The sequence below is a fragment of the Pseudophryne corroboree genome, chromosome 6 (assembly GCF_028390025.1).
Source record: "Pseudophryne corroboree isolate aPseCor3 chromosome 6, aPseCor3.hap2, whole genome shotgun sequence".
Lineage (NCBI taxonomy): Eukaryota > Metazoa > Chordata > Amphibia > Anura > Myobatrachidae > Pseudophryne > Pseudophryne corroboree.
Window position 1 is genome coordinate 1648623 of NC_086449.1, and position 128164 is coordinate 1776786.

General features: G+C 51.2%; 2 protein-coding genes and 1 non-coding gene across 4 annotated transcripts; 1 reads left to right on the forward strand and 2 right to left on the reverse strand.

Moving 5' to 3' along the window:
* Positions 1 to 3699: 3699 nt before the first annotated feature.
* LOC134938443 (5S ribosomal RNA) lies at positions 3700 to 3818 on the reverse strand. Its single transcript, XR_010180995.1, has one exon. It is a non-coding gene; the product is annotated as a 5S ribosomal RNA (ribosomal RNA).
* Positions 3819 to 21816: 17998 nt separating this feature from the next.
* Positions 21817 to 84246, reverse strand: FXR2 (FMR1 autosomal homolog 2). Of its 2 annotated transcripts, none has more exons than XM_063930667.1 (15): positions 84139 to 84246; positions 69743 to 69795; positions 69416 to 69509; positions 65462 to 65533; positions 65240 to 65388; positions 65066 to 65159; positions 64860 to 64976; positions 62719 to 62889; positions 62558 to 62636; positions 62358 to 62467; positions 61045 to 61131; positions 56614 to 56782; positions 56096 to 56245; positions 51351 to 51427; positions 21817 to 21920 (listed from the first exon to the last, which is right to left on the reverse strand). In XM_063930667.1, the coding sequence occupies exons 1-15, from the start codon at positions 84187 to 84189 to the stop codon at positions 21906 to 21908; spliced, it is 1488 nt and encodes a 495-aa protein (XP_063786737.1). In that variant the 5' UTR covers positions 84190 to 84246; the 3' UTR covers positions 21817 to 21905. The 2 variants fall into 2 exon arrangements, with proteins under 2 accessions (XP_063786737.1, XP_063786736.1); XM_063930666.1 differs by having other exon boundaries at positions 51351 to 51430.
* Positions 84247 to 119627: 35381 nt separating this feature from the next.
* On the forward strand, positions 119628 to 124275 carry LOC134934734 (C-type natriuretic peptide-like). Its single transcript, XM_063930099.1, has 3 exons — positions 119628 to 120396; positions 120798 to 121094; positions 123907 to 124275. Exons 1-2 carry the CDS (start codon positions 120310 to 120312, stop codon positions 121086 to 121088), a joined length of 378 nt encoding a protein of 125 aa, XP_063786169.1. The 5' UTR covers positions 119628 to 120309; the 3' UTR covers positions 121089 to 121094; positions 123907 to 124275.
* Positions 124276 to 128164: the final 3889 nt, after the last annotated feature.

Sequence of the window (128164 nt, forward strand, 5' to 3'; positions counted from 1 at the left end):
AAAATCAGGAGAAACAGCGCTGGGCGGGCGTCCAGTGGCCCCTGTGGAATCGGAGAAAGGGATTTATCGGTAAGTACCAAAATCCTGATTTCTCCTTCATCCACTAGGGGCCACTGGAGTGTAGTTACAATGGGGACGTCCCAGAGCTCCCAAAAAACGGGTGGGAAAGCGCTGAGAGTCCTGTAAAAACTGCTCGGCCAAACAGTGATGCAGAGGCCGTAAAAGTGTCAAACTTGTAGAATTTGACAAAACGAATGTCGGTTTGACCAAGTAGCCGCCCGACAAAATATTCATGGAGACCCCGCGGGCGGCTGCCCACGAAGGTCTTACAATGCGCGTAAAGCGCGCTGAATTGGAAAACGGAGGTTCCCTAGTAACCGCCAAGAAGACTGTCTGATGATCAGATGTATCCAACTGTCCAGCATATGCTGGGGCCCCGGCTATTTAGTACGGGAGCATCGTCCAGAGCAAAGAAGAAAAAACACTTCATCGAATAGCCTGAGACCTCTGTAGAGAGAGTTGACGAGCCCTGACAACATTCAGAGAGGATTGAAAACCACTAGTGTCAGATTTATATGAAAAATGGACCTCCCCTCTGGAAGAAACGACCGCTGAGGCCGAAGCCGAGCCCGGGGAGTTGCCAATAGAGTACTCCCTGAACAAGAGGCCGAACTTACGGCCGCTAGGCTAATCTCATTTGGAAGAAAAGCGAAAAAGGCAGAGACCTAAAATTCCGGTCAGTGTGGTTTGAAGCGCAGCGGAGCAAAAAACCTCCCAGAGAAACCAAAGATGAATGGTAACTGGAAGAAGGGGGAAAAACCCCCTTTTATCTTCATTATGTTCCATAAAGTTTTCCCAAAGTGGCAAAAGCGAGAAGAGGTAATAGACTTCTGAAATCGGAGCCCAGTAGGCCTAACCGAACTAGGGAACTCCTCCCTTCTGAGGTCTCGTGAACAGTCACACGGGTAACCGAAACCAGTGTAAAATTGAACAAGGAGAAAAAAAAAAAAGGAGCCTGTTGAAGTAGACAGTCCCGTCGAGGTAGGAGCCAAGGCTCCTCTACTGACAACAGGCGTATCTGTATCTTCAAGTCATGCGTGGCCCAACCAGCGCCACCGAGAGGACTAGCACGCATAATCCCCTCCTGTGTTACTGAACATGAAGTAGAAATAGAAAAGGAGGCAGGATAGAATAACCAGAAAACTCCCCGGAGCCCTGAGGGCCTCCACGGCTACTGCCGTCCGAGAGTAATAAAGGGTTAAAGAGTCAGTCAGAACGCCCTGAGGTCGATCCGAAATCTCCGCCCACAGCGGACCAGCTGACAAAACTCCGGGGCATGTTCCCTCACCCAGGAGTCTGACCTGGTGGCTTGATCTGGAAACAAGATTGTTGTCCCCCGTTCCGAGAGGAATGGAGGCGACCACTCATTACGTCGCAACTTGACTGAAGAAATAGAGTCTCTGGTGCCGAGGAATGAAAAAACCTCTGACGGACCGTGTTGAGAAACGTCTATGCGGAGCATAAATTGGATCTGTGTCGAATCAGAAGCTCGTGGATCCTCCGGATATTCAGAAGCCACCTAATGTACAGAGTGGGATAGTAGCAGTAAATTGTCCCATTAGGGAACCAACGTCACCCACTGCCCTTGAAAAAGAGTTATTCTGTTATCTTCCTAAACTCTGTGGGAGCGGAAGAGAGAAGAGTAAAGGACTTACAGTGAAAATGAGAATCCTGTTAAGGGGGAATCTGAGAAAAGCCTGTCCAACGGAAATCAGTAAACAGGCATCTCTGAAGACAAGGGACACGTAAAACTCCCTTTCTTGTTTAAACTAGCAATCACAGACTAAAAGGATTGTAAGGCCAGAATAGGCCTGTCCGAGCCACTTGGCTTCGGAACGTGAAAAGAAAACAAAGGCCTGAGAACTGTCCTAATTCAAATGATATGTGTAAAACAGGGATCAACACCCTTTGCGGTTAGAAACCTATGGAGCGCAGCCTGCAGTATGACTCTCTTGTCATCGTAAATCAGCCGACCCATGCCGAGGGACTCCTGAGACGGTTGTAACCGCCCAAGCCTTCTCCCATCGACCTGCGCCTACCCTGGGACCCTGCAGGTGTAATGGGTGTATAGGATGACATAAAATCAGACTGGACTGAGGATGTTGAACCTCTGCTTCAGCCTTTTTACCCTGAGAACCCCTGGCGACGAAGATATCACCCGTGTGGAGTCAAAAACCTGAAAGGGCACGAAACAATCTAAAGGGAAGACCAGTAAAGGTCTGTCTTGGAGCTGGGGCAGTAGGAGAAATCAAAGTGGACCTACCTCCATTGGTTCAAGAAATCCTGCAGAAAGTTCCTTCCCCAGAACCATCTGCCCCGTAGGATTTCATGTTTACTTGTCACTGTCGCAGCCCCAGAGGTCGTCGGGTTAAGACAGCCCAAGCGAAGATGCAGGGTCCGAGTCTGTAGACATGGAGACCTCCAAGGAACATAAAGCAGAATCGTGATTCTGACCTGTATCAAAGTATCAATTGATCCTGATGCGAAGCATCCTGTAACCTAGAGGACAATTGTTCCCCAACCTACCTGCTCCGGATACGGTAGAACCATGCTGCCGCATATGTCGATGGATCCCTGAGCAAGGTTGCCTCAGGAAAACGGCGGCTTGATGGACCGGCGATACACCGAGGTGTATACCCTAGAGAGGTTCTGATACCATCTCCTGCCATCTGCGGGGAAAAGATAGGAAAACAAACCCTGTTTGATACCTGATATTGTGTATTCGGGTGTCTGTCGGCCGCCTACCGGAGCCTGCCCAGCTCATCCGAAACTGAACCAGTCGCTGTCATTTTCGTCAATGGCGTGGAACCCTGATGGACTTGACGTGTCCTCCTCCTTTACCTGCAGTATCAGATGAACTGCTGTATTATGTACCTGTATATTCTGAGACACTGGTTCAGATCCACAGAAAACAGACATCAGTAATGCATGGAATGTTAGCAAAGTTTCTTTTTGGAAAGGTGTGTTTGGTCCCGCTGTGATTTGATCCTGTGACCTTGGAAACCAAAGTCCAAGGGCTTACCTGATGAGCTATTGTCTGGTTAATAGTGACATTACCTGCATCATTGATCAAACAGGGGTGTGCAGGTGCGTGGAGGGCGAAGCAGATGGCTCCGCCGCATACTTCACACCTAAGAGGGAATTCTTCGACTATCCCAGGAGAGACAAACGAAAGGAGAAAAGGTGGGTTAAATAAACAGAGCCCTACGTAAGGTCTGCACTATAATGTGTAGTGACCGATACGATTAAAATAAACTTTCTGGAGCAGCGGAGACCTGAACCAGCAACGCTGCGCTGTGGGACAGGAGTCTTAGCCCTAGGCTATAGGAGTTCTCCTTAAAGTTTTGTTTGGATTCAAACCCCTGTTCAGATACCCGCTACTAGCGTACTGAGCCGCAGCGCTATTTGTCTGATGCCTTACACGCATTCCACAATTACAAATAGCATTAGTAACTAGTGACAACAAGGAATAATAAAGGGAAGGCAACACCCCGCCCTGTATTTAGTGTACCGCTAATTAAGGTGCACCAGATGTTTCTCTGAGGTTCCGCTGGCTTTTCAAAATGGTGACCAGCCTGTGAGAAAGATGGGGGAAAATGTTATGTGCAAGATGTTGTTATTAGAAAACATTGCGGAAGTAGCCTACAGCACCTGGTATTCCCAGGCGGTCTCCCATCCAAGTACTAACCGGGCCTGACCCTGCTTAGTTTCCGAGATCAGACGAGATCGGGCGTGTTCAGGGTGGTGTGGCCGTAGGCTTTTATCCCCTATATCTGGTATTTTATGGATTTATCTATATACATACCTACACGCACTTAAATATATATATCTATATATATACATGCACAAACATAACTATATATGTATATATACACACACACCGTAGGTAAATAAATACTGCACAGTAGATCCTTTTAATTATTATTGAGCTGAGTCCCAGCTACTGTAATAGAGCAGGTTCCCTGATTTGCAAGTAGGAAAATGCTGGGTAGAGGACTCTACTGCAGGAGGAATGTATCTATATTTCAGCAGCCTGAAGTATCGAAAAGTTACAAATCCCAGAGCTGTTGCCTAGCGACGGGGAGACCTGGGAGCCCGCTGAGTAAAGCGGGTTAACTGTTAATATACCTGGGACTTTATTTGTATTTGTCTCTGAGTATGCAAGATTAGCCCACTGGGCTATAGGAGACACTGCAAATATGAAGCCAGGTCTGTGCAGGGAGGAAATGGCCGCCAGAGTGAAACTCCTCTGGGCTATGCGATAAAATCTATATAGTGGATAACTGGATTAGTGCTGAGCCACTCTGACTATATCACATTCTCCTCAGCACCATGTGCATTAAACTCACATAAATGCCTATTACACTATAACAGTGGCCGGGGAGCGGAGAATGCTGAGCCCGCTGTACAGAGCAGGAGTTAGCTCCGCCCCCCGGCTATGGCGCCTTATTGCAAAACTAAGCGGGAAGCGAGCTGTACCCTCCGCTGGGCCTGCGAGTCACCGCCGGGGAGCGCTGAGCGCTGAGCCCGCTATACAGCGCTAGTAGAGCCCTGTATCTGCTAGCCGCCGCCGGGGAGTGTTGCGCTGAACAGAGCGCGAGTCGCCGCCTGGGAGCAGGGAGCGCTGAGCTCGCTCTACAGAGCGGGACTTAGCTCCGCCCCCTCCGTACAAGGCGCCAAATTTAAACATTGCTTTGCGCTCGAGCGGGATCCCTGTGCCGGCTCTGTGAGTCGCGCTGAGTGGGTGCGGGGGGTGCGGGGAGCTGGGGGAGCAGAGGGTTATCAGAATGACACACACCCGTTTTTCAGTCAGGGTTGTATAAACACATACTCAGCCTCCCCCAATCATCCTGTCTGTTTCTCCATGAGGAGGACAGGTAAGGATACAATAAAGTACATTACAGCCCCAGAGAGCCCTTCTGGAGTGGGTTGTACAACAATAAACAGATTGCTCTAAAAACATACATAGCCACCACAAATAAAGTATACTTCACTCACCACTGTGTTCTTGGTGGATCGGCCCCGACACACGCCGCACGCAGCGGCGTCCAGCCGGAATCTTCTGTGGTGGGGTGGTCCCGACACAAGCCGCACGCAGCGGTGTCCGACCATTTTTGATACTCACCGCTGCCATGCTGCCGGAATCTTCTGCTGGATGGAGTGGCCGCGACACGCGCCGCACGCAGCGGTGTCCGCCAACTCAGGAGAGCTCAGTGTCTCCCTCAGCCGGGGCCCATCCCTAGCCGCACGCAGCTGCGATGGGACCCCGCCGGCAGCTCCCACGGTGCAGACTGGCAGTGGCAGAGCTGCCAGTCTGTGAGTGTGTAAGAAAAATAAAATAATAAAGAAAAAAGAAGAAAATTCTTCAGCTAAACCCAAGTGAACCAGCTACCTCGGGCACTTAACTAAGACTGGCTTGGAGGGGAGATAGTAGGGGAGGAGCTAGCCACAGTGTGAGAATTTTTAAAGTGCCAGCTACCAATACCACCTACTATCTCCCCTATTGTAACTACACTCCAGTGGCCCCTAGTGGATGAAGGAGAAATGGTGGTGACCTACGAGGCCATCCCCTTCGGCAGGTTTCATGCGAGGACATTTCAATGGGACCTTTTGGACAAGTGGTCTTGGTCCCATCTTCAAATTCATCAGAAAATAAGCCTGTCCCCCAGGGCCAGAGTGTCTCTCCTGTGGTGGCTGCAGAGTGCTCACCTTCTAGAGGGTCGCAGGTTCGGCATTCAAGACTGGGTTCTGGTGACCACGGACGCGAGCCTCCGAGGATGGGGAGCAGTCACACAAGGAAGAAATTTTCAGGGAACATGGTCAAGCCAGGAGGCTTGTCTACACATCAACATACTGGAATTAAGGTCCATATACAACGGCCTACGACAAGCGGAGAATCTTCTATGCGACCTACCGGTTCTGATTCAATCAGAAAACGTCACAGCCGTGGCTCATGTAAACCGCCAAGGCGGGACAAGGAGCAGAGTGGCAATGGCGGAAGCCACAAAGATTCTGCGCTGGGCGGAAAATCACGTAAGCGCTCTGTCAGCAGTCTTCATTCCGGGAGTGGACAACTGGGAAGCAGACTTCCTCAGCAGACACGATCTCCATCCAGGAGAGTGGGGAATTCATCAAGAAGTTTTTGCAGAGATAACAAGTCAGTGGGGACTTCCACAAATAGACATGATGGTGTCACGCCTCAACAAGAAGCTTCGGAGGTATTGTGCCAGGTCAAGGGACCCTCAGGAAGTAGCGATAGACGCCCTGGTGACACCATGGGTGTTTCAGTCGGTCTATGTATTCCCTTCCTCTTTCTCTCGTCTTCAAAATATTGAGAATCATACGAAGAAAAAGAGTGCAGGCAATACTCATTGTTCCAGATTGGCCTCGAAGGGCCTGGTATTCAGATCTTCAGGAGATGCTCACAGAAGATCCATGGCCTCTTCCTCTCAGGAAGGACCTGTTGCAGCAGGGGCCCTGCGTGTTCCAAGACTTACCGCGGTTACGTTTGACGGCATGGCGGTTGAACACCGAATCCTAGCTGGGAAAGGTATTCCGGAGGAAGTCATCCCTACTCTGATAAGGGCTAGGAAGGAGGTGACGGAGAAACATCACCGTATCTGGAGGAAGTATGTTTCTTGGTGTGAAGCCAAGAATACTCCTACGGAAGATTTCCACCTGGGCCGTTTTCTCCACTTTCTACAGACAGGAGTGGATATGGGCCTGAAGTTAGGCTCCATTAAGGTACAGATTTCGGCCCTATCTATATTCTTTCAGAAGGAAATGGCTTCTCTCCCAGAAGTCCAGACTTTTGTAAAGGGAGTGCTGCACATCCAGCCTCCTTTTGTGCCCCGAGTGGCACCATGGGACCTTAATGTGGTGTTACAGTTCCTAAAGTCACACTGGTTTGAACCTCTTCAAACAGTTGAGTTGAAATTTCTCACTTGGAAAGTGGTCATGTTGTTAGCCTTGGCATCTGCAAGGCGGGTGTCCGAATTGGCGGCTTTGTCTCACAAAAGCCCCTATCTGATTTTCCATGTGGATAGAGCAGAGTTGAGGACTCGTCCTCGATTTCGGCCTAAGGTGGTTTCATCGTTTCATATGAACCAACCTATTGTGGTGCCTGTGGCTGCGGGGGACTTGGAGGATTCCAAGTCTCTTGATGTAGTCAGGGCCTTAAAAGTTTATGTAGCCAGGACGGCGCTGGTTAGGAAAACAGAGGCACTGTTTGTCCTGTATGCAGCCAACAAGGTTGGCGCCCCTGCTTCTAAGCAGACTATTGCCCGCTGGATCTGTAACACGATTCAGCAGGCTCATTCTACGGCTGGATTGCCGGTACCAGATTCGGTAATGGCCCATTCCACTAGGAAGGTGGGCTCTTCTTGGGCGGCTGCCCGAGGCGTCTCGGCATTACAGTTGTGCCGAGCAGCTACTTGGTCGGGTTCAAACACTTTTGCAAAATTCTACAAGTTTGATACCCTGGCTGATGAGGACCTCATGTCTGCTCAATCGGTGCTGCAGAGTCATCCGCACTCTCCCGCCCGGTCTGGAGCTTTGGTATAATCCCCATGGTCCTTACGGAGTCCCCAGCATCCTCTAGGACAGCGGTGGCCAACCAGTGGCCCTTGAGCTACATGCGGCTTTCTTTCTTCAAATGTGGCTCCTAAAACACAAAGTCACATGACCACAACAGATTCGGTAACCACTGCACTCTAGAAAGACACGCGGCAGCACTACGGGGACTTAGAACTGAGGGAGCCAGATACTAGAGATGAGACACCCACCAGCAAGTTGGGGGAAGCTTTAGTGACACATGGGGGATCTGGCTGGAGTGACACAGCAGGGTGCTGGTTAAAGTGACACATGGGGGATCTGGCTGGAGTGACACAGCAGGGTGCTGGTTAAAGTGACACATGGGGGATCTGGCTGGAGTGACACAGCAGGGTGCTGGTTAAAGTGACACATGGGGGATCTGGCTGGAGTGACACAGCAGGGTGCTGGTTAAAGTGACACATGGGGGATCTGGCTGGAGTGACACAGCAGGGTGCTGGTTAAAGTGACACATGGGGGATCTGGCTGGAGTGACACAGCAGGGTGCTGGTTAAAGTGACACATGGGGGAGCTGAAGTGTATTATGTGAATCCGGCTTTTTCAATGTATTTTATGTGGATCTGGTTTTTTCAGTGTATTTTATACCAGGGGCGTGGCCTAGCAGGCACAAGGCCACACCCCATTTTTTCATGCTCGCCTTCGGCTCGATGTCGGCTCTTTGACGTACCTAACAAATTTCTGGGGCTCTTTGTCTCTGACTGGTTGGCCAGCCCTGCTCTAGGACGTAAGAGAAAATAAGATTTTAAACCTACCGGTAAATCTTTCTCCTAGTCCGTAGAGGATGCTGGGGACTCCGTAAGGACCATGGGGTATAGACGGGATCCGCAGGAGCTTGGGCACACTGAAAAGACTTTGACTGGGTGTGAACTGGCTCCTCCCTCTATGCCCCTCCTCCAGACCTCAGTTATAGGAACTGTGCCCAGGAGAGACGGACATTTCGAGGAAAGGATTTTTGTTTAAACCAAGGGTGAGAAAACCTACCAGCCCACACCACAACATACCGTACCACCGGAGTATCAGGAAACCAGATAACAGTATGAATTAACAACAGCAACAAGCTGAATACAACTAATACACAACCCGCGTGTAAACAAATATAACCAGTAACAATACAACTGCAAGTAATAGTCCGCACTGGGAAGGGCGCCCAGCATCCTCTACGGACTAGGAGAAAAGGATTTACCGGTGGGTACTAAAATCCTATTTTCTCTTACGTCCTAGAGGATGCTGGGGACTCCAAAAGGACCATGGGGTCTATACCAAAGCTCCAGAACGTCCGGACGACTCTGCAGCACCGATTGAGCAAACATAAGGTCCTCATCAGCCAGGGTATCAAACTTGTAAAACTTAGCAAAGGTGCAAAGGTGTTTGAACCAGACCACGTAGCAGCTCGGCAAAGCTGAAGTGCCGAGACCCCTGGGGCAGCCGCCCAAGATGAGCCCACTTTTCTGGTACAATGGTCCTTTACCGACTTCGGCAACAGTAGCCCAGCCGAAGAATGAGCTTGCTGAATCGTACTACAAATCCAGTGTGCAATAGTCTGCTTAGAAGCAGAATTTCCAATCTTGTTGGAAGCATACAGGACAAAGAGAGCCTCTGTTTTCCTGGCAAGAGCCGTTCTGGGGACGTAAATCTTCAAAGCTCTTACAACATCAAGAGACTTTGGAACTGCCACAGCATCCGTAGCCACAGGTACTACAATAGGTTGGTTAATGTGAAACGAAGAAACCACCTTCGGCAGAAATTGTTGACGAGTCCTCGATTCTGCTCTATCCGAATGGAAGATCAAATATGGACTCTTGTGAGATAAGGCCGCCAACTCGGACACTCGCCTGGCAGACGCCAGCGCCAACAGCATGACTACCTTCCAAGTGAGAAACTTTAACTCAACCTTACGCAAAGGTTCAAACCAGGGAGACATAAGAAACTGCAAGACCACTTCAAGATCCCACAGCGCCACGGGTGGCACAAATGGAGGATGGATATGCAGCACTCCCTTAACAAAAAAGTCTGAACCTCTGGAAAGACTACCAATTCCTTTTGAAAAAAAATAGATAAAGCCGAAATCTGCACTTTGATGGAACCCAATTTCAGGCCTGCATCGACGCCTGCCTGCAAAAAATGGGAGAAACCGACTCAAGTGAAATTCCTCCACAGGAGCTGCTTTGGTCTCACACCACGAAACATACTTTCTCCAAATACGGTGATAATGTTTCGCCGTAACCTCCTTCCTCGCCTTAAGGAGAGTGGGGATGACCTCCACAGGAATACCTTTTCGAGCTAAGATCTTGCGCTCAGCTTCCATGCCGTCAAACGCAGCCGCGGTAAGTCCGGAAACACGCATTGACCCTGCAATAACAGGTCCTCTCTTAGAAGGAGCGGCCAAGGATCTTCCACTAATAATTTCTGAAGATCCGGATACCAGGCCCTACGCGGCCAATCTGGAACTACGAGAATCGCCTGAACCTTTGCTCGTCGTATGATTCCCAGCACCTTTGGAATGCGAGGAAGCAGAGGGAACACACACACACCGACTGAAACACCCACGGAGTCACCAGGGCGTCCACTGCACTGGCTTGGGGGTCCCTTGAACTGGAACAATACCTCGGAAGCTTCTTGTTGAGGCGAGATGCCATCATGTCTATCAGAGGAATTCCCCAACGCTTCGTCACTTCTGCAAATACCTTTTGGTGAAGAGCCCACTCTCCCGGATGGAGATCGTGTCTGCTGAGGAAGTCTGCTTCCCAGTTGTCCACTCCCGGGAGGAAGACTGCTGACAGAGCGCACACATGCTGTTCCGCCCAGCGAAGGATTCTTGTGGGCTCCACCATAGCCACCCTGCTCCTTGTTCTGCCTTGACGGTTTACATGCGCCACCGCTGTTATGTTGTCCGACTGGATCAGGACAGGTCGACCCTGAAGAAGGCTCTTTGCTTGTAGCAGGCCGTTGTAAATGGCTCTTAACTCGAGGACATTTATGTGGAGACAAGATTCCTGGTTTGACTATTTCCTCTGGAAATTTCTTCTTGGGTGACTGCGCCCCAGCCTCGGAGACTTGCATCTGTTGTCAGTAGGACCCAGTCCTGGATTCCGAATCGGCGCCCTCCTAGAAGGTGAGAGCTTTGTAGCCACCACAGGAGAGAAATCCTGGCCCTGGAAGATAGACTTATTTTCCGGTGCATGTGCAGGTGAGACCCGGACCATTTGCTCAGCAGATCCCACTGAAACACCAGGGCATGAAACCTGCCAAACGGAATGGCTTCATACGCCGCAACCATTTTCCCCAGAACTCGAGTACACTGATGAATCGACACACTTGTCGGCCTCAGAAGCTACCCGACCATTGTCTGTAGTTCGAGCTTTGTCTTCTGGAAGAAACACTAACTCCGTATCTAGAATCATGCCCAGAAAGGGCAGCAGAGTGGTCGGAATCAACTGAGACTTTGGTAAATTTAGAACCCAACCGTGTTGTCGCAGAACCGACAGATACAATTCCACATTTCTTAACAATTTTTCCTTGGACCTTGCCTTTATCAGGAGATCGTCCAAGTACGGGATAATTGTAACCCCTTGTTTGCGAAGGAGAACCATCATTTCCGCCATGACTTTGGTGAAAATCCTTGGGCCGTGGAAAGCCCAAACGGCAACGTCTGAAATTGGTAATGACAATCCTGTATCGCAAACCTGAGGAAAGCTTGATGTGGAGGATATATCGGGACGTGTAAGTAGGCATCCTTTATGTCGACTGACGCCATAAAATCCCCCCCTTCTAGGCTGGAAATCACAGCTCGAAGAGATTCCATCTTGAACTTGAAAACTTTAAAGTAAGGATTGAGGGATTTTAGGTTCAGAATAGGTCTGACCGAACCATCCGGCTTCGGTACAACAAAGAGGCTCGAGTAGAACCCCTCCCCCCGTTGGGACGGGGGAACGGGAACAATGACCCTCTGTTGACACAACTTTTGTATTGATGCCTTCACGACCTCCTTGTCCGGAAGAGACATTGTCAAGGTCGAAATTAAAAAGCGGTGAGGGGGTATCTCCTGAAACTCCAGCCTGTATCCCTGAGACACTATTTCTAGGACCCAAGGATCCAGGCCTGATTGAACCCAGACCTGACTGAAGATCCGCAGACGGCCCCCCCCCCACCAGTCCGGACTCCCCCAGGGGAGCCCCAGCGTCATGCGGTGGACTTGGTAGAGGCGGGAGAGGACTTTTGGTCCTGGGCGCCTGATACTGCAGGCGACTTTCTTCCCCGTCCTCTACCCTTTGAAGCGAGGAAGGACAAGCCTTTTCCTCGCTTGTATTTATTTGGACGAAAGGACTGCATCTGCTGATGGGGTGCCTATTTCTGCTGTGTGGGAACATAAGGAAGAAAAGATGACTTACCCGCAGTCGCGGTAGACAGCAGGTCAGTCAAGCAGTCACCAAACAAGACACTACCTTTGAAGGGGAGAGCTTCCATAGCTTTCTTGGGAGTCGGCATCAGCATTCCATTGATGGATCCACAGCGCCCTCCTGGCCGAGATTGCCATGGCATTGGCTCTTGAACCAAAGAGACCAACATCCCTCGCCGCATCCTTCAGGTAATCTGCAGCGTCCTTGATATAACCAAGAGTCAAAAATAGGATTTTGGTACTTACCGGTAAATCCTTTTCTCCTAGTCCGTAGAGGATGCTGGGGACTCCAAAAGGACCATGGGGTATAGACGGGATCCGCAGGAGCTTGGGCACACTTAAAAGACTTAATCTGGGTGTGAACTGGCTCCTCCCTCTATGCCCCTCCTCCAGACCCCAGTTATAGGAACTGTGCCCAGGAGAGACGGACATTTCGAGGAAAAGATTTTTGTTTAAAATAAGGGCTACAAACATACCAGCCCACACCACAAACATACCGTACAACCGGAGTAACTTTAAACCAGATAACAGTATGAATTAACACCAGGAAGAAGCTGAAACAAGAAATACACAACCCGTGTATAAACTAATTTAACCAGCAAGAAAACACTGCAAGTAATAGTCCGCACTGGGACGGGCGCCCAGCATCCTCTACGGACTAGGAGAAAAGGATTTACCGGTAAGTACCAAAATCCTATTTTCTCTCACGTCCTAGAAGATGCTGGGGACTCCAAAAGGACCATGGGGATTATACCAAAGCTCCAGAACGGGCGGGGGAGTGCGGACGACTCTGCAGCACCAACCGACAAACGCAAGGTCCTCATCGGCCAGGGTATCAAACTTATAGAACTTAGCAAAAGTGTTTGAACCCGACCAGGTAGCTGCTCGACAAAGCTGTAAAGCCGAGACGCCTCGGGCAGCCGCCCAAGATGAGTCCACTTTCCTGGTAGAATGGGCTTTTACTGACTTCGGCACCGGTAGTCCGACCGAAGAATGAGCCTGCTGGATCGTACTACAAATCCAGCGTGCAATAGTCTGCTTTGAAGCAGGATGACCAATTTTGTTGGAAGCATACAAGACAAAAAGCGCCTCAGTTTTTCTGGCAACAGCTGTCCTAGTGACGTAGATCTTCAACGCTCTTACAACATCCAGAGATTTTGGAATCGCCACAGCTTCCGTAGCCACCGGGACCACAATAGGTTGGTTTATGTGAAATGAAGAAACCACCTTCGGCAGAAATTGTTGACGAGTCCGCAATTCCGCCCTATCCGAATAAAAAATCAAGTACGGGCTCTTAAGAGATAAGGCCGCCAACTCTGACACCCGCCTGGCAGACGCCAGTGCCAATAGCATAACTACCTTCCAAGTGAGAAATTTCAACTCAACCTTATGCAAAGGTTCAAACCAGAGAGACATGAGAAACCGTAAGACTACATCAAGGTCCCATGGAGCAACAGGAAGCACAAACGGAGGATTGATATGCATTACTCCTTTCACAAAAGTCTGAACCTCTGGGAGGACAGCTAACTCTTTTTGAAAGAAAATAGACAAAGCCGAAATCTGCACTTTGATGGAACCCAATTTCAGGCCTGCATCTACTCCTGCCTGTAAAAAGTGGAGAAAGCGACCCAAGTGAAAATCTTCCGCAGGAGCCATTTTAGACTCACACCAGGAAACATACTTTCTTTTTCATCCACTAGGGGTCACTGGAGTACTCTTGAGAAGCAGCATTGCAGTGCGGGAAGTAGCTCGAATCCTCAATTGGGCCGAGCATCACCAAGTGATATTGTCGGCAGTCTTCATTCCGGGAGTGGACAACTGGGAGGGGTTCCAGAGTTTCCGCTGCTCCCTCTGTTGCTAAAACGAATCAAAAGAGAGTCCGTCACAGTCATACTAGTGGCGCCTCATTGGCCTCGGAGAGGTTGGTTCTCGGATCTCCGCGGACTACTCGCAGATGATCCTTGGCCGCTCCCACTACGTCCGGACCTGTTACAACAGGGTCCATTCCTTTACCCCGATTTAGCGCGGCTGCGTTTGACGGGGTGACTGTTGAGACCGCCCTCTTAAGAAGAGAGGGCATTCCAGAATCGGTTATACCAACCATGTTACGAGCTAAGAAGCCGGTTACGGCAGCTCATTATTACAGAATTTGGCGTGCCTATATAGGTTGGTGTGAAGCTCTGAAGTTTCCGACATCATCTTTCAAGTTATCCCGTCTTTTGTTATTTCTACAGACGGGGTTAGATGGAGGACTGCGTTCATCTACACTAAAGGTGCAGGTATCTGCTTGAGGATTTGAGCTACTTCCCGCACTGCCATGCGGCTTCTCAAGAGTACTCCAGTGCCCCCTATGGATTCAAAGAAAAGGATTTACCTGGTAAGTACCAAAATCCTATTTTCTCCAAATACGGTGATAATGCTTCGCCGTAACCTCCTTCCTAGCCTTAATGAGAGTTGGAATGACCTCCCTGGGAATACCCTTACGAGCTAAGATCAGGCGCTCAACCTCCATGCCGTCAAACGCAGCCGTGGTAAGTCTGGAAATACGCATGGACCCTGCAACAACAGGTCCTCTTAGAGGAAGCGGCCAAGGATCTTCCACCAGTAATTCCTGAAGATCCGGGTACCAGGCCCTTCTTGGCCAATCTGGAACGACGAGAATCACCTGAACCCTTGCTCGTCGAATGATCCCCAGTACCTTTGGAATGAGAGGAAGTGGAGGGAACACATACACCGACTGGAAAACCCACGGAGACACCAGGGCGTCCACTGCACTGGCTTGGGGGTCCCTTGACCTGGAACAATACCTCGGGAGCTTCTTGTTGAGACGAGACACCATCATGTCGATCAACGGAATTCTCCAACGTTTTGTCACCTCCGCAAATACCTCTAGGTGAAGAGCCCACTCTCCCGGATGGAGATCGTGTCTGCTGAGGAAATCTGCTTCCTAGTTGTCCACTCCCGGTAGGAAGACTGCTGACAGGGCGCTCACGTGTTGTTCCGCCCAGCGAAGGATTCTTGTGGCCTCCGCCATTGCCGCTCTGCTCCTTCTTCCGCCTTGACGGTTTATATGCGCCACCGCTGTGATGTTGTCTGACTGTACCAGGACAGGTCGACCCTGAAGAAGGCTTCTTGCTTGCAGCAGGCCGTTGTATATGGCTCTTAACTCGAGAACATTTATGTGGAGACAGGCTTCCTGGAGCGACCATTTCCCCTGGAAGTTTCTTCCTTGGGTGACTGCGCCCCAGCCCCGGAGACTTGCATCTGTTGTTAGAAGCACCCAATCCTGGATACCCACCCGGCGTCCCCCTAGGAGGAGATCTTGTAGCCACCACAGGAGAGAAATTCTGGCTCTGGGAGATAGACTTATCTTCCGATGCATGTGCAGGTGAGACCCGGACCATTTGCTCAGCAAGTCCCACTGAAACACCCGGGCATGAAACCTGCCAAATGGAATGGCTTCGTACGCTGCAACCATCTTCCCCAGAACCCGAGTACAGTGATGGATTGACACACTCGTCGGCCTCAGAAGTTCCCTAACCATCGCCTGCAGTTCCAGAGCCTTTTCTTCTGGAAGAAATACTTTCTGTAAATCCGTATCCAGAATCATGCCCAGAAAAGGCAGCCGAGTGGTCGGAATCAACTGAGATTTTGGCAAATTGAGTACCCAACCGTGCTGTCGCAGAACAGACAGTGACAAATCTACACTTCTCAGCAACCGTTCCTTGGACCTCGCCTTTATCAGGAGATCGTCCAAGTACGGGATAATTGTAACCCCTTGTTTGCGAAGGAGAACCATCATTTCCGCCATGACTTTAGTGAAAATCCTCGGAGCCGTGGAGAACCCAAACGGCAACGTCTGAAATTGGTAATGAGATTCCTGTATCGCAAACCTGAGGAAGGCCTGATGCGAAGGATATATCGGGACATGTAAGTAGGCATCCTTTATGTCGACTGATGCCATAAAATCCCCCTCTTCCAGGCTGGCAATTACCGCTCGAAGGGATTCCATCTTGAACTTGAAAACTTTCAAGTATGGATTGAGGGAGTTTAGATTTAGAATTGGTCTGACCGAACCGTCCGGTTTCGGCACAACAAAGAGGCTAGAGTAGAACCCCTCCCCCCGCTGGGACGAGGGAACGGGAACAATGATCCTCTGTAGACACAATTTTTGAATCGCTGCCAGCACCACCTCCCTGTCCGGAAGAGCTACTGGTAACGCCGAAATGAAGAACCGGTGAGGGGATATCTTCTGAAACTACAGTTTGTATCCCTGAGACACAATCTCTAGGACCCAGGTCTGATTGAATCCAGACCTGACTGAATATTTGTAGACAGCCCCCCACCGGTCCTGACTCCCCCAGGGAAGCCCCAGCGTCATGCGGTGGACTTGGTAGCAGCAGGGGAGGACTTTTGGTCCTGGGCGCCTGAGCCTGCAGGAGGTTTCCTTCCCCTTCCTCTACCTTTTGAAACGAGGAAGGACGAACCTTTTCCACGCCTGTATTTATTGTGACGAAAGGACTGCATTTGCTGATGGGGTGCCTTTTTCTGTTGTGTGGGAACACTAGGAAGAAAAGAGGACTTACCCGCGGTCGAGACCAGGTCAGCCATGCCGTCCCCAAACAAGACAGTACCTTTGAAGGGTAACGCTTCCATAGCCCTCTTGGAGTCGGCATCAGCGTTCCATTGATGGATCCACAACGCCCTCCTGGCTGATATCGACATGGCATTGGTTCTTGAACCCAAGAGACAGACGTCCCTCGCCGCATCCTTCAGGTAATCTGCAGCGTCCTTGATATAACCGAGAGTCAAAAGGACATTATCTTTATCAAGGGTATCCATATCATTAGCTAAATTCTCAGCCCATTTAGCAATAGCACTACTCACCCATACTGACGCCACAGCAGGTCTGAGCAATGCACCCGAAAATGGACTTCAAAGTAGCGAAAATGGACTTCAAAGACGTCTCCAGCTTACGATCTGCCGGATCCTTGAGAGCTGCCGTGTCAGGGGACGGAAGTGCCACTTTCTTAGACAAACGAGATAGAGCCTTGTCAACATTTGGAGACGCCTCCCATTTTTCCCTGTCATCAAAGGGGAAAGGATACACCATGTAAATTCTCTTGGGAATCTGCCACCTCTTGTCCGGCGACTCCCAAGCCTTTTCACAAAGAGTATTCATTTCATGAGAGGGGGGAAACTTCCTCAGGTTTTTTTTTCCCTTGAACAAGCAAATCCTTGTTTCCTGTACCGCAGGTTCATCAGAAATGTGTAAAACATCTTTTATAGCCACAATCATGTACTGAATACTCTTAACTAACCGTGGATGTAACGCTGCCTCAGTGAAATCGACCTCGGAATCAGAGTCCGTGTCGGTATCAGTATCTACCACCTGAGTAAATTGCCGCTTTTGCGACCCGGATGGGGTCTGAACCTGAGACAAAGCCTCTTCCATGGACTTTTTCCACACCTGCGTCTGTGACTCAGAGTTATCTAACCTCTTTGATAAAGAAGCAACATTCAAATTTATCATACTGAGCAATGCGAGTAAATCAGGTGTCGGCTGCGTCGACAGTCCCAAATCTAGCCCCGCATCCGCTCCCCCAATAACCTCCTCTGGTGAATAACATTCAGCCTCAGACATGCCGACACGTAGTACCGACACACACCACCACACAGAACGTCCCAGCTAGGTGACAGGCCCACAATGAAGCCCAGATAGAGGACACAGAGGGAGTATGCCAGCTCACACCCAAGCGCCCATATATCCCAAGAAAAGATATGTACCCACCGCTGCTTTGTAATGATAATAAGCACCACACTGCGGCCCCCCCACCCCCTTCTGAATATCTCCCCGTTACTTGTCTGAGGAATGTGGAGGTCCCGGCAGCGTCTCCCTTCAGCCGCGTGTTGAAGGAGAAGATGGCGCCTCTGAGCCGTGGGACGAAGCTCCGCCCCCTTCCCGGCGCGCTTCGGCCCGCCAAATTTAAAAATGAAAAATGCCGGCGGGGGTTTCTGGAAACGGTGCAGAGGCACCGAAAAGCTCTCTGCCAGCCCCAAAACTCCAGTAACATGGCGCCCCCCCCGCCCCCCCCCAGCGCCCTGCTCCCAGTAAATACCATTGGTGATGCGTGTGGGAGCATGGAGCACAGCGTTACCACTGCGCTGTACCTTCCGTTACTGAAGTCTTCTGCCGTCCTGAAATCTTCTTGTCTTCTAATACTCACCCGGCTTCTTTCTTCTGGCTTCTGTGAGTGGGTGACGGCGCGGCTCCGGGAACAAGCAGCTAGGCGCACCAAGTGATCGAACCCTCTGGAGCTAATGGTGTCCAGTAGCCGAGAAGCAGAGCCCTTAACTAAGAAGAAGTAGGTCTGACTTCTCTCCCCTCAGTCCCTCGATGCAGGGAGACTGTAGCCAGCAGGTCTCCCTGAAAATAAAAAACCTAACATAAAGTCTTTTCTAGAGAAACTCAGTAGAGCTCCCCTAGTGTGCATCCAGTCACTCCTGGGCACAAAGTCTAACTGGGGTCTGGAGGAGGGACATAGAGGGAGGAGCCAGTTCACACCCAGATCAAGTCTTTTCAGTGTGCACAAGCTCCTGCGGATCCCGTCTATACCCCATGGTCCTTTTGGAGTCCCCAGCATCCTCTAGGACGTAAGAGAAAGAACATTATCTTTATCAAGGGTATCCATATCAGAAGCTAAATTATCAGCCCATTTAGCAATAGCACTACTCACCCATACCGACGCCACAGCAGGTCTGAGCAATGCACCCGTATTAGCGAAAATGGCCTTCAGAGACATCTCCAGCTTGCGATCCGCCGGATCCTTGAGAGCTGCCGTGTCAGGGGACGGAAGCGCCACCTTCTTAGACAAATGGGATAGAGCCTTGTCAACATTCGGAGACGACTCCCATTTTTCCCTGTCATCAGAGGGGAAGGATACGCCATGAAAATTCTCTTGGGAATCTGCCACCTCTTGTCCGGCAACTCCCAAGCTTTTTCACAAAGAGCATTCATTTCATGAGAGGGGGGAAACTTCACCTCAGGTTTTTTCCCTTTAAATAGGCAAATCCTTGTTTCCTGCACCGCAGGTTCGTCAGAGATACGTAAAACATCTTTAATAGCCACAATCATTTACTGAATACTCTTAACTAGCGTTGGGTGTAAAGTAGCCTCAGTGAAGTCGACATCGGAATCCTAATCCGTGTCGGTATCTGTATCTACCATCTGGGTAAACAAACGCTTTTGCGACCCTGACGGGGCCTGCACCGAGACAAAGCATCCTCCATGGATTTCCTCCACACTTGTGTCTGAGACTCCGATTTATCCAATCTCTTAGACAATGAGGCCACATTTGCATTAAGTGCACTTAACATCGTAACCAAATCAGGTGTCGGCTGTGCCGACAGAGCCATCTCCAGACCCGTTTCTGCGCCCCCAGCAACCTCCTCCAGGGAGTAACACTCAGCTTCAGACATGCCGACACGTAGTACCGACACACACTGCCTCAGCTAGGGGACAGACCCACAAGGAAGCCCGGATAGAGAAAACACAGAGGGAGTATGCCAGCTCACACCGCAGCGCCCATATATCACACCAAACGATATATGTGGAAAAGCCCTGCTGTTAATTACAATATATGCACCAAATATCTGTGCCCCCCCCCCCCCCGATTTGCTCCCTTTTACTTGAATGGAGCTTGGATGTCCCGTGCCAGCGTCTCATACAGCGGCTGTGGACGAGAGAAAATGGCGCTGGTGAGCTGTGCGGCTAAGCCCCGCCCCTTCCCGGTGTGCTTCAGTCCCGCAAAAATTTTAACTTGAATGCTGGTGGGGGTACGGAAAACGGTGCCCGGCCCCCGAAAATGCCTGTCTGCCAGCCCTTAAAAGACCCAGTAACATGCTGCTCAGGGCGCTCCCCCCCAGCGCCCTGCACCCTGTAAGTGCCGTTGGTGATGTGTGTGGGAGCATGGAGCGCAGCGCGACCGCTGCTACCTCATTACTGAAGTCTTCTGCCGTCTGATGTCTTCGGATCTTCACATACTCACCCGGCTTCTTTCTTCTGTGAGGGGGGGTGACGGCGCGGCTCCGGGAACAAGCAGCTAGGCGAACCAAGTGATCGAACCCTCTGGAGCTAATGGTGTCCAGTAGCCTAAGAAGCAGAGCCCTTAACTAAGAAGAAGTAGGTCCTGCTTCTCTCCCCTCAGTCCCACGATGCAGGGAGCCTGTAGCCAGCAGGTCTCCCTGAAAATAAAAAACCTAACAAAGTCTTTGTCCAGAGAAACTCAGGAGAGCTCCCCTAGTGTGTGACCCATCACTCCTGGGCACAGAATCTAACTGAGGTCTGGAGGAGGGGCATAGAGGGAGGAGCTAGTTCACACCCAGTCAAAGTCTTTTCAGTGTGCCCAAGCTCCTGCGGATCCCGTCTATACCCCATGGTCCTTTTGGAGTCTCCAACATCCTCTAGGACATAAGAGAAACATGAGATCCCTCACACATGGCGGGGCGGCAGAATGAGCTGACCGCCCGCTCCCACAGTACCATACTGCACAACGAAGCAGCGGCAGTGTGTGAGCTGCCTGCCGGCTACTTACCTGTGGAATGCGAAGTCTCTGACGGGGCTTCTCCACAAGCACTGTCCAGCTCCTGCAGCCTTAGGCTGAAATCAGCAAACGCTGATTGAGGTCTATGGCGGGGCTCCTCTGACTGAGCGCCAACAAGTCGCTGCTGCACTCAGCAGCACACACAGTCCCGGACTCACGCTTCTTAGTAAGCTGGGAAGGGACTGGTTGTAAAAAAGAAAAAAATACTTTGAAAAAATAAAAGTAAAGTCTGGAGATCCCTCCAAACGTGCCTTTCCCTGGTGAGACACAAAAAAACACTGAGGCATCTTGGGAGTATGGAGGGGGTGGAGGTATACTAATTTAAATGTGCCTATCCCTGCTAACGCCCCGTCCATATCCCAAGAGTACTTCAGTGACCCCTACTGGATGAAAAAGAAAGTAAGGCCCTAAATCCATGGCCGGGTCTCTAATCCTAGCTATGGATCAATAATTAAACTCTGGAATTACCATGCCGTTATTAGGCTACATGACCCATGTCTTCCTAGGGGAAGAGTCTATACCTATACAGGGGTGAAGACCACCATCCTTCTCATTTACAAAAAGAATCCTGCTCCACCAAGGAGACAAGGAAGGTCTGATGAAACCTTTTTAACCAAACTCATTCTACAGTAAGTGACTGCAGAAACCAAGCCATGAATGTGTACTAGCCCAGGGCGGGCACTGTTACATCCCCCAGAGCAATGCAATACCTCCACCCAGAGACCAGTGTCCAACCTCCAGGTGTAACGACAGCAGTGTGTGTGCGGGGTCAGTACAGGAATAGTAGAGAGATACAGGACAGGATGGAGGTGTAGTGACAGAGCTGTGTGTGCGGGGTCAATACAGGAATAGCAGAGAGATACAGGACAGGATGAAGGTGTAGTGACAGAGCTGTGTGTGTGTGTGTGGGGTCAGTACAGGAATAGCAGAGAGATACAGGACAGGATGGAGGTGTAGTGACAGAGCTGTGTGTATGTGTGTGGTCAGTACAGGAATAGTAGAGATACAGGACAGGATGGAGGTGTAGTGAGAGCTGTGTGTGTGTGTGGGGGGTCAGTACAGGAATAGTAGAGAGATACAGGACAGGGTGGAGGTGTAGTGACAGCTGTGTGTGTGGGATCAGTACAGAATATACAGTGATACATGGAGAATTATACATTATTTAATTATGTCATTAGTTGAGGTCAGCAGATTGATGTTGCCAAATTGTCCAGTGTCTGTGATCCGATCTTCTGTCATCCAACAGTTTCCTAATAATAAAACAAGAAAAAAAAATGATATTCCATGCCACACGGTACACAGAAAAAATAAGAATTTACTTACCGATAATTCTATTTCTCGTAGTCCGTAGTGGATGCTGGGAACTCCGTAAGGACCATGGGGAATAGCGGCTCCGCAGGAGACAGGGCACATCTAAAGAAAGCTTTAGGATCACCTGGTGTGCACTGGCTCCTCCCCCTATGACCCTCCTCCAAGCCTCAGTTAGGATACTGTGCCCGGACGAGCGTACACAATAAGGAAGGATTTTGAATCCCGGGTAAGACTCATACCAGCCACACCAATCACACTGTACAACTTGTGATCTGAACCCAGTTAACAGCATGATAATAGAGAAGCCTCTAGAAAAGATGGCTCAATACAACAATAACCCGAATTTTTTGGTAACAATAATTATGTACCAGTATTGCAGACAATCCGCACTTGGGATGGGCGCCCAGCATCCACTACGGACTACGAGAAATAGAATTATCGGTAAGTAAATTCTTATTTTCTCTGACGTCCTAGTGGATGCTGGGAACTCCGTAAGGACCATGGGGATTATACCAAAGCTCCCAAACGGGCGGGAGAGTGCGGATGACTCTGCAGCACCCAATGAGAGAACTCCCGGTCCTCCTCAGCCAGGGTATCAAATTTATAGAATTTTACAAACGTATTTCCTTCTGACCAAGTAACTGCTCGGCAAAGTTGTAAAGCCGAGCCCCCTCGGGCAGCTGCCCAAGATGAGCCCACCTTCCTTGTGGAGTGGGCATTTACAGATTTTTGGCTGTGGCAGGCCTGCCACAGAATGTGCAAGCTGAATTGTACTACAAATCCAACGAGCAATAGTCTGCTTAGAAGCAGGAGCACCCAGCTAGTTGGGTGCATAGAGGATAAACAGCGAGTCAGATTTCCTGACTCCAGTCGTCCTGGAAACATATATTTTTTGGGTCCTGACAACGTCCAGCAACTTGGAGTCCTCCAAGTCCCTAGTAGCCGCAGGCACCACAATAGGTTTGGTTCAGGTGAACGCTGAAACCACCTTAGGGAGAAACTAAGGACGAGTCCTCAATTCCGCCCTGTCCGAATGGAAAATCAGATAAGGGCTTTTACAGGATAAAGCCACCAATTCTGACACGCGCCTGGCCCAGGCCAGAGCCAACAGCATGACCACTTTTTCTGTGAGATATTTTAACTCCACAGATTTAAGTGGGTCAAACCAATGTGACTTTTGGAACCCAAAAACCACCTGGAGATCCCAAAAGTGCCACTGAAGGCACAAAAGGAGGCTGTATATGCAGTACCCCTTTAACAAATGTCTGAACTTCAGGGACTGAAGCTAGTTCTTTTTTGGAAGAAAATTGACAGATCCGAAATTTGAACCTTAATGGACCCCAATTTCAGGCCCATAGACACTCCTGTTTGCAGGAAATGTAGGAATCGACCCAGTTGAATTTCCTCCGTCGAGCCTTACTGGCCTCGCACCACGCAACATATTTTCGCCAAATGCGGTGATAATGTTTTGCGGTTACATCCTTCCTGGCTTTGATCAGGATAGGGATGACTTCATCCGGAATGCCTTTTTCCTTCAGGATCCGGCGTTCAACCGCCATGCCGTCAACGCAGCCGCGGTAAGTCTTGGAACAGATAAGGTCCTTGCTGGAGCAGGTCCCTTCTTAGAGGTAGAGGCTACGGATCCTCCGTGAGCATCTCTTGAAGTTCCGGTTACCAATTCCTTTTTGGCCAATCCGGAGCCACTAATATAGTGCTTACTCCTCTCCATCTTATCAATCTCAGTACCTTGGGTATGAGAGGCAGAGGAGGGAACCCATACACTGATTGGTACACCCACGGTGTTACCAGAGCATCTACAGCTATTGCCTGAGGGTCCCTTGACGTGGCGCAATACCTGTCGAGTTTTTCCCAACGGTTTATAATCATGTGGAAGACTTCTGGGTGAAGTCCTTACTCTCCCGGGTGGAGGTCGTGCTGAGGAAAACTGCTTCCCAGTTGTCCACTCCCGGAATGAAAACTGCTGACAGTACTATCACATGGTTTTTCGCCCCGCGAAGAATCCTTGCAGCTTCTGCCATTGCCCTCCTGCTTCTTGTGGCACCCTGTCTGTTTACGTGGGTGACTGCCGTAATGTTGTCTGACTGGATCAACACCGGCTGACCCTGAAGCAGAGGTCTTGCTAAGCTTAGAGCATTGTAAATGGCCCTTAGCTTCAGGACATTTATGTGAAGTGATGTCTCCAGGCTTGACCATAAGCCCTGGATATTCCTTCCCTGTGTGACTGCTCCCCAGCCTTGCAGGCTGGCATCCGTGGCCACCAGGACCCAGTCCCGAATGCCGAATCTGCGGCCCTCTAGAAGATGAGCACTCTGCAACCACCACAGGGGGGATACCCTTGTCCCTGGTGACAGGGTTATCCGCTGAAGCATCTGAAGATGCGACCCGGACCATTTGTCCAGTAGGTTCCACTGGAAAGTCTTGCGTGGAATCTGCCGAATGGGATTGCTTCGTAGGAAGCCACCATTTTTACCCAGAACCCTTGTGCATTGATGCACTGAGACTTGGTTCGGTTTTAGGAGGTTCCTGACTAGCTCGGATAACTCCCTGGCTTTCTCCTCCGGGAGAAACACCTTCTTTCTGGACTGTGTCCAGGATCATCCCTAGGAACAGAGGACAAGTCGTCGGAACCAGCTGCGATTTTGGAATATTGAGAATCCAATCGTGCTGCCGCAACACTACCTGATATAGTGCTACACCGATCTCCAACTGTTCCCTGGATCTCACCCTTATCAGGGAATCGTCCAAGTAAGGGATAACTAAAATTCCCTTCCTTCGAAGGAATATCATCATTACGGTCATTACTTCAGTAAAGACCCGGGGTGCCGTGGACCATCCCTACGGCAGCGTCTGAACGGATAGTGACAGTTCTGTACCATAACCTGAGATACCCTTGGTGAGAAGGGTAAATTTTGACATGAAGGTAAGCATTCTTGATGTCCCGAGACATCATGTAGTCCCCTTCTTCCAGGTTTGCAATCACTGCTCTGAGTGACTCAATTTTGAATTTGAACCTCTGTATGTAAGTGTTCAAAGATTTTAGATTTTAAAAACGGTCTCACCGAGCCGTCTGGCTTCGGTACCACAATAGTGTGGAATAATACCCCGTTCCCTGTTGCAGGAGGGGTACCTTAATTATCACCTGCTGGGAATACAGCTTGTGAATGACTTCCAAAACTGCCTCCCTGTCAGCGGGAGACGTCGGTAAAACAGACTTTTGGAAACGGCGAGGGGAATACGTCTCGAATTCCAATTTGTACCCCTGAAATATTACCTGAAGGATCCAGGGGTCTACTTGCGAGTGAGCCCACTGCGCACTGAAATTCATTGAGAACGGGCCCCCACCGTGCCTGAACTTGTAAAGCCCTAGTGTCATACTGAGAGCTTGGCAGAGGCGGAAAAGGGTTTCTGTTCCTGGGAACTGGCTGATCTCTGCAGCCATTTTCCTCTCCCTCTGTCACGAGCAGAAAAGAGGAACCCTTTTGTCCGCTTGCCAACCAGGACTGCGCCTGATAATACGGCGTCTTATTTTGAGAGGCGACCTGGGGTACATCCCCTTTTTTAAGGCAATACTTCCAAATGCCGTTTGGAATCCGCATCACCTGACCACTTTACTGGTATAATTGGACAACGCACTTATACTTGATGCCAGTCGGCAAATATTCCGCTGTGCATCATGCATATATAGAAATGCATCTTTTAATTGCTCTATAGGCAATAATATACTGTCCTTATCTAGGATATCAAATTTCCAGTCAGGGAATCCGACCACGCCAACCCAGCACTGCACCTCCAGGCTGAGGCGATTGCTGGTCGCAGTATAACACCAGTATGTGTGTAAATACATTTTAGGATACCCTCCTGCTTTCTATCAGCAGGATCCCTAAGGGCGGCCATCTCAAGAGAGGGTAGAGCCCTTGTTCTTACAAGCGTGTGAGCGCCTTATCCCTCCTAGGGGGTGTTTCCCAACGCACCCTAACCTCTAGCGGGAAAAGGTATACTGCCAATAACTTTTTAGAAATTATCAATTGTTATCGGGGGGAAACCCACGCATCATCACACACCTCATTTTATTTCTCAGATTCAGGAAAACTACAGGAAGTTTTTCCTCACCAAACATAATACCCCTTTTTTTGGTGGTATTTATATTATCAGAAGAGTGTAAACTTTTTCCATTGCCTCAATCATGCAATGTGTGGCCCTATTGGAAATCACGGTTGTCTCTTCACCGTCGACACAGGAGTCAGTATCCGTGTCGGCGTCTGTATCTGAGGTAACGGGCGCTTTAGAGCCCCTGTATGAGACGTCTGGACATGCACAAGCTGAGTAGCCGGCTGTCTCATGTCAACCACTGTCTTTTATACAAAGCTGACACTGTCACGCAATTTCAACAGTACATCCACTCAGGTGTCGACCCCCCAGGGGGTGACAACACTATTACAGACACACTACTCCGTCTCCTCATCATTTTTCTCCTCATACATGTCGACACAAACGTACCGACACACAGCACACACAGGGAATGCTCTGATAGAGGACAGGACCCCACTAGCCCTTTGGGGAGACAGAGGGAGAGTTTGCCAGCACACACCAGAGCGCTATATATATATATATATATATATATATATATATATATATATATATATATACAGGGATAACCTTATATAAGTGTTTTTCCCTTTATAGCTGCTGTATTGTTTATACTGCGCCTAATTTGTGCCCCCTCTCTTTTTTTAACCCCTTTCTGTAGTGTAGTGACTGCAGGGGAGAGCCAGGGAGCTTCCCTCCAACTGAGCTGTGAGGGAAAATGGCGCCAGTGTGCTGAGGAGATAGGCTCCGCCCCTTTCTCGGCGTCCTTATCATCCGTTTTCTTGTATGTTTTGGCAGGGGTTAAATGCATCCATATAGCCCAGGAGTTATATGTGATGCATTTATTTTAGCCATAAAAGGTTTTCTATCGATTTATTGCGTCTCAGGGCGCTGCCCCCCAGCGCCCTGCACCCTCAGTGACCGGAGTGTGAAGTGTGCTGAGAGCAATGGCGCACAGCTGCGGTGCTGTGCGCCTACCTTTATCTGAAGACAGGAAAGTCTTCTGCCGCCGATTTTTCCGGACCTCTTCGCTCTTCTGGCTCTGTAAGGGGGCCGGCGGCGCGGCTCCGGTGACCCATCCAGGCTGAACCTGTGATCGTCCCTCTGGAGCTAATGTCCAGTAGCCTAAGAAGCCCAATCCACTCTGCACGCAGGTGAGTTCGTTTCTTCTCCCCTTAGTCCCACGATGCAGTGAGCCTGTTGCCAGCAGGTCTCACTGAAAATAATAAACCTAAACTAAAACTTTCACAAAGAGCTCAGGAGAGCCCCTAGTGTGCACCCTTCTCGTCGGGCACAGAAAATCTAACTGAGGCTTGGAGGAGGGTCATAGGGGGAGGAGCCAGTGCACACCAGGTGATCCTAAAGCTTTCTTTAGATGTGCCCTGTCTCCTGCGGAGCCGCTATTCCCCATGGTCCTTACGGAGTTCCCAGCATCCACTAGGACGTCAGAGAAATGAACTTATAATTTCTATAAGTTATAGGGTCAGTGACCCCTCTGATGGGGATAATAGTGTCACACACACAGGATACCTATAAGTTATAGGGTCAGTGACCCCTCTGATGGGATAATAGCATCACACACACAGGATGCTATAAGTTATAGGGTCAGTGACCCCTCTGATGGCATAATAGCGTCACACACACAGGATACCTATAAGTTATAGGGTCAGTGACCCCTCTGATGGGATAATAGCATCACACACACAGGATGCCTATAAGTTATAGGGTCAGTTACTCCTCTGATGGGATAATAGCATCATACACAGGATACCTATAAGTTATAGGGTCAGTGACCCCTCTGGTGGGATAATAGTGTCACACACACAGGATGCCTATAAGTTATAGGGTCAGTGATCCCTCTGATGGGATAATAGCGTCACACAGGATACCTATAAGTTATAGAGTCAGTGACCGATCTAATGGAATAATAGTGTCACACACACATGATATCTATAAGTTATAGGGTCAGTGGCTCCTCTGATGGGATAATAGCGTCACACACACAGGATACCTATAAGTTATAGGGTCAGTGACCCCTCTGATGGGATAATAGTGTCACACACACAGGATACCTATAACTTATAGGGTCAGTGACCCCTCTGATGGGTTAATAGTGTCACACACACACAGGATACCTATAAGTTATAGGGTCAGTGACCCCTCTGATGGTATAATAGTGTCACACACACAGGATACCTATAAGTTATAGGGTCAGTGACCCCTCTGATGGGATAATAGTGTCACACACACAGGATACCTATAAGTTATAGGGCCAGTGACCCCTCTGATGGGATAATAGCGTCACACAGGATACCTATAAGTTATAGAGTCAGTGACCGATCTAATGGAATAATAGTGTCACACACACATGATATCTATAAGTTATAGGGTCAGTGGCTCCTCTGATGGGATAATAGCATCACACACACAGGATACCTATACGTTATAGGGTCAGTGAGCCCTCTGATGGGATAATAGTGTCACACACAGGATACCTATAAGTTATAGGGTCAGTGACCCCTCTGATGGTATAATAGTGTCACACACACAGGATACCTATAAGTTATAGGGTCAGTGACCCCTCTGATGGGATAATAGTGTCACACACACAGGATACCTACCGTATATACTCGAGTATAAGCCGACTTTTTCAGCACTTTTTTTTGTGCTGAAAAAGCCACCTCGGCTTATACTCGAGTCAGTGCAGGCAGAGGCAGAGCAGTGTGAAGGAGGGACATGGAGCGCACAGCGCGCGGCGCTCCTGTGTCCCTCCTGCATCTCCGGCGGCAGCAGCGGCGGTTCTATTACAGGAAATACCCGTTCGTGACCTCTGATCATGAACCGGCACTTCCTATAATAGACCCGCCGCGGCCGCCGAAGATGCAGGAGGGACACAGGAGAGCCGCGCACGCTGTGTGCTTCGTGTCCCTCCAGAAGACAGCGCGGGATCGACGGAGGGGTAAGTAACAGCACTGTGGGGCATACCTGGCACTTGGGGAGGGAACGTATCTGGCAGCACTGTGGGGGCATATCTGGCAGCACTGTGGGGGCATATCTGGCAGCACTGTGGGGGCATAACTGGCAGCACTGTGGGGGCATATCTGGCAGCACTGTGGGGGCATATCTGGCAGCACTGTGGGGGCATATCTGGCAGCACTGTGGGGGCATATCTGGCAGCACTGTGGGGGCATATCTGGCAGCACTGTGGGGGCATATCTGGCAGCACTGTGGGGGCATATCTGGCAGCACTGTGGGGGCATATCTGGCAGCACTGTGGGGGCATATCTGGCAGCACTGTGGGGGCATATCTGGCAGCACTGGGGGCATATCTGGCAGCACTGTGGGGGCATATCTGGCAGCACTGTGGGGGCATATCTGGCAGCACTGTGGGGGCATAACTGGCAGCACTGTGGGGGCATAACTGGCAGCACTGTGGGGGCATATCTGGCAGCACTGTGGGGGCATATCTGGCAGCACTGTGGGGGCATAACTGGCAGCACTGTGGGGGCATATCTGGCAGCACTGTGGGGGCATATCTGGCAGCACTGTGGGGGCATAACTGGCAGCACTGTGGGGGCATAACTGGCAGCACTGTGGGGGCATATCTGGCAGCACTGTGGGGGCATATCTGGCAGCACTGTGGGGGCATATCTGGCAGCACTGTGGGGGCATATCTGGCAGCACTGTGGGGGCATATCTGGCAGCACTGTGGGGGCATATCTGGCAGCACTGTGGGGGCATATCTGGCACTATGAGGGCATATCTGGCACTGAGGGCTGTGTACGGCTAGAGCTGCATTTCCCACCCTAGGCTTATACTCGAGTCAATAAGTTTTCCCAGGTTTTTGTGGTAGAATTAGGTGCCTCGGCTTATATTCGGGTCGACTTATACTCGAGTATATACGGTATATGTTATAGGGTCAGTAACCTCTCTGATGGGATAATAGTGTCACACACAGGATACCTATAAGTTATAGGGTCAGTGACCCCTCTGATGGGATAATAGTGTCACACACACACAGGATACCTATAAGTTACAGGGTCAGTGACCCCTCTGATGGGATAATAGTGTCACACACACACAGGATACCTATAAGTTATAGGGTCAGTGACCCCTCTGATGGGATAATAGTGTCACACACACACAGGATACCTATAAGTTACAGGGTCAGTGACCCCTCTGATGGGATAATAGTGTCACACACACACACATGATACCTATAAGTTATAGGGTCAGTGACCCCTCTGATGGGATAATAGTGTCACACACACACAGGATACCTATATGTTATAGGGTCAGTAACCTCTCTGATGGGATAATAGTGTCACACACAGGATACCTATAAGTTATAGGGTCAGTGACCCCTCTGATGGGATAATAGTGTCACACACACACAGGATACCTATAAGTTACAGGGTCAGTGACCCCTCTGATGGGATAATAGTGTCACACACACACAGGATACCTATAAGTTATAGGGTCAGTGACCCCTCTGATGGGATAATAGTGTCACACACACACAGGATACCTATAAGTTACAGGGTCAGTGACCCCTCTGATGGGATAATAGTGTCACACACACACACACACACACACATGATACCTATAAGTTATAGGGTCAGTGACCCCTCTGATGGGATAATAGTGTCACACACACACAGGATACCTATAAGTTACAGGGTCAGTGACCCCTCTGATGGGATAATAGTGTCACACACACAGAATACCTATACGTTATAGGGTCAGTGACCCCTCTGATGGGATAATAGTGTCACACACACAGGATACCTATATGTTATAGGGTCAGTAACCTCTCTGATGGGATAATAGTGTCACACACAGGATACCTATAAGTTATAGGGTCAGTGACCTCTCTGATGGGATAATAGTGTCACACACAGGATACCTATAAGTTATAGGGTCAGCGACCCCTCTGATGGGATAATAGTGTCACACACACAGGATACCTATAAGTTATAGGGTCAGCGACCCCTCTGATGGGATAATAGTGTCACACACACAGGATACCTATAAGTTATAGGGTCAGCGACCCCTCTGATGGGATAATAGTGTCACACACACAGGATACCTATAAGTTATAGGGTCAGGGACCCCTCTGATGGGATAATAGTGTCACACACACAGGATACCTATAAGTTATAGGGTCAGTGACCCCTCTGATGGGATAATAGTGTCACACACACAGGATACCTATAAGTTATAGGGTCAGTGACCCCTCTGATGGGATAATAGTGTCACACACAGGATACCTATAAGTTATAGGGTCAGGGACCCCTCTGATGGGATAATAGTGTCACACACACAGGATACCTATAAGTTATAGGGTCAGTGACCCCTCTGATGGGATAATAGTGACACACACACAGGATACCTATAAGTTATAGGGTCGGTGATCCCTCTGATGGGATAATAGCGTCACACACACAGGATACCTATAAGTTATAGGGTCGGTGATCCCTCTGATGGGATAATAGCGTCACACACACAGGATACCTATAAGTTATAGGGTCAGTGTCCCCTCTGATGGGATAATAGTGTCACACACACAGGATACCTATAAGTTATAGGGTCAGTGACCCCTCTGATGGGATAATAGTGTCACAAACAGGATACCTATAAGTTATAGGGTCAGTGACCCCTCTGATGGGATAATAGTGTCACACACACAGGATACCTATAAGTTATAGGGTCAGTGACCCCTCTGATGGGATAATAGTGTCACACACACAGGATACCTATAAGTTATAGGGTCAGTGACCCCTCTGATGGGATAATAGTGTCACACACACAGGATACCTATAAGTTATAGGGTCAGTGACCCCTCTGATGGGATAATAGTGTCACACACAGGATACCTATAAGTTATAGGGTCAGTGACCCCTCTGATGGGATAATAGTGTCACACACACACACAGGATACCTATAAGTTATAGGGTCAGTGACCCTTCTGATGGGATAATAGTGTCACACACACAGGATACCTATAAGTTATAGGGTCAGTGTCCCCTCTGATGGGATTATAGTGTCACACACACACAGGATACCTATAAGTTATAGGGTCGGTGATCCCTCTGATGGGATAATAGCGTCACACACACAGGATACCTATAAGTTATAGGGTCAGTGTCCCCTCTGATGGGATAATAGTGTCACACACACAGGATACCTATAAGTTATAGGGTCAGTGACCCCTCTGATGGGATAATAGTGTCACAAACAGGATACCTATAAGTTATAGGGTCAGTGACCCCTCTGATGGGATAATAGTGTCACACACACAGGATACCTATAAGTTATAGGGTCAGTGACCCCTCTGATGGGATAATAGTGTCACACACACAGGATACCTATAAGTTATAGGGTCAGTGACCCCTCTGATGGGATAATAGTGTCACACACACAGGATACCTATAAGTTATAGGGTCAGTGACCCCTCTGATGGGATAATAGTGTCACACACAGGATACCTATAAGTTATAGGGTCAGTGACCCCTCTGATGGGATAATAGTGTCACACACACACACAGGATACCTATAAGTTATAGGGTCAGTGGCTCCTCTGATGGGATAATAGTGTCACACACACACACACACACACACACACAGGACACCTATAAGTTATAGGGTCAGTGACCCCTCTGATGGGATAATAGTGTCACACACAGGATACCTATAAGTTATAGGGTCAGTGACTCCTCTGATGGGATAATAGTGTCACACACACAGGATACCTATAAGTTATAGGGTCAGTGACCCCTCTGATGGGATAATAGTGTCACACACAGGATACCTATAAGTTATAGGGTCAGTGACCCCTCTGATGGGATAATAGTGTCACACACACACAGGATACCTATAAGTTATAGGGTGAGAGACCCCTCTGATGGGATAATAGTGTCACACACAGGATACCTATAAGTTATAGGGTCAGTGACTCCTCTGATGGGATAATAGTGTCACACACACAGGATACCTATAAGTTATAGGGTCAGTGACCCCTCTGATGGGATAATAGTGTCACACACACAGGAAACCTATAAGTTATAGGGTCAGTGACCCCTCTGATGGGATAATAGTGTCACACACACAGGATACCTATAAGTTATAGGGTCAGTGACCCCTCTGATGGGATAATAGTGTCACACACACAGGATATCTATAAGTTATAGGGTCAGTGACTCCTCTGATGGGATAATAGTGTCACACACACAGGATACCTATAAGTTATAGGGTCAGTGACCCCTCTGATGGGATAATAGTGTCACACACAGGATACCTATAAGTTATAGGGTCAGTGACCCCTCTGATGGGTTAATAGTGATACACACACAAGATACCTATAAGTTATAGGGTCAGTGACCCCTCTGATGGGATAATAGTGTCACACACACATTATACCTATAAGTTATAGGGTCAGTGACCCCTCTGATGGGATAATAGTGTCACACACACATTATACCTATAAGTTAAAGGGTCAGTGACCCCTCTGATGGGATAATAGTGTCACACACACAGGATACCTATAAGTTATAGGGTCAGTGACCCCTCTGATGGGATAATAGTGTCACACACACAGGATATCTATAAGTTATAGGGTCAGTGACTCCTCTGATGGGATAATAGTGTCACACACACAGGATACCTATAAGTTATAGGGTCAGTGACCCCTCTGATGGGATAATAGTGTCACACACACAGGATATCTATAAGTTATAGGGTCAGTGACCCCTCTGATGGGATAATAGTGTCACACACAGGATACCTATAAGTTATAGGGTGAGAGACCCCTCTGATGGGATAATAGTGTCACACACAGGATACCTATAAGTTATAGGGTCAGTGACCCCTCTGATGGGTTAATAGTGATACACACACAAGATACCTATAAGTTATAGGGTCAGTGACCCCTCTGATGGGATAATAGTGTCACACACACAGGATGCCTATAAGTTATAGGGTCAGAAACCCCTCTGATGGGATAATAGTGTCACACACACAGGATACCTATAAGTTATAGGGTCAGTGTCCCCTCTGAAGGGATAATAGTGTCACACACACAGGATACCTATGTTATAGGGTCAGTGACCCCTCCGATGGGATAATAGTGTTACACACACAGGATACCTATAAGTTATAGGGTCAGAAACCCCTCTGATGGGATAATAGTGTCACACACACAGGATACCTATAAGTTATAGGGTCAGTGACCCCTCTGATGGGATAATAGTGTCACACACAGGATACCTATAAGTTATAGGGTCAGTGACCCCTCTGATGGGATAATAGTGTCACACACAGGATACCTATAAGTTATAGGGTCAGTGACCCCTCTGATGGGATAATAGTGTCACACACACAGGATACCTATAAGTTATAGGGTCAGTGACCCCTCTGATGGGATAATAGTGTCACACACACAGGATACCTATAAGTTATAGGGTCAGTGACCCCTCTGATGGGTTAATAGTGATACACACACAAGATACCTATAAGTTATAGGGTCAGAAACCCCTCTGATGGGATAATAGTGTCACACACACAGGATACCTATAAGTTATAGGGTCAGTGTCCCCTCTGAAGGGATAATAGTGTCACACACACAGGATACCTATGTTATAGGGTCAGTGACCCCTCCGATGGGATAATAGTGTTACACACACAGGATACCTATAAGTTATAGGGTCAGAAACCCCTCTGATGGGATAATAGTGTCACACACACAGGATACCTATAAGTTATAGGGTCAGTGACCCCTCTGATGGGATAATAAGATTTTACTTACCGGTAAATCTATTTCTCGTAGTCCGTAGTGGATGCTGGGGACTCCGTAAGGACCATGGGGAATAGACAGGCTCCGCAGGAGACAGGGCACTTTAAGAAAGAATTTGGATACTGGTGTGCACTGGCTCCTCCCTCTATGTCCCTCCTCCAGACCTCAGTTAAGGAAACTGTGCCCGGAAGAGCTGACAGTACAAGGAAAGGATTTTGGAATCCAGGGTAAGACTCATACCAGTCACACCGTATAACTCGTGATAAACTTACCCAGTTAACAGTATGAACAACAGAGCATCAGATAAACCTGATGCAACCATAACATAACCCTTATTTAAGCAATAACTATATACAAGTATTGCAGAAGAAGTCCGCACTTGGGACGGGCGCCCAGCATCCACTACGGACTACGAGAAATAGATTTACCGGTAAGTAAAATCTTATTTTCTCTCACGTCCTAGTGGATGCTGGGGACTCCGTAAGGACCATGGGGATTATACCAAAGCTCCCAAACGGGCGGGAGAGTGCGGATGACTCTGCAGCACCGAATGAGCAAACACAAGGTCCTCCTCAGCCAGGGTGTCAAACTTGTAGAACTTTGCAAAAGTGTTTGAACCCGGCCAAGTAGCTGCTCGGCAAAGCTGTAATGCCGAGACCCCTCGGGCAGCCGCCCAAGAAGAGCCCACCTTCCTTGTGGAATGGGCTTTTACTGATTTTGGAGGCGGCAAGACAGCCGCAGAATGAGCCTGCTGAATCGTGTTACAGATCCAGCGAGCAATAGTTTGCTTTGAAGCAGGAGCACCCAGCTTGTTGGGTGCATACAGGATAAACAGCGACTCCGTTTTCCTGATTCTAGCCGTTCTGGCTACATAAACCTTCAAAGCCCTGACTACATCTAGTAACTTGGAACCCTCCAAGTCACAAGTAGCCACAGGCACCACAATAGGTTGGTACAAATGAAAAGATGACATCACTTTTGGCAGAAATTGCGGACGAGACCGTAATTCTGCCCTGTCCATATGGAAAACCAGATAGAGGCTTTTATGTGACAAAGCCGCCAATTCTGACACACGCCTAGCTGAAGCTAAGGCTAATAGCATGACCACCTTCCACGTGAGATATTTTAACTCCACGGTTTTAAGTGACTCAAACCAGTGTGATTTCAGGAAACTTAACACCACGTTAAGATCCCAAGGTGCCACTGGTGGCACAAAAGGGGGCTGAATATGCAGCACTCCCTTTACAAACGTCTGAACCTCAGGCAGTGAAGCCAGTTCCTTTTTGAAAGAAAATGGATAGGGCTGAAATCTGGACCTTAATGGACCCAAATTTCAAGCCCATAGTCACTCCCGACTGTAGGAAGTGAAGGAAACGGCCCAGCTGGAATTCCTCTGTAGGGGCATTCCTGGCCTCACACCAAGCAACATATTTTCGCCATATACGGTGATAATGCTTTGCTGTCACGTCCTTCCTAGCCTTTATCAGCGTAGGAATAACCTCATCCGGAATGCCTTTTTCTGCTAGGATCCGGCGTTCAACCGCCATGCCGTCAAACGCAGCCGCGGTAAGTCTTGGAACAGACAGGGCCCCTGTTGCAACAGATCCTGTCTTAGAGGCAGAGGCCATGGGTCCTCTGAGCATTTCTTGCAGTTCTGGATACAAAGTCCTTCTTGGCCAATCCGGAACAATGAGTATTGTTCTCACTCCTCTTTTTCTTACTATTCTCAGCACCTTGGGTATGAGAGGAAGAGGAGGAAACACATAAACCGACTGGAACACCCACGGTGTCACTAGTGCGTCCACAGCTATCGCCTGAGGGTCTCTTGACCTGGCGCAATACATTTGTAGCTTTTTGTTGAGGCGGGATGCCATCATGTCCACCTGTGGCAGTTCCCATCGACTTGTAATCTGCGTGAAGACTTCTTGATGAAGTCCACACTCTCCCGGGTGGAGGTCGTGCCTTCTGCGGAAGTCTACTTCCCAGTTGTCCACTCCCGGAATGAACACTGCTGACAGTGCTTTTACGTGATTCTCCGCCCAGCGAAGAACTCTGGTGGCTTCCGCCATCGCCACCCTGCTCCTTGTGCCGCCTTGGCGGTTTACATGAGCCACTGCAGTGATGTTGTCTGACTGAATCAGCACCGGCTGGTTGCGAAGCAGAGGCTCCGCTTGACTTAGGGCGTTGTATATGGCCCTTAGTTCCAGGATATTGATGTGCAGACAAGTCTCCTGACTTGACCACAGACCCTGGAAATTTCTTACCTGTGTGACTGCCCCCCACCCTCGGAGGCTTGCATCCGTGGTCACCAGGACCCAGTCCTGAATGCCGAACCTGCGACCCTCGAGAAGGTGAGCACTCTGCAGCCACCACAGAAGAGACACCCTGGCCCTGGGGGATAGGGTGATCAGCCGATGCATCTGCAGATGCGATCCGGACCACTTGTCCAACAGATCCCACTGAAAGATCCTCGCATGGAACCTGCCGAAGGGAATGGCCTCGTATGACGCCACCATCTTTCCCAGGACTCGCGTGCAGTGATGCACCGACACCTATTTTGGTTTTAAGAGGTCTCTGACCAGAGTCACGAGCTCCTGAGCCTTCTCCGTCGGGAGAAAAACCTTCTTCTGGTCTGTGTCCAGAATCATGCCCAGGAAGGGCAGTCTCGTCGTACGAATCAGCTGTGACTTTGGAATATTCAGAATCCAGCCGTGCTGTTGCAACATGTCCCGAGAGTGTGCTACGCTGATCAGCAACTGCTCTCTGGACCTCGCCTTTATGAGGAGATCGTCCAAGTATGGGATAATTGTGACTCCTTGCTTTCGCAGAAGCACCATCCATTTCTGCCATTACCTTGGTAAATATTCTCGGTGCCGTGGACCGACCAAACGGCAACGTCTGGAATTGGTAATGACAGTCCTGTACCACAAATCTGAGGTACTCCTGATGAGATGGATAAATGGGGACATGCAGGTAAGCATCCTTTATGTCCAGAGACACCATAAAATCCCCCTCTTCCAGGCTTGCAATGACCGCTCTGAGCGATTCCATCTTGAACTTGAACCTTTTCAGGTAAATGTTCAGGGATTTTAAATTCAATACGGGTCTGACCGAACCGTCCGGTTTCGGTACCACAAACATTGTCGAATAGTAACCCCTTCCCTGTTGAAGGAGGGAAACCTTTACCACCACCTGCTGGAGATATCATTTGTGAATTGCCGCTAACACTATTTCCCTCTCGATGGGGAAAGCTGGCAGGGCCGATTTGAGGTAACGGTGAGAGGGCATCACTTCGAATTCCAGCTTGTATCCCTGAGACACAATCTGTATAGCCCAGGGATCCACCCGTGAGCGAACCCACTGGTGGCTGAAATTTCGGAGACGCGCCCCCACCGATCCTGGCTCCACCTGCGGTGGATTTAGTGGAAGCCGGGGAGGACTTCTGTTCCTGGGAACTAGCTGTATTGTGCAGCTTCTTTACTCTACCCCTGCCTCTGGCAAGAAAGGACGCACCTCGGACTTTCTTGCCTCTTTGTGATCGAAAGGACTGCATTTGGTAATACGGTGCTTTCTTAGGTTGTGAGGGAATATATGGCAAAAAAATTTGACTTCCCAGCCATAGCTGTGGAAACTAGGTCCGAGAGACCGTCCCCAAACAATTCCTCACCCTTATAAGGTAAAACCTCCATGTGCCTTTTTGAGTCGGCATCGCCTGTCCATTGCCGAGTCCACAGGACCCTTCTGGCAGAAATCAACATTGCATTTATTCTAGAGCCCAGTAGGTTAAGGTCTCTTTGGGCATCTCTCATATATAGGACAACGTCTTTTATATGCCCCAGGGTCAGTACTATGGTATCCTTGTCCAAGGTATCCAGTTCCTCAGATAAAGTATCTGTCCATGCTGCTACAGCACTACACATCCAGGCCGACGCAATTGCCGGCCTTAGTAGGGTACCTGAATGTGTATAAATGGACTTCAGGATACCTTCCTGCTTTCTATCCACAGGATCTTTTAGGGCGGCCGTATCCTGTGACGGCAGGGCTACCTTCTTACATAAGCGTGTCAAAGCTTCGTCTACCCTAGGGGAGGATTCCCATCGTAACCTGTCCGCTGGCGGGAAAGGATACGCCATAAGCAACCGTTTGGAAATCTGCAGTTTTCTATCTGGAGATTCCCAAGCTTTTTCACATAACTCATTTAACTCATGTGAAGGGGGAGAGGTCACCTCTTGCTTTTTCTCCCCATACATATAAACCCTCTTGTCAGGGACAGGGTTTACCTCTGATATGTGCAATACATCCTTCATTGCTATAATCATGTAGCGGATGGCTTTAGCATTTTAGGCTGCAACTTTGCATCATCGCCATCGACACTGGAGTCAGAATCCGTGTCGATATCTGTGTCAACAATTTGGGATAGTGGGCGCTTCTGAGACCCAGACGGCCTCTGAGCTGTAGGATCAGGCACGGGTTGAGACCCTGACTGTCCCAAGGCTTCAGCTTTATACAACCTTTTATGCAAGGAATTAACATTATCAATTAAAACCTTCCACATATCCATCCAATCGGGCGTCGGCGGCGATCCCACATTCATTTGTATCTGCTCTGCTTCCACATAGCCTTCCTCGTCAAACATGCCGACACAAGCGTACCGACACACCACACACACAGGGGATGCTCTATTTGAAGACAGAACCCCCACAAGGCCTTTTGGAGAGACAGAGAGAGAGTATGCCAGCACACACCCCAGCGCTATATGACCCAGGAATTACACAGTAACTTAGTGTTTACCCAGTAGCTGCTGTATATACTGATTTTGCGCTTAATTTATGTGCCCCCCCTCTCTTTTTACCCTCTTTCTACCGTGAATCTGCAGGGGAGAGCCTGGGGAGCTTCCTCTCAGCGGAGCTGTGGAGAGAAAATGGCGCTGGTGAGTGCTGAGGAAGAAGCCCCGCCCCCTCAGCGGCGGGCTTCTGTCACGCGATTTTGTGTAAAATAATGGCGCGGGCTCATGCATATATACAGTGCCCAACTGTATATATGCCCACTTTGCCAAGAGGTCTCTAATTGCTGCCCAAGGTGCCGCCCCCCCTGCGCCCTGCACCCTACAGTGAACGGAGTGTGTGGGTTTAATGTGGGAGCAATGGCGCACAGCTGCAGTGCTGTGCGCTACCTCATATGAAGACTGGAGTCTTCTGCCGCCGCTTTTGAAGTCTTCTTGTTTCTCACGCCGGCTTCTGTCTTCTGGCTCTGCGAGGGGGACGGCGGCGCGGCTCTGGAATCGGACGACCAAGGGTGCGTTCCTGTGTACGATCCCTCTGGAGCTAATGGTGTCCAGTAGCCTAAGAAGCATTACCTATCCACAGTGAGTAGGGCTGCTTCTCTCCCCTCAGTCCCACGTAGCAGAGAGTCTGTTGCCAGCAGATCTCTCTGAAAATAAAACAAATCCTAACAAAATACTTTCTATTTAGCAAGCTCAGGAGAGCTCACTAAGGTGCACCCAGCTCGTCCGGGCACAGATTCAAACTGAGGTCTGGAGGAGGGACATAGAGGGAGGAGCCAGTGCACACCAGTATTCCTAATTCTTTCTTAAAGTGCCCTGTCTCCTGCGGAGCCCGTCTATTCCCCATGGTCCTTACGGAGTCCCCAGCATCCACTAGGACGTTAGAGAAAATAGTGTTACACACACAGGCTACCTATAAGTTATAGGGTCAGTGACCCCTCTGATGGGATAATAGTGTCACACACACAGGATACCTATAAGTTATAGGGTCAGTGACCCCTTTGATGGGATAATAGCGTCGCACACACAGGATACCTATAAGTTATAGGGTCAGTGACCCCTCTGATGGGATAATAGTGTCACACACACACACACAGGATACCTATAAGTTATAGGGTCAGTGACCCCTCTGATGGGATAATCGTGACACAAACACACACACACACACACACACACACACACACACACACACACACACACACACACACACACACAGGATACCTATAAGTTATAGGGTCAGTGACCCCTCTGATGGGATAAAAGTGTCACACACACACAGGATACCTATAAGTTATAGGGTCAGTGACCCCCATCTGATGGGATAATAGTGTCACACACAGGATACCTATAAGTTATAGGGTCAGTGTCCCCTTTGATGGGATAATAGTGTCACACACACAGGATACCTATAAGTTATAGGGTCAGTGACCCCTCTGATGGTATAATAGTGTCACACACACAGGATACCTATAAGTTATAGGGTCAGTGATCCCTCTGATGGGATAATAGTGATACACACACAGGATACCTATAAGTTATAGGGTCAGTGACCCCTCTGATGGGATAATAGTGTCACACACACAGGATACCTATAAGTTATAGGGTCAGTGTCCCCTTTGATGGGATAATAGTGTCACACACACAGGATACCTATAAGTTATAGGGTCAGTGACCCCTCTGATGGGATAATAGTGTCACACACACACAGGATACCTATAAGTTATAGGGTCAGTGACCCCTCTGATGGGATAATAGTGTCACACACACAGGATACCTATAAGTTATAGGGTCATTGACCCTTCTGATGGGATAATAGTGTCACACACACAGGATACCTATAAGTTATAGGGTCAGTGACCCCAATCTGATGGGGTAATAGTGTCACACACAGGATACCTATAAGTTATAGGGTCAGTGACCCCTCTGATGGGATAATAGTGTGTCACACACACACACACACACACACACACACTACCTATAAGTTATAGGGTCAGTGACCCTTCTGATGGGATAATAGTGTCTCACACACAGGATACCTATAAGTTATAGGGTCAGTGACCCCTCTGATGGGATAATAGTGTCACACACACAGGATACCTATAAGTTATAGGGTCAGTGACCCCTCTGATGGGATAATAGTGTCACACACACACACACACACACAGGATACCTATAAGTTATAGGGTCAGTGACCCCTCTGATGGGATAATAGTGTCACACACACAGGATACCTATAAGTTATAGGGTCATTGACCCTTCTGATGGGATAATAGTGTCACACACAGGATACCTATAAGTTATAGGGTCAGTGACCCCTCTGATGGGATAATAGTGTCACACACAGGATACCTATAAGTTATAGGGTCAGTGACTCCTCTGATGGGATAATAGTGTCACACACACAGGATACCTATAAGTTATAGGGTCAGTGACCCCTCTGATGGGATAATAGTGTCACACACAGGATACCTATAAGTTATAGGGTCAGTGACTCCTCTGATGGTATAATAGTGTCACACACACAGGATACCTATAAGTTATAGGGTCAGTGACCCCTCTGATGGGATAATAGTGTCACACACACAGAATACCTATAAGTTATAGGGTCAGTGACCCCTCTGATGGGATAATAGTGTCACACACACAGGATACCTATAAGTTATAGGGTCAGTGACCCCTCTGATGGGGTAATAGTGTCACACACACACACACACACACACACACACACACACACACACACTACCTATAAGTTATAGGGTCAGTGACCCCTCTGATGGGATAATAGTGACACACACACACACACACACACTACCTATAAGTTATAGGGTCAGTGACCCCTCTGATGGGATAATAGTGTCACACACACACAGGATACCTATAAGTTACAGGGTCAGTGACCTTTCTGATGGGATAATAGTGTCACACACACACAGGATACCTATAAGTTATAGGGTCAGTGACCCCTCTGATGGGATAATAGGGTCACACACAGGATACCTATAAGTTATAGGGTCAGTGTCCCCTTTGATGGGATAATAGTGTCACACACACAGGATACCTATAAGTTATAGGGTCAGTGACCCCTCCGGTGGGATAATAGTGTTACACACACAGGATACCTATAAGTTATAGGGTCAGTGACCCCTCTGATAGGATAATAGTGTCACACACAGGATACCTAGAAGTTATAGGGTCAGTGACCTTTCTGATGGGATAATAGTGTCACACACAGGATACCTATAAGTTATAGGGTCAGTGGCTCCTCTGATGGGATAATAGTGTCACACACACACAGGATACCTATAAGTTATAGGGTCAGTGACCCCTCTGATGGGATAATAGTGTCACACACAGGATACCTATAAGTTAAAGGGTCAGTGACCCCTCTGATGGGATAATAGTGTCACACACACAGGATACCTATATGTTATAGGGTCAGTAACCCCTCTGATGGGATAATAGTGTCACACACAGGATACCTATAAGTTATAGGGTCAGTGACCCCCTCCGGTGGGATAATAGTGTTAAACACACAGGATACCTATAAGTTATAGGGTCAGTGACCTTTCTGATGGGATAATAGTGTGACACACAGGATACCTATAAGTTATAGGGTCAGTGACCCCTCTGATGAGATAATAGTGTGACACACACAGGATACCTATAAGTTATAGGGTCAGTGACCCCTCCGGTGGGATAATAGTGTGACACACACAGGATACCTATAAGTTATAGGGTCAGTGACCCCTCTGATAGGATAATAGTGTCACACACAGGATACCTAGAAGTTATAGGGTCAGTGACCTTTCTGATGGGATAATAGTGTCACACACAGGACACCTATAAGTTATAGGGTCAGTGGCTCCTCTGATGGGATAATAGTGTCACACACACACACAGGATACCTATAAGTTATAGGGTCAGTGACCCCTCTGATGGGATAATAGTGTCACACACAGGATACCTATAAGTTAAAGGGTCAGTGACCCCTCTGATGGGATAATAGTGTCACACACACAGGATACCTATATGTTATAGGGTCAGTAACCCCTCTGATGGGATAATAGTGTCACACACAGGATACCTATAAGTTATAGGGTCAGTGACCTTTCTGATGGGATAATAGTGTCACACACAGGACACCTATAAGTTATAGGGTCAGTGGCTCCTCTGATGGGATAATAGTGTCACACACACACACACAGGATACCTATAAGTTATAGGGTCAGTGACCCCTCTGATGGGATAATAGTGTCACACACAGGATACCTATAAGTTAAAGGGTCAGTGACCCCTCTGATGGGATAATAGTGTCACACACACAGGATACCTATATGTTATAGGGTCAGTAACCCCTCTGATGGGATAATAGTGTCACACACAGGATACCTATAAGTTATAGGGTCAGTGACCCCCTCCGGTGGGATAATAGTGTTACACACACAGGATACCTATAAGTTATAGGGTCAGTGACCTTTCTGATGGGATAATAGCGTCACACACACAGGATACCTATAAGTTATAGTGGAGAAATGTGAGGACATGAAATGGAAGAGACTCTTGGACACAATGTTCCAAACTCTGCTAAAGCAATGGACGAGACGCGGGTAAGTAAGGGTTTGGCCTGCTGGTGGCCCCTTATTCGCCAAACTCTATTTAACAACCTGATTGTGCAGTGTTAAGCGTGTATTTTCTGTGCATATTAAATGTTGCCAGGTGGGGTTGCGTACACTATGTTGACATGACTTAGACTGATCCTGCTCTAGCGGACACGCTGAAGCCACACTCTGCATTGCGCTTGCTCGGTTATGCAATCATCATGAAATTGTGAAACAGCAAGTGAATAAAAAGGGTTCAGCTGTCGCTCAGATCAAACCCCAGAGTGGGGGAAAACGTAATGTCAGTGATAATGGGGGATTGCTGGGCCAGGTGGGGTAGGCCGACAGTAACTGCAATTATCATGTGTTACAACATGGGTGTGCACGAGGGTGTCTCTGACCGCACAGCAAGCCTTTAAGTGGACAGGCTACAGCAGCAGAAGACAACACCGGGTGCCACTCCTGTCTACGGATAACAGTAGGCACAGGTCACCCACACTGGGCAGCCGCCTGGGCTGATAAATCTCGGTGTCTGCTGAAACATGCGGATGGTGGGGTTAGAATGCGACGTACACAGCACGAGTCCATGGATCCCTCTTATGTCACCGGCTCAGGGTGGTGGTGGTGGTGTAATGGTGGGAGGATGGGACTCGCACACATACACTCAGTATATTATATACTTTGATTGGGGGAGTTTGTATGTTCTCTCTCTCCCAGCGGTAGGTAAATGTCATGGTATGGCAGAGAATGTCAGCGGTCACACGGTGCGTGATATGTTGGCGCTATATAATGAATGGACAATGAGACAGATCTGATGAGAGTTTTTGGTTTTGGTAAAAAACGGATATGGACCCTGGGGGGGGGGTGGATGCGAGATGAAAGGGAGGGCTCCATCCACAAGGACCATTTTGGGTATTTAGGCCTTCAGCCTGAGAGCATGCTAAAAGCGCCTACTCCTGTAGGAGACTGATATAAGCTGTGTCAGGACTTGGCTCAGAGCGCACTACCTGGGGAAACAGGCCAGTGATACGACACTGATTTACTGGCTGCAAGTACTGTGATTGTGGTAGAGGCCTTAGGTCCTACTGCCATGAGAGAGTTAGTGCTCAGAAGGCTAGGATTTATTTTTAAGTTTTGTTTTATACTGCACAATAAAACGAGCAAAGGCTATATTGCATGAAAACCCTGGACTGGTGCGCTGTTTTCCTGGCTGCTGTGTGTTTGTAGGTGGCCAGCTACCCCAGGAGAGGCCACCCCTAACCCTGATCTCCTTACACTACTGATCAGGCTGCTGACACAATATACAGGGTGAGTCTGCCAGATGAGAAAATCTGACGGTTCCCATACTTTGTTTCATGGAGAAAACCATTAAACACGTTGTATAAGATCACCCTCAGGCTGCGTGTACACGGCGTATACAAAAATAAGAATTTACTTACCGATAATTCTATTTCTCGGAGTCCGTAGTGGATGCTGGGGTTCCTGAAAGGACCATGGGGAATAGCGGCTCCGCAGGAGACAGGGCACAAAAAGTAAAGCTTTTCCAGATCAGGTGGTGTGCACTGGCTCCTCCCCCTATGACCCTCCTCCAGACTCCAGTTAGGTACTGTGCCCGGACGAGCGTACACAATAAGGGAGGATTTTGAATCCCGGGTAAGACTCATACCAGCCACACCAATCACACCGTACAACTTGTGATCTAAACCCAGTTAACAGTATGATAACAAAAGGAGCCTCTGAAAGACGGCTTCCTACAACAATAACCCGATTTTTGTAACAATAACTATGTACAAGTATTGCAGAATAATCCGCACTTGGGATGGGCGCCCAGCATCCACTACGGACTCCGAGAAATAGAATTATCGGTAAGTAAATTCTTATTTTCTCTATCGTCCTAGTGGATGCTGGGGTTCCTGAAAGGACCATGGGGATTATACCAAAGCTCCCAAACGGGCGGGAGAGTGCGGATGACTCTGCAGCACCGAATGAGAGAACTCCAGGTCCTCTTTTGCCAGGGTATCAAATTTGTAAAATTTTACAAACGTGTTCTCCCCCGACCACGTAGCTGCTCGGCAGAGTTGTAATGCCGAGACCCCTCGGGCAGCCGCCCAAGATGAGCCCACCTTCCTTGTGGAATGGGCATTTACATATTTTTTGCTGTGGCAAGCCTGCCACAGAATGTGCAAGCTGAATTGTACTACAAATCCAACGAGCAATAGTCTGCTTAGAAGCAGGAGCACCCAGCTTGTTGGGTGCATACAGGATAAACAGCAAGTCAGATTTCCTGACTCCAGCCGACCTGGAAACTATATTTTCAGGGTCCTGACAACATCCAGCAACTTGGAGTCCTCCAAGTCCCTAGTAGCCGCAGGCACCACAATAAGCTGGTTCAGGTGAAACGCTGACACCACCTTAGGGAGAAACTGGGGACGAGTCCACAGCTTTGCTCTGTCCGAATGGACAATCAGATATGGCTTTGTGAGATAAAGCCGCCAATTCTGACACTCGCCTGGCCGAGGCCAGGACCAACAGCATGGTCACTTTCCATGTGAGATATATCAAATCCACAGATTTGAGTTGTTTAAAACAATGTGATTTTAGGAATCCCAAACTACGTTGAGATCGCCCAGTGCCACTGGAGACATCAAAAAGGGGTTGTATATGCAGTACTCCCTTAACAACTTCTGGACTTCAGGAACTGAAGCCAATTTCTTTCTGGAAGAAAATCGACCGGTCGAAATTTGAACCTTAATGGACCCCAATTTGAGACCCATATACACTCCTGCTTGCAGGAAATGTAGGAATTAACCTAGTTGAAATTCTTCCGTGGAGCCTTCCTGGCCTCATACCATGGAACATATTTTCACCTAAGCGGTGATAATGTTGTGCGGTCACCTCCTTCCTGGCTCTGACCAGGGTAGGGATGACCTCTTCCGGAATGCCTTTTTCCCTTAGGATCCGGCGTTCACCCGCCCTGGCGTCAACGCAGCTGCGGTAAGTCATGGAACAGACATGATTCTTGCTGAATCAAGATCCTTTCTAGTATCTCTTGAAGTTCCGGGTACCAAGTTCTTCTTGGCCCAAACCGGAACCCCGAGTATAGTTCTTACTCCTCTCCTTCCTATCATTCTCCATACACTGGGTATGAAAGGCAGAGGAGGGAACACATACACCGACTGGTACACCCACGGTGTTACCAGAGCGTCCCAGCTATTGCCTGAGGGTCTCTAGACCTGGCGCTTCATGTGGGACGCCATCATAACCACCTTTGGTCTTTCCCAACGGTTTACAAACATGTGGAAACTTCCAGATGAAGTTCCCACTTTTCCGGGTGGAATTCATTTATGCTGAGGAAATCTTCCTAGTTGTCCACTCCCGGAATGAACACTGCTGACAGTGTTATCACATGATCTTTCGCCCAGCGAAGAATCCTTGCTGTCATTGCCCTCCTGCTTCTTGTGCCGCCCCGTCTGTTTACGTGGGCGACTGCCATGATGATGTCCTACTGGATCAGCACCGGTTGACTTTGAAGCAGAGGTCTTCCTAGGCTCAGAGCATCGTAAATTGCCAGTATATTCATGTGGAGAGAAATCTCCAGACTTGACCACACTTCCTTGGAAATTTCTTCCTTGTGTGACTGTTCCCCAGCCTCTCAGGCTGGCATCCGTGGTCACCAGAACACAGTCCTGAATGCTGAATGTGCTGCCCTCTAGAAGATGAGCACTCTGCAGCCCCCACAGAAGAGACACCCTTGTCCTTGGAGACAGGGTTATCCGCTGATGCATCTGAAGATGCGATCCGGACCATTCGTCCAGCAAATCCCCCTGAAAAGTTTTTGCGTGAGATCTGCCGAATGGAATCGCTTCGTAAGAAGCCACCATTTTTCCCAGGACTCCTGTGCATTGATGCACTGATACTTGGCCTGGATTTAGGAGGTTTCTGACTAGGTCGGATAACTCCCTGGCTTTCCCCTCCAGGAGAAATACCTCTTTCTGGACTATGCCCAGAATCATTCCTAGGAACAGCAGACGTATCATCGGAAAACAGCTGCGATTTTTGGAATATTTAGAATCCACTCGTGCTGTCGTAGAACTACTTTAGATAGTTCTTTTCCGACCTCCAACTGTTCTCTGGAAACTTGTCCCTTTCAGGATATCGTCCAAGTAAGGGATAATTTAGATGCCTTTCTTCTTTTAAGAATCATCTTTTCGGCCATTACCTTGGTAAAGGCCCGGGGTGCCGTGGATAATTCAACGGCAGCGTCTGAAACTGATATTGACAGTTCTGTATCACGAACCAGAGGTACCCTTGTTGAGAAGGGCAAATTTGGACATGGAGGTAATCCTTGATGTCCAGGGACACCACATAGTCCCCTTTTTTCCGGTTCTCTATCACTGCTCTGAGTGACTCCATCTTGATTTGAACCTTTTTATGTAAGTGTTCAAAGATTTCAGATTTAGACTATGTCTCACCAAGCCGTCTGGCTTCAGTACCACAATATAGTGTGGAGGACTAATACCCTTTTCCTTGTTGTAGGAGGGGTACTTTGATTATCACCTGCTGGAAATACAGCTTGTGAATTTTTTCCCAATACTGCCTCCTTGTCGGAGGGAGCCGTTGGTAAAGCAGGCTTCAGGAACCTGCGAGGAAAAAATGTCTCGACTCTCCAATCTGTACCCCTGGGATAATACTTGTATGATCTAGGGGTCAACTTGCGAGTGATCCCACTGCGCGCTGAGACTCTTGAGACTACCCCCCCACTGGTGGAGGGCTTCTTTTCCTGGGAAGGGGCTGCCTGCTGCAGTCTACTTCCCTTTCCTCTATGTCTGGGCAGATATGACTGGCCTTTTGCCCGCTTGCCCACATGGGAACGGAAGGATTGAGGCTGAAAAGACAGTGTCTTTTTCTGCTGAGATGTAACTCGGGGTAAAAAGGTTGGATTTCCCAGCTGTGGCCGTGGCCCCCAGGTCCGACGGACCGACCCCAAATAACTCCTTCCCTTTATACGGCAATACTTCCATGTGCCGTATGGGATCTGTATCACCTGACCACTGTCGTGTCCATGACATCTTCTGGGAGATATGGACAACGCACTTATCTTGATGCCAGAGTGCAAATATCCCTCTGTGCATCTCGCATACATATATATATAGAATGCATCCTATTAAATGCTCTATATCAATAAAATATTTTTAGTCAGGGAATTCGACCAAGCCAACCCAGCACTGCATCTCCAGGCTGATGGCGATCGCTGGTCGCAGTATAACCACCGTCTGTGTGTATATACTTTTTAGGATATTTTTCCAGCTGCCTATCAGCTGGCTCCTTGAGGGCGGCCGTATTTGGAGACGGTAACGCCACTTGATAAGTGTGTGAGCGCCTTATCCACCCTAATGGGTGCTTCCCAACGCGCCCTAACTTCTGGCGGGAAAAGGTATAACGCCAATATTTGCTATCGGGGTAAACCCACGCATCATCACACACTTCATTTTATTTTATCTGATTCAGGAAAAACTACAGGTAGTTTTTTCACTTCCACATAATACCCTTTTCTGTGGTACTTGTAGTATCAGAAATATGTAACAGCTCCTTCATTGCCCTTAACGTGTGGCCCTAATGAGGAATACGTTTGTTTATTCACCGTCGACACTGGATTCAGTGTCCGTGTCTGTGTCGACCGACTGAGGTAAATGGGCGTTTTTTATAAAAAAACCCTGACGGTGTTTCTGAGACGCCTGGACCGTTACTAATTGTTTGTCGGTCGTCTCATGTCGTCAACCGACCTTGCAGCGTGTTGACATTCTCACGTAATTCCCTAAATAAGCCATCCATTCCGGTGTCGACTCCCTAGAGAGTGACATCACCATTACAGGCAATTTCTCCGCCTCCTCCAGCATCGTCCTCATACATGTCGACACACACGTACCGACACACAGCACACACACCTGGAATGCTCTGACAGAGGACAGGACCCCACTAGCCCTTTGGAGAGACAGAGGGAGAGTTTGCCAGCACACACCAAAAAACGCTATAATTACATAGGGACAACCTTATATAAGTGTTTCTCCCTAATAGCATCTTTATATATATATTTATATCGCCAATTTGTGCCCCCCCTCTCTGTTTAAACCCTGTTTCTGTAGTGCAGTGCAGGGGAGAGCCTGGGAGCCTTCTCTCCAGCCTTTCTGTGAGAGAAAAAATGGCGCTGTGTGCTGAGGAGATAGGCCCCGCCCCTTTTACGGCGGGCTCGTCTCCCGCTCTTTAGTGAAGTTTGGCAGGGGTTAAATATCTCCATATAGCCTCTGGGGGCTATATGTGAGGTATTTTTAGCCAGTATATAGGTTTACATTTGCCTCCCAGGGCGCCCCCCCCCAGCGCCCTGCACCCTCAGTGACAGCGTGTGAAGTGTGCGGAGAGGAAAATGGCGCACAGCTGCAGTGCTGTGCGCTACCTTTAGAAGACTGTCAGAGTCTTCAGCCGCCGATTCTGGACCTCTTCTAACTTCAGCATCTGCAAGGGGGCCGGCGGCGCGGCTCCGGTGACCATCCAGGCTGTACCTGTGATCGTCCCTCTGGAGCTAATGTCCAGTAGCCAAGAAGCCAATCCATCCTGCACGCAGGTGAGTTCACTTCTTCTCCCCTCAGTCCCTCGTTGCAGTGATCCTGTTGCCAGCAGGACTCACTGTAAAATAAAAAACCTAAGCTAAACTTTCTCTAAGCAGCTCTTTAGGAGAGCCACCTAGATTGCACCCTTCTCGGCCGGGCACAAAAATCTAACTGGAGTCTGGAGGAGGGTCATAGGGGGAGGAGCCAGTGCACACCACCTGATCTGGAAAAGCTTTACTTTTTGTGCCCTGTCTCCTGCGGAGCCGCTATTCCCCATGGTCCTTTCAGGAACCCCAGCATCCACTAGGACGATAGAGAAACATTATGCATTTCCTGTTTACACTCGGGTCCCAACCCCAAGATCTCTCATTATGGTAAGCAGCATTCCAAACTACGGAGACATCCCATAGCCAAAATACCTCTGGTCACAAGCACTGTGGATATAGGAGATTCAGCCTGTATACCATATGAGCGACTTCTCTCACCTTTACACTGCTGCCCCGCGGCTCTCTTGTTCTGGAATCCGGCTTCACTATCAGAGAATCGTTTCTTGTAACAGGATCTGCTGCGGAGAAGAGAAAAGTATTACCCAACCGCCATATTACCCCCAGCAAACCCCCCACACAGGAATCCCTCTCCCGATATTACCCAGCACGAGAATCCCCCTCCCGATATTACCCAGCACGAGAATCCCCCTCCCGATATTACCCAGCATGAGAATCCCACTCCCGTTATTACCCAGCATGAGAATCCCACTTCCGTTATTACCCAGCATGAGAATCCCACTCCCATTATTACCCAGCATGATAATCCCCTCCCGATATTACCCAGCATGAGAATCCCTCTCCCGTTATTACCCAACATGATAATCCCCTCCCGATATTACCCAGCATGAGAATCCCTCTCCCGATATTGCCCAGCATGAGAATCCCTCTCCCGATATTACCCAGCATGAGAATCCCTCTCCCGATATTACCCAGCATGAGAATCCCTCTCCCGATATTACCCAGCATGAGAATCCCCTCCCGATATTACCCAGCATGAGAATCCCTCTCCCGATATTACCCAGCATGAGAATCCCTCTCCCGATATTACCCAGCATGAGAATCCCTCTCCCGATATTACCCAGCATGAGAATCCCTCTCCCGATATTACCCAGCATGAGAATCCCCCTCCCCATATTACCCAGCATGACAAATAAGGGTAAATGGAAAAAGAGTCCGATACGATCCGCACAGCATGAATAATTCCACACGCTGCTAATGCTGCCCATGAAAGTATCGGCCGAGGCACAGTACATTGCCTACAGTGAGCTGAATAACATACGGGGGGGGGGGGGGGAGAAATTGCAGGAAGTTATTATCCCCCTCACCGCATAACATCCACCTTCCCCCGAAAATTATCCACCCGCACCGCATCCACCTGCCCCGGATATTGTCCACCCGCACCGCATCCACCTGCCCCGGATATTATCCACCCGCACCGCACCCACCTGCTCCGGATATTATACACCAGCACCACATCCACCTGCCCCGGATATTATACACCAGCACCACATCCACCTGCCCCGGATATTATCCACCCGCACCGCATCCACCTGCCCCGGATATTATCCACCCGCACCACATCCACCTGCCCCGATTATACACCAGCACCACATCCACCTGCCCCGGATATTATCCATCCGCATCACATCCACCTGCCCCGGATATTATCCACCCGCACCACATCACATCCACCTGCCACGGATATTATCCACCCACACCGCATCGCATCACACCCACCCCGGATATTATCCACCCACACCACATCCACCTGCCCCAGATATTATCCACCCACACCGCACCACATCCACCTGCCCCGGATATTATCCACCCGCACCACATCCACCTGCTCTGGAAATTATCCACCCACACCACATCACATCCACCTGCCCCGGAAATTATCCAACCGCACCGGATATTATCCACCCGCACCACATCACATCCACCTGCCCCGGAAATTATCCAACCGCACCGGATATTATCCACCCGCACCACATCACATCCACCTGCCCCGGATATTATCCACCCGCACCACATCACATCCACCTGCCGCGGATATTATCCACCCGCACCACATCCACCTGCCCCGGATATTATCCACCAGCACTACATCCACCTGCCCCGGATATTATCCCGCCGCACCGCATCACATCCACCTGCCCCGGATATTATCCACCAGCACTACATCCACCTGCCCTGGATATTATCCCGCCGCACCGCATCACATCCACCTGCCCCGGATATTATCCCCCCACACCACATCCACCTGCCCCGGATATTATCCACCAGCACCACATCTACCTGCCCCGGATATTATCCGCCCGCACCACATCCACCTGCCCCGGATTTCATCTACCCGCACCACATCCACCTGCCCCGGATATTATCCACCCACACCGCACCACATCCACCTGCCCCGGATATTATCCCCACACTGCATCCACCTGCCCCGGATATTATCCACCCGCACCGCATCCACCTGCCCCGGATATTATCCACCCGCACCACATCCACCTGCCTCGGATATTATCCACCCGTAACACATCACATCCACCTGCCCCGGATATTATCCACCCGCACCACATCCACCTGCCTCGGATATTATCCACCCGTAACACATCACATCCACCTGCCCCGGATATTATCCACCCGCATCACATCCACCTGCCCCAGATATTATCCAACCGCATCACATCCACCTGCCCCAGATATTAGCCAACCGCATCACATCCACCTGCCCCAGATATTATCCAACCGCATCACATCCACCTGCCCCAGATATTATCCAACCGCATCACATCCACCTGCCCCAGATATTATCCAACCGCATCACATCCACCTGCCCCAGATATTATCCAACCGCATCACATCCACCTGCCCCAGATATTATCCAACCGCATCACATCCACCTGCCCCAGATATTATCCACCCGCATCACATCCACCTGCCCCAGATATTATCAACCCGCATCACATCCACCTGCCCCGGATATTATCCAACCGCATCACATCCACCTGCCCCAGATATTATCCAACCGCACCACATCCACCTGCCCCAGATATTATCCAACCGCATCACATCCACCTGCCCCAGATATTATCCAACCGCATCACATCCACCTGCCCCAGATATTATCAACCCGCATCACATCCACCTGCCCCGGATATTATCCACCCGCATCACATCACATCCACCTGCCCCAGATATTATCCACCCGCATCACATCCACCTGCCCCAGATATTATCCACCCGCATCACATCCACCTGCCCCAGATATTATCCAACCGCATCACATCCACCTTCCCCAGATATTATCCACCCGCATCCCACCCACCTGCCCCAGATATTATCCACCCGCATCACATCCACCTGCCCCAGATATTATCCACCCGCATCACATCCACCTGCCCCAGATATTATCCACCCGCATCACATCCACCTGCCCCAGATATTATCCACCCGCATCCCATCCACCTGCCCCAGATATTATCCACCCGCATCACATCCACCTGCCCCAGATATTATCCCCCCGCACCGCATCACATCCACCTGCCCCGGATATTATCCCCCCGCAGCACATCACATCCACCTGCCCCAGATATTATCCACCCGCATCACATCCACCTGCCCCGGATATTATCCACCCGCATCACATCCACCTGCCCCAGATATTATCCACCCGCATCACATCCACCTGCCCCAGATATTAGCCAACCGCATCACATCCACCTTCCCCAGATATTATCCACCCGCATCACATCCACCTGCCCCAGATATTATCCAACCGCATCACATCCACCTGCCCCGGATATTATCCACCCGCATCACATCCACCTGCCCCAGATATTATCCAACCGCATCACATCCACCTGCCCCAGATATTATCCAACCGCATCACATCCACCTGCCCCAGATATTATCCACCCGCATCACATCACATCCACCTGCCCCAGATATTATCCACCCGCATCACATCCACCTGCCCCGGATATTATCCACCCGCATCACATCCACCTGCCCCAGATATTATCCAACCGCATCACATCCACCTGCCCCGGATATTATCCAACCGCATCCATCCACCTGCCCCAGATATTATCCAACCGCATCACATCCACCTGCCCCAGATATTATCCACCCACACCACATCCACCTGTCCCAGATATTATCCACCCACACCACATCCACCTGCCCCAGATATTATCCACCCACACCACATCCACCTGCCCCAGATATTATCCACCCACACCACATCCACCTGCCCCAGATATTATCCAACCGCATCACATCCACCTGCCCCAGATATTATCCAACCGCATCACATCCACCTGCCCCAGATATTATCCATCCACACCACATCCACCTGCCCCAGATATTATCCACCCGCACCACATCCACCTGCCCCGGATATTATCCACCCACACCACATCACATCCACCTGCCCCGGATATTATCCATCCACACCGCATCCCATCCACCTGCCCCAGATATTATCCAACCGCATCCCATCCACCTGCCCCAGATATTATCCACCCGCATCCCATCCACCTGCCCCAGATATTATCCATCCACACCACATCCACCTGCCCCAGATATTATCCACCCACACCACATCCACCTGCCCCAGATATTATCCAACCGCATCACATCCACCCGCCATTGATATCACCCCCTATACAGCATCCCATCCACGTGCCCACTATAACCCCCACACTGCATTACTCCCCCCCCCCCCCCCCCCCCCCCGTCACCTGATATTACCCCCCCACACCGTATCACATCCACTTGCCCCAGATTTTAACCCCTCCCCCCTCCCCATCACATCTACAGCATCTGGGTGTTACCTATATTAACACACAGGAGCCAAATCCCCCTGTATACATTACTAGCACTACTGTCCCCTCAGCCCACCTGGCAGACGTACGTGTGTGTGTGTGTGTACGCGTGTGTGTGTGTACGCGTGTGTGTGTGTGTACGCGTGTGTACGTGTGTGTGTGTGTACGTGAGTGTGTGTGTGTACGTGAGTGTGTGTGTACGACCCATGGAGCAATAGCTCAGGTTACTACCACAAAGCTTAGAACATGGACATGAACCACAACACCTGAATGTAAGAACCGCCCCCTTTTATCATATGTTCTGTGTATGATCAGCCCCCCAACAGTCTTCTGTATCCGGACCCTCTTCACCTTGTCCGTTCTGACACTGATCCCTCCTGGGCCCCGTTTCCTGTACATCCGGAACATTCCCCTGCTGGTCTGTCTGTCTCCGGCGTGACACCCTCTGTCGCTGTGACATGCCACCTCCATTCTGTGTGACATTACTGGGCCCATGAGCATCTAGAACAAAGGAAAAACACTCAATGGTGCAAATTTATCACTACCCGCCGTCTCGTGCCTGGCGTACAGTTCTAGTGCCACCAGTCCTGCCCGGCGTACAGTTCCAGTGCCGCCAGTCCTGCCCGGCGTACAGTTCCAGCGCCGCCAGTCCTGCCCGGCGTACAGTTCCAGCGCCGCCAGTCCCGTGTGGGTGTATTAGCAGACTTCGCTACCTCCCCTCAGCCTCATCTAATGCCCAGCGCCTCTGCCCACATACATATCCTGGATCCCTTATTACAGGCGCTTGAGTCGCGTCTCTCTCCTGACCCTATAACACTTACTGCGGGACCATCACCCCACACACACACACACACACAGGTGACACTCACCGTGACCTCTTCGGCCTCTAGGGATAATGGGGGCAGAGGCGGGATCACCGTCCGTCTGTACCCCTCCTTTATCCTTCTCTTCCCTGCTGGAGACTGTCCGTAATCCTCCTCCGACGCTCTTCAACTGGCCCTCAATGAGAAGGCGCTCCAACCTCAGCTGCTCCAAGTCCTGGGGGACAGACAGAGAACGGTATCAGTGGCAGTAGGATGGGCAGGAGATGGAACGGGGGACGGAGGGGGAGACAGAGAGAGGATGACACAGGTAGCAGTAGGGGGAAGAGGGGGGCAGGAGATGGTACAGGGGACGGAGGGGGAGACAGAGAGAGGATGACACAGGTAGCAGTAGGGGGAAGAGGGGGGCAGGAGATGGAACGGGGGACGGAGGGGGAGACAGAAGATGATACAGGTAGCAGTAGGGGGAAGAGGGGGGGGGGGGCAGGAGATGGAACGGGGGACGGAGGGGGAGACAGACAAGATGATACAGGTAGCAGTAGGGGGAAGAGGGGGGGGGGGGGCAGGAGATGGAACGGGGGACGGAGGGGGAGACAGAGAAGATGATACAGGGGGAAGAGGGGGGGGGCAGGAGATGGAACGGGGGACGGAGGGGGAGACAGAGAGAAGATGATACAGGTAGCAGTAGGGGGAAGAGGGGGGGGCAGGAGATGGAACGGGGGACGGAGGGGGAGACAGAGAGAAGATGATACAGGTGGCAGTAGGGGGAAGAGGGGGGGGGGGCAGGAGATGGAACGGGGGACGGAGGGGGAGACAGAGAGAAGATGATACAGGTGGCAGTAGGGGGAAGAGGGGGAGGGGGCAGGAGATGGAACGGGGGACGGAGGGGGAGACAGAGAGAAGATGATACAGGTGGCAGTAGGGGGAAGAGAGGGGGGGGGCAGGAGATGGAACGGGGGACGGAGGGGGAGACAGAAGATGATACAGGTGGCAGTAGGGGGAAGAGAGGGGGGGGGGGCAGGAGATGGAACGGGGGACGGAGGGGGAGACAGAGAAGATGATACAGGTAGCAGTAGGGGGAAGAGGGGGGGGGGCAGGAGATGGAACGGGGGACGGAGGGGGAGACAGAGAGGATGATACAGGTGGCAGTAGGGGGAAGAGGGGGGGGGGCAGTAGATGGAACCGGGGACGGAGGGGGAGACAGAGAGAAGATGATACAGGTAGCAGTAGGTGAAAAAGAGGGGGGGGGGGGGCAGTAGATGGAACGGGGGACGGAGGGGGAGACAGACAAGATGATACAGGTAGCAGTAGGGGGAAGAGGGGGGGGCAGTAGATGGAACGGGGGACGGAGGGGGAGACAGACAAGATGATACAGGTAGCAGTAGGGGGAAGAGGGGGGGGGCAGGAGATGGAACGGGGGACGGAGGGGAAGCCTGAGAGAGGATGATACAGGTAGCAGTAGGGGGAAGAGGGGGGGGGCAGTAGATGGAACGGGGGACGGAGGGGGAGACAGAAGATGATACAGGTAGCAGTAGGGGGAAGAGGGGGGGGGGGCAGGAGATGGAACGGGGGACGGAGGGGGAGACAGACAAGATGATACAGGTAGCAGTAGGGGGAAGGGGGGGGCACGAGATGGAACGGGGGACGGAGGGGGAGACAGAGAGAAGATGATACAGGTAGCAGTAGGGGGAAGGGGGGGGCACGAGATGGAACGGGGGACGGAGGGGGAGACAGAGAGAAGGATGATACAGGTAGCAGTAGGGGGAAGGGGGGGGCAGGAGATGGAACGGGGGACGGAGGGGGAGACAGAGAGGATGATTCAGGTGGCAGTAGGGGGAAGAGGGGGCAGGAGATGGAACGGGGGACGGAGGGGGAGACAGAGAGAAGATGATACAGGTGGCAGTAGGAGGAAGAGGGGGGGGGGCAGGAGATGGAATGGGGGATGGAGGGGGAGACAGAGAGAAGATGATACAGGTGGCAGTAGGAGGAAGAGGGGGGGCAGTAGATGGAACGGGGGACGGAGGGGGAGACAGAGAGAAGATGATACAGGTAGCAGTAGGTGAAAAAGAGGGGGGGGGCAGTAGATGGAACGGGGGACGGAGGGGGAGACAGACAAGATGATACAGGTAGCAGTAGGGGGAAGAGGGGGGGGGCAGGAGATGGAACGGGGGACGGAGGGGGAGACAGAGAGAAGATGATACAGGTAGCAGTAGGTGAAAAAGAGGGGGGCGGGGCAGTAGATGGAACGGGGGACGGAGGGGGAGACAGAAGATGATACAGGTAGCAGTAGGGGGAAGAGGGGGGGGGGCAGGAGATGGAACGGGGGACGGAGGGGGAGACAGAGAGGATGATACAGGTGGCAGTAGGGGGAAGAGGGGGGGGGGGGGGGCAGTAGATGGAACCGGGGACGGAGGGGGAGACAGAGAGAAGATGATACAGGTAGCAGTAGGTGAAAAAGAGGGGGGGGGGGGGCAGTAGATGGAACGGGGGACGGAGGGGGAGACAGAAGATGATACAGGTAGCAGTAGGGGGAAGAGGGGGGGGGGCAGGAGATGGAACGGGGGACGGAGGGGGAGACAGACAAGATGATACAGGTAGCAGTAGGGGGAAGGGGGGGGCACGAGATGGAACGGGGGACGGAGGGGGAGACAGAGAGAAGATGATACAGGTAGCAGTAGGGGGAAGGGGGGGGGCAGGAGATGGAACGGGGGACGGAGGGGGAGACAGAGAGAAGATGATACAGGTGGCAGTAGGAGGAAGAGGGGGGGGGGGCAGTAGATGGAACGGGGGACGGAGGGGGAGACAGAGAGAAGATGATACAGGTAGCAGTAGGTGAAAAAGAGGGGGGGGCAGTAGATGGAACGGGGGACGGAGGGGGAGACAGACAAGATGATACAGGTAGCAGTAGGGGGAAGAGGGGGGGGCAGGAGATGGAACGGGGGACGGAGGGGAAGCCTGAGAGAGGATGATACAGGTAGCAGTAGGGGGAAGAGGGGGGGGGGGCAGGAGATGGAACGGGGGACGGAGGGGGAGACAGAGAAGATGATACAGGTGGCAGTAGGAGGAAGGGGGGGGGCAGTAGATGGAACGAGTGACGGAGGGGGAGACAGAAGAAGATACAGGTGGCAGTAGGGGGAAGAGGGGGGGGGGGGGGCAGGAGATGGAACGGGGGACGGAGGGGGAGACAGTGAGAAGATGATACAGGTGGCAGTAGGGGGAAGAGGGAGGCGGGGCAGTAGATGGAACGGGGGACGGAGGGGGAGACAGAAGATGATACAGGTAGCAGTAGGGGGAAGAGGGGGGGGGGGGCAGTTGATGGAACGGGGGACGGAGGGGGAGACAGAAGATGATACAGGTAGCAGTAGGGGGAAGAGGGGGGCGGGGCAGGAGATGGAACGGGGGACGGAGGGGGAGACAGAGAGAAGATGATACAGGTGGCAGTAGGGTGAAGAGGGGGGGGGCAGGAGATGGAACGGGGGACGGAGGGGGAGACAGAGAGAAGATGATACAGGTAGCAGTAGGGGGAAGAGGGGGGCGGGGCAGGAGATGGAACGGGGGACGGAGGGGGAGACAGTGAGAAGATGATACAGGTGGCAGTAGGGGGAAGAGGGAGGCGGGGCAGTAGATGGAACGGGGGACGGAGGGGGAGACAGACAAGATGATACAGGTAGCAGTAGGGGGAAGAGGGGGGGGGGGCAGGAGATGGAACGGGGGACGGAGGGGGAGACAGACAAGATGATACAGGTAGCAGTAGGGGGAAGAGGGGGGGGGGGCAGTTGATGGAACGGGGGACGAAGGGGGAGACAGAGAGAAGATGATACAGGTGGCAGTAGGGGGAAGAGGGAGGCGGGGCAGTAGATGGAACGGGGGACGGAGGGGGAGACAGAAGATGATACAGGTAGCAGTAGGGGGAAGAGGGGGGCGGGGCAGGAGATGGAACGGGGGACGGAGGGGGAGACAGAGAGAAGATGATACAGGTGGCAGTAGGGGGAAGAGGGGGGGGGCAGGAGATGGAACGGGGGACGGAGGGGGAGACAGAGAGAAGATGATACAGGTGGCAGTAGGGGGAAGAGGGGGGCGGGGCAGGAGATGGAACGGGGGACGGAGGGGGAGACAGAGAGAAGATGATACAGGTGGCAGTAGGGGGAAGAGGGGGGGGGGGCAGGAGATGGAACGGGGGACGGAGGGGGAGACAGAGAAGATGATACAGGTAGCAGTAGGGGGAAGAGGGGGGCGGGGCAGTAGATGGAACGGGGGACGGAGGGGGAGATGGGTGGGGGGGCTAGAGCGAGAACGGAACCCCAGCCAGTAGGGGGAGGAGGCAGGAGATAGAATGGGGGCACAGAGTGAGGATGATACAGGTGACAGCAGGGGAAGTCAGGGGCAGAGGTGACAGGTGGGGCGGAGGGGAAGCAGAACACGGTCAGGAGATGGGGGGGGGGTATTGAGTGCTCCGATGCAGGAGAGAACACAACAGACCTGAAGGTGTGAGATCTGATACTCCAGCAGCGCCAGTGCGTTACTGATACTGTCCTGAGTTCCCACAAACAGGAACGGCACCAACCCCTGGGGGAGACAGAAGACGTGTCAGTAGCTGGAAGCTCCCATCTATAGCTGCCCCCCAATGCCAGCCATTAGTAGTGTACATCTGTGATTACAGGGGAAGGCTGGCACCCACACTCAGAGCTGCCCCCAATGCCCGCCATTAGTAGGGTACATCTGTGATTACAGGGGAAGGCTGGCAACCACACTCAGAGCTGCCCCCAATGCCAGCCATTAGTAGGGTACATCTGTGATTACAGGGGAAGGCTGGCAACCACACTCAGAGCTGCCCCCCAATGCCCGCCATTAGTAGGGTACATCTGTGATTACAGGGGAAGGCTGGCACCCACACTCAGAGCTGCCCCCCAATGCCAGCCATTAGTAGGGTACATCTGTGATTACAGGGGAAGGCTGGCACCCACACTCAGAGCTGCCCCCCAATGCCCGCCATTAGTAGGGTACATCTGTGATTACAGGGGAAGGCTGGCAACCACACTCAGAGCTGCCCCCAATGCCAGCCATTAGTAGGGTACATCTGTGATTACAGGGGAAGGCTGGCAACCACACTCAGAGCTGCCCCCCAATGCCAGCCATTAGTAGGGTACATCTGTGATTACAGGGGAAGGCTGGCAACCACACTCAGAGCTGCCCCCCAATGCCAGCCATTAGTAGGGTACATCTGTGATTACAGGGGAAGGCTGGCACCCACACTCAGAGCTGCCCCCCAATGCCCGCCATTAGTAGGGTACATCTGTGATTACAGGGGAAGGCTGGCACCCACACTCAGAGCTGCCCCCCAATGCCAGCCATTAGTAGGGTACATCTGTGATTACAGGGGAAGGCTGGCAACCACACTCAGAGCTGCCCCCAATGCCAGCCATTAGTAGGGTACATCTGTGATTACAGGGGAAGGCTGGCACCCACACTCAGAGCTGCCCCCCAATGCCAGCCATTAGTTGGGTACATCTGTGATTACAGGGGAAGGCTGGCACCCACACTCAGAGCTGCCCCCCAATGCCCGCCATTAGTAGGGTACATCTGTGATTACAGGGGAAGGCTGGCACCCACACTCAGAGCTGCCCCCCAATGCCAGCCATTAGTAGGGTACATCTGTGATTACAGGGGAAGGCTGGCACCCACACTCAGAGCTGCCCCCCAATGCCCGCCATTGGTAGGGTACATCTCTGTGGCCATTCAGCCATGTACTGTATGTGGGTTTCTGCTGAACAGGCGGCACAGGACCCGGTCACCTCTTCATTCTGCTCCGTCCTGTCCCCGTCGGCCTCCACTCTCACCCGGACAATCCCCGATTTATCCACAATATCCTGGATTACGTTCCCATTCTTCCCAATGACTTTTCCTGCAGAGAGACACACGTTACGTATGGCAGAGCTGGGCGCTGGCCTGGGCATTACTTCCTCCAATGCCCCCCGCCCACATCTACACTCACCCACGAAGGACCTGGGCACTTGCATTGATCCCTCTGAAAACTCCAGGAATCCACGGGCCGCCCGCACGGCTTCCGGAGTCTGCGGGCGGGACAGCGATACGGAGGCGTCAGTAACGCGCAGACACCCTGCACACCCGGCCAGATAGCTGCACCCACCTTACCTCGCCATACACCCGGAATGTAAACGTCTCTTCATCCAGTTCTATAGCTGTAACGCCGGGAACCTTCCGCGCCTGCTGGATATTTGCCCCATGAGCTCCAATGGCGAGTCCTATTAGATCTTCCCGCACCTGGAACTCCTCCCTATACGCAACGGCGATCTGCTTACTGACCTGCAATACAGAGGGAAACGCCCAGCGTCACTCCACAAGCAAGCCTCGTACCTCCCATCAACCAGTCACCCAACAGTGGGAGGGGCAACTTCATACCGCCCATATACCAGAGTCACCCCACAGGGGGAGGGGCAGCCTCATACCTTCCATCAACCAGTCACCCAACAGTGGGATGGGAAGCCTCATACCACCCATATACTAGAGTCACCCCACAGGGGGAGGGGAAGCCTCATACCTTCCATCTACCAGAGTCACCCAACAGGGGGAGGGGAACCCTCATACCGCCCATCAACCAGTCACCCAACAAGGGGAGGGGCAACTTCATACCTCCACTATCAGTGTCACCCCACAACAGGAGGGACAGCCTCATACCTCCCATCAACCAGAGTCACCCCACAGGGGGAGGGGAAGCCTCATACCTCCACTACCAGTGTCACCCTACAGGGGGAGGGGCAGCCTCATACCTCCCATCTACTAGAGTCACCCCACAGGGGTAGGGGAAGCCTTAAACCTCCACTACCAGGGTCACCCCACAAGCAAACCTCATACCTCCCATCAACCAGTCACCCCACAGGGGGAGGGGAAGCCTCATACCTCCACTACCAGTGTCACCCCACAACGGGAGAGGCAGCCTCATACCTCCCATCTACCAGAGTCACCAAGGAGGGGAAGCCTCATACCTCCCATCAACCAGTCACCCAACAGGGGGAGAGGCAGCCTCATACCTCCCATCTACCAGAGTCACCCAACAGGGGGAGGGGAAGCCTCATAACTCCCATCTACCAGAGTCACCCAACAGGGGGAGGGGAAGCCTCATACCTCCCATCAACCAGTCACCTAACAGGGGGAGGGGCAACTTCATACTTCCACTACCAGTGTCACCCTACAGTGGGAGGGGCAGCCTCATACCTCCCATCTACCAAAGTCACCCCACTGGGGGAGGGACAGCCTCATACCACCCATCTAACAGAGTAACCCCACAAGCAAGCCTCATACCTCCCATCTACCAGAGTAACCCCACAGGGGCAGCCTCATACCTCCCATCTACCAGAGTCACCCAACAGGGGAGGGGCAACTTCATACCTCCCATCTACCAGAGTCACCCCACAGGGGCAGCCTCATACCTCCCATCTACCAGTATCACCCCACAGGGGGAGGGGCAGCCTCATACCTCCCATCTACCACAGTAACCCTACAGGGGGAGGGGGAAGCCTCATACCTCCCATCTACCACAGTAACCCTACAGGGGGAGGGGGAAGCCTCATACCATACCTCCCATCTACCAGAGTCACCCCACAACGGGAGAGGCAGCCTCATACCTCCACTACCAGTGTCACCCTACAGGGGGAGGGGCAGCTTCATACCTCCACTACCAGTGTCACCCTACAGGGGGAGGGCAGCCTCATACCTCCACTACCAGAGTCACCCCACAACGGGAGAGGCAGCCTCATACCTCCACTACCAGTGTCACCTTACAGGGGGAGGGGCAGCCTCATACCTCCACTACCAGAGTCACCCTACAGGGGGAGGGGCAGCCTCATACCTCCACTACCAGAGTCACCCCAAAACGGGAGAGGCAGCCTAATACCTCCACTACCAGTGTCACCCTACAGGGGGAGGGGCAGCCTCATACCTCCCATCTGCCAGAGTCACCCCACAAGGTAAAGGGAAGCCTCATACCTCCACTACCAGTGTCATCCCACAACAGGAGGGGCAGCCTCATACCTGCACTACCAGCATCACCCTACACGGGGAGGGGCAGCCTCATACCTCCACTACCAGCGTCACCCTACAGGGGGAGGGGCAGCCTCATACCTCCCATCAACCAGTCACCCCACAACAGGAGGGGCAGCTTCATACCTGCACTACCAGCATCACCCTACACGGGGAGAGGCAGCCTCATACCTCCACTACCAGCATCACCCTACAGGGGGAGGGGCAGCCACACAGCTCACGTAATATCACCTCACCTCCAGCTGCTTTGCCGCCCTCTCGTTCTGAGTGATGAGACGGAGTTTGGTCCGCAGAGCGCGCAGGTGGAGGTCACTCAGGAGTGATGAGCGTTTGATGACGGTCTCGTCTGTAGACTGACAGAAGAGAAAGGTTGCGTTCTGGTACAGCCGGCCCACATACACTCCCCCCACTCCTGTACATGATCCCAATAAGGCAATCTCACCAGGATAACCAGCTCCGTTCCGGTTTTGTCCAGGAAGACGCAGCCGGCTCCAACCACTTTCTTAAACTCCCTGTGAGCGTCCACGTTAGCAGAACTATAGACAGGAAAGCAGAGATCAGGCCACCGGCTGAGCCGCCCACACTGCGGCTGACCGCGGCCCCCCACCACACCTACATTGTGCAGAGGTCCTCGGGGAGCGGCACGCTGTACTTGAAGAATGTTCCGCTTGTGGCCATCGCATTCTGATTGAGGGGTCGCAGGCGACTGTGGCTGACAATCTCATTGTACGGAGAGTCGGAGACGGAATATTCTATCACATAAAACTGAGAGAGTGTAAGAATGCCGACAGGAATACAACACACACACAGTCTAAACTGAGGGTGCACTCATACTCACATCCCCTTTAATCATCCGAACATGAGCCGACCACCACCCAGAAGCCTCCTGTTCATTAGCGCGGGAATACACCTATAATTATCACCATGGTTACCAAACACAGCAAAGACAATCCCACTTCTAACACCATTCAGGAGACTGCTACCGTATATTACTGCCTGTAGGGTCACTACACCTCCACCCTGTCCTGTATCTCTCTATTCCTGTACTGACCTCACACACACACACACACACACACACACACACACACACACAGCTCTGTCACTACACCTCCACCCTGTCCTGTATCTCTCTATTCCTGTACTGACCTCACACACACACACACACAGCTCTGTCACTACACCTCCATCCTGTCCTGTATCTCTCTACTATTCCTGTACTGAGCTCACACACAGCTGCCACTACACCTCCACCCTGTCCTGTATCTCTCTACTATTCCTGTACTGACCTCACACACACAGCTCTGTCACTACACCTCCATTCTGTCCTGTATCTCTCTACTATTCCTGTACTGACCTCACACACAGCTCTGTCACTACACCTCCATCCTGTCCTGTATCTCTCTACTATTCCTGTACTGACCTCACACACAGCTCTGTCACTACACCTCCATCCTGTCCTGTATCTCTCTACTATTCCTGTACTGAGCTCACACACACACAGAGCTCTGTCACCACACCTCCATCCTGTCCTGTATCTCTCTACTATTCCTGTACTGACCTCACACACACAGCTCTGTCACTACACCTCCATCCTGTCCTGTATCTCTCTACTATTACTGTACTGACCTCACACACACACACCTCTGTCACTGCACCTCCATCCTGTCCTGTATCTCTCTATTCCTGTACTGACCTCACACACACACACACACACACAGCTCTGTCACTACACCTCCATCCTGTCCTGTATCTCTCTACTATTCCTGTACTGAGCTCACACACAGCTGCCACTACACCTCCACCCTGTCCTGTATCTCTCTACTATTCCTGTACTGACCCCACACACAGCTCTGTCACTACACCTCCCCCCTGTCCTGTATCTCTCTACTATTCCTGTACTGACCTCACACACACAGCTCTGTCACTACATCTCCATCCTGTCCTGTATCTCTCTACTATTCCTGTACTGACCTCACACACACAGCTCTGTCACTACACCTCCATCCTGTCCTGTATCTCTCTACTATTCCTGTACTGAGCTCACACACATAGCTCTGTCACTACACCTCCATCCTGTCCTGTATCTCTCTACTATTCCTGTACTGAGCTCACACACATAGCTCTGTCACTACACCTCCATCCTGTCCTGTATCTCTCTACTATTCCTGTACTGAGCTCACACACAGCTGCCACTACACCTCCACCCTGTCCTGTATCTCTCTACTATTCCTGTACTGACCCCACACACAGCTCTGTCACTACACCTCCCCCCTGTCCTGTATCTCTCTACTATTCCTGTACTGACCTCACACACACAGCTCTGTCACTACATCTCCATCCTGTCCTGTATCTCTCTACTATTCCTGTACTGACCTCACACACACAGCTCTGTCACTACACCTCCATCCTGTCCTGTATCTCTCTACTATTCCTGTACTGAGCTCACACACATAGCTCTGTCACTACACCTCCATCCTGTCCTGTATCTCTCTACTATTCCTGTACTGAGCTCACACACATAGCTCTGTCACTACACCTCCATCCTGTCCTGTATCTCTCTACTATTCCTGTACTGAGCTCACACACAGCTGCCACTACACCTCCACCCTGTCCTGTATCTCTCTACTATTCCTGTACTGACCCCACACACAGCTCTGTCACTACACCTCCATCCTGTCCCGTCTCTCACTGCTATTCCTGTATTGACCCCATACACACAGCTGCCACTACACCTCCACCCTGTCCTGTATCTCTACTATTCCTGTACTGACCCCCCCCCCCCACACACACACACACACACACACAGCTCTGTCACTACACCTCCACCCTGTCCTGTATCTCTCTACTATTCCTGTACTGACCCCACACACAGCTCTGTCACTACACCTCCAACCTGTCCTGTATCTCTCTACTATTCCTGTACTGACCCCCCCCCCCCCCACACACACACACAGCTCTGTCACTACACCTCCACCCTGTCCTGTATCTCTCTACTATTCCTGTACTGACCCCACACACAGCTCTGTCACTACACCTCCAACCTGTCCTGAATCTCTCTACTATTCCTGCACTAACCCCCCCCACCCACACAGCTCTATTTACTAGACCTCCATCCTGTCCTGTATCTCTCTGTATTCCTTCACTGACCTCACACACACACACAGCTGTCACTACACCTCCATCCTGTCCTGTATCTCTCTACTAATCCTGTACTGACCCCCCCCCCCCACACACACACACACACACAGCCAGCTGTCACTACACCTCCCATCCCGTCCTGTATCTCTCTACTATTCCTGTACTGACCCCACACACACACACAGCTCTGTCACTACACCTCCATCCTGTATCTCTCTACTATTCCTGTACTGACCTCACACACACAGCTCTGTCACTACACCTCCATCCTGTCCTGTATCTCTCTACTAATCCTGTACTGACCCCCCCCCCCCCCACACACACACGCACACACACAGCTATCACTACACCTCCCATCCCGTCCTGTATCTCTCTACTTTTCCTGTACTGACCTCGCACACATAGCTCTGTCTGTACACCTCCATCCTGTCCTGTATCTCTCTACTATTCCTGTACTGACCCCCCACACAGCTGTCACTACACCTCCATCCTGTCCTGTATCTCTCTACTATTCCTGTACTGACCCCACACACAGCTCTGTCACTACAACTCCATGTCCTGTATCTCTCTGCTCTTCCTGTACTGACCTCACACACAGCTCTGTCACTACACCTCCATCCTGTCCTGTATCTCTCTACTATTCCTGTACTGACCCCTCACACACACAGCTCTGTCACTACACCTCCATCCTGTCCTGTATCTCTCGACTATTCCTGTACTGACCCCACACACACACACACACACAGCTCTGTCACTACACCTCCATCCTGTCCTGTATCTCTCTACTATTCCTGTACTGACCTCACACACACAACTGTCACTACACCTCCATCCTGTCCTGTATCTCTATACTATCCTGTACTGACCTCACACACACACAGCTCTGTCACTACACCTCCATCCTGTCCTGTATCTCTCTACTATTCCTGTACTGAGCTCACACACAGCTGCCACTACACCTCCACCCTGTCCTGTATCTCTCTACTATTCCTGTACTGACCCCACACACAGCTCTGTCACTACACCTCCCCCCTGTCCTGTATCTCTCTACTATTCCTGTACTGACCACACACACAGCTCTGTCACTACATCTCCATCCTGTCCTGTATCTCTCTACTATTCCTGTACTGACCCCACACACATAGCTCTGTCACTACATCTCCATCCTGTCCTGTATCTCTCTACTATTCCTGTACTGACCCCACACACACAGCTCTGTCACTACACCTCCATCCTGTCCTGTATCTCTCTACTATTCCTGTACTGACCCCACCCACACCTGTTACTACACCTCCATCCTGTCCTGTATCTCTCTACTATTCCCGTACTGACCCCACACACACACACAGCTCTGTCACTACACCTCCCCCCTGTCCTGTATCTCTCTACTATTCCTGTACTCTCCTCACACACACAGCTCTGTCACTACACCTCCATCCTGTCCTGTTTCTCTCTACTATTCCTGTACTGACCTCACACACACAGCTGTCACTACACCTCCATCCTGTCCTGTATCTCTCTACTGTTCCTGTACTGACCTCACACACACAGCTCTGTCACTACACCTCCATCCTGTCCTGTATCTCTCTGCTATTCCTGTACTGACCCCACACACACAGCTGTCACTATAAATCACTGCTCCCGTGGCTCGTACCTCCACTTGGTCTCCCTCAGATATCTCCTTGGTACAGGTGGCTGGGGGCGGCAGCCGCACATCGGAGAAGGGGACACGCCTCTCCGGCTGGGAGCTGTCTCGGGATTAGAGATCAGAATTGCACATTGTGAGGAATAGTGCACAGCGCTAGGGGAGGGGGGCGCGGGAACATAGTCTGTAATCAGCGCCAGAAAAGCGCGTTAGGGGCTCAGTCACAGCATGCAGTGTTACTGGGCCCCTCATCCGCCAACTCACACCTGATTCTTATCACTGCCAGAGAGAGAGTCTGTGTACTATAGCTGGGAGCAGGTGCAGGTTATTACTCACTTGTTCTGGAACGCGACACTAACAGTCTCCTCGTGAACGTCCTGTACATAGCCCTAGATGACAGACACATGGTAATGAGAGCAATACATCTCGTATCTTGTACAAACTCTGTGCAAAACCAGATGATCTGCCAACAACAGACTGTAATCAGCTAGTGTGAGCGGGGAGAGACAATCAGTAAGGTTGTGGTTAGTTCTGGGGAAAAGCTGGTGACAGTTGTGGGGCAGTGGTATATAAAGGGTGACAGGGGGCAATATATAGAGGGTGACAGGGACGGGAGGCGGTACACAGGGGGTGACAGGGATAAAGGGAAATAATAAGAATTTACTCACCGGTAATTCTATTTCTCGTAGTCCGTAGTGGATGCTGGGAACTCCGTAAGGACCATGGGGAATAGACGGGCTCCGCAGGAGACTGGGCACTCTAAAGAAAAGATTAGGTACTATCTGGTGTGCACTGGCTCCTCCCTCTATGCCCCTCCTCCAGACCTCAGTTAGAATCTGTGCCCGGAAGAGCTGACATTACTAGGAAAGGATTTGGAATCCAGGGTAAGACTCATACCAGCCACACCAATCACACCGTATAACTCGTGATACTATACCCAGTTAACAGTATGAAATATAACTGAGCCTCTCAACAGATGGCTCAACAATAACCCTTTAGTTAAGCCAGTGGTTCCCAAACTTTTTTGAATCACGGCGCCCTAGAGTATCAGAATTTTTATCACGGCACCCCTAGTCCAAAAGTTTCTAATTGGGAAATTTATAAAAAATATGAAATTAAGTAAATTATGTTTATATGTCATACTTAGGTTCAGTTATGTGGTGAGGGACAAGATTTGTTCTGTTTGTACACATATTTTATGACTGGCAGCCACAAGTACTAGTTTTTCCTATTACATGGATAATAAATATTTTGAATTGGTTCTGGACCACCAACCCGAGGCACCCCTGCAAGTGTCCCGCGGCACCCCAGGGTGCCACGGCACACAGTTTGGGAACCACTGAGTTAAACAATAACTATATACAAGTATTGCAGACAATCCGCACTTGGGACGGGCGCCCAGCATCCACTACGGACTATGAGAAATAGAATTACCGGTGAGAAAATTCTTATTTTCTCTGACGTCCTAGTGGATGCTGGGAACTCCGTAAGGACCATGGGGATTATACCAAAGCTCCCAAACGGGCGGGAGAGTGCGGATGACTCTGCAGCACCGAATGAGCAAAGGCAAGGTCCTCCTCAGCCAGGGTATCAAACTTGTAGAACTTAGCAAATGTGTTTGTACCCGACCAAGTAGCAGCTCGGCAAAGCTGTTAAGCCGAGACCCCTCGGGCAGCCGCCCAAGAAGAGCCCACCTTCCTTGTGGAATGGGCTTTTACTGATTTAGGATGCAGTAACCCTACCGCAGAATGAGCTTGCTGAATCGTGTTACAGATCCAGCGCGCAATAGTTTGCTTTGAAGCCGGAGCACCCAGTTTGATGGGTGCATGCAGGATAAACAGCGAGTCAGTTTTCCTGACTCCAGCCGTCCTGGCTAGATAGATTTTCAAAGCCCTGACTACGTCCAGCAACTTGGAGGCCTCCAAATCCAGAGTAGCCGCAGGCACCACAATAGGTTGGTTCAAATGAAACGATGATACCACCTTTGGGAGAAATTGGGGACGAGTCCTCAATTCTGCCCTGTCCATATGGAAAATCAGATACGGGCTTTCACATGACAAAGCCGCCAATTCTGACACACGCCTAGCTGAAGCCAAGGCCAACAGCATGACCACCTTCCACGTGAGATACTTTAGCTCCACGGTCTTAAGTGGCTCAAACCAGTGTGATTTCAGGAAATCCAACACAACGTTAAGATCCCAAGGTGCCACTGGAGGCACAAAAGGGGGCTGAATATGCAGCACTCCCTTAACAAACGTCTGAACTTCAGGCAGTGAAGCCAGTTCTTTTTGAAAGAAAATAGATAGGGACGAAATCTGGACCTTTATGGATCCTAATTTTAGGCCCAAAGTCACGCCTGACTGTAGGAAGTGCAGGAATCGACCCAGCTGGAATTCCTCTGTAGGGGCCTTCCTGGCCTCACACCAAGCAACATATTTTCGCCATATACGGTGATAATGTTTCGCTGTCACGTCTTTCCTAGCCTTGATCAGCGTAGGAATAACTTCATCCGGAATGCCATTTTCCGCTAGGATCCAGCGTTCAACCGCCATGCCGTCAAACGCAGCCGCGGTAAGTCTTGGAACAGACAGGGCCCCTGCTGTAACAGGTCCTGTCTGAGAGGCAGAGGCCATGGGTCCTCTGAGATAATTTCTTGTAGTTCTGGGTACCAAGTTCTTCTTGGCCAATCCGGAACGATGAGTATAGTTCTTACTCCTCTCTTTCTTATTATCCTCAGTACCTTGGGTATGAGAGGAAGAGGAGGGAACACATAAACCGACTGGTACACCCACGGTGTCACTAGTGCGTCCACAGCTATCGCCTGAGGGTCCCGTGACCTGGCGCAATATTTTTTTTTACTTTTTGTTGAGGCGGGACGCCATCATGTCCACCTGTGGCAGTTCCCAACGGTTTACAATCTGTGTGAAGACTTCTTGATGAAGTCCCCACTCTCCCGGGTGGAGGTCGTGCCTGCTGAGGAAGTCTGCTTCCCAGTTGTCCACTCCCGGAATGAACACTGCTGACAGTGCTAGCACGTGATTCTCCGCCCATCGAAGAATCCTTGTGGCTTCTGCCATTGCCATCCTGCTTCTTGTGCCGCCCTGGCGGTTTACATGGGCGACCGCCGTGATGTTGTCTGACTGAATCAGTACAGTTTGGTTTTGAAGCAGGGGCTCTGCTTGACTCAGGGCGTTGTAGATGGCCCTTAGTTCCAATATATTTATGTGTAGAGAAGTCTCCAGACTTGACCACTGTCCTTGGAAGTTTCTTCCCTGAGTGACTGCCCCCATCCTCGGAGGCTTGCATCCGTGGTCACCAGGATCCAGTCCTGTATGCCGAACCTGCGTCCCTCGAGAAGATGAGCACTCTGCAGCCACCACAGAAGAGACACCCTGGCCCTTGGGGACAGGGTGATCAACCGATGCATCTGAAGATGCGATCCGGACCATTTGTCCAACAGATCCCACTGAAAGATCCTTGCATGGAACCTGCCGAAGGGAATTGCTTCGTAAGAAGCCACCATCTTTCTCAGGACTCGCGTGCAGTGATGCACCGACACCTGTTTTGGTTTCAGGAGGTCCCTGACCAGAGATAACAATTCCTGGGCCTTCTCCTCCGGGAGAAACACCTTCTTCTGTTCTGTGTCCAGAATCATTCCCAGGAAAAGCAGACGCGTCGCAGGTATCAGCTGCGACTTTGGGATATTCAGAATCCAGCCGTACTGTTGCAACACTTCCTGAGAGAGTGCTACGCTGACCAACAACTGCTCTTTGGACCTCGCCTTTATGAGGAGATCGTCCAAGTACGGGATAATTATAACTCCCTTTCTTCGAAGGAGTATCATCATTTCGGCCATTACCTTGGTAAATATTCTCGGAGCCGTGGAGAGACCAAACGGCAACGTCTGGAATTGGTAATGACAGTTCTGTACCATAAACCTGAGGTACTCCTGGTTAGGTGGGAAAATGGGGACATGCAAGTAAGCATCCTTGATGTCCAGCGACACCATAAAATCCCCCTCTTCCAGGCTTGCAATAACCGCCCTGAGCGATTCCATTTTGAACTTGAACTTCTTTATATAAGTGTTCAAGGATTTTAAATTCAGGATGGGTCTCACCGAACCGTCCGGTTTCGGTACCACAAACATTGTGGAATAGTAACCCCTGCCCTGTTGAAGGAGGGGGACCTTGATTATCACCTGCTGGAGGTACAGCTTGTGAATTGCAGCCAGTACTACCTCCCTTTCCCTGGGAGGAGCTGGCAAGGCTGATTTGAGGTAACGGCGAGGGGGAGTCGCCTCGAACTCCAGCTTGTATCCCTGAGATACCACTTGTAGAACCCATAGATCCACTTGTGAGCGAACCCACTGGTTGCTGAAGTTTCGGAGACGCGCCCCCACCGCACCTGGCTCCGCCTGTGGAGCCCCAACGTCATGCGGTGGACTTAGTGGAAGCGGGGGAGGATTTTTGTTCCTGGGAACTGGCTGCCTGGTGCAGCTTCTTTCCTCTCCCCCTGCCTCTGGCCAGAAAGGATGCTCCTCTGACCCGCTTGCCTTTCTGAGGCCGAAAGGACTGCATTTGATAATACGGTGCTTTCTTAGGCTGTGAGGGAACCTGAGGTAAAAAGGTCGACTTCCCAGCAGTTGCTGTGGATACGAGGTCCGAGAGACCGTCCCCAAATAGTTCCTCACCCTTATAAGGCAAAACCTCCATGTGTTTTTTAGAATCAGCATCACCTGTCCACTGCCGAGTCCATAATACTCTCCTGGCAGAAATGGACATTGCATTAATTCTAGATGCCAGCAGGCAAATGTCCCTCTGTGCATCCCGCATATATAAGACGACGTCTTTTATATGTTCGATGGATAGCAAAATAGTATCCCTGTCGAGGGAATCAATGTTGTCTGACAGGGTATCAGTCCATGCTGCTACAGCACTACACATCCAGGCAGAAGCAATAGCAGGTCTCAGTAGAGTACCAGAGTGTGTATAAACAGACTTCAGGATAGCTTCCTGCTTTCTATCTGCAGGATCCTTTAGGGCGGCCGTATCCTGAGACGGCAGTGCCACCCTTTTAGATAAGCGTGTTAGCGCCTTGTCCACCCTAGGGGATGTTTCCCAACGTAACCTATCCGTTGGCAGGAAAGGGTACGCCATCAATAACCTCTTAGAAATCACTAGTTTCTTATCAGGGGAACTCCACGCTTCTGCACACAAAATAAGAATTTACTTACCGATAATTCTATTTCTCGGAGTCCGTAGTGGATGCTGGGGTTCCTGAAAGGACCATGGGGAATAGCGGCTCCGCAGGAGACAGGGCACAAAAGTAAAGCTTTTCCGATCAGGTGGTGTGCACTGGCTCCTCCCCCTATGACCCTCCTCCAGACTCCAGTTAGGTACTGTGCCCGGACGAGCATACACAATAAGGGAGGAATTTTGAATCCCGGGTAAGACTCATACCAGCCACACCAATCACACCGTACAACTTGTGATCTAAACCCAGTTAACAGTATGATAACAAAAGGAGCCTCTGAAAGACGGCTTCCTACAACAATAACCCGATTTTTGTAACAATAACTATGTACAAGTATTGCAGAATAATCCGCACTTGGGATGGGCGCCCAGCATCCACTACGGACTCCGAGAAATAGAATTATCGGTAAGTAAATTCTTATTTTCTCTATCGTCCTAGTGGATGCTGGGGTTCCTGAAAGGACCATGGGGATTATACCAAAGCTCCCAAACGGGCGGGAGAGTGCGGATGACTCTGCAGCACTGAATGAGAGAACTCCAGGTCCTCTTTTTGCCAGGGTATCAAATTTGTAGAATTTTACAAACGTGTTCTCCCCCGACCACGTAGCTGCTCGGCAGAGTTGTAATGCCGAGACCCCTCGGGCAGCCGCCCAAGATGAGCCCACCTTCCTTGTGGAATGGGCATTTACATATTTTTTGCTGTGGCAAGCCTGCCACCGAATGTGCAAGCTGAATTGTACTACAAATCCAACGAGCAATAGTCTGCTTAGAAGCAGGAGCACCCAGCTTGTTGGGTGCATACAGGATAAACAGCAAGTCAGATTTCCTGACTCCAGCCGACCTGGAAACTATATTTTCAGGGCCCTGACAACATCCAGCAACTTGGAGTCCTCCAAGTCCCTAGTAGCCGCAGGTACCACAATAAGCTGGTTCAGGTGAAACGCTGACACCACCTTAGGGAGAAACTGGGGACGAGTCCACAGCTTTGCTCTGTCCGAATGGACAATCAGATATGGCTTTGTGAGATAAAGCCGCCAATTCTGACACTCGCCTGGCCGAGGCCAGGACCAACAGCATGGTCGCTTTCCATGTGAGATATATCAAATCCACAGATTTGAGTTGTTTAAACCAATGTGATTTTAGGAATCCCAAACTACGTTGAGATCGCCCAGTGCCACTGGAGACATCAAAAGGGGGTTGTATATGCAGTACTCCCTTAACAACTTCTGGACTTCAGGAACTGAAGCCAATTTCTTTCTGGAAGAAAATCGACCGGTCGAAATTTGAACCTTAATGGACCCCAATTTGAGACCCATATACACTCCTGTTTGCAGGAAATGTAGGAATTAACCTAGTTGAAATTCTTCCGTGGAGCCTTCCTGGCCTCACACCATGGAACACATTTTCACCTAAGCAGTGATAATGTTGTGCGGTCACCTCCTTCCTGGCTCTGACCAGGTTAGGGATGACCTCTTCCGGAATGCCTTTTTCCCTTAGGATCCGGCGTTCACCCGTCAACGCGGCTGCGGTAAGTCATGGAACAGACATGATTCTTGCTGAATCAAGATCCTTTCTAGTATCTCTTGAAGTTCCGGGTACCAAGTTCTTCTTGGCCAAACCGGAGCCACGAGTATAGTTCTTACTCCTCTCCTTCCTATCATTCTCCATACACTGGGTATGAAAGGCAGAGGAGGGAACACATACACCGACTGGTACACCCACGGTGTTACCAGAGCGTCCCAGCTATTGCCTGAGGGTCTCTAGACCTGGCGCTTCATGTGGGACGCCATCATAACCACCTTTGGTCTTTCCCAACGGTTTACAAACATGTGGAAACTTCCAGATGAAGTTCCCACTTTTCCGGGTGGAATTCATTCATGCTGAGGAAATCTTCCTAGTTGTCCACTCCCGGAATGAACACTGCTGACAGTGTTATCACATGATTTTTCGCCCAGCGAAGAATCCTTGCTGTCATTGCCCTCCTGCTTCTTGTGCCGCCCCGTCTGTTTACGTGGGCGACTGCCATGATGATGTCCTACTGGATCAGCACCGGTTGACTTTGAAGCAGAGGTCTTCCTAGGCTCAGAGCATCGTAAATTGCCCTTAGCTCCAGTATATTCATGTGGAGAGAAATCTCCAGACTTGACCACACTTCCTTGGAAATTTCTTCCCTGTGTGACTGTTCCCCAGCCTCTCAGACTGGCATCCGTGGTCACCAGAACACAGTCCTGAATGCTGAGTGTGCTGCCCTCTAGAAGATGAGCACTCTGCAGCCCCCACAGAAGAGACACCCTTGTCCTTGGAGACAGGGTTATCCGCTGATGCATCTGAAGATGCGATCCGGACCATTCGTCCCGCAAATCCCCCTGAAAAGTTTTTGCGTGAGATCTGCCGAATGGAATCGCTTCGTAAGAAGCCACCATTTTTCCCAGGACTCCTGTGCATTGATGCACTGATACTTGGCCTGGTTTTAGGAGGTTTCTGACTAGGTCGGATAACTCCCTGGCTTTCCCCTCCAGGAGAAATACCTCTTTCTGGACTATGCCCAGAATCATTCCTAGGAACAGCAGACGTATCATCGGAAAACAGCTGCGATTTTTGGAATATTTAGAATCCACTCGTGCTGTCGTAGAACTACTTTAGATAGTTCTTTTCCGACCTCCAACTGTTCTCTGGAAACTTGCCCCTTTCAGGATATCGTCCAAGTAAGGGATAATTAAGATGCCTTTCTTCTTTTAAGAATCATCTTTTCGGCCATTACCTTGGTAAAGGCCCGGGGTGCCGTGGATAATTCAACGGCAGCGTCTGAAACTGATATTGACAGTTCTGTATCACGAACCAGAGGTACCCTTGTTGAGAAGGGCAAATTTGGACATGGAGGTAATCCATGATGTCCAGGGACACCATATAGTCCCCTTTTTTCCGGTTCTCTATCACTGCTCTGAGTGACTCCATCTTGATTTGAACCTTTTTATGTAAGTGTTCAAAGATTTCAGATTTAGACTATGTCTCACCAAGCCGTCTGGCTTCAGTACCACAATATAGTGTGGAAGACTAATACCCTTTTCCTTGTTGTAGGAGGGGTACTTTGATTATCACCTGCTGGAAATACAGCTTGTGAATTTTTTCCCAATACTGCCTCCCTGTCGGAGGGAGCCGTTGGTAAAGCAGGCTTCAGGAACCTGCGAGGAAAAAATGTCTCGACTCTCCAATCTGTACCCCTGGGATAATACTTGTACGATCTAGGGGTCAACTTGCGAGTGATCCCACTGCGCGCTGAGACTCTTGAGACTAACCCCCCACCTCACCTGAGTCCGCTTGCACGGCCCCAGCGTCACGCTGAGGACTTGGCAGACGCGGTGGAGGGCTTCTTTTCCTGGGAAGGGGCTGCCTGCTGCAGTCTACTTCCCTTTCCTCTATGTCTGGGCAGATATGACTGGCCTTTTGCCCGCTTGCCCACATGGGAAACGGAAGGATTGAGGCTGAAAAGACAGTGTCTTTTTCTGCTGAGATGTAACTTGGGGTAAAAAGGTTGGATTTCCCAGCTGTAGCCGTGGCCCCCAGGTCCGATGGACCGACCCCAAATAACTCCTTCCCTTTATACGGCAATACTTCCATGTGCCGTATGGGATCTGTATCACCTGACCACTGTCGTGTCCATGACATCTTCTGGGAGATATGGACAACGCACTTATCTTGATGCCAGAGTGCAAATATCCCTCTGTGCATCTCGCATACATATATATAGAATGCATCCTATTAAATGCTCTATATCAATAAAATATTTTTAGTCAGGGAATTCGACCAAGCCAACCCAGCACTGCATCTCCAGGCTGATGGCGATCGCTGGTCGCAGTATAACCACCGTATGTGTGTATATACTTTTTAGGATATTTTTCCAGCTGCCTATCAGCTGGCTCCTTGAGGGCGGCCGTATCTGGAGACGGTAACGCCACTTGATAAGCGTGTGAGCGCCTTATCCACCCTAAGGGGTGTTTCCCAACGCGCCCTAACTTCTGGCGGGAAAGGGTATAACGCCAATATTTGCTATCGGGGTAAACCCACGCATCATCACACACTTCATTTTATTTTATCTGATTCAGGAAAAACTACAGGTAGTTTTTTCACTCCCACATAATACCCTTTTTTGTGGTACTTGTAGTATCAGAAATATGTAACACCTCCTTCATTGCCCTTAACGTGTGGCCCTAATGAGGAATACGTTTGTTTATTCACCGTCGACACTGGATTCAGTGTCCGTGTCTGTGTCTGTGTCGACCGACTGAGGTAAATGGGCGTTTTTTTAAAAAAACCCTGACGGTGTTTCTGAGACGCCTGGACCGGTACTAATTGTTTGTCGGCCGTCTCATGTCGTCAACCGACCTTGCAGCGTGTTGACATTTTCACGTAATTCCCTAAATAAGCCATCCATTCCGGTGTCGACTCCCTAGAGAGTGACATCACCATTACAGGCAATTTCTCCGCCTCCTCCAACATCGTCCTCATACATGTCGACACACACGTACCGACACACAGCACACACACCTGGAATGCTCTGACAGAGGACAGGACCCCACTAGCCCTTTGGAGAGACAGAGGGAGAGTTTGCCAGCACACACCAAAAAACGCTATAATTACATAGGGACAACCTTATATAAGTGTTTCTCCCTAATAGCATCTTTATATATATATTTATATCGCCAATTAGTGCCCCCCTCTCTGTTTAAACCCTGTTTCTGTAGTGCAGTGCAGGGGAGAGCCTGGGAGCCTTCTCTCCAGCCTTTCTGTGAGAGAAAAAATGGCGCTGTGTGCTGAGGAGATAGGCCCCGCCCCTTTTCCGGCGGCCTCGTCTCCCGCTCTTTAGTGAAGTTTGGCAGGGGTTAAATATCTCCATATAGCCTCTGGGGGCTATATGTGAGGTATTTTTAGCCAGTATATAGGTTTACATTTGCCTCCCAGGGCGCCCCCCCCCAGCGCCCTGCACCCTCAGTGACAGCGTGTGAAGTGTGCTGAGAGGAAAATGGCGCACAGCTGCAGTGCTGTGCGCTACCTTTAGAAGACTGTCAGAGTCTTCAGCCGCCGATTCTGGACCTCTTCTAACTTCAGCATCTGCAAGGGGGCCGGCGGCGAGGCTCCGGTGACCATCCAGGCTGTACCTGTGATCGTCCCTCTGGAGCTTGATGTCCAGTAGCCAAGAAACCAATCCATCCTGCACGCAGGTGAGTTCACTTCTTCTCCCCTCAGTCCCTCGTTGCAGTGATCCTGTTGCCAGCAGGACTCACTGTAAAATAAAAAACCTAAGCTAAACTTTCTCTAAGCAGCTCTTTAGGAGAGCCACCTAGAATTGCACCCTTCTCGGCCGGGCACAAAAATCTAACTGGAGTCTGGAGGAGGGTCATAGGGGGAGGAGCCAGTGCACACCACCTGATCGGAAAAGCTTTACTTTTGTGCCCCGTCTCCTGCGGAGCCGCTATTCCCCATGGTCCTTTCAGGAACCCCAGCATCCACTAGGACGATAGAGAAATCATTTAATTCATCAGATGAGGGAAAAGTCACTGGCTGCTTTTTCTCCCCAAACACAATACCCCTTTTGGTGGTAACCGGGTTAATATCAGAAATGTGTAATACATCTATCATTGCAGTGATCATGCATCGGATGGCTTTTGTAGACTGTACATTTGTCTCATCCTCATCTACACTGGAGTCAGACTCCGTGTCGACATCTGTGTCTACCATCAGAGCTAGCGGGCGTTTATGAGCCCCTGACGGCTTCTGAGTCGCCTGGGCAGGCGCGGGCTGAGACCCCGGCTGTCCCAAGGCTGCTGCGTCATCAAACCTTTTATGTAAGGAGTTGACACTGTCGGTTAAGACCTTCCACATATCCATCCAATCAGGTGTCGGCCCCGTCGGGGGCGACACCACATGTATCTGCCCCTGCTCCGCCTCCACGTAACCCTCCTCATCAAACATGTCGACACAGCCGTACTGACACACCGCACACACACAGGGAATGCTCAGACTGAGGACAGGACCCCACAAAGTCCTTTGGGGAGACAGAGAGAGAGTATGCCAGCACACACCACAGCGCTATAGAACACAGGGATTTACACTACTAATAAGTGATTTTCCCAATAGCTGCTTGTTTGTATCGATTTGCGCCTAAATTTATGTGCCCCCCCTCTCTTTTTAACCCGTCTTATACCTGGATACTGCAGGGGAGACCCTGGGGAGCGTGCTTCAAGCGGAGCTGTGAAGGGAAAATGGCGCTAGTGTGCTGAGGAAGAAGGCCCCGCCCCCTCAGCGGCGGGCGTCTGTCCCGCGTTTTCTTTAACTTAATGGCGGGGGTTTTTACACATATACAGTTTACTGACTGTATCATGTGTATATTTAGCCAAAGGTAATATAATTGCTGCCCAGGCCCCCCCCCCCCCCCCCCCCAGCACCCTACAGTGACCGGAGTGTGTGGTGTGCTGTGGGAGCAATGGCGCACAACTGCAGTGCTGTGCGCTACCTTAATAAAGACCGGAGTCTTCTGCCGCCGATTTCATCTCCTTCTTCTGTCTTCTGGCTCTGCAAGGGGGACGGCGGCGCGGCTCCGGGAACGGACGTTCGAGGTCAGGCCCTGTGTACGAACCCTCTGGAGCTAATGGTGTCCAGTAGCCTAAGAAGCACAAGCTAGCTGCACGCAGGTAGGTTTGCTTCTCTCCCCTCAGTCCCACGTAGCAGTGAATCTGTTGCCAGCAGATCTCACTGAAAATAAAAAACCTAACAAATACTTTCTTTCTAGCAAGCTCAGGAGAGCCCACTAGGAGCACCCAGCTCTGGCCGGGCACAGATTCTAACTGGGGTCTGGAGGAGGGGCATAGAGGGAGGAGCCAGTGCACACCAGATAGTACCTAATCTTTCTTTTAGAGTGCCCAGTCTCCTGCGGAGCCCGTCTATTCCCCATGGTCCTTACGGAGTTCCCAGCATCCACTAGGACGTCAGAGAAATATAGGGGGGTGACAGGGATAAGGGGAGGTATATAGGGGGTGACAGGGATAAGGGGAGGTATAAAGGGGGTGACAGGGATAAGGGGAGGTATAAAGGGAGTGACGGATAAAGGGAGGTATAAAGGGGGTGACAGGGATAAGGGAAGGTATATAGGGGGTGACAGGGATGGGGGGTAGGTATATAGGGGGTGACAGGGATGGGGGGTAGGTATATAGGGGGTGACAGGGATGAGGGGTAGGTATATAGGGGGTGACAGGGATGAGGGGTAGGTATATAGGGGGTGACAGGGATGAGGGGTAGGTATATAGGGGGTGACAGGGATGAGGGGTAGGTATATAGGGGGTGACAGGGATGAGGGGTAGGTATATAGGGGGTGACAGGGATGAGGGGTAGGTATATAGGGGGTGACAGGGATGAGGGGTAGGTATATAGGGGGTGACAGGGATGAGGGGTAGGTATATAGGGGGTGACAGGGATGAGGGGTAGGTATATAGGGGGTGACAGGGATGAGGGGGAGGTATATAGGGGGTGACAGGGATGAGGGGGAGGTATATAGGGGGTGACAGGAATGAGGGGGAGGTATATAGGGGGTGACAGGGATGAGGGGAGGTATATAGGGGGTGACAGGGATGAGGGGAGGTATATAGGGGGTGACAGGGATAAGGGGAGGTATATAGGGCGTGACAGGGATGGGGGGAGGTATATAGGGGGAGGTATATAGGGGGTGACAGGGATGGGGGGAGGTATATAGGGGGTGACAGGGATGGGGGGAGGTATATAGGGGGTGACAGGGATGGGGGGGGGAAGGTATATAGGGGGTGACAGGGATGGGGGGAGGTATATAGGGGGTGACAGGGATGGGGGAGGTATATAGGGGGTGACAGGGATGGGGGGAGTTATATAGGGGGTGACAGGGATGGGAGGAGGTATATAGGGGGTGACAGGGATGGGGGAGGTATATAGGGGTGACCGGGATGGGGGGAGGTATATAGGGGTGACCGGGATGGGGGGAGGTATATAGGGGGTGACAGGGATGGGAGGAGGTATATAGGGGGTGACAGGGATGGGGGAAGGTATATAGGGGGTGACAGGGATGGGGGGAGGTATATAGGGGGTGACAGGGATGGGGGAGGTATACAGGGGGTGACAGGGATGGGGGAGGTATACAGGGGGTGACAGGGATGGGGGAGGTATATAGGGGGTGACAGGGATGGGGGGAGGTATATAGGGGGTGACAGGGATGGGGGGAGGTATATAGGGGGTGACAGGGATGGGGGGAGGTATATAGGGGGTGACAGGGATGGGGGGAGGTATATAGGGGGTGACAGGGATGGGGGGAGGTATATAGGGGGTGACAGGGATGGGGGGAGGTATATAGGGGGTGACAGGGATGGGGGGAGGTATATAGGGGGTGACAGGGATGGGGGGAGGTATATAGGGGTGACAGGGATGGGGGGAGTTATATAGGGGGTGACAGGGATTGGAGGAGGTGGAGGTATATAGGGGGTGACAGGGATGGGGGAGGTATATAGGGGTGGCAGGGATGGGGGGAGGTATATAGGGGTGACCGGGATGGGGGGAGGTATATAGGGGGTGACAGGGATGGGAGGAGGTATATAGGGGGTGACAGGGATGGGAGGAGGTATATAGGGGGTGACAGGGATGGGAGGAGGTATATAGGGGGTGACAGGGATGGGGGGAGGTATATAGGTGTGGCAGGGATGGGGGGAGGTATATAGGGGTGACAGGGATGGGGGGAGGTATACAGGGGGTGACAGGGATGGGGGGAGGTATATAGGGGGTGACAGGGATGGGGGGAGGTATATAGGGGGTGACAGGGATGGGGGGAGGTATATAGGGGGTGACAGGGATGGGGGAAGGTATATAGGGGGTGACAGGGATGGGGGGAGGTATATAGGGGGTGACAGGGATGGGGGAGGTATACAGGGGGTGACAGGGATGGGGGGAGGTATATAGGGGGTGACAGGGATGGGGGGAGGTATATAGGGGGTGACAGGGATGGGGGTGGTATACAGGGGGTGACAGGGATGGGGGGAGGTATATAGGGGGTGACAGTGATGGGGGGAGGTATATAGGGGGTGACAGGGATGGGGGGAGGTATATAGGGGGTGACAGGGATGGGGGGAGGTATATAGGGGGTGACAGTGATGGGGGGAGGTATATAGGGGGTGACAGGGATGGGGGAGGTATATAGGGGGTGACAGGGATGGGGGGAGGTATATAGGGGGTGACAGGGATGGGGGGGGGTATATAGGGGGTGACAGGGATGGGGGGAGGTATATAGGGGGTGACAGGGATGGGGGGAGGTATATAGGGGGTGACAGGGATGGGGGGAGGTATATAGGGGGTGACAGGGATCGGGGGAGGTATATAATGGGTGACAGGGATGGGGGGAGGTATATAATGGGTGACAGGGACGGGAGGGCGGTGTACCGGGGAAGGGAGCGCTGTATACCCGGGGCTCACCGTGTAGAAGGCGCCGCTGGGTCCCCGCACTTCCACCTCTATGCCGTCCATGCTGCTCCCAGCTCTATGTTCATGTGAGAGGACAGAGCCGCATCTGCACTCTGATTGGTGCACTGTCGGGTCCATCAACAACGCGATTGGCTACAAGTTGGATTTGACCGACGCCGATTGGTTAGCACTGGTCATAGTCTACCAATAACCTTTCCCCTGTGTCACATGTGCCATCCTCACTGCCGATTGGCTGACAGAAGACTGTAGACACAGACTATTGGTCAGAGAATCGCATGCGCAGTATGTTGTCAGGCGTGGAAAAACAGCACCAATGGGCGGAGATAGAGAAATCTTGTCCGCTGATTGGGCTAAAGCCGTTGTTATGGAAATAGAAACTTATAAGGGCAAGCTACAAAAATAGCAGCGTGTGCGTGCGCTGATTGGCTGCAGAGACACAGGGGCGGAGCTATGACGGAAACGCCGCCCATCGTGTAACGTCACGCTACACCAACTGCAGCAACCAGTGCAGAGCATCACTCCTCCTCCTGCTATGCATAGTATCACGTATCACTTCTCACCCTGTCCTGCAGAGCCTCACTCCTCACCCTGCCCTGCAGAGCATCACTCCTCCTCATGCCGTGCAGAGCCTCACTCCTCACCCTGCGGAGCATCACTTCTCACCCTGCCCTGCAGAGCATCACTCCTTTTGCTATGCACAGCATCACTTCTTACCCTGCCCTGCAGAGCATCACTTCTCACCCTGCTCTGCAGAGCATCACTCCTCCTCCTGCTATGCACAGCATCACTTCACTTCTTACCCTGCTCTGCAGAGCATCACTTCTCACCCTGCTCTGCAGAGCATCACTCCTCCTCCTGCTATGCACAGCATCACTTCTTACCCTGCCCTGCAGAGCATCACTTCTCACCCTGCCCTGCAGTGCACCACTCTTCACCCTGTCCTGCAGAGCATCACTCCTCCTCATGCCCTGCAGAGCCTCACTCCTCACCCTGCCGAGCATCACTCCTCCTCCTGCCCTGCAGAGCATCACTCCTCCTCCTGCTATGCACAGCATCACTTCTTACCCTGCCCTGCAGAGCATCACTTCTCACCCTGCTCTGCAGAGCATCACTCCTCCTCCTGCTATGCACAGCATCACTTCACTTCTTACCCTGCTCTGCAGAGCATCACTTCTCACCCTGCTCTGCAGAGCATCACTCCTCCTCCTGCTATGCACAGCATCACTTCTTACCCTGCCCTGCAGAGCATCACTTCTCACCCTGCCCTGCAGTGCACCACTCTTCACCCTGTCCTGCAGAGCATCACTCCTCCTCATGCCCTGCAGAGCCTCACTCCTCACCCTGCCGAGCATCACTCCTCCTCCTGCCCTGCAGAGCATCACTCCTCCTCCTGCTATGCACAGCATCACTTCTTACCCTGCCCTGCAGAGCATAATTTCTCACCCTGCTCTGCAGAGCATCACTCCTCCTCCTGCTATGCAAAGCATCACTTCTTACCCTGCGCTGCAGAGCATCACTCCTCCTCCTGCTATGCACAGCATCACTTCTTACCCTGCCCTGCAGAGTCTCACTCCTGCCCTGCAGAGCATCACTTCTCACCCTGCCCTGCCGAGCATCACTACTCACCCTGCTCTGCAGAGCCTCACTACTCACCCTGCCCTGCAGAGCATCACTTCTCACCCTGCTCTGCAGAGCATCACTCCTCCTCCTGCCATGCACAGCATCACTTCTTACCCTGCAGAGTCCCACTCCTGCTCTGCAGAGCATCACTCCTCACCCTGCCCTGCCGAGCATCACTACTCACCCTGCCCTGCAGAGCCTCACTCCTCAACCTGCAGAGCATCACTCCTCCTCCTGCTGCTATGCACAGCATCACTTCTTATCCTGCCCTGCAGAGCATCACTTCTCACCCTGCTCACTCCTCCTCCTGCTATGCACAGCATCACTTCTTACCCTGCCCTGCAGAGCATCACTTCTCACCCTAACCTGCAGTCTCACTCCTGCCCTGCAGAGCATCACTTCTCACCCTGCTTTGCAGAGCATCACTCCTCCTCCTGCTATGCACAGCATCACTTCTTACCCTGCCATGCAGCGCACCACTCCTCACCCTGCCCTGCAGAGCCTCACTCCTCACCCTGCAGAGCATCACTTCTCCTCCTGCTATGCACAGCATCACTTCTCACCCTGCTCTGCAGAGCATCACTCCTCCTGCTATGCACAGCATCACTTCTTACCCTGCCCTGCAGAGCATCACTTCTCACCCTAACCTGCATAGTCTCACTCCTGCCCTGCAGAGCATCACTCCTCCTCCTGCTATGCACAGCATCACTTCTTACCCTGCCATGCAGCGCATCACTCCTCACCCTGCCCTGCAGAGCCTCACTCCTCACCCTGCAGAGCATCACTTCTCCTCCTGCTATGCACAGCATCACTTCTCACCCTGCTCTGCAGAGCATCACTCCTCCTGCTATGCACAGCATCACTTCTTACCCTGCCCTGCAGAGCATCACTTCTCACCCTAACCTGCAGAGTCTCACTCCTGCCCTGCAGAGCATCACTCCTCCTCCTGCTATGCACAGCATCACTTCTTACCCTGCCATGCAGCGCACCACTCCTCACCCTGCCCTGCAGAGCCTCACTCCTCACCCTGCAGAGCATCACTTCTCCTCCTGCTATGCACAGCATCACTTCTCACCCTGCTCTGCAGAGCATCACTCCTCCTGCTATGCACAGCATCACTTCTTACCCTGCCCTGCAGAGCATCACTTCTCACCCTAACCTGCAGAGTCTCACTCCTGCCCTGCAGAGCATCACTTCTCACCCTGCTCTGCAGAGCATCACTCCTCCTCCTGCTATGCACAGCATCACTTCTTACCCTGCCCTGCAGCGCACCACTCCTCACCCTGTCCTGCAGAGCCTCACTCCTCCTCCTGCCCTGCAGCACGTCACTCCTCCTGCCCTGAAGACCACCACTCCTCACCCTGTCCTGCAGAGCCTCACTGCTCCTCCTGCCCTGCAGAGCACCACTCCTCACCCTGCCCTGCAGAGCCTCAATCCTGCTGCTGCCCTGCATGTGTACGGCGTGCGAAAACTTCGCCAGGCAGCGGACATCTGCAAATCCGTTCGCATCTCACTCACCATGGAATGAGTTTTCTAGTCTGTGCGCAGCCCAGGACTTACTCCTACAGTGTGATACACACAGGCTGATCGGGGCCGGAGCTGACGTCACACACCCGCCCTAAAAACGCTTGGGAACGCCTGCGTTTTCCCGGACACTCCCAGAAAACGGCCAGTTACCACCCACAAACGGCCTCTTCCTGCCAATCACCTTCCGTACGCCTAGCGATGGAAATGTTCGCACCATTCTGTCGCAGTTTGGCATTGCACATGCACATTGCGGTGCATACACAGTCATTTGATAATCGGACGATGTGCGAATTCGCACAACAGGGATCAGGTCTGAATCGGGCTCTTAGTGAGTTGTTGGGGCCAGGGAATATATTGTTATTTCTTTTTCATCCACTAGGGGAGTACTCTTGGGATATGGACGGGACGTTAGCAGGGATAGCTAGGCACATTTAAAATATTAAAATTAGTAACCCTCCTCCCCCTCCATACTCCCAAGATGCCTCAGTGTTTTTTGTGCCTCACCAGGGAAAGGCACGTTTGAAGGGATCGCCAGACTTTACTTTTATTTTTCAAAAGACTTTTTCTTTTTACATTCCCAATCCCTTCCCAGCTTACTAAGAAGCTTGGATCCAGGACTGTGTGTGCTGCCGAGTGCAGCAACGGCTTGTCGGCGATCAGTCAGAGGAGCCCCGCCATAGACCTATCCTAAGGCTGCAGGAGCTGGGTGAAGCTTGAACAGAAGCCCCGTCAGAGCCTCCGCATTCTACCTAAGGGAAGAGCGGTTGCGCCAGTGTGTTAATGGATAGCGGTGTGGTCAGCGCACGCTACCGCCCCGCCATGTGTGGGGGAATTAATGGTTTGTCACAGACGAATAGCTGCCCTGCACTCCCCAACTCCCAGCTGTGGTCAGCCACACTGCCGCCGCTGGGTGCCCGCACTGGCCGCCCGTCACCACTTCCAGCTGCGGTCAGCCACACTGCTGCCGCTGGGTACCTGCGCTGGCTGCCGTCACCGCTCCCCTGGTTCCACACTGCTGCCACTGGCCGCCCATACAGGGGGAAAACACCGCTCCCAATAGATGTGAAGCATCCGGCTCTCAGGGAGATTGTGCTGCTTATACACACTGCGAGGAGGAGGAGGAGACAGTAGCCAGGGCTTCCTGCAGGGCTGCATCGCTGCTCACAGGCATGCAGGCGGTGAGGGAGATGTAATCAGGTCCCTAGTCCAACGATTCCCCTCAGATTCCCACATGAATGTGTTGCTTTATGTGGATACATATATTGCATAGTCTAATGTATTTATGTTAAAAAAAAGCACATGGTGGACGCCATTTTAGATTGACTTCCTGCTGCTTCCTGAAGGAATTTGTGTGTTATTAGGAATTTCAGTGAAGCACATATCTAACAGACATCAGTGTGTACCAGGGTGCAGTGCATTTCTGGCTTATACACGCTTCAGTTACATTTTTTACTGAGTCGTGCGGACTTGTGTTTCATTGTATTACTGTCCATCCGTGTACATGATGAAAGTTAATACAGCTGGTCTGTAATGTGTGTGATAGTGTGTTACGTGATGGAACTTCCACTTGCACAGTGTGTCTGCCCTGATCCTCCTTGGGCAATGATGGCAGGTGTGATGGCTGATTTGAAGTCAGAGTTGTCCACTGCATGGAAGGAACATGAGGCGGCTAAGTCTGATTCATGGTTAATGCCATCTGAGCAGCCAGATTGGGCTCATGATATCTCTAGAACTTTGCAGCGTTTACAAAAGTCCATGAATAGTTCAATTCCTAATAGTAGTCATCGTTTGTCTCATAATTAATGGTTTCCTCGGTGTTACATTCTGATGATTCTATGCCAGACCTGATACCTCAAGAAGAATAGGAGGAAGGCGAATTGGGCCAAGAGTCAGATAGTGAGGTCACTGACAGACCGGGCATTGATAATTTCATCAGGGCGGTATGCCAGGTACTAGATTTCACTGAGATGGAGGAGCCTCTGTCAAAGGATGAGGTTTTATTTGCTAAGAGACAAAGGGTGACTGTGTTTTCCTTATTCAGATTCTCTTAATAAGCAGTTAATGGAAGCATGGCAAAAGCCAGATAAACGCTGTCAAAGTCAAAAAATATCATAATGCATATACCTTGTACTAACCCCATGCACATGCCCGCTGCTCGTGCACTCAGTCCGCCGTGCGTGCACATATCCGCAAGTTGCGTAAGATCGCTCCGGCGATCATGCGCATGATATGGGTATTTACGGCGGAGTTCGTGAGCTTGTGTGACAGGACGGTACCGTACGAAAGCACTCGCCGCTTTCGCGTCCCGTTGACTGCGCACAGAATGGAAGGTCAAGCCGCACGAGGCCTGACCACATAGGGGATTCCCGCTTACCGTCAGTAACCGCCTGTTACTGACTCCACCCACTGCGCTGTGGGCGGGTTCTTGCTGCCACCACCAAACTCCTAACCTGCCGTGGCGTTTGGAACCACGGTTCTGCTCTGTATGTGCCGACGCACTGCCTTACCAGAGCTGTGTGGTGCTGACGAATCCCCACTAGCCACTTGCTAGGCCTCTACCGGTAGCTGGCGGAAGGCGGAGCTTGGAGACGCTAGGTGCTTCCCTGGACAGCAGGAGGACGGGGCTAGGTTTGGCCTAACCCTGTTGGTCACAAGATGAAGCAGTCTTCTTGAGGCAAAGATGTTTATTGCTCAAATAACCTTTAAAAAGGCTCCTCCCTATTGCTAGGGGTAACAGCATACAATCAGATGTTTTCAGCAGAATAAGATGGAATAATACACTCTCCTATGGGCCAGCTGCCCTCCTTTTATCCCTCTCCAAGACCCCTTACCACAGGGGGTAAGCCCGCCCTGTGGTGCACAACCAATCAATGTTTACCCATGAGCTGTGCATGCCCTGGTCTCATGCACACCTAACATTGTCCTCTATGGACAGTGGGGAGTGGTCGGTCTCCTTTGACTCTCCCATCTTGGAGAGTCAGGATACTCCCCGATGCCGTTCAGTCTGGCTGGGGGAAGTTTTCCCTCCTAAATCTGACCTCCAGAAACCTGCCCGGGACCCATCTCACTGCCTGCAGCCTGGATTTGGGCTCCAGAGCTGGGCAGCCTGGCTCCCCGGTCCAGGTTTCCTTGGCCACTACGGGTGATCTCCATGGAGCTCCAAGAAACCACTCAACTTGTTTCATAGCTGAGCTGCTTCTCTCTCTCCCTGTGCCCCTTGGAAGTGTGAGGCTGGATGGGAAAGCATTCCGTTTTTGGGGAAAAGGTCTGGGAGAATCCATCAGCCTGCACAGCTATGGATTCCCCCCTCCTGGGACACACAACCAAGTAAGTGCAATTTACCTTTAAATACATTACATTTAAATCACACTGTACATGTTTATACATTTAAATACACTCTGAGCCTGCACAGGCTCCACATACCTAGGCACTGCAGTGCCTTACAACACACTGTACTTCCTATTATTTTACACAATGTTTGGTTTGTGGAATACTGTCCTAGTCCTGCAGCCTGGCTGCTAGGACCCTGTCTGTTCTGGCTCCCCTAGCCCTGCAGCCTGGCTGCTAGGGCTCTCTCAGTGCTGGAGGTATGGGGCTGGCTTCCCCCACCCTCCAGCCTGCCTGCCTGCCTGCCACTGGGATCCAGGGAGCTGACTCTCCCTGTCCCCCCAGTGTGGCATTACTCAGTGGCCTCGCCGCACGCAGCGGCGCACCCCCCTGTACTAAAGCCCGGTGGCCCGGGACACTTGTCCCGGCCGCCGTGACTCTGGCTCTGTTGCAGCGCTGAGGTGCCGGGAGCGTAGCTCCCGGACCCCAGCGCTCATCATCCTAATTCACCCACGCCGCTAGGGAGCCGGCTAGCCCGGTCCCCCCTGAGCGGCGCTGACTTGTGGCCTCGCCGCAGCGTCCGGCGGGGAGCCGGGCTGCGGCGCACCCCCCCTCGCCGGCTAGCAGCCCGGGACGCCCGTCCCGGCTGCTGCGGCTGGCCACCCGTGCTGGGCTGAGGCGCCGGGAGCAGAGCTCCCGGCCCCCAGCGGCGGCTCTCACAGAGAGCACTGCAGCGGGAGCCGAGCTCCCAGCCGCGGAACTACATTTTTCAAATATGGCGCCAAGCGCCCATTGTCTTTGAAATGGCGCCGGGCACTAGGGGTTAACCTCTTCAGTGCTGCGGCGGCCATTTCCCTCGTGGTTGGGGCTCTCCGGCCACACTGTGTAACGTGTTATTAGAACATAACATATTTAACCCAAATAGTGCATTTTGTAGATATAGTTCCCCTAGACCATGTCAGCGAGTATCATTAGTTTAAACAGTTCCTGGACAGAGAGATTCGCCTTTGCATGATAGGAAGGGTCAGATAAAGGTTTGAAGGTGATGTCTAGTATCCAGCTGTAGGGTATTTTGAGGGTAACATTCCGGTGTTAGTTAGAGAAAGATCGCCTGTTCCTGCGTATAGTTATGTACAAAAGTAGATTATGAACATTAAGAAAAAATGTGTCTGGCGCTGAGCCTTTCCTAACTATAGCCTCTAAACAGAGAGGACAACCCAAAAACGGCTGCCTTCACAATGTGGACCTGGAAATCCACTCAACATCTAAATGTAAACCTAAAGAAAATATAAGTGAAGGCGCACAAAATATTGACCGACTGCTTTTGTGATACAAATAACTGATTTATTTCGAATTACTGATTAAAAATTAATCTTACATGTAAACAGTATAGCAGAATTAATAACATAAAACCATGAGCTAATAATTAAATCAATTACTCTGTGAGCAAGCAGATGTAAACTCCACACAGATTGCGCTTTAATTGGTAATGCTCCCTTTAAAAGCTTAATTGCAAGCACCTGTGATTGTAAAACCAATTGAGAAAGAATTCTCCTTCAGCCGAAAGTTCTTATACATGTATAAGCAAAGATGGTGTTAGTTCCAAAGCGAATAGTTGTTAATTCACAAAGAAATGAGTTAGTAGTATGTACTCATGCAATTGCAGTGGTTAGAAATAAACTCTCCTTCGGCTGAATGGATATAATATCATGCACCGGTGCTATGGAAAGATTTTTACTCCAAGCAGACTGACTGTTATGTCATGCAAAGAATACTTATGAATGGTGACATGCCACTTTAAAAAGGATGCTGTTCATACTGTTAATGGGGTGTTTGTATATTTATACTTCACCCATCCGTTAGTGTCAGGAGCGCTCCTGGGTTGTGCAAGCCCGTATATCCTCCTGGTGTTTCCTCCTGCCTGGTCCACAGTTCCTGGAATCTTAATATCAGATGCAGGGGATGGGGGACTCGTAGCTGAGCCTACGGGATTCTTGCGCTGCCACAGACTGTGTGAAGGTGGACTGTCTGCACGTGTCGCGTCCCGCGACTTCCGGGTTCGGGCTTCCGGCTTCCGGACTTTGCGTTCCACTTGCGGTTCACAGAAAATTGGTCACCTGACGCGTTTCTCCGCCCACAACAATGGCGGTTTCATCAGAGGATGAAACATTAACTGTATTTACTGTAAATTACATATGCGGCGGGAATCCAGAGGATACCACCCACAAGAGCAGTTGGGAGAGACATCGCCCACCTTTTCAAATCCACCTATGACCTTTACTGTAATGTGGAGACATGTCTCTGTGTCCAATGAACAATGAGATTACAGTGACCATTGCATTGTGTATGCATGTTGTGTATAAAAGGACCATTGTTGCCTGGCCGGTCAGAAGACTCTAAACGCTATCTGTATGACCAGCGGAGGACCGAGTTCGGGTTGCGCTTGCAAATATTTTCACGTACGTACATTCTCTGTAGCCATTATTCTGTTTAGATTTACTTGTTAGCCTGTAGTGTATAAATTGTATGGTTTGTATCTTTTGGAATCAATCCACGGTGGCCTTAGAACCCTGTGGTTTCAACTACAAACAGTGTCGTGTTTTCTCTTTCCTGCATGGGCTTTAAAGTAGATTTATCTGTATAAGGTGTATAAGCATTGATAAGGTGTACGCACTGCGGGTACTTTGTATCGCCAGCGCTACTTAAGGTTTAAAGGTATAACATCATTGCAGTACTTTACTGTTAAAGGTTTAAAGTGTAAGCATATCATTACATTATATCATTAACAAGGTTTAAAGGTTATCAATTGTGTGAGCGCTCGCTGTATGTACTCCGTACACTCAGCGCAGCGTGCGTACGTCAAGTGCGTACTACGTGCAGGACTCAGTATGCAAATAGCGTACAAAGTGCGTAGCACGTGCACGTAGTCTAGCGGACATAGCGGCTCAACGGTAATAGTGTACAAAGGGGTATAGCTTTTCGGTGCCAATGCGATTTCTGTCTAACTACCCTTTCTCACAGGCTATGACAGCTAAATGGGAAAATGTGCCGCCAGTGGATTCTTCAAAACTTTCCAAAAAAATTAACTATTCCAGTCCAGCTGCAACGACGCTGAAAGACCTGTCTGACTGTAAGCTGGAGGCCATGTTAAATTCCATGTATACAGCAGCAGCAGTGTTGCTTAGACCGGCTTTAGTTGGAGTTTTGGTTAACAAGGCAGTAGCTGCATGGGCGACACAACTCACGTTAGGCCTACAACAGGGTCTTTCCTCAGACCAGCTTATACTTGTCACCGATTACATTTGTGAATCGGCCGAGTATTTAGGTCCGGCTTCTATGGATGTCGGACAGGTTAGTTCTCGACTTTCAGCTTCACTAATTGCGGCCAGACAGGGGCTTTGGTTGCGTTCTTGGCAGGCAGAGGCTGAGTCAAAACAAGGAATAGAAGCATTGCCTTATACTGGCAATATGTTATTTGGTCCTGAATTGGATAAATTGATTTCTCAGGCTATGGGGGTGGGGGTGGGGGGGTAGTCTGTTTTCCTGTTGCCCGCACCAGTTCCTAAACGGAAATACGCTGGACCAGCGGTTCAAATCTTGTAGACCTCAGTCCTTTCGAGGCCATGCTCGAGGAACAACCGTACAGAGTAGACGTGGTTTTCACCAAACCACTAACCGTCATCAAGACACAAAGCCAGCTGACAAACCAGTGGCATGATGGGCTTCCAGCCCATCTCTGGTCTTCAGTTGTATGTGCACACCTTCAAACATTTCACTTGGCGTGGTTTCAGACATCCACAGATGGGTGGATCCGCAATTTAGTGTTAAAAGGTTACAAAATAGAGTTTGATTGTCTACCACTGATGCGGTTTTTCAAGACAGGGCTGCCTGTCTCAGCAGACGAGAGCAGTTCTGCAGACCGCTATTCAGTCTCTCATAAATTCAGCAGTTTTAATTCAGGTACCAGTACACCAACACAGTCAAGGGTTTTATTCCAATCTTTTTGTAATACCAAAGCCGGACGGCTCAGTCAGACTGATATTGAACCTAAAGAGGCTCAATCAGTACGTCACTTACTACAGATTCAAGATGGAATCCCTGCGGTCAGTGATTGCAGGTTTAGAACCACAGGAATGCATGATTTTGCTGGATCTCAAGGATGCGTATATACACATTCCAATTTGGCCACCGCATCAGGCGTACTTAAGGTTTGCAGTGCAACTAAAACATTATCAATTTCAGGCTCTACCGTTTGGCCTCTCATCAGTGCCTTGGGTACTCACAAAAGTGATGTCTGTGATGATAGCTCATCTCAGATCCTTGGAGTGATAATAGTTCCATACGACCTTCTCATCAAGGCTTCGCTCAACAAATACTCCTTCAAAATGCCTTACTGACGTACAATGTACTAGTTCAACATGGTTGGATTGTCAACTTCAAAAAGTCAAACCTGGTCCCGTCTCACCAAATTCAATTTCTAGGAATGATTATGGATATGGTAGATTAACGAATTTACCTGCCAGAAGAGAAAGCACACAGTATTCGTTATTTGGTACAGTTAGTGCTCAAACCACGGACAGTGTTGGTGCACTTGTGCAATCGACTGTTAGGAAAGATGGTGGCGTCTTTCAAAGCACTCCAGTTCGGAAGATTTCACTCACGTCCTTTTCAGCTAGATCTTCTAGCACAGTGGTCATGCTCTCCTCTCCAATTCATCAGATGGTGCAGTTGTCTTCACGGTCCAGAGTATCACTACTCTGGTGGCTCCACATACACAATCTCACCACAGGAAAAAGGTTCGGAGTCTGCAATTGAATAATTCTGACGACGGACGCAAGTCTCAGAGGTTGGGGAGCAGTGGTCCTACATGGTCAGCTTCAGGGTCTATGGTCAGACTGAGAAAGATTACTGTCAATAAATGTCCTGGAACTCAGGGCAATTTACAACGCTCTGCAACAGGCAGTTCAAATACTCCAGTTTCAGACTGTTCAGGTACAGTCGGACAATGCAAAGGCAGTTGCATACATCAACAAACAAGGAGGGACTCGAAGTTGCATGGCCATGCGAGAAGTTGCTAAACTTCTCAATTAGGCAGAGCATCACCAAGTGATATTATCAGCAGTGTTCATTCCAGGAGTGGACAACTGGGAAGCAGATTATCTCAGCCATCAGGAGCTTCATTCAGCAGAATGGGCCTTACATCCAGAAGTGTTCCAGATGTTGGTCCTGCGGTGGGGTTACCCACAGGTGGCTCTATTGGCATCTCGCCAAAATCATCAGACACCTGTCAAAGTCGAAAAAATATCATGCTGCACGTTGCCATATATTCACCCCATGCGCTTGCCCGCTGCACGTGCACATTCTCTCCCGTGCGTGCGCATATTCGCAGTTGCGTAATGAAGCTTCTACGGCCGTGCGCATTGACGCGTGGTATGTGCATTTACGGTAGAGTTTGTGTGCGTCTAGCGGGCGACTCAAATGTTACACAGTAAATCCAAATAGTATGTTTTATAGGTAATGTTCCCCTTAATAATAACTGTAAGTTTGTTTATTGTAACTGGTCGCTGGACAGGGGAATTCCTCTTTGCATGATACGAAGGGTCAGACAGGGTTTGAGCAGTGGTGTTTGGTACCTAACTAAAGAACATTTTATTCGAAACAATCCGGTGCTGGTTAGGTAAAGATTAATCGCTCCTGCGTATAGTTATGTCTATTAGTAGTTTCTGGACATTTACTATATTTGCGGTTCATTGTCCATGTGGTGGGAATCCTGAGATTCCCTCCCACCTGAGCAGTCTGGAATAGTCACAGCCCACCTGTTCAAACAAACCTATGACCTTTTGTTATAATGTGAAGACAGATTCCTGTGTCCAATGAACAATGAGAGTGTAGGGCCCTTTGTAGTGTACTGTATGCAGTGTATATAGGGAACAGCCAGACTGGACCAGCTCAGTCTACTCCCCACAACGGTTTTCATCATTGACTAACCAGGAGCTGGTAACCAGGGCTGCGCAGCGAATCATTCCCCAGTGTGTAAGTACTCTCTGTAACAAACTTATTCTCTGTTTGTATTTGCCATACTACCTCCCTCTCTCTGTTATATTGTATATGTGTAGTTATTATGTTTAGATATTGATGTTAGCCTGTAGTGTATGAACTGTTAACTGTTTTCCCTTTTTTACATAGCTAGATATTGTTAGTAAAGGTTTTGGAACCTTAGCAAGGTATTGTGTGTTTATTACATTGCTGAGAGTATTCAGAGCGTCTCAATCGCTCAAGAGGCTTTCATACAATAGAGGTTAATTAGCATTGCATTGTGCTCACATTACAAAACCAAGGTTTACAGTATAGGCTCAGCCTTTCATTGTGTTGCATACAAGGTTTACTGAGTGTCATCCCGTGAGCGTCTGCGCCGCTCGTGTTCCCCTCGTGGTCACGAGCGTCCGCTACGCTGGTAGCGTAGCATTACGGTAGTCGGCCGCCTATAGCGTGCTCGACACCAAGCGTTAAGCTGTGAGCGAGCGTGCCGCATGTGCGTCTCGACCACGGCTAAGCGTCTGTTACGCTAAGCGCGTACCCTTACGGTACCCCATACGCCAATTGCGTACTGAGTCTCTTACCCATATATAGTGAATGTTATAAGATAAATATTTAGCTTTATCAATTGGGGCCTCGGCCTTCCTCCACATATCCGCACTAGCGAACACAAGCAGACTTTATCTGTCAGCAAAGGGGGAAGGTAGTATCCCTTGGTATCCGTGTTGGTGGTTGGGGATACAGTAGTGCTGACTAGATAAGCGTCTGCATCGCTACGTTGTAGGAGTGCTGGTGGAATCCGGGAACCGAAGAAGGTAAAAACATTAAGCTATTGTCTTTTTAAATCTGGTTTTAATTTCTATTTGGTGCCAACTGCACACGCAGATTGGATTGCTTGTCTGTTTAAATAGGTTTAAAAGTATTTTTAATCGCTCTACATAGCTTGATAGTTTTATTTTTTGCTCAGGCCTAGAATAACTTAAGGGGCTGGAATGATGATTTTCTTTGTGACAAAAGAAGCCACATGGTCTGTCCTCCATTTTGTGTAAACCTCATGGATATGGAAGGGGGAGGAGCAGCGGCCATTTTGGGAAGGTCAAATTTTTTTTCTCTGAATGGCTGATTTTCAGTTGACTCGGGAAATAATCAGCCATCCATTGTCAAAAAGAAATCATAATTTAATGAGTTTTTAATGCATTTATTTAATCCATATCATAGTCAATCATAAGTGGTTCAGATAGAGTTTAATATAAGTTAATAGTAAAATGAATATTTGATTTAGGAAATACACAAATAAAACAAAGTTGTGGGTTGTTTTTTCTTTCTCTCTTTCTCCCTTCAAGAGGCTGTTTGGCTCTGCTGCTTGTGAGATGGGCCATTGAAGTGCAAATGAACCTGTGTGACTGGGTTTTGTTTTTTTTCTCTCCCAGCAGTGAAAGAAATCGCCTTCACAGATGGTTAAAAAGCACATTCATATGCAAATTAGAAGCACTGAATAGGGTCTCATAGGTGTAATATCTATATGTGCGTGCTTACATCAATGTGTTATTAGATTAATTTAGAATTGCATTTTCACCTGTATATTTTCACATATCTCGCCTTCCTGCTTGCCATTTATCATTGATAACATGCTGAGAAAGATTTGTTGCTATTGGTAGTTAAAAGTAAAATTAATACGTTAAGGAGTAATTTGTAAAACACGCGCACGGCTTGCCTAAGATACAAGGAAGTTCTGTGTGGTGTTCAGTAAATAATTACAGTGAAAGATCATTTACTTTGATATAAACGAGTTAGTTGTTTTTCTGTGGATATACCTGGCTTGCGTACACGTGTCTCTAACAAAGGGCGGGACTAGCGTACGCGACACAAGGGCCGACGCACGGAGCGTATATTACGCAACGGAGCGTCTGGGTACGCCCACATAATACAAATCACACGATAGTATTGTTTTAGTAGGCGATATGGAGGCAACGAGATAATAGCGCAAGTCAATCTCAATGTCCTAAATTTTAAGCTAATAGATCCTTCTCTAGTTGTAACTCCTTTCGGGATTAGCCTGCGATACTGAATGAAAGGGATTTCTGCGCAGAAACGAAAGTAAAGAGTATATGAGGTGAAAGTGTGTGTATACATATATATAAGTTTCTAAATTTTGGGTGGAACCACAGGAAATCATCGAGTTCTCGTGAGGTACATACGTGTAAGTGACGGCACGGTGGCTTGGGAGGCATCCCTTGTTAAACATATTAAAAGAAGAGCATTAGAGTATAGCAGACCAGGAGGTCTACTGTAGCACAGACCAGGAGGTCTACTGTAGCACAGACCAGGAGGTCCAGAAACAGACCAGGAGGTCCAGGTACAGCAGACTAGGAAGTCCGCTATAGATAAAGAGTAAAGGATCACAACACCAGGAAGGGTTGGTGCGGTACCCATATAGGCCATTAAGCTCTGGCTGAAGGAATTCGCAGCCGCAATTTTCGATTCCACTGGTCGCTCCGCACATAAGATTAGTTGCTTATGTGCAGAACGATTGTACCGCACGTAATTGTGTGCATTAGTTAGTAACTTGACCCAGTACCATTTGCGTACGCTAGAGGGGTCATAAACGCTATTTGTACATTCTAACGTGATTTGTGTAATTTTTTTATTTTAAGGGAGGTTCGCTGGTCACTCGGGAATTCTCTAACAACCGATACTTGCTGGGGACTGGTAGGTCCAACACGCCCCAGTAAATAAAGGTTCATAGGGGCCCTAGGTTGGGTACAGCAGCTCTGAGTAAGTGATTGCAGTACTGGCCAACGTGGGCGAGGAGTGAGTGGAGGTACTCGGTAAACTTCCGCCGCCGGCCTACCCCGGACATCTTGGTTTTTGTAAGGGTACGCTGAAGACCCTGATTTGAAGGTCAGAGGTAGTGAAAGCAACACCTGCAAAGATGGGGGCCAGTTGTTCAGGTAGGGGGCGATCAACCTCGGTTCAGGTTGACTTAGTAAACCGACCAATCGGGTCGGCAAGGTATATCATGTGTGAGAAATACGGTTCACACACAGGTTTTGTGCGATGAATGGGAAAGAATGACTGTGCATGACGGGGAAAAGTTCCCACGGGTAGGCAGTTTTAGTCCCGAGGTGTTACAAAATCTAAGGAGAAGGATATGTCTCATTAAATCTGCAAAGAGACGGATCAAACATTATGATTATTTACAGTCATGGCAACGGGAAAGTGAGATACAAAGGGAATTAGCTTACACAGCTGACTCTCACTTTGGTAAGAAAAATATGGCAACAAGAGAGAAGGTGGTTACAGAGAATGGCACACTGGGGTGTGATAAACATGCACTTAGTAACTGTATAGATGATAAGAATAATTGTAACGAATGTAACAATGATAAAAGTAAAACTGTTAAATGTACAACTGTTAACCTGTGCAAGTTGCACTCCATGTTAAACTTCCCTCAGGATTACAAGCAAGAAAGTGAGCCCAGCACGAGGTCGGCACCATTTCCAGCAGCCATCATACAAGACATCCAGGTGGACGCGACCAAATCGGTAAAGGCAGTAATCAAACCCCCTTACGGAGGGTCAGGTGAGGTCGTGTCCACAGGTACGTACAGTGTTATATATCACGCACAAACAAATGTATCTCATATTGTAGAACCAACACAAGATGATGTTATAATTGAATGGAACATCAAAAGACACCTGGAGTCACAGGGCAGTAAGCAAATGACAATCAGTAGACAAGCCCTGACAACGAAGCCACACCAGCTTAAGCCCCAAACCCCTGTGAGAAATTCAAATGTGATAGTTTGTTATCATTGTGACAAAGAGGGACATTTTGCAAGAGATTGTAGATCAAGAAAGATCCACAGAAGGTATATCAACCCCCTAGACAAAAACACGAGCAGAGTTATGACACACAAAATTGTAATCAGGGATCATATAGGAAGAAGTTTGGGCCGCACCTGTAATATGCAGTCAGGAAAGGTGATCATTAGGACTGATAGTAAGCCTGAGGTTACAGTCCATGAAATTGGGAGGTCAGTCCGTGTAGACACAGGAACGCCCGGGTAAACTTTGTAATTTATCTGTAAATGTTTCTATCTCCCCATCTCTGACGTTCATCGGCAGAACTCAAACATCACATAGCTACTTGGTCTTTGCAGAAGTCTATCTAACCCCAGTGTGACCTACCGACATCGGTGTGTACTGGCCAGGCACAAAAGGGTGCAGTGTGGAAATACTGGTGGGGGAGACTGCGCACAGATACCAGTGGATGTGTTGGTGTGACAGCCTGATGGTGAACGGAAGATCTGACAATGTTTTTTGTTTGTTGTTTTAGGTAACATATATATGAATTGTTCTCTCTCTCTCTTGTTTTTTTTCTCTCTTCTCTCTCATGTTCTCATGTTTTAAAGATGGTATGTCACACATCAGTTAGATAAATGGTAATGCAAGATTTTTGCTCCTTACAGAGAGATCGCTGATTTGGAAGGAATATTGTATCACCGGAATGTTCGTTTGGAAGACTGAGAGACAGCACCTTTGAGATGACAGCAGAGCAAGAGGAACAACAAGACTAGAGGACATAAGACATCGTAACATTTTTCTTTCCCCTCAAAGTATTTTTTTGTACCCCCATTACAAATTTCTCTTTCTCCTCCTGTAAGATGGACTCGCCCCAAGAGACTGCAGTCTGTGTTTTCCTGTTGACCATGATGTTGACCAGAGCAGTCTGTTTCGGTGAGAGTACCAGTGAGGTCGAGAAAGGATCCGGAATGGGTTCTGATGACTGAGACGGAGGCGTAAATTTCCAATAGCAACACAATCACCGAGAAAAGGCGAGTACCGGAAAACGATCTAGCAGCCATGATATTTATAGACATTGTGAAGGATTGTTAGCTGAAGAGAACTGTATCTGTAGGCATTGCGACAACATAGTTGAGGATGGGTGCATCAAGAGATGTCAGTCCAGTTTTAATATCCACGTGGACCGGCATCCATTGAGTGACTATCACTCATTAGTGGGTAAAGTGTTAGATCAGACAGACTGTTGGGTATGCTCCCAAGTACCTTAAGGTCATAGCAAATCAGGACTAGTACCATTCCCTTTAACGATAGGAGAGGTACTTGAGTTAAGTTGTGGGAGGCCGGTGGACAAGAGGTTTAATATCTCTAGTCCTCCTAGTTTGAAGCTCCTCCAATATCATGTGGATAGGTCCTTAGTATGCTTTAACATTTCCAATCCCCGAAAGCCGGGAAATTGGGAAGTGTCATGGAGTAACCAAACCATGACATTCTCACATAGAGCCGACAGAATGCCCATAGACACAGAACTTATACGCCAGATAGCCAACAGTGGAAAATATTTCCGGTATAGGTACACTTTAGGGAGTAGGACCATGCGAGTTGGAGAAGTATCATCAGGATACTGTGCACATATCGTACAACCAGATATGTGTACTAGACAGATGGGAGAATTAGGGTTAGGAGAGTTCACATGGAAAGTTTGTAACATGGTTATGTCATACTCAGTCCCATATGTTCTCCCCGATGATGCATATTTCATATGCGGGAGGAAGGCGTATAGGTTCCTCGCCCCAAACTCAGAGGGATTGTGTTATGTTGGAAAAGTACTGCCTGAAGTAATGACTGTATCCCATAACAAAATGAAAGATATTCACCGCAGTGCCCAAGCTCCTTATACTCACACTCATTACGAGCACGTCGTTAAACGGCACCTGATAGAGAGGACAGAGCATCCAGCCTCTGATCTGATCCATGAATCCACCGGGATTCAATTCCTACTCGTGTTAGATATCACTCGTACCGCCAGAGGAGTGATAAATTATAGATATATATCTGCGCTTGCAAATTTATTAGACAATATCACCGAAATGTATGACGACACATTCAGGTATAGTGGGAAAGAGTTACAAGCCTACAAAACAGAACTGGTTCAGCATAGGATGATTCTCAATTACCTCACAGCTGTGACAGGCGGGTATTGTGTTACCCTAGCAACTCAATATGGAATAAAGTGCTGCACGTACATTACAAACAGCACGGAGGACCCAGCCGAGGTTATAGACCAAAAGATGGATGACATTTTACAATAAAGTGGGAGTTTTGAAGGAAACACAATCTCACACTCGCTGCTGTGGGTAATGAGCTGACCGGTTGGGTGTCATGGTTGAACCCACGAAATTGGTTCTCTGGTTTAGGAGAATGGGCCCAAAGTATTATTATGGATGTAGGGAAATTTCTTTTGTGTATTCTAGGAGTCGTCATATTGGTTGGCCTGATATTTAGATGCGTTCGGACTTTAACGAAGTGTAAAGGTAGTACCAGAGTGATGAGTCTGAGGAGCGAGGACACTGTAATAACAACAACTAATTTGATTTATGACCCAACGATAGAGACAATGTTGTGATGAAAATGTGATTCCACGGTCCGTTTCTTTCACCCGTTTCTCCTTTGTTTTCCTCCAAGGTACAAAGACATCCGCTTGGAAGAAGAATTTGACAACCTCTTTTATACAGACCATTGATGAACTATGCTACAAGCCCCAATTTCCCTAGTGACTTTAACTTTTACGATAGCCCAATACTTTAGAGACTAACTTTATGGACAATGGAAAAGCTTTTTGCTCGCTATTTATGGCAAAAGCACCGAGAGACATCAGACAACATGTACATCAAGACAAGACGTCAGACAAGACCTCAATCGGCGACTGTTTATATAAACTCACATAGTTTACGACTGCATTTATAATGATTGTTTCTTATCTTCATCTCTACAACCTCCAGGTAATGACACACATAGTCGACAGGGAATATAGACACATATATCAGCACTCGTATGTCCCCCCCTTCATGTATCATCAACTAAATGTGCTCCCCCATTTGTTGCAACCAAAAGCCGAAAAGAGCTCGGTAGAGTTTTACAGCCCATCCACAGACCCTTGATAAGGGATAAGAAGGATTAAATATATACTTTGCAATACCTCGAAGCTTGATTTAAAATACGTACGGCACGATGATACATGACCCCTCAAACATGGATTCATACACACATGCTTCTACTATCTCACTAGGTCATACCTTTTTCCCACCTTCTCCTCTCTTCCCTTACCCAATCATAAAAAGGTATTTACATGATGACATATATTTTTCTTTTTTTTTTTTAAACTGTTTTAGGAAGTGGCAGTTATTGATGACTGCCAAAGGGTGGACTGTCAAAGTCGAAAAAATATCATGCTGCACGTTGCCATATATTCACCCCATGCGCTTGCCCGCTGCACGTGCACATTCTCTCCCGTGCGTGCGCATATTCGCAGTTGCGTAATGAAGCTTCTACGGCCGTGCGCATTGACGCGTGGTATGTGCATTTACGGTAGAGTTTGTGTGCGTCTAGCGGGCGACTCAAATGTTACATAGTAAATCCAAATAGTATGTTTTATAGGTAATGTTCCCCTTAATAATAACTGTAAGTTTGTTTATTGTAACTGGTCGCTGGACAGGGGAATTCCTCTTTGCATGATACGAAGGGTCAGACAGGGTTTGAGCAGTGGTGTTTGGTACCTAACTAAAGAACATTTTATTCGAAACAATCCGGTGCTGGTTAGGTAAAGATTAATCGCTCCTGCGTATAGTTATGTCTATTAGTAGTTTCTGGACATTTACTATATTTGCGGTTCATTGTCCATGTGGTGGGAATCCTGAGATTCCCTCCCACCTGAGCAGTCTGGAATAGTCACACCACCTGTTCAAACAAACCTATGACCTTTTGTTGTAATGTGAAGACAGATTCCTGTGTCCAATGAACAATGAGAGTGTAGGGCCCTTTGTAGTGTACTGTATGCAGGGTATATAGGGAACAGCCAGACTGGACCAGCTCAGTCTACTCCCCACAACGGTTTTCATCATTGACTAACCAGGAGCTGGTAACCAGGGCTGCGCAGCGAATCATTCCCCAGTGTGTAAGTACTCTCTGTAACCAACTTATTCTCTGTTTGTATTTGCCATACTATCTCCCTCTCTCCGTTATATTGTATATGTGTAGTTATTATGTTTAGATATTGATGTTAGCCTGTAGTGTATGAACTGTTAACTGTTTTCCCTTTTTTACATAGCTAGATATTGTTAGTAAAGGTTTTGGAACCTTAGCAAGGTATTGTGTGTTTATTACATTGCTGAGAGTATTCAGAGCGTCTCAATCGCTCAAGAGGCTTTCATACAATAGAGGTTAATTAGCATTGCATTGTGCTCACATTACAAAACCAAGGTTTACAGTATAGGCTCAGCCTTTCATTGTGTTGCATACAAGGTTTACTGAGTGTCATCCCGTGAGCGTCTGCGCCGCTCGTGTTCCCCTCGTGGTCACGAGCGTCCGCTACGCTGGTAGCGTAGCATTACGGTAGTCGGCCGCCTATAGCGTGCTCGACACCAAGCGTTAAGCTGTGAGCGAGCGTGCCGCATGTGCGTCTCGACCACGGCTAAGCGTCTGTTACGCTAAGTGCGTACCCTTACGGTACCCCATACGCCAATTGCGTACTGAGTCTCTTACCCATATATAGTGAATGTTATAAGATAAATATTTAGCTTTATCACACCCAAGTATGTGTCCAGAAGCAGAGATGAAAAGGCAGTGGATGCTCTCACAATAGTGTGGCCGTACAGCCTCGTGTATCTACTGTATTTCCACCATTTTCCTCTGCTTCCTCAAAATCAAGAGAGTCCATGACAGTCATACTAATGGCGCCTCATTGGCCTCGGAGAACGTGGTTCTCGGATCTCCGCGGTCTACTTGCAGACGATCTGTGTACGCTTCTGCTATGTCCAAACCTACTACAACAGGGTCCGTTTCTTTACCCCGATATAGCGCGGCTGCGTTTGACGGGGTGGCTGTTGAAACCGCTCTCTTAAGACGAGAGGGCATTCTGGAGTCTGTTATACCAACCATATTACGTGCTAGGAAGCCAGTTACAGCAGCTCATTATCACTGGATTTGGAGAGCTTATATAGGTTGGTGTGAATCTCAGACGTTTCCGACATCTTCTTTCAAATTATCCCGTCTTTTGCTATTTTTACAGACGGGGTTAGATGGAAGACTACGTTTAGCGACACTGAAAGTGCAGGTTTCTGCTTTGTCAGTTTTTCTTTCAGCACCATTTGGCTCTTTTGCCAACAGTACATACGTTCCTGCAAGGTGTCCTTAGAGTTCAACCTCCATTTGTTTATACCACCTACAGCTCCATGGGACTTAAATCTAGTTTTAGATTTCTTGCAATCCTCAATTTTTTAACCCTTACATCAAGTGGATGTTAAGTTTCTCACTTGGAAAACAGTGTTTCTCCTAGCCTTGGCAAGGCGTGTTTCAGAATTGCCTTGTCATGAAAACCATCGTATCTGGTGTTTCATGAGGACAGAACGGAACTTCGGACGAATACCGCTTTTCTACCAAAGGTAGTATCCTCTCGTCACATAAATCAACCAATTGTAGTTCCTGTTTTCTCATAAGGTTCAGGAACTCCAGCTACTTTGGATGTAGTTTGTTCTCTATGATGCAGTCAAGATAGGTTGGCCAGCTTCCAAACAGACCTTGGCTAGATGGATTAAGCTGACCATTCGTCAGGCTTACTTTCATGCTGGTCAACAACCATCTGCATCCATTTCAGCACATTCCACGCGTTCTGTGGGAACGTCATGGGCAACTGGTCGTGGGGCTTCCAAGACACAACTTTGTTATGCGGCTACATGGTCATCAGTGCACGTTTGTGCACTTTTACAAGTTTGCGGCATCACCATCTAGCTTTAGCCGTGTAGTGTTACAGGTGCAAACCAGCTCTTCCGCCCAAGGGGGGAACTTTGGTACGTCCCAAGAGTACTCCAGTGACCCCTAGTGGATGAAGAAAAAAATAGGATTTTGGTACTTACCAGATAAATCTTTTTTTTTATTAATCCACTGGATGCCCGCCCAGAGCAGTTTCACCTGTCTTGTGGTAAGTTCAGTATATCCTATGGTAACACTTCATCATCTGCTTGTTTAAATGTTAAGGTGATTATCTGTTGTCATTTCAACTTTCTAGTTGTTCGTTATCTTATAACAGTTATATGTAATTCTCCATTGTTCATCCTCTCTTTCGCTCCTGTTCGGCTCAGTAAAAAACACTGAGGCATCTTGGGAGTATGGAGGGGGAGGAGGGTTACTAATTTAAATATTTAAATGTGCCTATCCCTGCTAACGCCCCGTCCATATCCCAAGAGTACTCCAGTGCCCCCTATGGATTCAAAGAAAAGGATTTATCTGGCAGGTACCAAAATCCACTAATTGAATATCACCCCAGTATGACACACCTGCTGGTTAGATCCTGAGACGTGACTGTCAGTGCACGGTATAACGGGCCAGAGCCTGCAGTCACCATATGTACAGCAGCCGCAGGGAGTTACATGCAGATTATTTACAAGTTTACTGTTACTCTATTCCTGCCTTATATTATCTCTACCTGTTATGCAAATACTTGACAACCCCACAAAGGCTGCATCACACAATCATGCCACTGCTACTATCACACACCCTATGGGTGTGACCGGTACGTGCAGACCTGATCCAATGCTGTTGCTGCAGGCTGTCTGACAGAGACAGGTCGCTGTAGGGTGAGTAGAACGTGCCGGTCGCTGTAGGGTGAGTAGAACGTGCCGGTCGCTGTAGGGTGAGTAGAACGTGCCGGTCGCTGTAGGGGCGAGTAGAACGTGCCGGTCGCTGTAGGGGCGAGTAGAACGTGCCGGTCCCTGTAGGTCGAGTAGAACGTGCCGGTCCCTGTAGGGCGAGTATAACGTGCCGACCCCTGTAGGGCGAGTAGAACGCGCAGGTCGCTGTAGGGTGAGTAGAACGCGCAGGTCGCTGTAGGGCGAGTAGAATGCGCAGGTCGCTGTAGGGGCGAGTAGAACGCGCAGGTCGCTGTAGGGGCGAGTAGAACGTGCCGGTCCCTGTAGGGCGAGTAGAACGTGCCGGTCCCTGTAGGGCGAGTAGAACGTGCCGGTCCCTGTAGGGCGAGTAGAACGTGCCGGTCCCTGTAGGGCGAGTAGAACGTGCCGGTCCCTGTAGGGCGAGTAGAACGTGCCGGTCCCTGTAGGGCGAGTAGAACGTGCCGGTCCCTGTAGGGCGAGTAGAACGTGCCGGTCCCTGTAGGGCGAGTAGAACGTGCCGGTCCCTGTAGGGCGAGTAGAACGTGCCGGTCCCTGTAGGGCGAGTAGAACGTGCCGGTCCCTGTAGGGCGAGTAGAACGTGCCGGTCCCTGTAGGGCGAGTAGAACGTGCCGGTCCCTGTAGGGCGAGTAGAACGTGCCGGTCCCTGTAGGGCGAGTAGAACGTGCCGGTCCCTGTAGGGCGAGTAGAACGCGCCGGTCCCTGTAGGGCGAGTAGAACGCGCAGGTCGCTGTAGGGTGAGTAGAACGCGCAGGTCGCTGTAGGGTGAGTAGAACGCGCAGGTCACGGTAGGGTGAGTAGAATGCACAGGTCGCTGTAGGGTGAGTAGAATGCGCAGGTTGCTGTAGGGTGAGTAGAATGCGCAGGTTGCTGTAGGGTGAGTAGAATGCGCAGGTCGCTGTAGGGTGAGTATAACTCACAGGTCGCTGTAGGGCGAGTAGAACGTGCCGGTCCCTGTAGGGTGAGTAGAATGCGCAGGTCGCTGTAGGGTGAGTAGAACGTGCTGGTCCCTGTAGGGTGAGTAGAATGCGCAGGTCGCTGTAGGGCGAGTAGAACGCGCAGGTCACTGTAGGGTGAGTAGAACGCGCAGGTCCCTGTAGGGTGAGTAGAACGCGCAGGTCACGGTATGGTGAGTAGAATGCACAGGTCGCTGTAGGGTGAGTAGAACGTGCCGGTCCCTGTAGGGTGAGTATAACGCACAGGTCGCTGTAGGGTGAGTATAACGCACAGGTCACGGTAGGGTGAGTAGAATGCACAGGTCGCTGTAGGGTGAGTAGAACGCGCAGGTCGCTGTAGGGTGAGTAGAACGCGCAGGTCACGGTAGGGTGAGTAGAATGCGCAGGTTGCTGTAGGGTGAGTAGAATGCGCAGGTCGCTGTAGGGTGAGTAGAACGCGCAGGTCACGGTAGGGTGAGTAGAATGCACAGGTCGCTGTAGGGTGAGTAGAATGCGCAGGTCGCTGTAGGGTGAGTATAACGCACAGGTCGCTGTAGGGTGAGTATAACGCGCAGGTCGCTGTAGGGTGAGTAGAATGCGCAGGTCGCTGTAGGGTGAGTAGAATGTGCAGGTCGCTGTAGGGTGAGTAGAATGCGCAGGTCGCTGTAGGGTGAGTAGAATGCACAGGTTGCTGTAGGGTGAGTAGAATGCGCAGGTCGCTGTAGGGTGAGTAGAATGCACAGGTCACGGTAGGGTGAGTAGAATGCACAGGTCGCTGTAGGGTGAGTAGAATGCGCAGGTTGCTGTAGGGTGAGTAGAATGCGCAGGTTGCTGTAGGGTGAGTAGAATGCGCAGGTCGCTGTAGGGTGAGTATAACTCACAGGTCGCTGTAGGGCGAGTAGAATGTGCCGGTCCCTGTAGGGTGAGTAGAATGCGCAGGTCGCTGTAGGGTGAGTAGAACGTGCCGGTCCCTGTAGGGTGAGTAGAATGCGCAGGTCGCTGTAGGGTGAGTAGAACGCGCAGGTCACTGTAGGGTGAGTAGAACGCGCAGGTCCCTGTAGGGTGAGTAGAACGCGCAGGTCACGGTAGGGTGAGTAGAATGCACAGGTCGCTGTAGGGTGAGTAGAACGTGCCGGTCCCTGTAGGGTGAGTATAACGCACAGGTCGCTGTAGGGTGAGTATAACGCACAGGTCACGGTAGGGTGAGTAGAATGCACAGGTCGCTGTAGGGTGAGTAGAACGCGCAGGTCGCTGTAGGGTGAGTAGAACGCGCAGGTCACGGTAGGGTGAGTAGAATGCACAGGTCGCTGTAGGGTGAGTAGAATGCGCAGGTCGCTGTAGGGTGAGTAGAATGCGCAGGTCGCTGTAGGGTGAGTAGAATGCGCAGGTCGCTGTAGGGTGAGTAGAATGCGCAGGTCGCTGTAGGGTGAGTAGAACGCGCAGGTCGCTGTAGGGTGAGTAGAACGCGCAGGTCGCTGTAGGGTGAGTAGAACGCGCAGGTCGCTGTAGGGTGAGTAGAACGCGCAGGTCGCTGTAGGGTGAGTAGAATGCGCAGGTCGCTGTAGGGTGAGAATGCGCAGGTTGCTGTAGGGTGAGTAGAACGCGCAGGTCGCTGTAGGGTGAGTATAACGCACAGGTCGCTGTAGGGTGAGTATAACGCACAGGTCGCTGTAGGGTGAGTATAACGTGCCGGTCCCTGTAGGGTGAGTAGAATGCGCAGGTCGCTGTAGGGTGAGTAGAACGCGCAGGTCCCTGTAGGGCGAGTAGAACACGCAGGTCGCTGTAGGGTGAGTAGAATGCGCAGGTCGCTGTAGGGTGAGTAGAACGCGCAGGTCACGGTAGGGTGAGTAGAATGCACAGGTCGCTGTAGGGTGAGTAGAATGCGCAGGTCGCTGTAGGGTGAGTAGAATGCGCAGGTCGCTGTAGGGTGAGTAGAATGCGCAGGTCGCTGTAGGGTGAGTAGAATGCGCAGGTCGCTGTAGGGTGAGTAGAACGCGCAGGTCGCTGTAGGGTGAGTAGAACGCGCAGGTCACGGTAGGGTGAGTAGAATGCACAGGTCGCTGTAGGGTGAGTAGAATGCGCAGGTCGCTGTAGGGTGAGTAGAATGCGCAGGTCGCTGTAGGGTGAGTAGAATGCGCAGGTCGCTGTAGGGTGAGTAGAACGCGCAGGTCGCTGTAGGGTGAGTAGAATGCGCAGGTCACGGTAGGGTGAGTAGAACGCGCAGGTCGCTGTAGGGTGAGTAGAACGCGCAGGTCGCTGTAGGGTGAGTAAAATGCGCAGGTCGCTGTAGGGTGAGTAGAATGCGCAGGTCGCTGTAGGGTGAGTAGAATGCGCAGGTCGCTGTAGGGTGAGTAGAACGCGCAGGTCGCTGTAGGGTGAGTAGAATGCACAGGTCGCTGTAGGGTGAGTAGAATGCGCAGGTCGCTGTAGGGTGAGTATAACGCACAGGTCGCTGTAGGGTGAGTATAACGCACAGGTCGCTGTAGGGTGAGTATAACTTGCCGGTCCCTGTAGGGTGAGTATAACGCACAGGTCGCTGTAGGGTGAGTATAACGTGCTGGCCATTGCTGAATAAGTATAACATGTTTGCCTTTGTACAGCAATTATCACTTATTAATATAGCGCCACATAGTATCTGTGCCTCGTACAGGCAGAATATAGTGTTACCTACTCTCTATACAGCGGACAATAATACAGATACAGACAGGATCAGCGCTGACTGATAGGGGGGCACAGAGTATGGGAAGTGCAGGGTGAGGATAAGAGGGTGGAGGGCCCTGCCCAAGAGAGCTTGCAGTCTACTGGAGTGGAAGTGTGTGTGATAGACCTCATGTGACCGCCATAGACCACGTCAGACCTTTCTCATCATGTAAGGATGGATGAACCAGTTGGTGAGTGCTAGGTACGGGCACCTGGATCGGATTCATAGGGCTCTCGTGGTGATAACGATGGTGACTGGCACAGGAGTCCGCATCACTGGTGCATATACACTGACTGAGAACATACAATGTCCGGGAACACGCGTGTAACCCCTCTTCTGCCAGTGTCCTGCGTTCTCACCCTGCACTCATGAGATTTTTTCGTCCCCCTTCCTGTGATGTCAGCCCTGGGGGTCCACATTATGTCCTGTTACCCATCACCTGACATGGTTAAATATAGCTGATGGACAATGGCTGGTTACTAGGCCAGACCCCCCCTATTGTCACCATAAAGACTGTTCTTTAGCCGTCACCAGAAAGTGCGGAGATTTATGGGGACTCTTTTGTCCGGCTGCATTTCATTCACAGCACATTCCTCAGCCAACGTCACAACTGACGTGGGGCCGAATAATGGGGGCTGTCTGCTTCACTCCCAATACCTTCAGGAGCGTTTACAGTAAAGACCCCCACCTCACAGATTCCCTCTCTCCCCGGCCTCATCTCCACATCAGCCATTGTCAGTCCCCTCCGAACTGTCTCACCCATTGTCAGTCTATCACGAATACTCAGACTGTCCTATACTCCTCCACTGTCCCCCTCTCCTGTATACTCCCCCACTGTCCCTTATACTCCCCCACTGTCCCCCTCTCCTGTATACTCACCCACTGTCCCCCTCTCCTGTATACTCCCCCACTGTCCCCCTCTCCTGTATACTCACCCACTGTCCCCCTCTCCTGTATACTCACCCACTGTCCCCCTCTCCTGTATACTCCCCCACTGCCCCCTCTCCTGTACACTCCTCCACTGTCTCCCTCTCCTGTATACTCCCCCCACTGTCCCCCTCCCCTGTATACTCCCCCCACTGTCCCCCTCCCCTGTATACTCACCCGCTGTCCCCCTCCCCTGTATACTCACCCACTGTCCCCCTCTCCTGTATACTCCCCCACTGTCCCTTATACTCCCCCACTGTCCCCCTCTCCTGTATACTCACCCACTGTCCCCCTCTCCTGTATACTCCCCCACTGCCCCCTCTCCTGTACACTCCTCCACTGTCCCCCTCTCCTGTATACTCCCCCACTGTCCCCCTCTCCTGTATACTCCCCCACTGTCCCCCTCTCCTGTATACTCACCCACTGTCCCCCTCTCCTGTATACTCCCCCACTGTCCCTTATACTCCCCCACTGTCCCCCTCTCCTGTATACTCACCCACTGTCCCCCTCTCCTGTATACTCCCCCACTGCCCCCTCTCCTGTATACTCCCCCACTGTCCCCCTCTCCTGTATACTCCCCCACTGTCCCCCTCTCCTGTATACTCCCCCACTGTCCCCCTCTCCTGTATACTCCCCCACTGCCCCCTCTCCTGTACACTCCTCCACTGTCTCCCTCTCCTGCATACTACCCCCACTGTCCCCCTCCCCTGTATACTCCTCCACTGTCCCCCTCTCCTGTATACTCCCCCACTGTCCCTTATACTCCCCCACTGTCCCCCTCCCCTGTATACTCCTCCACTGTCCCCCTCCCCTGTATACTCCTCCACTGTCCCCCTCTCCTGTATACTCCCCCACTGTCCCTTATACTCCCCCACTGTCCCCCTCCCCTGTATACTCCTCCACTGTCCCCCTCTCCTGTATACTCCCCCACTGTCCCTTATACTCCCCCACTGTCCCCCTCTCCTGTATACTCACCCACTGTCCCCCTCTCCTGTATACTCCCCCACTGTCCCCCTCTCCTGTATACTCACCCACTGTCCCCCTCTCCTGTATACTCCCCCACTGCCCCCTCTCCTGTACACTCCTCCACTGTCTCCCTCTCCTGCATACTACCCCCACTGTCCCCCTCCCCTGTATACTCACCCACTGTCCCCCTCTCCTGAATACACACCCACTGTCAATTATACTCCCCCACTGTCCTCCTCTCCTGTATACTCCCCCACTGTCCCTCTCTCCTGTATACTCCCCCACTGTCCCCCTATCCTGTATACTCACCCACTGTCCCCCTCTCCTGTATACTCCCCCACTGCCCCCTCTCCTGTACACTCCTCCACTGTCTCCCTCTCCTGTATACTACCCCCACTGTCCCCCTCCCCTGTATACTCACCCGCTGTCCCCCTCCCCTGTATACTCACCCACTGTCCACCTCTCCTGTATACACACCCACTGTCAATTATACTCCCCCACTGTCCCCCTCTCATGTATACGCACCCACTGTCCCCCTCTCCTGTATACTCCCCCACTGCCCCCCTCTCCTGTATACTCCTCCACTGTCTCCCTCTCCTGTATACTCCCCCCACTGTCCCCCTCCCCTGTATACTCCCCCACTGTCCCCCTCTTCTGTATACTCCCCCACTGTCCCCCTCTCCTGTATACACACCCACTGTCAATTATACTCCCCCACTGTCCTCCTCTCCTGTATACTCACCCACTGTCCCCCTCTCCTGTATACTCACCCGCTGTCCCCCTCTCCTGTATACTCCTCCACTGTCTCCCTCTCCTGTATACTCCCCCCACTGTCCCCCTCCCCTGTATACTCCCCCACTGTCCCCCTCTTCTGTATACTCCCCCACTGTCCCCCTCTCCTGTATACACACCCACTGTCAATTATACTCCCCCACTGTCCTCCTCTCCTGTATACTCACCCACTGTCCCCCTCTCCTGTATACTCACCCACTGTCCCCCTCTCCTGTATACTCCCCCACTGCCCCCTCTCCTGTACACTCCTCCACTGTCTCCCTCTCCTGTATACTACCCCCACTGTCCCCCTCCCCTGTATACTCACCCGCTGTCCCCCTCCCCTGTATACTCACCCACTGTCCACCTCTCCTGTATACACACCCACTGTCAATTATACTCCCCCACTGTCCCCCTCTCCTGTATACGCACCCACTGTCCCCCTCTCCTGTATACTCCCCCACTGCCCCCCTCTCCTGTATACTTCTCCACTGTCTCCCTCTCCTGTATACTCCCCCCACTGTCCCCCTCCCCTGTATACTCCCCCACTGTCCCCCTCTTCTGTATACTCCCCCACTGTCCCCCTCTCCTGTATACACACCCACTGTCAATTATACTCCCCCACTGTCCTCCTCTCCTGTATACTCACCCACTGTCCCCCTCTCCTGTATACTCACCCGCTGTCCCCCTCTCCTGTATACTCCTCCACTGTCTCCCTCTCCTGTATACTCCCCCCACTGTCCCCCTCCCCTGTATACTCCCCCACTGTCCCCCTCTTCTGTATACTCCCCCACTGTCCCCCTCTCCTGTATACACACCCACTGTCAATTATACTCCCCCACTGTCCTCCTCTCCTGTATACTCACCCACTGTCCCCCTCTCCTGTATACTCACCCGCTGTCCCCCTCTTCTGTATACTCCCCCACTGTCCCCGTCTCCTGTATACTCACCCACTGTCCCCCTCTCCTGTATACTCACCCACTGTCCCCCTCCTTTATACTCACCCACTGTCCCCCTCTCCTGTATACTCCTCCACTGTCCCCCTCTTCTGTATACTCCCCCACTGTCTCCCTCTCCTGTATACCCCCCCACTGTCCCCCTCCCCTGTATACTCACCCGCTGTCCCCCTCCCCTGTATACTCACCCACTGTCCCCCTCTCCTGTATACACACCCACTGTCAATTATACTCCCCCACTGTCCTCCTCTCCTGTATACTCACCCACTGTCCCCCTCTCCTGTATACTCACCCACTGTCCCCCTCTTCTGTATACTCCCCCACTGTCCCTCTCTCCTGTATACTCACCCACTGTCCCCCGCTCCTGTATACTCACCCACTGTCCCTTATACTCCGCCACTGTCCCCCTCCTTTATACTCACCCACTGTCCCCCTCTCCTGTATACTCCTCCACTGTCCCCCTCTTCTGTATACTCCCCCACTGTCCCCCTCTCCTGTATACTCACCCATTGTCGTCCTCTCCTGAATACTCACCCAGTTTCCTCCTCTCCTGTATACTCCCCCAGTTTCCTCCTCTCCTGTATACTCCCCCACTGTCCCCTTCTCCCATATACTCACCCACTGTCCCCTTCTCCCATATACTCACCCACTGTCCCCTTCTCCTGTATACTCACCCACTGTCCCCTTCTCCTGTATACTCACCCACTGTCCCCTTCTCCCATATGCTCACCCACTGTCCCCCTCTCCTGTATACTCACCCACTGTCCCCCTCTCCTGTATACTCACCCACTGTCCCTTATACTCCGCCACTGTCCCCCTCCTGTATACTCACCCACTGTCCCCCTCTCCTGTATACTCACCCACTGTCCCTCTCTCCTGTATACTCACCCACTGTCCCCCTCTTCTGTATACTCACCCACTGTCCCCCTCTCCTGTATACTCACCCACTGTCCCCCTCTCCTGTATACTCACCCACTGTCCCTTATACTCCGCCACTGTCCTCCTCCTTTATACTCACCCACTGTCCCCCTCTCCTGTATACACACCCACTGTCAATTATACTCCCCCACTGTCCCCCTCTCCTGTATACTCACCCACTGTCCCCCTCTCCTGTATACTCCCCCACTGCCCCCCTCTCCTGTATACTCCTCCACTGTCTCCCTCTCCTGTATACTCCCCCCACTGTCCCCCTCCCCTGTATACTCCCCCACTGTCCCCCTCCCCTGTATACTCCCCCACTGTCCCCCTCTCCTGTATACACACCCACTGTCAATTATACTCCCCCACTGTCCTCCTCTCCTGTATACTCACCCACTGTCCCCCTCTCCTGTATACTCCTCCACTGTCTCCCTCTCCTGTATACTCCCCCCACTGTCCCCCTCCCCTGTATACTCCCCCACTGTCCCCCTCTTCTGTATACTCCCCCACTGTCCCCCTCTCCTGTATACACACCCACTGTCAATTATACTCCCCCACTGTCCCCCTCTCCTGTATACTCACCCGCTGTCCCCCTCTTCTGTATACTCCCCCACTGTCCCCCTCTCCTGTATACTCACCCACTGTCCCCCTCTCCTGTATACTCACCCACTGTCCCTTATACTCCGCCACTGTCCTCCTCCTTTATACTCACCCACTGTCCCCCTCTCATGTATACTCCTCCACTGTCCCCTTCTCCCATATACTCACCCACTGTCCTCCTCTCCTGTATACTCCCCCACTGTCCCCTTCTCCCATATACTCACCCACTGTCCTCCTCTCCCGTATACTCCCCCACTGTCCCCTTCTCCCGTATACTCCCCCACTGTCCCCCTCTCCCGTATACTCACCCACTGTCCCCTTCTCCCATATACTCACCCACTGTCCTCCTCTCCCGTATACTCCCCCCTAGGTCCCCCTCTCCCGTATACTCCCCCACTGTCCCCCTCTCCCGTATACTCCCCCACTGTCCCCCTCTCCTGTATACTCACCCACTGTTCCCCTCTCCTGTTTACTCACCCACTGTCCCCCTCTCCCGTACACTCACCCACTGTCCACTTGGGTATGGGCCGTTGGATAGACACAGCTTAGGTCGACAGGTCAAAAGGTCGACATGAGGTTTTTGACTGTTTTTGGTGTCGTTTTCTCCAAAAAGTGACGGGGAACCCAAATTAGTGCACCGTGTCCCCTCGCATGGCGAGCAAGCTTCGGGCAGATTACCGTTCCAATCGTAGTCCATGTGGATCGTTCAGTATGAAAAAATCCAAAAAACAACCCATGTCGACCTTCAGTGGTCGACCTAACAACCGTAACCCGTCCCCTTCTCCCATATACTCACCCACTGCCCGCCCTCTCCCGTATATTCAACCACTGTCCCCCTCTCCGGTATACTCACCCACTGTCCCCCCTCTCCTGTATACTCACCCACAGTCCCTTATACTCCCCCACTGTCCCCCCTCTCCCGTATACTCACCCACTGTCCCCCCTCTCCTGTATACTCACCCACTGTCCCCCTCTCCTGTATACTCACCCACTGTCCCTTATATTCCGCCACTGTCCCCCTCCTTTATACTCACCCACTGTCCCCCTCTCCTGTATACTCACCCACTGTCCCCCCTCTCCTGTAAACTCACCCACTGCCCCCCTCTCCCGTATACTCACCCACTGTCCCCCTCTCCAGTACACTCACCCACTGTCCCTTATACTCCCCCACTGTCCCCCCTCTCCCATATACTCACCCACTGTCCCCCTCTCCTGTATACTCACCACCTGTCCCCCCTCTCCTGTATACTTACCCACTGTCCCCCCTCTCCCGTATACTCACCCACTGTCCCCCTCTCCTGTACAATCACCCACTGTCCCCCTCTACTGTACACTCACCCACTGTCCCCCTCTCCTGTACACTCACCCACTGTCCCCCTCTCCTGTACACTCACCCACTGTCCCCCCTCTCCCGTACACTCACCCACTGTCCCCCCTCTCCCGTACACTCACCCACTGTCCCCTTCTCCCATATGCTCACCCACTGTCCCCCCCTCTCCTGTATACTTACCCACTGTCCCCTCTCTCCTGTACACTCACCCGCTGCCCCTATCTCCTGTACACTCACCCGCTGCCCCTCTTTCCCGTACACTCACCCACTGCCCCTCTCCCGTATACTCACCCACTGCCCCTCTCCTGTATACTCACCCACTGTCCCCCTCTCCTGTATACTCACCCACTGTCCCCCCTCTCCTGTATACTCACCCACTGTCCCCCCTCTCCTGTATACTCACCCACTGCCCCCCTCTCCCGTATACTCACCCACTGCCCCCCTCTCCCGTATACTCACCCACTGTCCCCCTCTCCAGTACACTCACCCACTGTCCCTTATACTCCCCCACTGTCCCCCCTCTCCCGTATACTCACCCACTGTCCCCCTCTCCTGTATACTCACCCACTGTCCCCCCTCTCCTGTATACTCACCCACTGTCTCCCCTCTCCTGTATACTTACCCACTGTCCCCCCTCTCCTGTATACTCACCCACTGTCCCCCCTCTCCCGTATACTCACCCACTGTCCCCCTCTCCTGTACAATCACCCACTGTCCCCCTCTACTGTACACTCACCCACTGTCCCCCTCTCCTGTACACTTACCCACTGTCCCCCCTCTCCCGTACACTCACCCACTGTCCCCCCTCTCCCGTACACTCACCCACTGTCCCCCCTCTCCCGTACACTCACCCACTGTCCCCTTCTCCCATATGCTCACCCACTGTCCCCCCCTCTCCTGTATACTTACCCACTGTCCCCTCTCTCCTGTACACTCACCCGCTGCCCCTATCTCCTGTACATTCACCCGCTGCCCCTCTTTCCCGTACACTCACCCACTGCCTCTCTCTCCCGTACATTCACCCGCTGCCCCTCTCCTGTACACTCGCCCGCTGCCCCCTCTCTCTTGTATACTCACCCGCCGCCCCCTCTCTCTCTCCTGTACACTCACCCTCTCTCTCCTGTACACCTACCCACTGCCCCTCTCTCCTGTACACTCACCCGCTGCCCCTCTCTCTCTCTTGTATACTCACCCTCCGCCCATCTCTCCCATACACTAACCCTCTGCTCCTCTCCCTTACACACACTCGCTGCCCCTCTCCCGTACACACACCCGCTGCCCCTCTCTCCTGTACACTAACCCTCTGCTCCTCTCCCTTACATACACCTGCTGCCCCCCTCTCTCTCCTGTACACTCACCCTCTGCCTCTTTCTCCTGTACACTTACCCGCTGCCCCTCTCTCTCTCGTATACTCACCCGCTGCCCCTCTCTCCTGTACACTTACCCGCTGCCCCTCTCTCCTGTACACTCGCCCACTGCCCCCCTCTCTCTCTTGTATTCTCACCCGCTGCCCCTCTCTCCTGTACACTCACCCACTGCCCCTCTCTCTCTTGTATACTCACCCGCTGCCCCTCTCTGCCGTACAATCACCCACAGCCCCTGACTTTAGTAACGTCTATAGAGCCCTTACTCAGAACACTCCCCCGCCCATCTCCCGGGTGATGTATGGGGGGATTAATTACATTTATCCCTGGTAATAAAGTCAGGAGCTAATTAGTGTGGACCTGAGATAATGAGTATGGGGGCTGAAGCTGTTAATCCACTGTACCATGCAGTAGAAAAATAACCCTTCCCGTACCCCAGATCACCCTGTGCTTCATATCCCACCACAGTGCGTCTTACTGACATGTATATTTACTGACATGGCCGGTATAACGGACCAGAGGTCACTTACTGACACGTACTGTATCACTGACCACTTACTGACATATTGTCCTGTATGTCTCTAGCAGCAGGTGACCCCTTACTGACATTACCCTACATGACAGCAATTGATCACTTACTGACACATTCTGACATGTACTGTATCACTGACCACAGACAACCACTTACTGACACATTGTCCTGTGTGTCCCAACAGCAGGTGACCCCTTACTGACAATGTCCTATATCACTGACAGCAGGCGACCTCTTTCTGACATGTGCAGCATCACTGAACACCTGTAACCTCTTACTGACATATTGTTCGGTATCACAGACCACAGGTGAACCCTTACTGGCGCAATGTGCTATATCACTGGTAGGAAATAATCTCTTACTGACATATTGTACCGTGTCATTAACAGTTGGTGACCTCTTGTATCAGACAGTTGACCTCTTACTGACGTATTCTACCTTATCACAGGCAACTCCTTCCTGACATACTGTATTGTACCGCAGACAGCAGGCGACGTCTTACTGACACCCCCTAGGTAACACTGTGTACACCTGCTGCCTTCCCTACAGTCTGTCTCCGCCGGTCATACCGAGGCTTCTGCACCTCTCTAAGTCTCTGTGCGTGCTTCCATGGGGTGTGGGGAGGGGGGTGACATTCCTCAGCCCCCTCTAATGGGCTGAGGGGGTCTCCCTGGGTAACAGTCCCCGATCTCTCTATAATAAAACATCCACCCCCCCTCCACTCCCTTCCATATATATATCTGCCGGATACACCAGCCTACAGAACGGACCAGTCCTGCACTATCAGGACAGACACCCACAAACCTTCTGCAACCTCTGTAACAAGGACACACCACGCAACCGGGCCGCAACGCTCTGCAGCGCAACAGGACCACCTGGACTGACCCTACGGAGACCCCGAGGGCTACACATCCCCGCCGATATCGTTCACAGGTCTCACCTCCGAGATGAAAGTAACGTCAGCACTGACCTTGGTGACCCTACTGATTGTAGGGGGTTCCACCAGACCCTCTCCCCAGCTGAAACACCTGAAGGTAAGCAAGCATATGTATATACAGGATATGTGTGTTATATACTGAGTATATACGTATTATAGTGAGATGACATGGCTGCAGCTGTGATATACCCATCTAGCATTTGCTGTATGTAATATATCGGTTGTACATACATACAAGTGTATATAGTAAAATATACCCTGACACTGCGTGGAGGAATCCCATCCGTACAGATTGTTCCCTGTATTGTCTTCTAATGATCCCAATATTTGGGGAGACCCGACCTCCACAGCACTGGGGGGTTGTGACCATAAAACCCTCCTCTATGTGCTCCTTTCCTCCCAGATTGTTAGCTCTTGTGGTAATCTTTGCCAATTTGTGGGGCGTATGCAGGTTACCCGCCATGTGTAACCCCAATTTCCTCTCCCCCCCCCTTCTAGTCTCTCATAGATCTCATGTCCCATGACCTCTCCTCCTCGGAGGAGATACTGCTCCTGGAAAGCATGGATGATATGGGGGTGCCAGCCTCGGGTCCCCGTCCTAGAGACACGCGGCTCCATCAGGACTCTGCCCAGGTGCCCACCAACCGCGCCGCCTGGCTCCGCATCTTCAGCGACTTCATGAACAACCAGAAGAAATTTAGGGGGCGCACAAAGAAATCCGGAACCATTCGTGGATGTTTTGGGATGAAACTAGACCGGATTGGAAGCATGAGTGGATTGGGGTGCTGACACCAGGTAAGGGAGATCTTAAACATAGACATGAAGTCGTAATAAATTCCCACCATAACCCAGATCCCCATCAGACATTGCCGCCACAGCCCAGATCCCCCTCACAAATCACCGCCCCAACCCAGATTCCCCTCACGAATCATCGCCCCAACCCAGATCCCTCACAGATTACCACCCTAGCCCTTATCTGGGTTGGGGCGGTGATTAGTGAGGGGGTTCTGGGCTGGAGCGGTGATTTGTGAGGGATATGGGTTGGGGCGGTGATTAGTGAGGGGGTTCTGGGCTGGAGCGGTGATTTGTGAGGGATATGGGTTGGGGCGGTGATTTGTGAGGGCGTTCTGGGCTGGAGCGGTGATTTGTGAGGGGGTTCTGGGCTGGAGCTTGTGAGGGGGATTTGAGTTTGGGTGGTGATTTGTGAGGTGATATGGGTTGGTGCGGAGATTTGTAAGGGGGTTCTGGGTTGGTGCAGTGATTTGTGAGGTGATATGGTTCGGGGCGGTGATTTGTGAATGGTATCTGGGTTGGGGTGGTTATTTGTGAGGGGGATACCATTCACAAATCACCGCCCCGAACCATATCACCTCACAAATCACTGCACCAACCCAGAACCCCCTTACAAATCTCCGCACCAACCCGGAACCCCCTTACAAATCTCCGCACCAACCCATATCACCTCACAAATCACCACCCAAACTCAGATCCACCTCACAAATCCGCTCCAGCCCAGAACCCCCTCACAAATCACCGCTCCAGCCCAGAACCTCCTCACAAATCACCGCCCCAACCCATATCCCTCACAAATCACCGCTCCAGCCCAGAACCCCCTCACAAATCACCGCCCCAGCCCAGATCCCCCTCACAAATCACCACCCCAACCCAGATACCATTCACAAATCACCGCCCCGAACCATATCACCTCACAAATCACTGCACCAACCCAGAACCCCCTTACAAATCTCTGCACCAACCCATATCACCTCACAAATCACCACCCAAACTCAGATCCACCTCACAAATCACCGCTCTAGCCCAGAACCCCCTCACAAATCACCGCCCCAACCCATATCCCTCACAAATCACCGCTTCAGCCCAGATCCCCCTCACAAATCACCGCCCCAGCCCAGATCCCCCTCACAAATCACCACCCCAACTCAGATCCCCCTCACAAATCACCGCTCCAGCCCAGAACCCCCTCACAAATCACCGCTCCAGCCCAGAACCCCATCACAAATCACCGCCCGAACCATATCCCTCACAAATCACCACACCAACCCAGATCCCCCTTACAAATCCCCGCCCCAACCCATATCACCTCACAAATCAGCACCCCAACTCAGATCCCCCTCACAAATCACCACCCCAAACCAGAAACCCCTCACAAATCACCGCCCGAACCATATCACCTCACAAATCACCGCCCCAGCCCAGAACCCCCTCTCAAATCACCACCCCAACCCAGATCCCCCTCGCAAATCACCGCCCCAGCCCAGATCACTCTCAAATTACCACCCTAGCCCTTATCCACCTCAAAAATCACCGCCCTAACCCAGATACCCCTCACAAATCACCGCCCCAGCCCAGAACCCTCTCAAATCACCGCTCCAACCCAGATCCCCCTCACGAATCACTGCCCCAACCCAGATCCCTCACAAATTACCGCCCTAGCCCTTATCCTCCTCAAAAATCACCGCCCTAACCCAGATCCCCCTCACAAACCACCCCAGCCCAGATCCCCCTCACAAATCACAACCCCAACCCAGATACCCCTAACAAATCAATGGCCTGATCCATATCACCTCACAAATCACCGCCCCAACCCAGATACCCCTCACAAATCACCGCCCCAGCCCAGATCCCCCTCACAAATCACCGCCCCAACCCAGATACCCCTCATAAATCACCGCCCCAGCCCAGATCCCCCTCACAAATCACCGCCCCAACCCAGATACCCCTCATAAATCACCGCCCCAGCCCAGATCCCCCTCACAAATCACCGCCCCAACCCATATCACCTCACAAATCACGCCCCAGCCCAGATCCCCCTCACAAATCACCGCCCCAGTCCAGAACCCTCTCAAATCACTGCTCCAACCCAGATCCCCCTCACAAATCACCGCCCCAACCCATATCACCTCACAAATCACCGCCCCAGCCCAGATCCCCCTCACAAATCACCGCCCCAACCCAGATACCCCTCACAAATCACCGCCCCAGCCCAGATCCCCCTCACAAATCACCGCCCCAACCCAGATACCCCTCATAAATCACCGCCCCAGCCCAGATCCCCCTCACAAATCACCACCCCAACCCAGATACCCCTCATAAATCACCGCCCCAGCCCAGATCCACCTCACAAATCACCGCCCCAACCCATATCACCTCACAAATCACGCCCCAGCCCAGATCCCCCTCACAAATCACCGCCCCAGTCCAGAACCCTCTCAAATCACTGCTCCAACCCAGATCCCCCTCACAAATCACCGCCCCAACCCATATCACCTCACAAATCACCGCCCCAGCCCAGATCCCCCTCACAAATCACCGCCCCAGTCCAGAACCCTCTCAAATCACCGCTCCAACCCAGATCCCCCTCACGAATCACTGCTCCAACCCAGATCACCTCACAAATCACCACCCCAGCCCAGATCCTCCTCACAAATCACTGCCCCAGCCCAGAACCCCCTCACAAATCACAGCCCCAACCCAGATCCCCCTCAGAATCTCTGCACCCATTACAAGCACGGTCTGTAGAATAACGCCAGACCTTCGCTGACTACACCCCAATTCAGTCTAATGCTTTTTCCCTTGGTCTTCTCAGGCATATCTCACTAGTAACGATTCCCACCACGGGATGATCTTCTTCCACCTCCCTGACTGCAGTCACTGGACACCTCTGGCTGCTGACAAATGAGAAACTAACTCCAACCAAATGACAAGAGCGCCCCCCGCCTGCAGTGACGACCTCCACATCACGGAGAGAACACAATTGTACTTATGATGAATCCAGGCGCGGAGCGTTCATCGCTCCCCCGTCACCTACTACGAGACTTCTCGTAAATAGGAGGAGGTATAATGAGGGGGCTGCGTCACCCCTGCCTCTAAATGTAGGAAAATCAGGATATTTCTGCCGTATAGAAAGAATATTAGATGATGTTACCTGAAGATGCTAATAAACCTTTCATCCTTACTGTCTGTTCCGTGTCCTCCGCTAATTGTGTATAGTAATGAGTGTGATCTATAAGGCTACAGAAACCTCGTCCAGCCACTAGCATTCATCTGCTGGTGACTCAGGGAAGAAGGCCGATTGTCACAGTGTTTGGGAGGAGAGGGAGCCTTGTCCTTCACGGCAAAAGAGCAATTACACAAAACCAATTTCCTTTGTACAAGTACCACTGTGTAAAGACTTCCTGGGCTCAGACACTTTCTTCCTTACCCCTGACCTCTCGCCTCTAGAACTCCCCCTCTCACCCTCAACTTTTCCTTGTCTTCTGTGTCTCTACGTTGCCCTGGACAAGGAGAAGAGGAGGAGAAGGGAGGCTGCAGCAGGTAGGAGAGATGGGAGGTGGCAGGGAGGAGAGATGGGAGGTGGCAGGGAGGCTGCGGCAGGTAGTAGAGACGGGAGGTGGCAGGGAGGAAATAGGGAAGGCAGGGAGGAGAAGGGAGGCTGCGGCAGGTAAGAGAGATGAGAGGTGGCAGGGAGGAGAAGGGAGGCTGCGGCAGGTAAGAGAGATGAGAGGCGGCAGGGAGGAGAAGGGAGGCTGCGGCAGGTAAGAGATGAGAGGTGGCAGGGAGGAGAAGGGAGGCTGTGGCAGGTAAGAGATAAGAGGTGGCAGGGAGGAGAAGGGAGGCTGCGGCAGGTAAGAGAGATGAGAGGTGGCAGGGAGGAGAAGGGAGGCTGCGGCAGGTAAGAGAGATGAGAGGTGGCAGGGAGGAGAAGGGAGGCTGCGGCAGGTAAAAGAGATGAGAGGTGGCAGGGAGGAGAAGGGAGGCTACGGCAGGTAAGAGAGATGAGAGGTGGCAGGGAGGAGAAGGGAGGCTGCGGCAGGTAAGAGAGATGAAAGGTGGCAGGGAGGAGAAGGGAGGCTGCGGCAGGTAAGAGATGAAAGGTGGCAGGGAGGAAAAGGGAGGCTGCGGCAGGTAAGAGAGATGGGAGGTGGCAGGGAGGAGAAGGGAGGCTGCGGCAGGTAAGAGATGAAAGGTGGCAGGGAGGAAAAGGGAGGCTGCGGCAGGTAAGAGAGATGGGAGGTGGCAGGGAGGAGAAGGGAGGCTGCGGCAGGTAAGAGATGAAAGGTGGCAGGGAGGAAAAGGGAGGCTGCGGCAGGTAAGAGAGATAAGAGGTGGCAGGGAGGAGAAGGGAGGCTGCGGAAGGGAGGAGAGATGGGAGGTGGCAGGGAGGAGAAGGGAGGCTGCGGAAGGGAGGAGAGATGAGAGGTGGCAGGGAGGAGAAGGGAGGCTGCGGCAGGAAGGAGAGAGAGGAGGGGGAGAACCAGGCAGGAGAAGGGAGGAGGAGTGGGGAGGCTGCAGCAGGTAGGAGAGATGAGAGGTGGCAGGGAGGCTGCGGCAGGTAAGAGATAAGAGGTGGCAGGGAGGAGAAGGGAGGCTGCGGAAGGGAGGAGAGATGGGAGGTGGCAGGGAGGAAATAGGGAAGGCAGGGAGGAGAAGGGAGGCTGCGGCAGGTAAGAGATAAGAGGTGGCAGGGAGGAGAAGGGAGGCTGCGGCAGGTAAGAGAGATGAGAGGTGGCAGGGAGGAGAAGGGAGGCTGCGGCAGGTAAGAGAGAAGAGAGGAGGCAGGGAGAAGGGAGGCTGCGGCAGGTAAGAGAGATGAGAGGTGGCAGGGAGGAGAAGGGAGGCTGCGGCAGGAAGGAGAGAGAGGAGGGGGAGAACCAGGCAGGAGAAGGGAGGAGGAGTGGGGAGGCTGCGGCAGGTAGGAGAGATGAGAGGTGGCAGGGAGGCTGCGGCAGGTAAGCGATAAGAGGTGGCAGGGAGGAGAAGGGAGGCTGCAGAAGGGAGGAGAGATGGGAGGTGGCAGGGAGGAAATAGGGAAGGCAGGGAGGAGAAGGGAGGCTGCGGCAGGTAAGAGATAAGAGGTGGCAGGGAGGAGAAGGGAGGCTGCGGAAGGGAGGAGAGATGGGAGGTGGCAGGGAGGAGAGATGGGAGGTGGCAGTGAGGCTGCGGCAGGTAGTAGAGACGGGAGGTGGCAGGGAGGAGAAGGGAGGCTGCAGCAGGTAGGAGAGAGAGGAGGTGGCAGGGAGAAAATAGGGAAGGCAGGGAGGAGAAGGGAGTCTGAGGCAGGTAAGAGAGATGAGAGGTGGCAGGGAGGACAAGGGAGGCTGCGGCAGGTAAGAGAGATGAGAGGTGGCAGGGAGGAGAAGGGAGGCTGCGGCAGGTAAGAGAGATGAGAGGTGGCAGGGAGGAGAAGGGAGGCTGCGGCAGGTAGGAGAGATAAGAGGTGGCAGGGAGGAGAAGGGAGGCTGCGGCAGGAAGGAGAGAGAGGAGGGGGAGAACCAGGCAGGAGAAGGGAGGAGGAGTGGGGAGGCTGCGGCAGGTAGGAGATGAGAGGTGGCAGGCAGGAGAAGGGAGGCTGCGGAAGGGAGGAGAGATGGGAGGTGGCAGGGAGGAAATAGGGAAGGCAGGGAGACGGGAGGCTGCGGCAGGTAAGAGATAAGAGGTGGCAGGGAGGAGAAGGGAGGCTGCGGAAGGGAGGAGAGATGGGAGGTGGCAGGGAGGAAATAGGGAAGGCAGGGAGAAGGGAGGCTGCGGCAGGTAAGAGATAAGAGGTGGCAGGGAGGAGAAGGGAGGCTGCGGAAGGGAGGAGAGATGGGAGGTGGCAGGGAGAAGGGAGGCTGCGGAAGGGAGGAGAGATGAGAGGTGGCAGGGAGGAAATAGGGAAGGCAGGGAGGAGAAGGGAGGCTGTGGCAGGTAAGAGAGATGGGAGGTGGCAGGGAGAAGGGAGGCTGCAGCAGGTAGGAGAGATAAGAGGTGGCAGGGAGGAGAAGGGAGGCTGTGGCAGGTAGGAGAGAGAGGAGGGGGAGAACCAGGCAGGAGAGGGAGGAGGAGTGGGGAGGCTGCGGCAGGTAGGAGAGATGAGAGGTGGCAGGGAGGAGAAGGGAGGCTGCGGAAGGTAGGAGAGATGGGAGGTGGCAGGGAGGAAATAGGGAAGGCAGGGAGGAGAAGGGAGGCTGCGGCAGGTAAGAGATAAGAGGTGGCAGGGAGGGGAAGGGAGTCTGTGGCAGGTAAGAGATAAGAGGTGGCAGGGAGGAGAAGGGAGGCTACGGCAGGTAAGAGATAAGAGGTGGCAGGGAGGAGAAGGGAGGCTGCGGCAGGTAAGAGATAAGAGGTGGCAGGGAGGAGAAGGGAGGCTGCGGCAGGTAAGAGATAAGAGGTGGCAGGGAGGAGAAGGGAGGCTGCGGCAGGTAAGAGATAAGAGGTGGCAGGGAGGAGAAGGGAGGCTGCGGCAGGTAAGAGATAAGAGGTGGCAGGGAGGAGAAGGGAAGCTGCGGCAGGTAGGAGAGATGAGAGGTGGCCGTGGCAGGGAGGAAATAGGGAAGGCAGGGAGGAGAAGGGAGGCTGTGGCAGGTAAGAGAGATGGGGGTGGCAGGGAGGAGAAGGGAGGCTGCAGCAGGTAGGAGAGATGGGAGGTGGCAGGGAGGAGAAGGGAGGCTGTGGCAGGTAAGAGAGATGGGAGGTGGCAGGGAGGAGAAGGGAGGCTGTGGCAGGTAAGAGAGATGGGAGGTGGCAGGGAGGAGAAGGGAGGCTGCGGCAGGTAAGAGAGATAAGAGGTGGCAGGGAGGAGAAGGGAGTCTGTGGCAGGTCAGAGATAAGAGGTGGCAGGGAGGAGAAGGGAGTCTGTGGCAGGTAAGAGATAAGAGGTGGCAGGGAGGAGAAGGGAGGCTGCGGCAGGTAGGAGAGATGAGAGGTGGCAGGGAGGAAATAGGGAAGGCAGGGAGGAGAAGGGAGGCTGTGGCAGGTAAGAGAGATGGGAGGTGGCAGGGAGGAGAAGGGAGGCTGTGGCAGGGAGGAGAAGGGAGGCTGTGGCAGGTAGGAGAGAGAGGAGGGGGAGAACCAGGGAGGAGTGG

What these genes read in the sequence shown, in the direction of transcription:
- FXR2 (XM_063930666.1), bottom strand. Translation starts at nt 84,189, where the DNA reads ATGGACGGCATAGAGGTGGAAGTGCGGGGACCCAGCGGCGCCTTCTAC. An exon ending in CCAGCGGCGCCTTCTACACG is followed by an intron (nt 69,796 to 84,138) that starts GTGAGCCCCGGG and finishes TCTGTCATCTAG; the next exon opens with GGCTATGTACAGGACGTTCA. An exon ending in CTGAGGGAGACCAAGTGGAG is followed by an intron (nt 65,534 to 69,415) that starts GTACGAGCCACG and finishes TGATAATTATAG; the next exon opens with GTGTATTCCCGCGCTAATGA.
- LOC134934734 (XM_063930099.1), top strand. Translation starts at nt 120,310, where the DNA reads ATGAAAGTAACGTCAGCACTGACCTTGGTGACCCTACTGATTGTAGGG. An exon ending in CCCAGCTGAAACACCTGAAG is followed by an intron (nt 120,397 to 120,797) that starts GTAAGCAAGCAT and finishes CCCCCCTTCTAG; the next exon opens with TCTCTCATAGATCTCATGTC.